This window comes from Hibiscus syriacus, unplaced genomic scaffold (assembly GCF_006381635.1).
Source record: "Hibiscus syriacus cultivar Baekdansim isolate YM2019G1 unplaced genomic scaffold, ASM638163v2 tig00117000_pilon, whole genome shotgun sequence".
In the NCBI taxonomy this organism is placed as follows: Eukaryota; Viridiplantae; Streptophyta; class Magnoliopsida; order Malvales; family Malvaceae; genus Hibiscus; species Hibiscus syriacus.
Window position 1 is genome coordinate 248,914 of NW_024063516.1, and position 144,179 is coordinate 393,092.

General features: G+C 36.0%; 9 protein-coding genes and 4 pseudogenes across 16 annotated transcripts; 7 read left to right on the forward strand and 6 right to left on the reverse strand.

Moving 5' to 3' along the window:
- Positions 1–6,707: 6,707 nt before the first annotated feature.
- On the reverse strand, positions 6,708–14,136 carry LOC120194658 (jacalin-related lectin 3-like). 6 transcript variants are annotated; one of them, XM_039196907.1, is made up of 7 exons: positions 12,174–14,132; positions 8,946–9,146; positions 8,231–8,698; positions 7,916–8,155; positions 7,467–7,835; positions 7,169–7,387; positions 6,708–7,085 (listed from the first exon to the last, which is right to left on the reverse strand). In XM_039196907.1, the coding sequence occupies exons 1-7, from the start codon at positions 14,076–14,078 to the stop codon at positions 6,789–6,791; spliced, it is 3,699 nt and encodes a 1,232-aa protein (XP_039052838.1). In that variant the 5' UTR covers positions 14,079–14,132; the 3' UTR covers positions 6,708–6,788. The 6 variants fall into 6 exon arrangements, 2 of the variants coding, with proteins under 2 accessions (XP_039052838.1, XP_039052837.1); XM_039196906.1 differs by lacking the exon at positions 12,174–14,132 and adding an exon at positions 9,243–9,632 and having other exon boundaries at positions 8,946–9,155; XR_005522992.1 differs by lacking the exons at positions 6,708–7,085; positions 7,169–7,387; positions 7,467–7,835; ... (1 more) ...; positions 8,231–8,698; positions 8,946–9,146 and adding exons at positions 9,246–9,632; positions 10,751–10,868; positions 10,986–11,170 and having other exon boundaries at positions 11,291–14,136.
- An 11,546-nt stretch (positions 14,137–25,682) lies between these two features.
- On the forward strand, positions 25,683–30,169 carry LOC120194624 (annotated as a pseudogene).
- An 8,255-nt stretch (positions 30,170–38,424) lies between these two features.
- On the forward strand, positions 38,425–39,355 carry LOC120194622 (LON peptidase N-terminal domain and RING finger protein 1-like). Its single transcript, XM_039196883.1, has one exon. The coding sequence runs from the start codon at positions 38,490–38,492 to the stop codon at positions 39,336–39,338; it is 849 nt and encodes a 282-aa protein (XP_039052814.1). The 5' UTR covers positions 38,425–38,489; the 3' UTR covers positions 39,339–39,355.
- A 186-nt stretch (positions 39,356–39,541) lies between these two features.
- On the reverse strand, positions 39,542–41,861 carry LOC120194620 (annotated as a pseudogene).
- Positions 41,862–50,535: 8,674 nt separating this feature from the next.
- Positions 50,536–51,923, forward strand: LOC120194621 (B-box zinc finger protein 21-like). The gene is made up of 3 exons (XM_039196882.1): positions 50,536–50,878; positions 50,983–51,435; positions 51,575–51,923. Exons 1-3 carry the CDS (start codon positions 50,573–50,575, stop codon positions 51,836–51,838), a joined length of 1,023 nt encoding a protein of 340 aa, XP_039052813.1. The 5' UTR covers positions 50,536–50,572; the 3' UTR covers positions 51,839–51,923.
- A 1,706-nt stretch (positions 51,924–53,629) lies between these two features.
- Positions 53,630–54,245, reverse strand: LOC120194714 (abscisic acid and environmental stress-inducible protein-like). The gene has a single exon (XM_039196946.1). The coding sequence runs from the start codon at positions 54,243–54,245 to the stop codon at positions 53,673–53,675; it is 573 nt and encodes a 190-aa protein (XP_039052877.1). The 3' UTR covers positions 53,630–53,672.
- A 2,296-nt stretch (positions 54,246–56,541) lies between these two features.
- On the reverse strand, positions 56,542–59,415 carry LOC120194619 (uncharacterized TPR repeat-containing protein At1g05150-like). The gene has a single exon (XM_039196881.1). It carries the CDS (start codon positions 59,118–59,120, stop codon positions 56,742–56,744), a length of 2,379 nt encoding a protein of 792 aa, XP_039052812.1. The 5' UTR covers positions 59,121–59,415; the 3' UTR covers positions 56,542–56,741.
- A 9,272-nt stretch (positions 59,416–68,687) lies between these two features.
- Positions 68,688–78,296, forward strand: LOC120194715 (kinesin-like protein KIN-7F). The gene is made up of 16 exons (XM_039196948.1): positions 68,688–68,808; positions 68,894–68,969; positions 69,032–69,132; positions 69,230–69,343; positions 69,419–69,500; positions 69,593–69,660; positions 69,742–69,806; positions 69,947–70,017; positions 75,643–75,697; positions 75,814–76,150; positions 76,257–76,454; positions 76,542–76,728; positions 76,773–77,337; positions 77,469–77,510; positions 77,596–77,862; positions 77,975–78,296. The coding sequence occupies exons 1-16, from the start codon at positions 68,758–68,760 to the stop codon at positions 78,294–78,296; spliced, it is 2,601 nt and encodes an 866-aa protein (XP_039052879.1). The 5' UTR covers positions 68,688–68,757.
- Positions 78,297–78,734: 438 nt separating this feature from the next.
- On the reverse strand, positions 78,735–82,357 carry LOC120194623 (annotated as a pseudogene).
- A 5,150-nt stretch (positions 82,358–87,507) lies between these two features.
- Positions 87,508–90,701, reverse strand: LOC120194578 (1-acylglycerol-3-phosphate O-acyltransferase-like). Its single transcript, XM_039196844.1, has 9 exons — positions 90,457–90,701; positions 89,978–90,214; positions 89,778–89,824; positions 89,563–89,681; positions 89,311–89,477; positions 88,837–88,949; positions 88,644–88,743; positions 87,915–88,038; positions 87,508–87,749 (listed from the first exon to the last, which is right to left on the reverse strand). The coding sequence occupies exons 1-9, from the start codon at positions 90,648–90,650 to the stop codon at positions 87,624–87,626; spliced, it is 1,227 nt and encodes a 408-aa protein (XP_039052775.1). The 5' UTR covers positions 90,651–90,701; the 3' UTR covers positions 87,508–87,623.
- Positions 90,702–98,519: 7,818 nt separating this feature from the next.
- On the forward strand, positions 98,520–103,188 carry LOC120194615 (protein IQ-DOMAIN 32-like). 3 transcript variants are annotated; one of them, XM_039196874.1, is made up of 6 exons: positions 98,520–98,919; positions 99,281–99,727; positions 99,811–100,020; positions 100,535–100,612; positions 100,726–102,400; positions 102,739–103,188. In XM_039196874.1, the coding sequence occupies exons 1-6, from the start codon at positions 98,830–98,832 to the stop codon at positions 102,753–102,755; spliced, it is 2,517 nt and encodes an 838-aa protein (XP_039052805.1). In that variant the 5' UTR covers positions 98,520–98,829; the 3' UTR covers positions 102,756–103,188. The 3 variants fall into 3 exon arrangements, with proteins under 3 accessions (XP_039052805.1, XP_039052807.1, XP_039052806.1); XM_039196876.1 differs by having other exon boundaries at positions 100,726–102,382; XM_039196875.1 differs by having other exon boundaries at positions 100,538–100,612.
- An 11,016-nt stretch (positions 103,189–114,204) lies between these two features.
- LOC120194767 (zinc finger CCCH domain-containing protein 6-like) lies at positions 114,205–119,364 on the forward strand. Its single transcript, XM_039196976.1, has 4 exons — positions 114,205–114,610; positions 117,674–117,880; positions 117,982–118,106; positions 118,219–119,364. The coding sequence occupies exons 1-4, from the start codon at positions 114,554–114,556 to the stop codon at positions 119,135–119,137; spliced, it is 1,308 nt and encodes a 435-aa protein (XP_039052907.1). The 5' UTR covers positions 114,205–114,553; the 3' UTR covers positions 119,138–119,364.
- Positions 119,365–138,242: 18,878 nt separating this feature from the next.
- Positions 138,243–138,676, forward strand: LOC120194764 (annotated as a pseudogene).
- The last annotated feature ends 5,503 nt before the right edge of the window (positions 138,677–144,179 follow it).

Sequence of the window (144,179 nt, forward strand, 5' to 3'; positions counted from 1 at the left end):
TTGTAATTGCTGCAATCTTTGGGTACATGAGGGTCCACTGATGAACTGGAAGCAGTATTTTGATGGATTTTTTAAATATATACTTTGTTATATTATATATCATTTAAAATAAATATGTTATTGATATGAAGTTGTCCCCACAATCTTAGTGAATAACTTTAAAATTGTTATGGACTCGGATTTCAACAAATAAAGTGGAAGAGACGTTGGTAAAAGCGCATGCAAGTGTGGTTTCCACAAAGCAGGAACTGGTAACATTGTGCTGTCAAATGCTTAAAGATCAAGGCAGGGCCATATATAGGATAGGGTAGGTTAGGCCATTTACCACTAATGAAATCTTGGCTTCTTGTAGTGGGCCCCCGGGAGGGGGACTTCCACAAAATTTCAAGGCCTTTGCCTTTTGCCATCGGATCACCATTTTAACACTAAAAGGAAGTTAGTTTGAGAGCAGAAGAAAATGTCCATCACTTTGCCTTTTAGGATGATAACATCTTCCATTAACCCGTCATTTCATTCACAAACCCCAACTAAAGCCAAGTAGCTTGTCTTTACAAGTATGTTTGGAAGTGCAATGTGAGTGGGCAATCAATGGAAATCAACAACCAAACAAACCCACTTTTTCAGTACGAGTCACCAATTATTCCTTGGATTGGATTCTTGCACCTTTTGCTCCAGTTTACAAGGTAGGGTTACCCACATATGGAATATACTATTATTTACGGGATTAGGGGTCCAGTAGCCTTCAGAAATAAGATCAGAGGCAGCAATGTGCATGGAATATTATGACAACTTGGAAATCTTGCTTTTCTTCTTATTTGCATTTTACAGCTCAACTGCCATTACTATAAACCTATGTTCTTTTATATCAATTATTTTAGATCTATGTGCTACTTCTTCCTTAACCCGAGGCAACAGGGATTGTTGGAAGTGATTTTATAAAATATCCCCTTACCCCATTTCATATGGAAATTGGATTCTGTTGTTGTTGTTGATAATTTTATAAAATATTATAAAAATTCAATAAACTCAAAGGTTGTGTTTGTATGAAAAAATTTAAAATTTTAGAGATTTTTAAAACTGTAGCATTTCGAAATGCATCATTTCAAAATGTTACTATTTATGATTTTTTGGATAAATCATTGTTTTCTAAAAAATTAAACTATTAGATTTTTATAAACTTAAAAAAATAATTACAAAAAGAAAATTATGATATTAACAATAAATGATATATATATATATATATATTAAATTTTGTATCATTCTTAATAATTTCAACTAATGTATTTAAAAACATTCAAATATTTCTAATAATATGAAATATTTTTTTTATTAAAACCAAACTTTAAAATTTAAACTTTTTTAAGGTGATTGTACTAAATAAAATAGAATTAGGAGAATTTTAGAAACAACAACAACAACAACAACAAAACCCAATTCTCATATGCAATGGGGTAAGGGGGAGGTAGGGTAGTAGGTTGCCCCCAACGCCAGGTTGAGAGTAACTTCCGTGGAAGACCTCCGGCAGTCAGAAAATTAAAAATATAGATAAAATGCAAAGCATGTATAAATAAATACATAAATAAATAGTTGAACAATATTCATATGCAGTCATAAATATCATTAATATTATATGCGCGTTAGAAATGGGAAGTAATCCCTGCAAATAAATCCTTACGAAAAAATCTCTGCATATAGACAGAAACGTAAGACCCGACTAAATTTTAGAAACTCACTCCTAAATGGGATTTGAATAGGGGATTTAGAATATTAAAATCTCTTCTAAAATTCTTATAAATTTTGATATTCCCCATGATTCACCCAAACAAGGACATTTATTTTAAAACTGTGATAAAAATATTTTTTTCCAAAAGTCTTCATAAAAATATAACTGATTTGATTGTTTTATAAATATATAATTAGTTTTAAAAGTTAAAAAGTGATTTTGATTTGTTTTTCAAAGTGGGACGATCGTGTAGTTTTTATCAAAAAAACGAACCTAAACACGCAAACTCTAAACTGAGAGGCCGTCCCACCCCTAGACTTGATCTGAGAAATGAATGGAGTTGAGTGGAGACCAACCCTCTACACTTAAAATTATTTGGTTCTATACAGGAACAAGACTAAGTGGCCGTTGAAGTTGACTTCCAGCTCTTCCTGCTTGGGGATTACGAGTGAGGTACTAATAGTTGTCCTTTTCCCTAATCAAGCGTTAGAAAACTCTTTTAGTCTTTTAATTAAAAATAAATTAAATTTTATTATAATTTCATTGATTAAAAATTATTTAAATATTAAGTTTATTTAATAATTATTCTTCATAATTACGAAAGAAAATTATTTTGGAGAAATATAATCATTTTATATTTTATAGTGTGGTGATGAGTTTTGTAGAAATATTAAGGTCTCTTACGTATATCTTATTCTACGTCGATCTTATTATTTTTCTTATTCATAAACTCCTAACATGTTGATAATACTATTAAAAAATATATATATATACATAAGTGGAACTGTAAAACAGCTAAGAACACCACAGTAGACATAACACCGACTTAAATAAATGCACCTCAGAACAAACAACTAAGAATCTTCAGCGAAACAAAAGATAAACAAAATTCATTAGTAAAACAATTATTCACCAAGAAAAAAATAATACAATTAAAATAACATACACCATTAATATCCAAAACAAACGACTGCCTATGGGCAAATAACATTAGCAGCTGATGGCGATAGCGATGTCCATTTGGGAATCGAGTTAGGCAGCAGGAGCAAAGCTGTGTATGATTATACATAGCGAAAACATGCTTGCTTAGTCGTACAGCATGCGTGTTTGCAACTTGCAATTGAGAGACACATATATGATTATACATAGCAACAACTTCAGCTGGAATCGATAAGGATGATGGATTCAAATTTGACATGGTCGTTTGATTTCTCTCTCTCTTTTCATGAAAGTAGAAGGTGACTGAACGTGTGAAGCAGCTAGCAAGCTTCTTTGTGAGCAAAACATTTTCTTTTTTGAGGTGAAAAGTGCATTACGGTATTAGTTCCATTTTTGGAAAAGAAGCAAGTGGCGGATTGATCCGATCGATGCATGTTACCCGGGAAACTAAATAAACACTGTAGAACCAACACATGGACTAGCTAGAAAACAGTGGTAATAGCCAAAAGTTGGCTTGAATAACTTCAGCATATACAAGGAATTCATTGCAGATTTAGCAAGTTGATAGATGATTGACGTATGATTATGATATGTCATGAATACTTTACATATGACTACAGTGAAATAAGTACTATAGATGTGTATAGGTGTTGGACCTAACTTAATTCATTTGAATGGGTACTTTTGGGAGAAAATAATTCAACCATGCTGCAAATCATGAATGTCAGAAAGCATAACCAAACAAGTTGAACAATAACTACCGACATTATCTACCCTTATGAATCACTTAGAAATTGAAAAGATTGCTTACAGAAAGATCAAACCGAACATTAAGGATGATAGTCACAATCTATGATTCTGCCTTTCTCTAAACCCAACAGTTTGTATTATTTTATTTTCTTAATTTGAACCTTGAGACTTGTGACTCATGCAGACCCAACTGAAACTGTTAAAATTGAATGCGGTGTGCTAGCTCCTGCAAGAAAAATGGCTTAGTCCAAAGGAATAATATCTAACACCATCTTTTTCCGTTATTCCCAGCTAATGATATGGTTGCTACATCACTATCTAGAGAAGATAGGCCCTTTAATCATTTTCATAAGGTTTCTAATTTGATCCATAATATTCCTTAGAAACACCATGCAAATTGTAATCTGGCACCCACTCACTTGGCTCTACACTGCAGCAAATGAGGCTCTAGAGTCTAGTGAATCCTTATTCCTTACTCGTCCATTTCATCCTTGCTTCGGCAACTTGCAACCCCGAACTCCACTCCAATACATCAATGCCAGTTTTTTTTTTCTTTCCACTTTTGTCTCAATTATCAGCAAAATTAGTTCCTAGTTCACCAGAAATGTCCATGTGAAGACCTTTGACCAGCAAAGGATGTTCAAAGACCCAAAAGCTAATTAGAATACCGTCTAGCTTCAAGACATAGACCAAACAACAGAGCTGGTGGATAGAACATTACTTTCAAACCTTATATGAATAATGAGATGTGCATTTAGTGATGGCTGATGTTTGAAAATTAACTTCAATGAAATGTGGTAGTGTAAGCTTAGGAGAGATCTGTTGTTGGCTCCCATATTATCTTTCCTTGGGTTCCACCTTTACCCAATGTTTTATTCAAATATTAAGCACGTGTAAGCATCATTGATTATTGATTTGAAAGGTTATGTAACACTCTAGACCAGTATGACACACAATCGACCGATGTAGGATGCCACACGGAACCATCCAAATAGTTGACCAACACCTTACTCTTTTCTTGTACTATAAAATGATAATTTCCACAAATAAAACATCCATGAAATAATATAATTTAAAACTTTATATTGGGGAGCTCCAAAAATAAATATTTACAATCAAAATATTACAGACCGACTCTTATATAACAGGTTTATAAAATATACATGCCCTTCAAAAACTGCTGAGACGTTCTCTGAATCTGCACTGGGTCTGGACCTTGATCTATTTACTGCTCCTCGAATTCTCGATCTACTGACCTGCCCATAGAAATACATATTGATAGTTTGTCACTGAAATGCTCAAGCTATCAAGTCTACTACTATCTGGTCTATTGCTATCTGGTTTACTGGTATGTTCTGTTCTGCTTTAGTGAGTATACTCATATACTCACTCTCTATTCTATGGTAGACATCATGGTGCGGTTGAGGGTTATGCATATCGGTGCTCGAAACCTCTCTAGTCTACCGAGAATGTAGCCCTCAGAATCTCTACATCGGACACCACACTCTTGACTAGCTCACTCTTTGAGTGTCGGACCTTGTGCCCAAACTAGTCAACTTAAAGTGCCTTGCACACTCCCTAAGGATATTCACACTGAATCTATACTTTCGACTCTGCTATCTTTTTCTAAAGGGACTCGGGTGTCCTGGTCGTTTTCCCTATCGAGCATTCAAACAAAGCTAGTCTTATTTCACCCTACTTTATTCTCGTTTCTAGGTTTGAATTAAATATTATTAATGTTCTCACTTGAAGTTTTATGTGAGGAAATACTGAAGTGTTGGGTACCTTGAGTCTAACTCCCTTAAAAACTAACCTTTTTGCCCAAAACATACTGAAAGTATCGATACTCCTGCAAAAGTTTTGATACTTTATATAAGTATCGATACTTTTAAGCATTCTATTCTGCCCAGTTTCAAAACTTTCTAGGAGTTTCGAAACTATGATCCAAAGTTTCGATACTCTTGAAAGAGCATCGATATTCTTGCCCAGAAACTTACGAATTTGCCCAAAATGAAGAACAAGTATTGATATTATCCCTATAGTATCTATACTTTACCTGAAGAAGTCATAAAACACAAAAAATGCTATATTTCAATCTCAAAGACCCTAGTGAGGTCCCCAAACATTTTTTAAAGTCTTATGTATTTACAAGGAGCATAAATAAGGCTTTATATCATGAATATAAGATAAAACATATAATCTACCATTAACATATAACACTAAGCTTCATAACTTACTCTCAAACTAGAATTCATTTCTAACGATCACTAGGAGTATGTAATAGTTGATACTGGCCTCCTTGGTTGCTAAAATCTCCCTCAACTCAACTGGGAATCACCTTACCTTTATCCTTTGCTTTAGAACTTCACCCACCTTATTGGCTAATCAAAACAAAACTAGGGGTTACTAACTTGTCTTTAACTTGGAAACTAAGTTAAAACACTCTATACTAATTAACATTACTCAAAACAAGCTTAAATCTCTAGGTTCCTTTCAAACTCCTAATAACCCATTTTGAAAACAAATTCTGAAACTCACAAAATGGAGCTTGAAACAAAGTTTGAAGGATAGAGAGAAACATTCTTACCTTGGCTAAACAAATCTAAGATTGAAATGCTTGAAACTTGGCTCTTGAAAGAAAGAAGAAATGGAAACTAATGGAAGGAAGAAGAAGAAGAGTGAGTGAAATATTATGGGGATTTTGGTTACGTGAAATGGTATAAGAAGAGGGGGAAAGTTTTTAGCTTCAACAAAATAGGTAAACTACACTTTAGGTCTTTCATCTATTAACTCACTTTAAAACCATCTCTTAGCTTTATCTCTTGGGCCTACCTTAGGCCCCACACCTATATAACTTGGTCCAACTATCTTGAGAGGTCTAATTAGCTTGACTTAAAGGTCTTCGGTTGACCCAAACTACTAACCCGGATTTTGGAATATTACAGGTTAGTTATAATGTAAAGATGTCATGGCTTTATTTGGACATGCATCATAATTTGCATATGATATACTGACAAATTAAAATTAATCTTCTGAGATCATAATCCAGTCAATATTTTCAATTCATTTCTATACGGATGATAGAGGGCAAACGTCGAATGACCACTGAGAAAAGTTCTAGGAATATGTTACATGCGATTGCAGGTATTTGTGGACATAAAATATAATTATTCGAAACATAGAGCATACCCTTTCATTTATTTCATCAGCTTAGAATAGAGAGTACAAGAACAATCCCTCAGGCATATAGGAGCAGAGTGAACTGGAAATGGATTGAGCAATTTATTTATTTTTCTTGAATCAAGATAGTAATAATTCATTATTTGCCACCAATCTCATCTTAACCATATGGTAAACCAAAAGAGCAGCAGCGAATTCAACTGAACATTTTGAAGAGAGACATCTTTGAGGCTCTTTGATTTCCCAGCCAGTGCTGCATATGAACTCCGATAGCATCCAAGTAAGAGCTGCATCTCCCATGGAAGCCCACCACCTTCCCCTGCGTAGTTGTCGAAGTGAAATATGTGCCTATCTCCTCACCGAATGGACCATACTTCCCTCTGCTGGTGTAAATTGTTAACGACCTTATGACTTTCGACTTCTCCTCATCATTTACGGGGCCATAATAGCCAGATATACAGATGAGTACCTCGTGCGGGTAATCCAATTTTACCTGCAAACTCAAGATTACGGTCAGTCACAAAAAACATTAGCCCCAGTAGGTTGAAATTTGGTTATGAAGATGCTCATTATTACCCGATGTGTAATGGTCCCTCCATGGCCTCCATGTTTTATGGACCAAACAGATTGTCCGTTTCGATCATACTCGACTTGAATCGAGCAAATAGCTTCAGATTTGGTAATAAATATTTGCTTAATCCCAGAATACACTCCATCATCCCATGCTCTCCCTCCATCCCCTCCCCAGGGACCTGGTCCGCATGGTGAAGGTTCTTTTACCACGCCACAAGCAACCTGAGAAAGTTCATGGAAAATATACATTACAAATTTCATTTTAAATAAAAGTCAAAGAAAAATATGTATGATGAATTACCTCTTCAGATGGTCCTCTCCTTGCTAGAACCAGTTTATTAGACCATGGAGAGTTATCAATCTCAGCTATAGTCTTTTCACTTTGGATGATTGCTTGGGAAAAAGATGGTTTTGGAGGTGGTACTTTCCCTTCCATGACATGTACACCAATAGCATCCAGAAATAAACCCTCTCTGCCTATGAATCCAACAATCCTGCCTTCATTCATTTTGTTAGTGAAAGAAGGTCCTTGTTCATCTCCATACGGCCCATGTTTCCCTTTGTTGGTGTGGAATGTTAGTGACTTTATCACGTTAGGCCCCATGTACATTAAAGCCCCGAATGTTCCGGTGATGTGTGTCAAAATTTCTAATGGATAATCAAACATTATCTGCATATAATGCAACAGAAAGTCCATTAAAAAAATAGTAATGTTGATATGAACTCCGAAAGAGAAGCCACTAGGCTCACCCTTTCTGTTTTGAATCCTCCAGTCCCCCCATGTTTGCTTCCCCATACTGCTTGTCCCCCGCGATCATAGCAAACCTTCATTGATACAATCCCAACATTACGCGACAAAACGATTTGCCTTATACCCGTATAGGTTCCATCATCAAACTTGGCTCCACCCTGGCCACCCCAGGGTCCATAAGTTAACACTCCTTCCGGTAACTTTGGAGGAAGTTTCTGTGGAGTACTCCGAAACGAAACCTTGAACATGTAAAAGAATGAGAAGAAATTATGCCATCACGCATATGAAGGCAAAAGCAAGTTTATATTTCTTACCTTGCTTTTAGTTTCTACATCACTTGAATCGTCGGAGCTACTAGAACTAGAAATTTGCCTTTTGAGTTCCTTTGGCTGGGGAGTCACAAATCCATCCCTCTGCCTCACAGCTAGAACAATGTCATAGCTTTCTCCGACACTTCCCTGGATCACTGAAAAGCCACTTTTTTCAGCTCCATCAGCAGCATAACTTACGGCATGAGTCATAGTCTTTGAAGGGTTTAGGTTCGGGATCGCCTTCGAATGCACTCCAATTGCATCCAAATACCAACCACTCCTGCCGTGAAATCCAACGATCTTGCCCTTGGTCATTGAGAAACCAGTTCCTTGTTCAATACCAAAGGGTCCATACGTTTTCTTGTTGCTATGAAATGTTAGCGACCGAACAAGAATTGGTCCTCGTTCCTTCAGGCTCCCATAGTATCCATGTACTGAAGTAAGAAACTCATCTGGAAAATCAAGTTTGACCTAATATATCAAACAATCAACATCAGCTAAGTGAAGTTTACAGTCAACTATACAGCAGGTCATAAGAGAAAGATCTGCCACTTCATGCTGAACCTCGAAACAGAATTTTAATGAATTCTATGCATTTTAAGATTCTCCACCATAGCTTTTCCAATCAACCTAAGCTTGAGATGACATGCGTGACAATTAACCTAAAACACACTAAACTTGGGGGAAAATACTTTTTAATGTGACATTTGATATTAACCTTATCTGTCTTAGAGCCTCCATTTCCTCCATGCTTCTTTGACCAAAGAGAGTTCCCTTTATTATCATATTCAATCTGGATGGAATCAACGCCGGATCCATGAGCTATCACCAATTGCCTTATCGTGAAGTAAACTCCGTCATCCCAAGAAGATCCACCTTGGCCTCCCCATGGTCCAACTGTTACAGGTTTTTGATCATCCTCAATACTCTGCCAACATCATCCAGGAGATTTTACTCATGAAAATCAATCAACAAATTAAAACCCAAATAGTAAAACCAAACAATTGTCGATTACCATTTCTCAAGGAGCAAAGACTTGGCTGATTAATTGGCGAGAACTGGCGGAAGTGGTTGGTTTAGAGCGGCACTGAATAAGTGACTGGGAGATACCCGATTTGTATTTATAAGCAGAAAAAGAGGGAGTGGGGTGGAGTTAATATTATGATATCGACCGAATATGATTTTCAATTTTGAAGTTTGTATACTGCAAAAGAAGCTTATTCTGTTTTCCACTATGAAGGGAAACAATTCAAAGGGAAGGAATCGGATGCACCAAAAGCAGTGCCTTGTTGAAAAGAGCTTTTATCTTCTGCCTAGAAATGTTCCACCCTTTCCTGACGGTCAGGATTTTGTGTTGTTATACTTCCGAAACTGCCATGGAGTAGAATCATCAATCATTAATTCCCTGAATTTGAAGATGAGCTTTTCTGCTATCAAGTACTTTATCCTTTTTTACAACTTTTATTTTCAGTCATGTCAACATCCTTCACTGAATTACCTCAGCTACGCATGTTGGCTGCTCCTCGTTAATGGTTAAGCAGAGCATTTGTGCCTTTTTAAACAATGGTACCCAAGTCACTGATTTTTTTTTATATATATATAATTTTCTGATATTTTCCCTTTCATTTTCAAAAGATCGAATTATGCTTAAACTTGGGAGCTTCCAACAATGGAAATGAAGGCGATATGACCGAACTGTCAGCAATTCTGACAGTGATTTTAAGCAACAAAAAAAACCTTTAATTTTTTTTGGAAGTGGTTTTAGAAATGAGGCTAATCAGCTAGGCATTTTCTGTGTACTGGTCATCGTTGATAAAGTTTGTTTGCCCCATCATCTTCTGCCAGATGGTATTTCCAGCGAATATGGTACGTATAGCCTCAAACAATCACTCTTTTATCACATTCCAAATCTATCAGGGTTTACTTTCTTATCTCCACAGCAGCAAAACATTCTTGGAATATTTTTCTTTGGGAATGGGAGGAAAATGTTCATCTCTAGACTTCTGCATAGGAAGGCCATAGACGAGAGTACATTTTTGGTGTTAGAAAGTATATTATACGTCAGTTATCTGATGAGCCAATGGAGGGGAGTAAAATGAGCTGGTAAAAGATGCAATAAATTTTTTTGATACTGGTTTCCGTTTAAGGTTTAGGAAATTTAATATTTTCAATGGCGGCTATTCCGTAAACTCAAGAAATTAGAACTGTAAATTCATCATTCTTAATGGAAAAGATTAAAAGTGAATCTTCATACAAGATAGCTGAAGTTCAAAGCCAAATGCAGGTAGCATATTGCATTGAAATTTCCAGGTTTGAATCAAGAATCAACAATAAATTGACAAGTACCCTTCCCTGACCTAAGGATATTATTTCTTGTTGATATAAGCATGGGCGGAAGGTATGGTGTGCTTTATGACCGTAGACGCTGCAGAATGGCAAGGCCTACTGCAAGTGACATTTAAAGAACAAGGTGTCTTTAATCCCACTTCGGAATGCATTATTAGCTAAATTAAGGCAAAGTACCTGTTCCGATCTTATACAAAGTGGCTCTAGCCGAGAGCCAAAGAAAGCAGACATTCTTCACTGCAGTAATTAAATTAGAACTTAAAGTTCGAAGTTCTTGCAGGGCTTCCTGAAACTTCTGCAAAAGTAACACTTCAATTTTAGGTAAATGCGGTAGGTTTCAAAGACATATAAGCGAGAACACGAAAAGGATTTCAACATTGCAGAAAGTTTCATTCAATAAATAGGACTATACAAAAGATGCAACGCATACCGGCGAAAGGGTAAAAATACTTGTAAATGCTCTACACCTTCCCTGTCAAATGCAGGACTTGGATGCGATAGAAGAATATCACATCGTCAGCCACTCGCGTGTAAATAAATTTAATTCTCCAGTGACCAGCGTCCCATCAAATCATCAGCTTAAGCTTCTCAGAAAAGCTGCACTAATTATTAAATAATGATATACAAATTAATTTTCAAAAAAAGAAACATGATATACAAAGTTCTCAACATATGTCGTAAGCCAAAGTCAAAAATCAAAAGTCATGGTAAGTGCACCTATTTTACATGTGTGCTCTAGCATAGAGAAGAGTGCTGTAGTTTCCAGAAGAGTTTCTTTGCATTTTGAGATGACAAATCTATGCAAATCATTCCTGCATCCAGCATACGTACTCTACCAATAATCTCCGCAAGAACAGTGTCCATTCTTAAAATGGTGGAAGCAATTTGTATCACTTAGATATATCTCACACCCAAATTTAAAGGAAATATGCTTGGCAGTTAAATGGCAGTTCTTACACATTCTGGTGTTTTTAACAATCCTTATACTTTGAGGGGATGAAGGTGAGTCAATTAGGGCAAAAGCTAAAGCAAGTTTTTCACTATGAACACCACCAGTATCCTCCTCCTCTTCTTCCTCAATGAAAAACCCACCATGATGGTCATCTATGTTCACTTCTATGGCAATGTTTTTCACCCATGAATACAAAAGGTCTGAGCATGGCTTAGACCGATCACCAGTAACAAAATTATGCACTGTATTTCTAACTTCAATCCAGCTGTGCCCAAGAGATCTTCTTAATGTGTGCTCTTTTCCAAGCTTTCTCAGTTTTGAAGAGTCATCCAATTTCCCGCACAAGCTATATATCTGAAACATTAATTGGTTAACCACAACATTTCCGGGTTCCAAGTCAAGTAATTGTTCCCCTGCAAGGACAGCCAAAGCAATATCCGTATGAATCCTAGAGGCAGTTAGCAAGGAAGTCCAAACAGCGGAGTCAGGCTCTATAGGCATGTCTTCAATAAACTCCATTGCTTCTCCAAGCCGACCAGAGCGGCCATAGAACTCTACCATTGCTGAATAATGTTCTATGGCTGGTATAATCTCATAGTTGTCAATGATGCTAGAAAAAATGTGCTTTCCCTCATCCACCATTTTCGCAATACCATGTGCAAGGATAATACTTAAAAAGGTACCTCTATTAGGTTTAAGCCCCAACTTTCCCATCTGGTTGAAGAGATCCAGGGCAGCATCGGAACAACCTTGTAAAACATAACCACCTATTATTGAGTTCCAGGAAATTATATCTTGAGTTGGCATTCCATCAAATATGTTTCTAGAATATAAAATATTACCAGACTTTGCATAAGAGTCTATTAGAGAATTTGAAATAGAGAGTACAAACTCTAAATTCCTACGCAAAATACAACCATGGATCTCTTTCACCTTTTTTGCGGCAATTAAATTCGCACAACCAGGCAAGATACTCAATATAGTTACTGAATTTGGACCAATGGAGCATGATTGCATTTTTCGAAAAACTCCAAATGCCTTGTCTATAGCCCCAAGTTGCACAAAACCAGCAATAAGAGCATTCCAGGATGCTGTGTTTCTCCTGATCTCTCCATCCCGTTCAATCAGTTGAAAAAGATCCATGGCTCGATCTTCATCTCCATTCTGTATGTATCCTGAGATCATGGTATTCCATGTTATAACATTAGGCTTCACATCCGACTCTTGCATTTTGATAAAGAGTTCATAAGCCTTCCCACAATAACCAGATTGGCAATATCCTGCTATCATTGAATTCCAAGTATAAATATCTTTTTCTTCAATCACATCAAAGACTCGCCTCGCAGCTTCCAGTTCCCCACACTTAGCATACATGTCAATAAGGGAGTTCCCAACGAGCACATTCTCAGTTATGCCCATCCTAATGGCAGTTGAATGAATTTCCAGTCCCATCTTTAATACTTTCAAGGAAGCACAAGCTGAAACTGCACTTGTGATAGTAACACCATTAGGCTTGATCCCAGCCAAAAGCATCTCATTAAACAAAAACAAGGCATGCCACCTCCTACCATTTTGAGCAAGCCCTGAGATCATTGAGGTCCAAGTAAAGACATCAGGACTTACTCTAGAACTCTCCATCTCCTTCATCAATCCCAAAGCCACATCACATTGCCCTAACTGATTATAACTATTAATCAATATATTCCATGAAACAATACAAGGTTCAATTCCTTCACCCCACATCCCATTGAACAATCTATAAGCTTCATCACTGTCACCCTTCTGACAATACGCTAATAACATTGAATTCCAAGTCACTCCATCCCTCTCATTCATGTAATCAAAAAAACTCCTCGCAGAACTCAAGTCCCCACACTTTGCATATACGGCTAAAATCGAATTACTAACACGTGTAAAATCAACCATCCCCAATCTGATTGCTAAAGAATGTAGCAATCTTCCGGTCCTAGCATCACCACAATTCGCACAAGCTTGCAAAATTCTCGGAAACAAAAATTCATCAGGCAAAACACCATCCTCCATCATCAAAAAGAAAAGTTCCCCAACTTTCTTCCACCTCGACTCTCTGGTGTACGCACCAATCATTGTAGACCAAGTGTACAAATTCCTTTCGCTCATTTTATCAAACACATTACGAGCATCAGCAAAGGACCCGCATTTAGCATACATGCTTACAAGTTTGGTTTCAACGAAGGGGTCACTTTCCTTAACTAAATGGATCCGGGCATGGATTTTTCGACCCAATTCAAGAGAGCCGAAATCGATGCATGCTTGAAGTAATTCGATGAAGGTATTGGGTCTTACCTCGGACCCAGAGAGAGCAATTGAATCAAGAGCGGTTACAGCTTCGGTTAGACGGCCTTTTCGTGCCAGGCACTTTAAATGGTTGTCTGTGAATTTTGGGTAGTTGGTGTTTTTTGTGTAAGAGAAGGTGAGTTTGGTTGGAGTTTGAGAAAATTCTGATAAGTTTTCATGTTTTGTTGGGATTTTTACAGGAGGTTTTGAGATACAAGTAATCATCAGATTCTCCATTTCTTAAAACTAACTTCTAAATAATTTCTCTTAAATTTTCATTCTCTTCCAAGTGCATATAAGATAACGGGATGGATTGAAAGATGGAAATTCGCAGAGGTGTATGGAAGGGGAAGCCTATGGCCTTGCTGGGCAGTGGGTATAATCCAACGCAACTCATATCCAATAGACTATAGCCACGTGGAAGATGGCTTTTGGTGTACTGCTGCCACGTCGGACCAGATAAGGAAACACGGCCTCTCAAACCTATAAAACGGGCCCAATTCAAGCCTGCTTAAACCCCATCTGTATAGGGCTTAAGCCATAAGCCCAAGCTATTTATACATATTTCATTTCCCAAATCCTACATAACATCATTTTTAAAATTTGTACAAAAACAAGGCTAGGTCTTCAAAGTAATGAAAAAAATCAAGAATTTTTTTAATTAAACATAAAATTTAATTATTTTTTAAATTAAAAATGATAATTAACTGAATTATTTTGTATTAAAAACCTTAATGTCTCGTTACATAACGATGAGGTAAATGATATGACAGTTGATATGAAAAAATGATAATGTAGTCGTTGAGGTAAGTACTAATAATGTATGAAGGACTCAATTCAATGTTATTTTTGTATTAGGGATTTAACTAATTTTTTCTTATTTTATAAAAAATTTCTTAGACTAAAATGAATTTTTAGATTTAATATATTGATTAGAATATCTCTTTTTACTTTTTATGATATGAAAACTAAATATAATATTATTATACTTTCGAAGACACAATGCCTCGATGTATATAGCTCTTATATTCGCTTATTACGATCACTTTCAAAGGACTCTTATAAAAAAAATTTGGCTGACCAAAAAACATCGAAGGACGGAGTCAGAATTCTAGTTCAAAAAAAATTATAATTAAAAATAAAATTGGAACAATCAAAATAAATCAAAATTTAAAGGTTTAAATATGTATATATCCCTATATATGTGTTATTAAAAAAATTTAGGGGTAATGGCTCCCCTAGAACTATACAGAGTTCTGTCACTATTGGATAAAACCTTTGATAACCTAGAAGATTTATCAAGGTCAAATCTACTAATTGACTATTACATTTATATATTTTATCGTCTTATGTCCAAGTGTTATAATCCTAAACATAACACTAACATGCATATCGGTTAAAATATAAACATTTATGCACCTCAAGTAGGTTTGACTCCCAAATCATCTTCACTAATTGTTTTACATTGACATTGTCTAATTAACTGTTGTATAATCATCTACTATAATTTTTCGTCCAAATTAAAAGAGATAAACTGTGAACGGTCTACACAAACCATTTATCACTACCAGCAAATATAAAAAATTTCTAATATGTTCTAACTAATTTATTTGTCATATTACTGTAACGCATCATATTTAGTGTAATCGAATGGTAGAATTTAACGGCAACACAGCTCATTTGCTAGCCAGGCTTCACCAAGGTAATTAATTAAAGCAACAACCAAACGTATGATGGACATTAATAGCCATGTGTGTATGGTATGACTTTGGCATATAGGTCATTTAAAAGGTATAGAGTTGGACTAAGCCGATGCTAACTACTACATTAAGTTTAATTTAATGATGTTATAGTTGGTTACTTAAGTAATAACTCAAAGATTAATGAAACCTTCAGAAATGACATGATGAGTCGACTCGAGATCTGAGTTTTTAGCCACAAAGAGTGAGAAAAGAGGGCAATACATTCAAGCTGACTTCATGTGAGCCGAAGATGTGAAAATGGTAGTTGGATTTGCGATTATCGAAGCGGACAAATATTTCAATTCATTAGAGAAACTGGACGAGCATGTTTCTATTGAAATTTGAACACGTTGCTTGCACCGACGCAAACGGAACGGAGATCTAGCGGCACACAATACTACGTACTTTCAGAAGAAGAAAAACACCTTGAAATTTGGAAGCAAACAAACGGCCCATTAACGGTGCTCCTCCACAAGTACATAAAGTAGCAATTTTTATTTTATTTTTATTTTTTCAAAAGAAGGTTCCAAGTTCCTCAGAACATCCCCCGCCTCCTCTTAATTTGCCATACTCGTTATCACATTACATGAATGATTGATCAACGCTGTCAAACTTCGCTGTAGGCTATCTTCCACCGGATGAAAATGTTAAAATTTGGGGTTAATTACATGGATGTTTATTTATTTTTGTGTTTTGTCCATTTATAATCACTGGTTTCAAATAATATAAAATATGATCATTTTCGTTTTTATTTAATTAAGATTTAATCACCTCGAGTTAATATCTGTAAACTGAAGATAAATATTTTTATATAATCACACATTTCATCCATGTTTTTTACATATTCTCTCAATTTAGTCATATTTTTAATAAATTTGTTGTAACAATTTTCCGGCAGGACAATAGTTTAATTGTTTAGAAAACGGTTACGATTTTAATTTTTGGAAATGAGGTGATTTGAAATAAACTGAAGAGAGTCGCCATCGACCTTTGGGTTAGGTCGAATACCTAAAAATGTCTTTTAAAAATAATTTTAAGAAAAAAATCATTTTTAAGACAAAAAGTTAGTCTGCGTTTACCAAAGATTAGGTTAAAACAAGTTCGGGAATCGGTTACGCGTAGGAAAGAATTAGCACCCCCACAGCACCCAAAATTGATACTGTGTCGCTTAATTAATGTCTTTGTAATGAATTTATAAATTCAAATTTAATTTAATTTTTGATTCCCAACAAAATAACAACATACAAATTTCACCATAAAAAACAGATCGATTAAGTTAAAATTATCCAGCCTTTAGAAAGATAAAAAATATTCGATTATTTAAAAATATCAAGATCAGATCTTAAATAGTTATAACAACCTTTTCTCGATAAATTTAAATAGCCCAACATTTTTTCTTCCATTACCAAATTTTAAAGTGATGAATTAATATTTTAGGTACCACTAATGGGATACACTTTTATTTTAAATTCGTTAAAAGCGGATCTCGAATAAGTTAAGACAACCTACTTAAAACGATTTTAAATTAAAAAAGTATTACCCTTAATTCAATTATGTAATACATACAAAATTAATAAATAAAAATAATCATCGAATTAACAAATAATATACAAAATTATCCGACAATTATGACCTTTTAATATAGAAAATTATGTACATGTAAAAAAATGCATCATATATTAAAATAATATAAAATTTATTACTTAAAAAAACAAAACTAAACCTACTTCCAGTAACCTAATTTAATGGATTCACATGTAATCATTCCACTCACCCCACTTGTATTCATCCAAGGCTAAACACTGTCATTTTACCCAACTAACTTAAATTTGACTTATAGCATACAACCCTTGGCTAAAAACATCAGCGCCGCTCTCTTTATTTTTTTTTTGTTCCTCAATCGACTGAGATCCCAAACCCTATCTCATTTTTCTCTCCGTTTTGCTCTCTAATCACTAAATTGAGACCTAGAATCAATAAACTAAGGACTTAGTCTTCCTAAAACTCTCGTCGCTTTGATCCTAACACTGATGAAGAAGGTCTATGGAAAAGAATCTAATCTCCTAGATCCAAACTGAAACAAGAGAACAATATGAAACGCTTTTGGAAACCTAAGAACGCAACCCCGACTTTGCTTTATACACGGTGTGAAATCTTATAGCAGGTAAAATTTGATTTCCCTTTCTGATTTGATTCAGATTTTTATTTACTGGCCAACCTAAATTCTTTTTTTTTTAAACATGGAATCCAAAAGACGACCAAACAGAGTTAACAAGACCCCATATGATTTCGCACGACCCAGGTAGATTTCTAAACCCTTTTTATTCTTTATTTTTATCTTGTATTTGGCATCTAATTTGAAAATCATTCAAACGAATAAACAAAATGCTACTGTAAATAATAATGAAGAGAAAACCTTGTATGAATGATTTGGCTTTGTATTGCTTTGGCTCGTTGAAAAGAGAGAGCTACTGTGTTTTCATTGATCTTCGAATGAGAGGAAAAAACCTCCTTTGTACACTGTTTTCTTGTTTTGAATAAGGTAGCAGAAAATTTCTCCTCTACAAATTATTTCTCCACCCGTTACAATTTGTTTTGCATCTTTTGTCTGTTGAAGAAAAAAAAACCCCTTTTGTTACAATTGTTTTTCCTTTCTTGCTTGCTAATCCCCCTTCTGTTCGTATTTTCCCCCCTCTGTGTTGAATCCGTTTTCTCCTCGAATCCTTGATGGTTCTCCTCCTCCCCTATTATCTGTTTTCTTCTTCCTTTTTATTTCTCTTCTCAATACCAAATCCTCTTGTCATTGCATGCTCATTTTCTACGCATTTGGTGAGATTTTGATGTGTTTAGGTGAAATGATTAATTTTGCTTTTGTTTGATTGAAACAGGTGATCTGTCATTGTAGATGATTTGTGCAAATTGACTCTGACGGCGACGCAGCAGATGATGTGTTGAAATTTTAATTTATTTAGGGTTTCAAGTTGGGTCAGATTTTGGGTTATTGGGTCTGGATCGGGTCTCCATCTGCTTCATGGGATGCTTGGATTTATAATCTGTTGGGCTTTATTTTATGGTTCTGCAAAATATAAATAAACTAATTAATAATAATAATAATAATAATAATAATTTAATATATTATAGTATATAATAATAAATATAATATATATTTTAATCCCAATAAAAAAATGGGTGTCTACAAAATTAAAATAAATTTAATTATCCAATCGAATGATATCACATGTCATGTCACTTAGGTGTGTTCAAAAATACTCGACCCGATTGATTCGGTCCATAGACTCGCCGACCCAGTTAAAAATACAGGTTTTTATAATAAAATTACCGGATTTTTCAGGTGCTATTTTTTCTGGTTTCTATGTTGAGCCTAGGTCACAAAATGTTGGTTTAACGGGTATTCGTTGACCCGTTATCCGATTTATTATATATTTTTCATTTTTATTTTATATTAAATTTTTATTCATAATTCTCAAATTATTTCATTATAACATTCTAAAATTCTAATTTTTAATTTTTGACACCATAATATTCTATATTCTTATTTTCTTAAATTATTTCACATTAACACTCTAATTTTTTTAAAAAATATTTTTTGGTAATACAACAAAATCAACAGCCTGGTTTAAACAGCCATCGCCTGATCCTTCTTTAACAGTAGTGCTACCTCACGTGGTGGCTCAGGAAATATCATTGATCTGATTATCTGTCTCCTAACCAAAGCTTCCAGTTTGTCAGTCGCACGATTAACCTCTCGCTTAACGTGGTTAATGCGTACAACCCAACTTCTTCTCACCATAGCTCGAATCATACTGACATCTACCCAAGTTTCATTATCCCGCCGATCATCATGAAGAATTTCCACAGCTTGAGCACAATCCATTTCAAGTTCCACCTTTCTAAAGCCAAGATTCCATGCATGGATCAATGAATCATGAATCACCCACAAGAACGGTACATACACCTAAGCTTCGGCCAAAACCTATAATCCAAACCCCCTTATTATCACGTAAAATACCTCCAACTAGGCCATCTTTGGTGTTCCCCCAATTGTTCCATCGGTGTTTACTTTAATCCAACCTAAATGAGGTCGAGTCCACCCCTCACTGGTTCGATCATGAGCATTATCAAGCAACTGCCCATCACCACACGCTATGATCTTATTCCTAAATCTAAAATACCTCACCAGAAAGTTCTCATTCTAAAAAAATCAGGTTGAAAAATCTAACTACATCGACATTTCCACAAGTTCCAACAAACAATGGCAAAAAGGATATTCCAATCATTATGAGCAAAGGAGAAATTACCTTTACCTTTAATATTCATTAAGAACCACACCTCGTGTGGTATAGAAAGAAAAAGGTTGAATTTATCTTCAACAATCAACCTTTGCCAAACATTTTGAGTAAACGGGCAACGACGGTCGATATCCTTATCATCATCCTGACAAATCGAGTATCTCCAGTTCATAGACGATAACACTCCACATTAGTTAACAACTTACCATTGAGCACTAACCAAAGGAAAGATTTCCCTCGCTGTGGCACATTTAGCTTCCAAATATGTCTCCACGACAAGTCACTTCGACCGCTCTCCGATGATGATAGCGCTCGATAGGTGGATCAAACCCTAAAAACGTGAGTTGGTTCCCTTATCCACCCCAGCAAGTCTATACCCACATTCATTCGTGATGGGTGAATAGTAGCTATATGATTTCATATCCACTCAGGAACAAGTGATCTCAACTTACACCAATCCCAGTCCCCTGATACCGTGACTAACATACACACCGACAAAGGCTGCGGTACTCCAGACAGTAAGCAATGATCCACCAAAGGCCCCGTATCCTTCAGCCAAATATCTCTCCAAAAATCAGTCTTAACTCTATCCCAAATATTCCAAATTACATTTTGTCGAATTTTGTCCCAAATATAGCATAAGCTCCTCCAGAACCACGAGCAGCGTAGCCTCCGGATATCCACTTGCATAACCTCATTCCATTTATATTTACCCTTAATCACATGTATCCAAATCTTATATGTGCCATCAATAAGTTGCATCCCAATCTTCATAAGGAAAGCATGATTCTGTCGTTCAAGATCCTTAAAACCCAACCCGCCTTCATCAATTGGTAGTTGCATCGTTCCCCAGTTAACCGAAGAAATTTTCCTAAATTTGGAACTCACGCCCCATATAAATTGTCGTATTAGCTTCTCCAAAATGTCACAAATTCCTTTAGGAAGTAGAGTGGGCTGCATAGCATAATAAGGTATTGTCTGAAGAATTGCTTTGGCTAGAGTAATTCGACCTGCCAAAGATAATTTTTTTGCCACCCAACCCGACAGGTGCCTATCAACTTTCTCAATCAAATATTGGTAAGTTCCTTTAGTCACACGCCCATGCAGGAGAGGAACTCCCAAATACTTACTAAGATTCGAAACACCTCAAAACCAAAACTTTGAGCTATCGAACGCTTTGCCTCGACATCGTAATTCTTATAAAAATGAATTTTAGTCTTCACAATACTAACTCGATGGCCAGGGCTGGTTTTGGGCCTGTGCAGGCTGCCCAACCGCACATGGCCTAATTTTTGTAAGGACCTCTAAATTTTTTTAAGTCTTTTGTATATATGTGTATTTAGGATGTTTGACCCAAGAATTTTCAAGTCCAAGGCCCACATTAAATAATATTTTAGTTTTAAAATGCTTATTTTACTGTTATGCATAGGGCTACCAAAATTTACAAGACGGGCCTGTCGATTGCCCGAACGCACACAAAAGTGTTCTATGATATCTTTAACCACCACAACTTGTTCCGTTGATCCTTTGGCAAAAAAGACTAATACATCCGTAAAAAAAAATGAGAGATGACTGGACCATGCTTCGATAGATAGACTTGCTTCTAATCCCCAGAGTTAACTCGCCTATTAATCGTATGAGATAATCTCTCTATGCAAAGTACAAATATGTAGAGAGGGAGATGATCACCCTATCGAATTCCATGAGTCAATTTAAACTCCTCAGACACATTACCATTCCATAAAACCTGTGTGGAGACGGTGGTAATACATAACATGATTCATCGAATGAAAATGTAAGGAAGTCCGATCTCCTGAAGAGTCTCTTTAATGAACCCCCACTTAAGGCAATCATACACTTTCCAAAGATCCACTTTTATCGACATCCACGTTTTCTTCCCGGTTTTAATTCTAATCGAGTGGATCACCTCTTGGGCCAAAATAATATTATCAGTTATATTTCTCTTAGAAACAAAACTGACTTGATTCCTCCACACTCAGTTCGGCAGCAAAGGCTTCAGCTCGTTCACCAAAAGCTCTGTGATAACTTTATATGGAATTGTGTAGAGGCTAGTAGTCCTAAACTGGGTGATATCATTTATTTTAATTTAATAAAAATATGAATAAATTGAGAAAATATATAAATAACATGGACCAAACGTGTGATTATATCAAAATATTTAACTGTTGTTAATGACAATTAACTTAGAGTGACCACATCTTAATTAAATAAAAACGAAAGTGACCATATCTTATGTTTTTTGCAATTAGTGACTAAAAGTGGACAAAACAAAAACATAAGTGATCATTTACGTAGTTAATCCTAAAATTTAAGGCAATAATTGTGAAGGGGAAAAAGGCATGGGGTTGCATATGATCGTTCATTAACTGCTACTTTAATTAATTTAGGTGAGGAGTAATGCATGCACCAACCATACACGAAATTACAAATATTAGGTAAATGAGAGGACCCATATTAGGTATTAGTTCAGCTAATATGGGGTTTGAACTTGGAACCCATCCAAAACAGAGGATCCGATGTCTCAGGGTAATGTTGGCGGCTAACCTTAGATCTCTTTAATTTTATATGGAGACGACAGAAGTAAAATGCGATTGGATTTAATTTCTGTAAAACTATATAAAATTGCACAAGGGATGGTGCACATGGGCCAGCCAAGGAAGGTGACCATTCCCAACCAATCCACATTGCCAGATTTTAATCTAAAACATTAATTAATTATCTTGTGTTCTAAGCCAAGCGTTTTTTTTTTGGGGGGGGGGGGGGGGGCAATATTCTTCTTTAAGAGAAGAAACGGGAGAAAACATAGAGAACATCGGGATGGAGTAAAGCAGAAGTCAACATCTTTTCTTTATTCTGCAGTTCAGCATGCAATTAATATGTATAATTATCTTCGAACTAGGAAAACAAAACCATTAAGAATCCTTAGTTTAATCGGATTTTAAGATTTGGACTGTGTAGCTACTGTGGATTTCATTTACGAAAGGGTAAACTATATCAGTGACCATCCAATTATAATCTCTTTTTATTTTGACTACAATTTTTAAATTCTTATCAATAGGACTACGTAATTATTTGAATGCATTCAATCAGGCCATTTGCCGTCGGAAGTATTGACGTGACAACTACTAAATTTGGTATAATTACATATTTGGTCACTCTTACTTATATATTCTATCAATCAATAAAATGGTTATCCCTTGTTCTCATATGTAATGGGGTAAGGGGGAGGTAAGATAGTAGGTTGTCCCCAACACCAGGTTGAGAGCAGCTTCCGTAGAAGATCTCTGAATTATGAAATACCCTCCGTGGGACTTGATCCCACGACTTTAAGGTTAAGAACCTTGTACTCTACTAACTGAACTGGATAGTCATCTCATTCTATCAATCAATATGATCCCAATTTAATAAATTAAAATAAAATTAACCATCTAATCAGTTATGACACATGTCACAACATGAATGGAAGATATTTTTAAATTTAATTATTTTGTGTCACCATTGGATGGAAAATTAGCAAGAGAAGTGCAATGGGTTTGGGAATCGAGCTTGTTTTAAACAAGTTATAAACCACACTACCCCTTCACTAGGCTAAAACAAATGCTTTAACGTATGTCGCGGAATTTAACTTATATATTAACAAAATGACAGAAGAAGTGAAACAAAGTTAAAAAAAGAAGTAATAATTTTAATTTTTTTAATAATATCATGTATATATTTTTAACTCAAATTAATTTTATAAATAATTATATGAAATTATTTGACAAAGTTAACATCATTAAATTAAAATTTTTAAAATAAGTAATGATTTTATTTTTGAAGTAATAATTTCCTATATATATATATAAATCAATTTCTTTATTTTTATTAAAAATTATGAAATTATTTAAAAAAATAAATTATTTGATAATGTTAACAATAATTTACATATATAATCATCAATTTAAACCGTTTAACTTAAGTAATAATTTAAACATTTTATTAATAATTTCACATATATATATATATATATATATTAACTCAAAATTATTTAAAAAACTTAAATTGTTTGATAAATTTAACAACAATTTATATATAATCATTAAATTAAATCATTAAATTAAATTCTTTAATTTAAATAATAATTAAAAAATTATTAATGATTTTATATTTTGAAATTAATTTATATTTCTTGAAAATGTATGGAATTATTTTAAAAAAAAACTGACATTGAGTTAAAAATATATGTATGAAATTATTTTAATAAAATTTAAAATTATTATTAAAGTAAGTGCTGCATTTTACGATATGTTTAGTAAATGCTGCATTTTAAAACAAGGGACTGTGTTTAGCCTAGTGGTTGGGGCTTTTTATTCTAAACCCACTTTTCCCTGGTTAGATTCCTACCTACCCTATTAGCATGAATTTTTCTTCTCTTGCTAATTTTCCATCCAATCATGGTTACACATGGTACTATTTGATTGGGTAGAGAAATAAAATAATTTAATTTTAAAAAAATATCCCCACTCATATTGTGACACTTGTCACAATCTGATTAGAAGATTAATTTTATTTTAATTTATTAAAATTATGATCAAATTGATAGAATATATAAATAAGAGTGACCAAATATATAATTATACAAATTTTACTAACTGCCACATCAGTATTTCCGTCACCTGTTAACGGAAAGTGACCTGATTGAATGTATTTAAATAATTGAATAGTCTGATTGATAAGAATTCAAAGATGATAGTCAAAATGAAAAAGAACTATAGTTGAGCTGTCAATGGTATAGTTAACCCTTTACGAAATTGGAGTTAAAAGAAAATGGCAGCAAAACACATCTCACACGGCAGATGGTATAGAGGAGAGTCTGCCTCACATGAGCTGACAAAGCACGATAAGATGCCGCATAGTATTTAATTGCCGAGGGTATGGTTGAGAAACTGCATTATCCTAAAGAAAATGAAATTATACAGCACACAAGTGATTTTGAACATGTATACACAAGGGCCCAAAGGCAATATGCTATTCTCTACTATGATATTATATCGCATGTTGCTATGGAATCCATGCATCATGCGTGGTCAATTGAGATAAGATATATACGTGATTTTTATTGATATAAATCATAAAATCTTGACAATTATTAGCTTAGTTGATTGGTGAAGAGTTTTGATTTTTGATAAAATATTTAAATTTAAATTTAACTGTACATGGTGATTTTCTTAATTTTAATTTATTTTATCTACATAATCAAAGTTAAATTAAATTACTAATAGTCGATAATAATAAATTGTTTCTCGTTTCTACTTTTGATTTAGAAACATGAATTGGTTTCCCTTTCGTTATCATTGCATCTAATAATTTGCAATGCCTAATTTACTGTGCTTCGCTTGAAATTCAAGTTTCGTTCATATAGCATGCAATGATAGTAGCCCCTATGCATCAAATTATCAATACACGTAATTGTCATTCTCAAATTTTTTAATACCAGTAATTATAAAAAACAACGAATTCCCGTGATTCTTCACCACAATTAGAAACCCCCCAAAAAATCCAAATTCTGAATTGAACTTAAGGATAGAAAACATAATTATACAAAGTTTAGGGTTCAGCCTATGTTATTTCCTTTTCCTACTACTGCTCTTTTGTCATGGCAAATGGCAAAATGTGTAAATGTAATAATGATTTTGGAGTGCCTTTTTTGTTCGTTACTCCCATTCCATTAAAGCTCCAAGCCTCCAACTGTCATCTGCAATATTTTAATGGCTGAAATGTACAAGACTCTTCCATGACTTTTCTATCTGCAAGGAACATACCCCAAGTACATTTAAAAACGGCAGAGTTCAGAGCTTTTATGTGAACTGTGAGAAGAACGATGCTGGTTTCAAAGTAGCATAACAGTGTGTTTACCAACTTCTCTCCTGCTTCACTAATTCAAGTTTTATTCAAAATTTTCCCTCCCGGTTGACTGTTTTTGAAGAGAAATGGAAACTAGCTCAGTTTCCAAGCTGTTGTTTTTATTCTTCATTGCCCTTTCAGCGAGTTCCCAGCTGATCCACTGCCGCGTTACTTATGACAAGAAAGCTATTCTCATCAATGGACAAAGGAGAATCCTCATCTCCGGCTCCATTCACTATCCCAGAAGCACCCCTGAGGTATTGTCTTTTTACTCTCTGTTTGTGTACTATCCTGAAACTTTTTTTTAAGTACTGGTTTTTGGGCTGTTTTCCCCCCCCTGTATTTAGATGTGGGAGGATCTTATTAAGAAAGCTAAAGATGGAGGCTTGGATGTCATAGACACCTATGTCTTTTGGAACGGTCATGAACCTTCTCCTGGCAACGTACCACTTCAGATCTCTAATGGTTCATCGTGTTTCTTTTCAGTTCAACTTCTTTAAAATTTCATTAGAGTTTCTTATTGGGTCTATTTCCAGTATAATTTCGAGGGAAGATACGACCTGGTACGGTTTATCAAGACAGTGCAAAAATTGGGACTTTACGTTCATCTTTGCATTGTACCTTATATATGTGCTGAGTGGAATTTTGGGTACTTACTATTTTTATGATCCTTTACCTTTTTTGGTTGAAGAACACTTTTAACTTTCTCAAAGAGTAAATGCTTGAAGGATTTGTTATAAATTAGTTTAATGTATTTTTGTTTCTTGTGTTGAGTAGTTTACACTCTTTGTATTTCTCTCTGCAACAGCGGATTTCCCGTTTGGCTAAAGTATGTTCCTGGTATCAGCTTCAGAACTGATAATGAGCCCTTCAAGGTGCCTTTTTTTCTATTGATTCTGTATGTTTGTTACTTTGAATTTCTTAAAATGGAAAGCTAATTGGCTTTTAAGTTTCGTTTTTCCCCTACAGAGAGCAATGCAAGGATTTACCCAGAAAATTGTCCAAATGATGAAGAAGGAAAGACTTTTTGCATCACAAGGTGGCCCCATCATCTTGTCTCAGGTATGAGATTCCTGCTATTTGTGGCATTTATGGTTTCTAGTTTTAGTGGTTTTGATTTGCTTAAATCAGCTGAGATGTCAATAATGGTGTTCTTTGGTCTGGATTGACTTACCATGTTTAAGTTTGTTGATCTCTTTAATACTATTATGTCATTTTTGTGCAGATTGAAAATGAATATGGACCCGAGAGTAGGGCACTTGGAGCAGCTGGTCACGCATACATTAATTGGGCTGCAAAAATGGCTGTTGAACTGAATACGGGAGTCCCATGGGTAATGTGCAAGGAAGATGACGCCCCAGACCCTATGGTAGGCTATGATCTGCTTTACTTCAATCATTTCGTCATCTTGAAAGACCTTGAAGATGATTCCACTCGTATTTTGAATTCAGATAAATGCATGTAATGGCTTTTACTGTGATGTATTCTCACCCAACAAACCTTACAAGCCCATGCTGTGGACCGAGGCTTGGAGTGGCTGGTGAGTACTTTCCTTGTCGATCCTCTAGGCTGATGTTCGGAATGGTTAAAGTCAAAATGCTTATTTCTCTGTTGCTTTATCTGATATTTCTTCCCCCAACATTGAGAAGGTTTACAGAATTCGGTGGCACAGTTCACCAACGCCCAGTTCAAGACTTAGCGTTTGCCGTTGCTCGTTTCATACAAAAGGGTGGTTCATTTATTAATTATTATATGGTTAGTTACCATGTTTATTTCGGTTTTTAATTTAAAATTTATCGTGGTACCAGCAACAGGTTTAATCTTACAGCTTATCCTATGTTTGCCTTTGATAGTATCACGGAGGAACCAACTTTGGACGGACAGCTGGTGGACCATTTATTACAACCAGTTACGACTATGATGCTCCGATCGACGAATATGGTGAGACACCGAGTTCATTCTCATTGTAATTAAAACCATATATCTATGTCATTTCCTTTTCTTCCTTGCTATATTCTCGTAGATCCGGAATTTTGTACATGTAGCAATATATTCTAGGAGTTGTCTTTGAACTCTGAGTTACTAGTGTGACTGACAAGTTCATCTCAATTAGGTTTAATCCGGGAACCTAAATACAGTCATCTGAAGGAGCTTCATAGGGCTATTAAGCTATGTGAACATGCTTTAGTATCCTCGGATCCTACTGTTACTTCATTAGGAACCTATCACCAAGTAAGCTTTTCAACTCAATGATTACTCTTTATTCAGCTGTTGATGATAGTAGATAATTGTCAGAGAGAACTTTCCACTGACAATGATAGTAATGGTTACTTTTCAGGCCCATGTATTCTCACCAAGGGGAGTAAGCTGTGCTGCTTTTCTCTCTAATTACCATATGAAATCTGCTGCCAGGGTGACGTTTAATAACAGGCACTACGATTTGCCCCCTTGGTCTATTAGCATTCTTCCAGACTGCAAACATGTGGCGTTTAACACTGCATTAGTAAGTAAATCCAGAGGCCACTATTTTAATGTAGTTTAAGGCCAATTTGTTTAAATCTTTTGAATTTCGTATGGAAGTTACTTGTATAGTTATCCTATGTGCATCAAGGTTGGAGTTAAAACCTCACGAATCCAAATGTTGCCAACGAACTCCAAGTTGTTATCATGGGAAGCTTATGATGAAGACATTTCTTCTCTAGGGGAAAGTTCAACAATCACGGCTCCTGGACTCTTGGATCAGATTAATGTTACGAGAGATAATAGCGACTACCTGTGGTACACAACCAGGTAGGCATTGCATTTTTGAATTTTGATACACTTGAGAGTTAATATTTAGTTTAAACCGGTCAAGGGAACAGGCTCATAAATGTTTGTTCTTGATTAAATTTCATTCCAGTGTTGACATTAGTCCATCGGAATCGTTTCTAAGAGGAGAACGAAAACCCACTCTCAATGTGGATTCAGCTGGCCATGCTCTTCATCAATGGACACTTCTCAGGTTGGTTATAGATTTACTCATCAAGTAAAATGGTTAACCTACATTACATACCAAGAGCAGTGTACTATTATATCTTCATAAGTCTTACTGATGCGTAAGATACATTTATAGGGTCTGCATATGGAACTAGGGAAGACCGAGCATTCACATACACAGGTCCAGCGAAACTACATGCCGGAACAAATCGCATTGCACTTCTCAGTGTAGCTGTTGGATTGCAGGTTAGTTGTTCGACCATGTGTATACGGATACAAATATTATCCATCACATAATTCGGACTATATATTCATTTACATATGGGCTATAGCAAAACTTTAAACTCAATGCCCTATATAGTAAAGTTTTTCAATTATTGACACAAATTTATGGTGGTGCGAAGAATGTTGGACTGCACTACGAGACATGGAAAACTGGAATCCGAGGTGTTTCGTTGCACGGTCTTGACCAACGAAAGAAAGACTTAACGTGGCAGAAATGGTCATACCAGGTTTGACAACTATCTGCCTGTTTCAATGATGCATTATGAATTCCAGAACAAGTTATTTTGGCTTAGAGAATTACTCTTGAACAGGTTGGCCTAAAAGGAGAATCAATGAATTTGGTCTCCCCAAAGGGACTCTCATCTGTTGAATGGATTCGAGGTTCCCTAGCTGTACGGAGCCGGCAGTCTATGACATGGTACAAGGTAAAACAGCCGAAGGGGTTTATTTGTTTTATTTTTGTGAGAAGCTAAATCATGGCTTGGATATTGTAGGCATATTTCAATGCCCCGGGAGGCAATGAACCTTTGGCTTTGGATATGCGGAGCATGGGAAAGGGTCAAGTATGGATCAACTGACAGAGCTTAGGAAGATATTGGATGGCTTATGCAAAGGGTGAGTGCAGTACTTGTAGTTACTTGGGGACATTCCGACCTACAAAGTGCCAGAGTGGCTGTGGCCAACCCACCCAAAGATGGTATTACATCATTCTTAAACTCCATAAATGACTAGGCCTCGCATAAAATACCATCCTATTTGAATCATCCTAAACTCTTCATTGTTGTCTGGGTATTTAAGGTACCACGGTCCGAGATCATGGCTAAAGCCAACACGAAATTTGTTGGTAGTCTTTGAAGAACTAGGTGGAGATGCATAAAAAATCTCTCTTGTGAGATCGGTTTTATGAACATCACAAGTGAGAAACCTGTGAAGAAAAAGAAAAAGGAGTAAGGATATGGATGGAGAAACCAGTCCAGTTTCACTGTCTAGATTTTTTTTAACTATTGTTTAATTGTGTTAGCTGGGCAGCCAACACCAAATTCACCATGTACGAACACCGTGTAAAGAAATGGGTCAGCTAGTCCGAGTTTGAAATCCCATTTTTTGGCCACCATGTTCTCAAAACGCAAAACTAGTAATTCAACATTGATTTTAATAAATGAATCATTATTGTTTCCAGATTTTATTTTCCATTGTTTGGGAAGTTGGGCGTAGAGCACTGGATCGTAAGCTCAGAAAACAAAGAAGGATTTTAATATAGTATTTGATTCCATACAGATACAAGAGCAGAAACAAACAGTGGATAAAATCAAATCAAACATAACCACAATCACTTAGTACCCATCGAAAGAAGGGATATTTATGAAACTCTAGTTCCAGAAACAAGTTCAAACTTGAAGCAGTAGAATTGAACTTCTATTTCATATTTTAAGCATCAAGTTAAGCGGAGTACATGGCTATTTTCTGCTTGATTTCATCTTTCCTTGACCCCACTGTCTTGTCAATTATATTGCTTCCTTTGAGATAAATTGAAGTTGGCATGGCCTCCGCACCTCAATCTTCGGCCACAGTGATCATATAAAACAAAACCATAAAATGGTGGATAAAGGAAATAACTACCTCTGCCATCCCCTGCTTCAATCAAGTTTAAACGAATCAAAAAGCTAAATTCACAGTGTATTATAAGAAGTAAAGGCTGAAGAGACGATACCGTCAATTCATCCACATCCACCTTGAAGACAATGAGATTGGGCATCTTCTTGGCAAGATCTGCCAAGACTGGTGCAATAAAACGACATGGCCCGCACCATGAAGCTGTGACTGAAATCCACCACCACCTATCCAACAAAGTCTTTGCTTAAGCATAATCAAGCTTTTCAAATATCATGGGGGAAAAGAAAAGACCAAAACATGATCGACTGATGAACTGGAACAAAAAAAAGGAAAAAAAAAGGCATATCCATGAAACAAACATTTTTACCAGTTTGTTAGACTCCTTTGCTAACCGAAACTGCTGATCCCATGAATCAACACTGTGACAGCTGATCACTTCTCCCTCTGCCGCCATGCTTTCCACTTCGATTCTTTCCTGTCAAACAGATAACACAGCAGAAGTAGATACCTTTTCTTTGCTCCTTGAATTCCACGAGACAATTCCTTTATATATGGGAGTTTAGTATCCTGTTACGAGAATGCCATTTGTAAATGTCATTACGAAACACGTGGCGGCGATTTCTCATATGTCAGTGACGCAATATTTTGCAGGTCAACGGCCAAAATAGAAACAGTTCCGTGTTTTCCGTTTGGATGAGGACACGACATCAACACGTTGCATGGGATGACGCCATGGGCGGTATTGTAAATTTGTAATACCTGATAAAAATATTACGCCTCCCGTTTTCACCTAAAAATCTCCGATAAAAATATTAGTAAAAAGTCACCTGTTTTTTTAATTAATTTTTTAGATAATTCTTTATAAAAAAACATTAAATAAATACATGTTTTACTAACTATGCGTCTTCTAGAAAGTATATTTGATAAAATGTAATTTTATTTTATGTAGTAATTTAATTAATATATTTTAAAAAAATATTTTAGTTTATGTGAAAAATACAATTGACGATCGTATTTTCCAAAAGTGTTTAAATTATAAATGCTTTTTATTTAAGTGTTTAATTTTTTTAATGTTTCATAAATAATAACTTGGTCACCAATTAACGTTTTTTATTTATAAACATCAATCACTCGACGTTAGTCGTTATTAATATGTATGACGAAAAGTTTACCGTAATCACTTACTTGGACTGTTGACCGTCATGTTGGAGTACTCCTTGTTGGCCCGTTCTTAATAACAAAGTTTCATCTTTATTTTTCACTCCTCTCGACACCGAACTCTTTATTGCAGGTTCCATCTTTTCTCTCTTTCTCACCTTCAATCTTAAGAGTTAATATTTCTGTTTTGAATTAAAGCATATACTTTCTCACGGTATAATTACAATTAATTATATAAAGCACATATTTTTCATAAGATTTGGTGCAAGTTTACATGACTGAACAAGTCTCCTTATTCCTTCTTCAATTTTTTGTTAAAGCTTTAATGCAATAACCCAAGGCACTCAAAACTGAATATCATCTAGCTCTTAATCTCCTTCTCACCTTCAATGCCTTGAATCACATCAACAATTTTCATTTGAATGTTGAAGAAATGAATTCAGAACCTTGTCCATTTCATCTTCATCGTCATTTGAATAAAAAATCCTACAATTTTTCTAGTATATACGGTGATCTTCCCATCTCACCATCATAAGAAATGTTGTTCTTTTCAAGCTCCTTGTTTAGGTTGTCGATGTTATCTTTCTAAGATATTTTATTAAAGACCCAATTGACTCTTTGAACAACCTAAGGTTGTCGTCTAGTTTATTTATAGTTCCCTTCCAAGAAGTATTTAAGTTTTTGCGACTCTTGTTCGAGGAATCCTATTGCATGAGCACCAAATAGCAGGAGATCCACCATCTTTGACAAAGACCCCAAAAGATTACTGTAGCAAGCACCGTGAAAAGGCAAAAACCAGAAATTGGGCTCCACTCAGCTTCTCCAATGGATTTTCCTTATTGGTTGACATGAAATTTCAACTTTTTTTTTCTTCTGATTCTCGATATGACTGGCTCCAAAGGATTCGAGAGATACGTTGCTAATGCATTCATGCAATGACTCCAGGGTTTTCAAGAGCTCAATTTTGGCCAAAGTTGAAGAACTTTTGGGTTGGAAAATAAGCTCCACTGAAATCGAACAAGATAAACCGGTGAATGTTTCAATGATTCTTGCGAAGGCGAAATCACTCGGGGTATTCCACCAGCTTGACCGTGCATCTTGCTTTGCTTTAGGAAAGTTGTAAAGATAAACCAAGGAAGAAGAGACAAAAACCTTATTGGCAAGAACCTTTCATAAAGAAAGCACCCTACAATTTTATATATTGTCCCCGAGTTTGTTCCTTGTGTCTTAACATTTGCCATCTTAAATATTGCCCCTCTTCCAGCGGCAAAGCTAATAGCAACAGAGAGTCCCGACCAGAATTCATTGGGCTTACTATATATCAACCCAAATAGAACCATAAATCCTAAAGAAAGCGAGATCTTGACAGCAGGCTTGATCTTTTCGCTCGTAAGTTCACAGCTGCTCCAAACCCCTTTGAAGGAGAAACCATTTGTTTCCAACAAAATGGGTTCTGACTTTATCAGATTATTATTTGTTGTTGAATTTCTTATGGTAGTGAACTTAATACTTGTAATATCCCGAATTCGGATAAGTAGTTCAAGCTAACCCAAGACTCATAAATCGAGCCTATTAGATCTTCCAAGTTAGTTTGGACCAAGTCAAAGGGGTATTGGATTTAAGTTGACCTAAGAGCTAAGAGAAAGTGGAGATTTTAGTTTGGGATAAAGTGTGAGGGGCTAAAAGTGTAGTTTACTCATTTATAAAATTAAGGGATAGAAACCCCTTTTTATAAGTGTTTTTTCACGTGAGCTACCTACCAAAACCCCTCTTCCATTTCCTTCTCTTATTTCTTCCTTTTCTTCTTTAAAGCAAGTAAAAATGTGGAAGTTTTTTGAATCTCAAACCTAGTTAGAGTCAACTAAGGAAGAATCTTAACCTTTATCCCTTAAAGCTTCATTTCAAGCCCATAATCTCAAGTTTTGGTGTTGGTTTTAGAAAATGGGTTTTTGGGAGTTTAATAGTAACCAAATGTTTTAATCTCGTTTTTGGTAAATTCGAGTTATAGAGAGTATTTTTATGTTAAATCCAAGTGTCTAGTTTAGTTGGTAATTCATTTCTTGCCTTAATTAAAGGAGGTAGGAGAGAGTTCAAAAGCTAAAGATAAAAAAGAAAAGTCATTTCCTAATTGAGTTGAGAGAGATTTTAGCAACCAAGGAAACCATGTAACACACTCACAACTTCCTCATATCGATTGTGGGTCATTAGAAATGAGTTCTACCTTGAGAGTTAATTATAAAGCTTAATGATTCATTTTAATGGTAGATTGAATGTTTGATGTTTATATCATGTTCAAGAGCCTTGTTTATAACCCTTATGATCACATAAGACTTAATTAATGATTGGAAACCTCAATAGATAGTTTGGGAAAAGTTCGAGTGTCAAATTTGTGCCCAAACAGGGAGTTTTGGCCTGTTAGTATCGGTACTGGAAGAACAATATCGATATTATTCTTTGTGAAAAACTAAAATCCAACCTATAGTTAAGGGCAATATCGATACCCCTCCAAGGAGTATAGATACTTGAGGTCCAATATCGATACCCAGATGGTCGATATTGATACTGAGGTATTTTTGAAAATATTGAACCTAAATTTGGTGTCGATACTCAGGACATTATCGATACCCTAATACAAGAGTATCAATACTACTTAAATCAAGTAGTCTATAGCAGAAGAGGAGTATCGATACCAGCAGGTGGCTATCGATACCAAGGAGTTATTATCGATATCGAAAGGTCAGTATCGATACCCACGTGTAGACTTGGATGAGAAATCTAAGAAATGTTATGAGGAGTCGAGGTTTCCCAGAAGCTTATAATTACTCCCAAATAAAACTACAAGTGAGAACAATATTATTGTTTAATTCAAATGTAAAAACGAGATAAAGTATGGTGAAATACCCGAGTTCCTTTAGAAAACCTAGAGGTGTCAATGTATAGATGCAGTCTGGATATCCTTAGGTAGTGCGCACTACACTTTAAACTGACTACCTAGGGCGCGAGCTCTGCACCCGTGGGGAGTGGGTTAGTCGAGGGTACAGTGTCCGATGTAGAGATTTCAGGCCACATCCTCGGTAGACTAGAGGGTGCGTAAGCTCCGAGATGCAAAGATCCCTTAGATGTATCATGATGTCTACCATAGAGTAGAGAGTGAGTATAAAGCAAAGCAGTAGACTTGATAGCTTGAGTCTTTCAGTGATAAACAATTAGTATGATTTAGTTGTTAGTGTGGCATTGAGCTAGTTAGCTCAGTGTTTGAAATTTGTTTCCTTACGCAGATTAGGTGGAGCTATTGAGGAGCTTGGGGTGGTCGAGGTCCAGACCCAGAGCAGACCAGAGTATGTCTCAAGTTTTTGAAGGGCATGTATATTTATAAACTCTATTGTAAAGTTGAGTCGTAAATGTATTTTAAAGTCAGTCTATATTATTATTTTTGAATGTAAATATTTATTTTGGGAGCTCTCCACTGTACATTTTTAATTATATTTTTACAGTTGAATTTATAAAGAAAATAGTCATTTTAAAGCAAGAGAAAAAAGGTTGGTCGACCACTCCGGTGGTTCCACGTAGCACCCTCATTGGTCAACTGTGTGTCGTACTGGTTTAGGGTGTTACAAGACTCTTCATTTCTCTACCAAAGAATCATAGTTTATGTTCGTAGTTGGAGAAGGAAAGAAAATGGTAAAAAAGTTTTTAAGCCCGATCCACAAGGAATTCAATGTTGCGGTCAACTATTCAAGTGAACTGTTAACGAACGAGATAAGCTTTTTGTTACAAGACTCTTCATTTCTCTATCCATTAACGACTGTTAACGTTAAGTGATTGATTTATTACAAATAAAAATGTTGTGACCAATTTGTCACTTTAATGTAAAAAATGAAAATTTACTCAAACATCACTGACTATTTGTGTAGTTTACCCTTAAAAAAACCTTAATATTATTATCATTAAAAAAATATTACAACTCTTTTGAAATTTGAGGTGTGGGGGACCCTCCAAATTCTTGAAATCTCTTGTTCTAATTATTTAACTCCTACGATTGGTTGGTCATCTCAGCTCACCCATTCGTCGGTCATCTTCGTTTACCCATCCATCTCCACAAAGGCATTGTAGCAACTACTGAACAACGGGTTGTGTTTATTGGTAGTTGAAGAGGTACACTTGTAGCAAAAATAAGACAAGCACGGTGACGATAAGCTTCAACAGCCTTGAGTCGGTGGCGATAAGCCACTAACGCTGCTTCTGATGATGAAATTTTCAACTAACGAGTTTTCTAGTCACGTTTTAGTTTTTTATTTCGAGTTTGAGTTAAATTTAACAAATTTAGATGCGTGAGATTTAGAATAATACCGAGCTTAATTTTATATCTTTTGACTCGAGTTGACTTCAACAATACTCGAATTTAACTCAACTCGTTTGCAGCCCTACATCGTACTACAAAGCTCATCCGTTTGGGGGTATGATTTTTTTTATTGTTTATAACTATTATAATGTTTTTCTTATTTTAATAGCATTTAAGTTTATAACAATTTGATTTTTTTAATTTACAAACAAGTTTATTTAAGTTTATAACAACTTTAGTTCCCTCAAATCTATAACGAGTCAATTTAAGTTTATAATAGTTTTTAATTATTTTAATATAATATCTAGAAAAATGCACTTTTTTAGTCACGGCTTTCACTTAAATTGGAATGTCTTCTGAATTCTGTTGACTAAACTATAGAATAAAGAAACATTTTAAAAAAAATAGCCGAATAAGAAGACACGTCTTCATTTTTATAAAATTGAAAGCCGTCATTCCAAAATATATGTATTAGTTTTAGAAACAACTTTTTGATAGAAAGATTTAGGTAAAAACGCCTCGCCCGCATGGAAACATGCGAAGCTCAATCTGAAGCCCAATCCTCGTTAAAGCCCAATCCTACTTACAAGTTTTGTTTGCTACTACCATGTTAACAATATCTATTTTCTTCGCTTTGGGATGTAATATGTTCAAATTCTTTAATAATTTTTTTAACAAAAATTGATTAATTATTATTTAAAATTTATTACTGATAAAAATATGTAAAAATATATTTTAAAAATATTTAATCAATTAGTTTTTAAATATATATTTTATAAAATTTAATTTTTTAAAATATTTAAAATACTCAAGATCAAAGTTTAAAATTTTTGACATTTTAAAATTCAACAAGGGTCATCTTTTATAGAGCAAAGGGAGTATAATCATTTAAAAAATTAAATCCATATTTTACTGGATATAAAAAAATATAATTATTGACAATGCACACGCCTTATAGACATAAACAGGATCGACTCTTAGGAGAGCACCCTAAACTACTACTAAGGGGTCCCAATTTATATTTTTACAATTGAACCCTCTAAAATTTATTTTTATAATTATATCCTTTAAGTTTTGTATTTATAAATGAGTTTATAATTTATATATTTATAATTTGTGCATGAATTTTTTTATATTTATAATTAAAATCTTAATTTTTTATATTTAAAAATGACTTTTTTTAATTTTATAAAGCTCTTATTTTTTGGTTCTTTTATTTTTCGTATTAAATCATTCAATTTTAAATTAAATTAAATCATATTTTCTCTCTTTTCTAAATCTCATTCTTTAATTTATCAAATATTAGTTAACCTTTAGTTTTTTCCACTTTTATTCTAACAATAAAATAATTCACTATTTTTTATTTTTTAATTTATTAATCAAAATCAAACTCAATATCATATTCACGTTCAATTTTTTCTTACTCGTTTCTCTGTATATTTAAGGTGTTTTCTTAGCAAAATAATAAAATTATATGTTTCACAAAATTTAGCATTTATTAATATAATATTAAATTAATTGCTTAAAGTAATGAGATATACTTTTGTTGTTTAGGGTCTATTTTTGAATTTTTACTCGAGACTCCGAAAATATTTGAGACGATTCTAGACGTAGCTGCTCAAATCTGAAATATCTTAGGAGAACACCATTATCTTTTATTACTAAAATCGTTTGATAGGCTCCATTTGATATACATAGTTAAATATCTAACATATTCTTATTTAAAATTAAAAAATATAAATAATATTGATATTATATTAAAAATAATTTCTCTCTAATACTTAAGAAAAAGTCATAATCTTCTACCAATGCTAAAAGAAGATTCTCTCTAATTATTTGTTGAATAAAAGTATGGAAATTATTAGTCATTTTCCCAATTATCAAGATTTTTCTCCTCCTGCAATCGAATTGAAAATGACACAGGAAAGTTAAAACAGGCGGCACCACCACCACCACCACCACCACCGTAACTGTCTAATGCAAAAATGCAGATAAGTTGGCTCCCACGTGGGCTTCTCCACTCCACGTTTTCATGATGCCCTAATTCTTTCTACGCCGCAACGTTATCCAATCCTTTCATAGCTCAGAAGCCACTTGATTTTTTATTCACAAGCTATTTTTCTTTGGTTCGTTGGTGTTCTTCCCAAGCTGTAGCTTTGCCACATTCCAATATCAAATCAAATAAATAAATGTTCATCTAAATTACTATTAGACCAAGATAATAGCTATTATATTCCTTCCTTCCCACAAAGTTTATTTCTCTTTTATTTTTAATTTCGTTTACGCAAAACTTCAAACAGTTTCTGCTCTTTCTTCAATGGCTCTCCCTCAGCTAATTCCTTCCCACTCTTCTTCTTCACTCACTCACCAACCTTCCATAAACCCTCACGCAGCCAACACATACCCCATTTTCAAGCCGTTTTCGAAATCATCTTCTCTCTCTCAATCGCGCAGCAGGGCTCACAGGCTCAACTATCTCCGGTGCTCCGCTTCCTCTTTCCCCGATAATCATCACACCGAGCCTCCAAAATCAGACGACGTCGTAGAGCTCCCCATATTTCCTCTCCCTTTGGTTCTCTTCCCCGGCGCCATGCTCCCTCTCCAGATCTTCGAGTTCCGTTACCGCATTATGATGCACACGCTCCTCCACACCGACCTCCGCTTCGGTGTCATTTACTCGGACTCCGTCACAGGTACCGCAGACGTCGGATGCGTCGGCGAGATCGTCAAACACGAACGCCTCGTCGACGACCGCTTCTTCCTCATATGTAAAGGACAGGAACGGTTCCGTATCACCAACGTCGTCCGAACGAAGCCGTATCTCGTCGCGGAAGTCAATTGGCTCGAAGACCGACCTTCCGGCTCTGAAGATTTGGACGGATTGGCCAACGAAGTGGAGAGTTACATGAAAGACGTGATTAGGTTGTCGAATCGGCTCAACGGGAAACAGGAAAAGGAAACGCTGGATTTGAGGAGGAATCTATTTCCGACTCCGTTTTCGTTTTTTGTTGGCAGTACATTCGAAGGTGCGCCCAGAGAGCAACAGGCTTTACTGGAGTTGGAAGATACTGCCACCAGGCTAAAAAGAGAGAAGGAAACTTTAAGGAATACCCTTAATTACTTGTCCGCCGCTTCGGCTGTGAAAGATGCGTTTCCCTCTTCATGATGAGGATTTAATCAAAAGTACTTGAGTGAATATTTACATATTTTGATGCGTTATTTGTTATACATGTACTGTAAATTATGGATATGGAATCTTTGCTTGTTTTTTTTCAGCAGCTGTTCTTCACGTTACCCACAGAAAAACTGCATTTTACATCCATAGATTCAAACACCTGTTATCGCTACCATTCGCGCTTTACATAAATCGGTTAAAATTACACTGGAAATTCCCACCATTATGAATGGACAAATGTTCTACAAAATCCCACGAAAAATGTTTTACAAATACAACTCTGAATTTATTCCGTAAAAGCCAAATCTCAACAAAAGGATCACCAACTCTCTAAAAGATTGGTTCTTTTCGGATGCTTGCATTATCGTCGCATTTCCAACTCGCTGCAAGCATGAATGAATATCCATTAGTACAGAGTACTAGAACGCTAAACCTAATCAAAATCATTGGACTAGAAAAGTTCATCGATTCATTGAAAATATGACAGACTGGTGATAATTCTTAGTTCATTAATTCAATTACCACTTGACACTACAAAATCATACAACTCTGTTATATGTCGTGCTCCGATTATTTGAGATATAGAACCATAAGTGCTTAGTGGTGAAAAATGTCATACTGACCTTGAAACACTGATTGTTCTTTGTGTCGCAGATTGGATAATCATGGGGGCAGCAGTGACGATTGTCTTTGCAACACACAGCTGAATCCAACTCACAACACTTCCACGAAAAGCAGATTCCAATCAGGCGATGTGTACAACAACAGGTTTCCCCAGTTGAACAGTAAGTGAAGAAATCACACTTAGTTGGTCCTGGAGGAGGGGGAGGAGGGGGAGGAGGGCTAGTCTATCAGATACGAAGACAACATGTTAATGCCACAGACCTCTTCAGAATTGCCACTGTTGCGAATCATATGAATATATGCATTCATTCCCCACCTCGAACCCCATTAGTTTTTCACTATCCAACAATCCAATCCATTTTCTGAACCATAACCTACAATCAACACAGCATGGTCCAAGGAAGTTGAACATGGACCGGTGAATATCCCGTCCCATAAATAAATCGTTAATCACAATCATACCAGATCAGCAAAGCTTTACTTTCCAAAACAACTATTAGAAGTTAAAACTTAAAACCAACCTTGGAGTACAATTGAAATGCGCTCTCGCTCCCACATATACCCACACTCACAGGTTAAGTTGCAACTGCTTGCAATAGCTGTTTCTCATTGTTCATAGGCACATCGGCATAATCATCAATCGTTACCACGCGTCGTTTCATCTGCAATCAATACGAAAAGCATGGTACATGAAAACTGAAGTTATTGAACAAAGTCAAAACATTTTGATGAGTAAGAGATCTAAGGAATTGAAAAACCATTACTTTGTCTTTGTTACAAGTTTTTTCCCGACCTTGATATGGGTAGTCTTCTTCGGTGTCTATTCCATGGTTATCAATGAAAAATTTATATGCATAATCCATCAAGCCACCCTCACAGCCGGTATTGTAAGCTCTGTCACAATCAACCAATTCTTGTTCAGAGAGGCTGACAAGTGATCCAGTGACAATTTTATTAACACCTTCCATGGCTCCAGTTGCCGCAAATGACCAACAAGCACCTAGACAAAAATCAATGTTTAGACTTTTCTCCATCTAAATTACATAAAAACAAGTTTAATCTACAGTTTGTAACTCAAAAAGATTTCCATGTATTGGTGATGGAATAACCATTAATAAACTCCAAATTGAAACTATGATATTCTAGAAAGAACCATGAATAAACTTGAATCATTCGGGGCCAGAGGGATTGTTGCATACCTAAGTTCCCAAATATGATAATCACGGAGGTTTTTGGTGTCAATAAAGGCACAGGAGTATTCAGAACTCAATTAATGCTCAATTTTCTGATCATTAGGTAAATATAGATGAAGCTTAAATCGGTTCTTCTTAATCACCCAAAAAAAGAAAGTGAAAAACTGAGCTTGTCGAAAAGAATCTATCAAATCAGTAACAAAACACAAACAGAAAAAGATAATCTGATAGCAAAGATTTTGCATACCACAACTTCCTTGATCTTTGACCTGGGTCACGGCGCCTTTCTTCCTCCAATCCACTGAAGCCGGAATATCTCGAACAAGACCGGGCTCTCGAAGGTTGGGCCGCCTAAACTCAGTGGCGGAAGCGGAGAGACCCAAGCGGGAGGCCTTGAACTCGTGGTGAGTGAGATCGGCAAAGGCATTGAGAGCCACAGAATAAGAAGAATTTGCCATGTCATTGTGTCGAGCAACAAAGGCATAGTTATCTTCAAAGACTTTAAGCCTGAAAGATTTTTCCTCCTCCGATGAGTAAGTTTTCCCATGTTGATCGCACCAAGATTCAAAGAGCTGGGAGATACGGGAAGGAGAAGCAGAGGATGATAGGTCAAAGAAAAGAAGGAAAGATAACATAAAGGAAGCGAAAAGGGGTTCCATTGTTTTATATTTTGAGAATAAGGAGGGTGATTTGGGTTTCCTAATTGCCCAGGTGTACAAAGGGTTATTATTTATCGAATAGAATTATTATTAATTTAATTAATTAAAAAAATTAACTGTTAATAAAAAAAATTATAATTTTTTATAATTATATTAATTTAAATATTAATCAAATTTATTTTTGAAAATATTAACCGAATCGAATAAAGTTCGGTTATTTCGGTCGGTTAACCGAATTAATTGATTTTTTTTTTATAATTTTTTATAATTTGATTAATTTAAATATAATAGATGTATATTTTTTGTTTGAATTAAAAATTAGTTAGGTATTGATAATTTGATGAGTGTGATTAAAAAATAATGAATATTAATCTTTAATGGGTTTGAGCTTAATATATATATATATAAGATTTAATAATTTCATTTAATTTGATTAATTAACCGATTTCGAATCGAATTAACCGTCAATCGAATATTAAAAAAATGTTAATTGTTTCTCAACCGAATTAATTCGGTGGACGACCGAATTAACTGAATTAATATATATAAGATGTAATAATTTTATTTAATTAGATTAATTAACCGATTTCGAATCGAATTAATCATTAATCGAATTTAAAAAAATATTAATCATTTCTCGACCTAACTAATTCAGTGACCGATCAAATTAACTGAACTAATTTGATTAAGTCGCTTAATTCAGTTAAACCCATATAATAAACACTCCTACTAAATGGTCTATGTTGTTTTGGCTGACTCCAGTTCCCTAAAACCGTGGGTATCCGACCAAAGAGGAAGTGAACACACGTCGCCTTTTTTTTTACCATGGGTGCGTAGGTAATTGTCCGAAACGACCCAACCTCCTCTATCATCATGTGTCTGTTGGAGATCAGATTAGAAGGATAAATTTGAATGCTTTGGGCTTGTGTTTGTTGGTTTCTTCTTAAATTTTCCTTTTATTTCAAATATGTCATTGGATCAAATTGACACGAGTTAACTACCACCAGGTTAAGACAAATTTTATTACTTGCGTTACTATCAAGTCATTTTAGATTTTTTTATAATAATAACTCATTTGTATTTAGTTGTAACACCTGTCTAGTTCTTACAACATAACTAATGAATTTTCTGAGATTATTATTCAAAATAACAATATGAGAATAAATCAAATCTGAGACAATCAAATAAAGAAGTTTAACTTACTAAAATAAATCAAAATTAAATAGAATTTTTTTTTGATATTGTGATCGGAAACTGATGAGGTATGTCGTTACACAATTTTTTTAAGATAGATTTTCGGCCACTCTTTTAGTGTTCGAGTTCGTTGATCACAATAAAGATCATGAACTATCATTGCATTCGACTATCATCAGAAAACTAGTGGAAAAGAGAAAAAAATTCTTCTTTTTAAACTTGTCAAAAATTTATTGAAACTTTTTGACTTGTTAAATTTTTTTAACTTGGCAGTATAACTCACTATTTATAGCATATTTTCAAGAGAAAATTAATCCAATCAGATATTTTTTTATATTTAACTTTAAACATATAATAATAACTTTTAATTTAAAATATTCAAAAGATAAACTTCTTTTACCATTCAAATTTAAATATAAATTATTTTAATTTGAAATATATAAAAGCATATAATTATCTTTAATATTCAAAGTTAAAATGATAACAAACAATTAAATTCACATTTTTCAATAGTGACGAAAGAAAAGCTTTTATGCTTTATGTTTTAGTGTTTTGATAGATTCAGACCGGAATCCGAATAAGTTTTAAGCATTTATGCTACTACACTAGAAGATAACATAGATTTTGAGAGCACTTGAAAAAATACAAATAACTTTGGCTTTTGTTACTGCAACTTCAGGGAGTACAAGCTGCCTGCATCTTGCATTATAATGTTCCCATAGCGAAACGATCCGTCTAGTACTCAAGAATTCCCTGTTGGAAGACAAGTTCTGGCTGTTTATCCTGGAACAACCGCGCTCTCTAGTGGGGAAACTAGGGAAGAATAAGAGTATATTAGAACTTTGTCCCTAAATAACTTTGAAGTTATAAAATGATTCCTAATCAGTATTTTATCTAAAGTTTAGGGGTTAAAGTAAAAAAATTAAACCCTTTTACTAATGTGTTGTGTTAGAAAATCATTAAAGGTTTAATGATCGTTTACGTTAAGTGACCAATCTTAATTAAAACGAAATTAAAATGGTTACGAATTATGTTTTTTTAATGTAGTGATCATACGTTGTAAAACTGAAATAAAAATGACCAACTCTGTAATCTATCTAAAATTTTACTACTAATGAATATTGAATCTACAACTTAAAGGAGAGAAGAGATGTCAATAGATGGATATTAATAACCTCATTTAGAGTCAGAAAATCTACAACTTAAAAAAATTAAACCCTTTTACTAATGTGTCGTGTCAGAAAATCGTTAAAGGTTTAATGATTGTTTACGTTAAATGACCAATCTTAATTAAAACGAAATTAAAATGATTATGAATTATATTTTTTTAATGTAGTGATCATTCGTTGTAAAACTGAAATAAAAATGAACAACTCTGTAATCTATCTAAAATTTTACTACTAATGAATATTGAATCTACAACTTAAAGGAGAGAAGAGATGTCAACAGATGGATATTAATAACCTCATTTAGAATTTATTAAAAAAAATTATATTAACTAAATTGAGAGTGAACAAATAAATTTATCTTTATTCCATCAATACCCTCTAAAGCATTAATGAACGGAGTTATATACGTTTTTATTTTGTCTGGGTGAAGAGTAAAAAAAAGTTTCAACTTTCAAGGATGCCGAAAAAGTGAAAGAGATACTGTACGTCTATGACTCTATCCCGGGAATTTGTGACGAAAAGGGTAAGTAGACACGAGAAATGCAAATGAAAGCAGGATGGGGACAACCGAGTTGGAACCTTGAGTTGATTTCCATATTTGGACTCGGGAATGATTCAGTGTACGAAGGTATGTTCATTGGAGAAGTTTAAAGAGTAACGTGGCCCCCACTGGATGCATGCATGAATGGGAATGCATATACAAGTCATAGTTATAGGGTTCATATATAAGTGTGTATATAGAAATATAAATCTTGTTTCCTTCGTACCATCTGCAATTCTACACTCTACAGTCTCTATACTCTTATAGTAATAGCCATGAATACCACATAGGATTTTATGGGTTTGTCGTGGCTTTATTTGCTTTAGCCTTTTCCAGTTTATGTTTCTGTGTCACGTGCTGTTCTAGCGGCATTATATGTCGAAGCTTACAAAGTTTGTATATAATATAAACAACACGTGCGACATATGTCCTGTCACAGAATGATTTCGAATGTTAATTAGAACGTGGAAAATACAGAAAGTGTTATACAACGATAATAGTTACTGTTTCTTTCTTATTGCTTCGTTTCATTCATAAATTGGAGGGCTAAACTCAATCAACTCAAAAGTTTTCAATAAAAATTACGATGGAAACAAATACAAGATTCCGTGTTCCGTCAGCGATTGCGCACTTTAATATTGATAATCTTTGCTACTCTTGTCAGCCAGCGCAGCTTTATCGTGTACATCTCTTCTGTTTCTTCTTCTTCTTTTTCCTGGTGCGTACAATGAAATGAGACATTTCTTTGGATTTTTCTTTTTCTAAAACGACAAAACTTGTGTTCACACGCTTGTTTTTTTTAGTGAGAACTTATGTTCAAACTGATCTTAGAATTAAATACTACTGCGTTGAATGATCCATTAATAATGCCACGAGAGATTTCCCAAAGGGATTCCAATATCTGTTGTGAAACCAGAAAGAAATCTGTACTCTGCACATATTTCAGATTATATTCTTTACTGCGATCATTTTACTTGATTTACATAGGTGATGTTATGTGCTTACCATATGCTGAGTATGACTACAAAACGATGATATAAACTGAAGCCCTCTTTATCGAATACCATAAAGGAGATGTGGTATGTGATAATGCATATGGCACATAATATCTGTGCATTTATGGCTTAAAGGGTGTAGTTTCCTCCTGAGACATAAACCAAAATTATTCAGTCGTTAAGGACATTCCATGTCAAGCAAGTCAATATTTTGGTAAAATTTTGCTCCTGTGCAAAGGCGACAGTACAGATTACAATCAAATGGTTGAAAAAATCTATAAAACTCGAAGATGGAAGACCTGAGACATAAACCAAAATTATTCAGTCGTTAAGGACATTCCATGTCAAGCAAGTCAATATTTTGGTAAAATTTTGCTCCTGTGCAAAGGCGACAGTACAGATTACAATCAAATGGTTGAAAAAATCTATAAAAACTCGAAGATGGAAGATGAATAGTTCCCCATGTATCCCACCTAGTATTGTTATGAAATGGATAGTCATTCGAGTATGAGAGATCCCCCAAAAACAATACTGTTTCCCGTTTCTTTGGATTTGATTCATAATGGATGAGTGTAACATTTTAATCCTGTGTTGACCAAGATCCCTTGTTCCATAGTGCTCAATTAGGATTGAGATCAAAATAAAACATGCATACTCAACAATGACACCATGAACAAAAAAGAACGAAAAAGAAGAGTTTGAAGAGATGGATGTACCTATCAGCCCAAAAGTGTAAGGAACATCGGGGCCAATTTTTGGCGGAGTCATAAACCAGAATTGTCTGGTAGTATTACCTATTCCGATCTCATATATGTATTTGGTGTTTTACTGCAGAAGTATGAAAAGTTATAGTTATTGAACTACATTCATATTCCAAGCTTATCAAATAATTAAGCTTATTAAACATGAAAAACCTGATTAACAACAGAAAAGAGAAGAAATGTATCTCCAAGTTCTTTATAGTGCAGTGATGAATGATTGAATGTAACCCGAAGTGTAATTGAAGAACTTACGTCTCACTAAAATTCCCTCGGCACGGTTCTTATGCTTACTATTTCACCAGTCGAGAACTGAACTGGAGCCAGGTTCATCAGGAGCTATCCAGGAAATGATCAATCCGCTCCCATCAGTATCTCCTTGTGTTATATGGACCCCAATCAGGATTCATAACCCAGATATGTGAGGTTTAGATAAACCATTAAACTGTTGGAAGAAGCTTTAGAGAGAAAAAATGAGCATGCCTACGGTTGTAAATGAGACGATAAAGATCGTGAGTTAATTGAGATTAGCTCGATCAAAGCTCGATAAATATTCGACTCCAATGGACTCCACTCGAACTCAACCTCGACTCGAGTTCTTAACGAGCCGAAATGAGCTACTTGATACTCTACTCGAAAAACTCATTAGCAGCTAGAAAATATTATATATTAATATTATATATTTTTTAAAAAATAAATTATTAATAATATTAACATTTATGTGTTGATTTAAAAAAATGCATTATAATATTTTTGATGTATTTAAGGTTCAAGTTCGAGTTTGAGGTTTCGATCGAGTTAAGTTTAAGATTTTTTTTTCGTTTCAAGCCTTCTCGAGCTTTTACGAGTTTCATTTCATGATTTTGAGTAGAGCTTGAAAATTTTAGACTCGCAAATTTTCGAGTCGAATTCAGTTCTATTTCAGAGTTTTCCATTTGAGTCGAGTTCGAGTATTGCTGAACTCGACTCGGCTCTTTTACGGTCCTAATTTGCATGCCTATTGAGGTGTATTATAACCAGAAGAAACTCGGAAAACATCATTGTCAAGGGGGATATCTGGATAATACTCCTCCTTTGCAAATTTACCCATTATTTCTCCATTGCAGATGCACTCAAAATCATGCATACAAGACAAAGAATAGAAGGATCAAAGACTTTCAGCGAGGCCATCCGAGTACAAATGTACAATGTCATAAAGTCTTCAACTTACCTACTGATTCCTGATTTCTGGTGCATATGTATTACCTAGAAGGCTAGAACATAAGTGTTCGACATGAGTTTGTTTACTGTATACTAAAACAAGGTCTGCTTAGTAAACCCAATGCAGATGCACTTTATATTCAGACATGAGTTTGTTTATTGATTTCAGTGTAGAAACGTGATATAATGATAGCGATAAGCAAAAGTAACCAATGAAATAATTAATGGACGGTTCAACCACGGCCTCCTGCAGCGATGTGCAGACAATCATTGGACATATAAGCGCCTACTTGGTTACTGGTTATCCCAATTTTTTTGCCGTATATTCTCAATACCTTATATTTATGGGAAGTAAAAGTTGCAAGTTTTGCAATGAATAAGAACACCTTTGTTCTGTGAAGAACTATGATGGAATAATATAAGGGCTTAGCCTCCTTAGTTAAAAAGAACACCTTGGATGATATAATTAGGCTCATGGTGTGTTTGATATCAAAAAAATATTTTTCGAAAAATATTTAGATCGAACAAGCTGGTAGTTGAATGTCTTCCCCTTAACTTGAAGGCATCGTGTCATATGGGTTTTGAACTGAGTGTTGTGTCGTAGGCATATCCACATTGAGGTCGAAGAAGCTTGTAGTTTAATGCCTCTCCTGGAACTTGAAGGCATTGTGTCAAATAGGTATTGAATATATTGTTTTGTCGAGGGTATCTCCGTATTCAAGTCAAAAAATTGGTAGATGAATGATTGTCCCTTGAACTGGAAGCGATGTTACCAAACGGATTGTTCGTGGAGCCAACTCGGTAGAGATCGTAACAAGTTGTTGATGAATGTCTCTCCATTGAACTTGATGGAATGGTACCAGGATGCAGATTTTCCATTAACAAGGTAAAATCATTACACATTACTTGAGTTGGGTTATCAACTTGTTGAGCCAGCCTATAGTGAGAGCATGATGACATACCACGAGTCGCAGACACTTCAACAAATGTGACATACATTTGTGTAACAACTTTTAAATTTTGATTCTGAGCATCAATCATCATAGCAACATCGTCATCGTTGGAGAGTACAAACGTTGTATAAGTTAACAAAAATTGTGCAGCCGAAAATCTGTACTAAAGTGAGGACAATCTTCTAGTACCCCCAACATGAACCTTCCTTGAAATTTTAGTGATCAACTCCTCAAGAGAGATGTTTCTCTTGAAGGATAAAGTGATATAATGATTTGATACGAAGACAACGCTGATTTCATCTTCCCTAATTCCTCCATCATAATAAACAATAACTGCAATACATCTCATTTTGAAAGTTTGGTATTGAGAGTTTGAGAGTTTTAAATATTGAGAGTTAGACGGTTTGAAAAGTTTGAGAGATTTAATAGATGAAATTTTTAGTGTTGAGTCTTATATCTATAAAAACGAATAAATGTTTCTAATAAACGATCATTCTCGTAATTAAATAAATAGTATACAAATTAAAATATAAAATAATACTAAAAAATTATAATAATTTAAATAAAACAATTTAACATTATTACCTTATTGGTAAAATATCTCAAACTGTGATCTCCATCCAATCGTAACATCTTACATTCCATTTTACAGTCACAAAAAATAATAAAAAATAATTGATATAATAAAATTTAGTAAAATAATTAAATATTAAATAAATGTAATATAATAAAAAATATTTTACCCTTTAAAAACTATAATAAAATCTATTTAATTTGATAGAATGAATTAATAGAAGAAAGAATGTGAAATTAATTTTGATGTGATTTGATAGTTGAATTCGAAAGTATTTATAGAATGAGGGGATGGGAATAGATGGTTGGTCGGATTTTCAAGTAATAATTGAAGGGGTAATAATTGAAGGGGGAGTACCGTATGTCAGAATTTTCTTATGAATGATCGCCTCATATAACACACCTTTCTTGAAAGTACATCTCGAAAATACACTTTTTCGTAACGTTAGTCTCTTACAACGTGTGTCATATGTTAAGGTTTTTTTTGTTGTTGCTAAAAACGCCTATTGGAGATGGTTGATAGTTGTCATGCTATCATGTCATATGGATAATAACAAATATAAGATTCATCAATCACCGATGCTTTCAGTAATAAACTTCAAACTTACCGTACAACAACTGTATCGGGTGACGACCATATTGATGCATAACACTTTTGTTTTGATTAATTAACTATTTATTTTATAGAAAAATGGTACAACAGCTTTCATTGTATGACGACCATGACGATGCCAAACATTGATATATAGAGAAAATGAGAGAATATGGTAATTAAAAATATATAATTTATGTTAATCAATATACATATAGTTTATGATATCGAAAAATTTGAAAGCTTATTAACTTAATTAAAAAAATCATTAAGTCATTGTCCCTTGGATCCTTAGAAGAGCTATTATTAGCGTTATCCTCGCCTTACATAATTACTTTAAAATAAGACTAAAGTTTTACCCATCAGTGTCATTATGTTACCTTTTAGTAGTTAATATATTATAAATACTAGCGAATTAAATAAGATATTTGTAATTTTATTTGACTATTTTAATATATTTAGTTAAATATTATTATCATATGTAATACTTTAAAAATATTTTAAGAGTAAATATATTTGGTCCATTCACATAATTATTTATCTTTGTTTTCTCTTATTTTCTTAAGTCATAGTTTCTAGTTCCAAAAAAAAATTTTATTCTTTTTGATTTCTTTATAAGTAGGATTAAGATTATTTTTTAGAATTTTTTAAAAAAATTAAAAGGTAAATTATTAACAAAATTATTATATTTATGTGCTTCCCACTATCCTTGCGGCATCTGAAATATGAATCCTAATAATGTCAGAGTAATATATTACTGTTTACTGCATAGATATGCATATAAACCTCAATTTCCTTCTCTTCTGGGGTTCCAAACTTTCACCGTCTTCACGGTATTCCTCTCTGTCGGGGATCCAGAGTGATAGGATTGGAGCAAAGATCAATAAACAGATGAAGATTCAGTGCGATGTGTGTGACAAAGAGGAGGCCTCAGTATTCTGCACCGCAGACGAGGCCGCCTTGTGCGACGCCTGTGACCACCGAGTTCACCACGCCAACAAGCTTGCCTCTAAACACCAACGTTTTTCCCTTCTCCACCCTTCATCTTCGAAACAGGTCCCTCTTTGTGACATCTGTCAGGTAATTTTCACTTTCTGATCTCTGGATTTTTGTTACTGTGTAGATGTTGGAAATTGGACCTACTGCTTCGGTGGATTGATTTTGAGTTTCCTTTTTTTGTTTAGGAGAAACGAGCTTTCTTGTTCTGTCAGCAGGACAGAGCAATTCTATGCAGAGATTGTGATGTTCCAATTCATGCGGCAAACGAACATACCCAGAAACATAACAGGTTTCTTCTCACAGGGGTTAAACTCTCTGCTACCTCTTCTCTCTATACATCCTCCATCTCTTCCTTATCCGACGTTGCTGATTCTGTTCCTGAATTCAAGTCTCCACCATTGGTCAAGAACCCTATCTCTGCTTATCCAGCAAATTTCAATCCACCTTCACTTGCTAAATCTTCATCAATCAGTACAAGAACAGCGGTAACAAATAACAAGAGCACCGGAGATAATCTTCTGGCAACTGAAGACGGTGGGTCAACAAGTAGCATATCTGAGTACTTGATAGAGATGCTTCCAGGGTGGCACGTCGAAGATTTCCTTGATTCCACTTCACCTCCCCTTGGTTTCTGTAAGGTTTGCATTGATCTATATCTATGATTATCCTTTTTCTTTCTTACTATTTAGCTTTGACTAATTGTTTTTTTATTATTAATTATGTGATTTTCTTTTGAATTTGAATATTTTTTTGGGTTTTTGGATCTAATTTATTCAGAGTGATGATTGTATCTTGCCGTTCCTTGATGCTGATTTTGAGAGCAATATGAATGCTTTCTCACCAGAAAGTTCAGGGCTTTGGGTTCCCCAGCCGATATCTTCCCTGTATCCTCCCCAATATTCTACACAAACGGGAGGGCAAATCGGGTTCAAGGAAACAAAGAAAATCATGGAGATGAAAACTAACAGGAGATGGACAGATGATTCCTTTACAGTACCACGGATGAGCCCTCAACCCAAGAGATATAAGCGTCTCTGGTAGGATCAGATCTTCAAAATGTTATATGTTTGACATGGGTTCAACTTCCCATCTTTACCTCATTTTGTGCTAAGTTAGATTTCAGTTTAATGTTTTCCACTCCCTAATAATCCCAGTTTCGTTTGTAGCACTTTCTTCGTGTTCCCCACTAACAGAATGCAAGGATTTCGTAAATATGAATAAAAACAACTATTTCCATTTAACAAAACTGGAATCTACCCTAACAGTAGGGATGACATATCGTATCAAAAAATCTAAAGAGAACATACAAGTGAACGGTCTCAACAGGCAATCATGGGAACAAAGTAAAGGAATCTCTCCCCCCCTTCCTTTTTGGTCGGGGAGATGTATCTTGTCATTGAGATTGGATCTGCCAATTGCAATAGGAAGGGAATAACAAGAAGAAGATAGATGATAGTTACAATAAATTGATGATGGGTTGGGGTAAGGAACAAGAGGGGTAGGACCAGCTGAGAGGTAGCTGGCTTTGTCCTAAAGCAGATTGCACTATCGGCTGGTGGGTCGAGCACATCCTCCCCAATTCTAGATATGCTAATTCATTTATCAACTTTCCTCAATTTTATAAATATAATTATTAGTCAAAGATATTGCTTTTTAAATGTGAAATAATTTCCAATCGCGTCATGTTATCATTGTGTTATAGGACTTTAGTCTAAAACTAGAAAGGCAGTTAAAAAATGGACAACTTCTAAGGTCAAATCTGAACTGGTTTTTTTTTTTTTGGGGGGGGGGGGGGTTTCAACCTGATCCTACGAATGGTAGCTGGTTGCCGACCTCTGTCTCTGGCACAATCTTTTTGGTGCTTGGGGAACCTTTTTTTGTGGTGGGCTCGAATCACCAATAATAACCTTTATTCTTACACCTTATTTGCATGAAATATCACATCAGGATCTTAATTTTCTTGATATTAACAGTTTTGACTTTTTTGCCATGTTTATTTCAAGCATTGAAGTGGTCGACTTCACCCACTATCAAAGCAAACGCCGAAATTTATCGTGTAGGATCAGTTGCTTCTGCGGTTAAGGCAAATAGATCAAAATTTATATATTGGTTAAATATTATATTTTATAAATGTTTAAATATGATATTCTAAATTTTTTTTATTGAATGATAAAAAATAACATTTATTTATGTTTGTCACCGTTGTTAAGCTCATGTTAACATATTATACGATTTTTAAAAAAATATTATTTACTTAATTTTTGCCAAAAATATCTTTTAAAATGTTTAACCTTTTCTTATCAATTAAACAGAATATTTTCAAGAGCAAGATGAATAAAAATAAAGGTTTACGTAATTGAAAGAAAGAAAGAAACCTATAAGTCAAGGAGTCGTGGATAAATGGGTTTGTATTTTTGGTCGAGATCTCTGCCTCTTACAGCCCACAATCTTTTATTGGATATTGGTCTTTGTACCATGGATGAGGCTTACGGTTTAAAGACACGCGTTGGCTTTTTCTTCTTCTTCTTCTTCTTTTTCTTTAAACATCTAATTCCTATGTGACATTGACTTTACAGCAGTAATCAAAGTTTAGACTTTAGACTCGTTCAACGGTTAATAGGCTTTTTGAGTGCTGGCTCCAAGACTAACCGTATAGAAGAATAAGGGCAGCAATTTTCGTTGAAACACCAAACCAATCAAAAGAAAAATAAGCATACAGAGAATGCCATCAAATTGCAAGCAATACTGATCCAAAAAAAAAATCCAAAACGAACATGAATTGGTTAAAAATACTCAACCCCTCGGTTTTCTCCTTGAAACAAATGTGGAACCAAAAAACATATATAAATGGAGGAAGGTTAATGGTGATGATGATTCAAGGACGTGTACAGTGAGCTTTGCACATATGACGGCAATCATAGACGCAAGGTCCACCACAATGAAGGGGACATTCCAACCTCAGGCCTCTGCACCTTGTCCTAACTATGCACTCGGCATACTCTCCTACCCTATAATCCTCCTTGTTGAAAACTCTCTTCGTATGCGCTTCATTTCTCCCAATCATGCCTTCATCTCTTCCTCTTCCTTTCCCTCCACATCCCCATTTATACCAACCACCTCCTCCTCCTCCCCATCCCCATCCACCACCTCCACCTCCTCCACCTCCACCACCACCCCATCCCCAACCAAAACTGCCACCAACTCCCCCTCCCCCTCCCCCTCCACCTCCTCTATTCTTGTTGTTGAGCACAACTTCAGTGGAACTTCTATTGCTTACTTCGACATTGTTTTTTCCTGGGGGAAGCTTGAGATGAACCGAGCGAGAGGAAGAGTTGGTATTGGCTTGAGGTTGAGCAGCACTGGCATTTACCAACTCATCACCTCTCACACTATCAACTGCCACTGCTACAAAAAGGACAACCCAAAAACCTTTTACAAATGTCCCCATCCTTCGATCTCCACTAAGATGCAACTGTTGGCTAAACGTGGCTGACCTATATATATATACTAGGGTTTCAATTAACAGCTACATTTGGTCCCACTTGACCCCAGATCTAAGTAAAACACAAACCAACCAATTGCTACTTTTTTCTTCCAATAAGTGCTAAAATTTGAAATGCCTTCGGACGCACTTTGTCCCCACTTGCAACACCAAATTGCAATGTGAGTAGCGCATGCCGGAAGCCTCAGAATTTATTTCTCCCACTTGCACCTGTGCCACTCTGAGAAATAATATATATATATATATAATTAGAGTAATGTCACAGTATCCTAACTAGTGATTGTTTAATTATAATTAGGGTAATGGACACTTGTTTGAGCTCTGGGTTCATCGGTTTTGTTCAGTTCTTTGGATGGTTGCAAAAACATTGAATAAGCACTTTTAGTAAGTTCTGATTGTTAATTTTTTTGCATATAGTGGCACCAATCCATTGAGGCGGATGTGTTCATTGCAGTGATTGCCTATCGAAAAGTTTTTCAGCTTTTCTTTTGCAAATGCTGCGATCACAAACCAACTTTTTGATGAATAGTTGAGCAGAGTGAAACTTTGGCGCCATAGAACAAGGCAACCAAATAGCATCAACTAGCCTGTTCAAGTTTTCACTTCATATTACACCATAAAGAGCAATTTGGGAGCATATTATACAATTTTGGCTTATTTAATCATCTCCGTATCAGACAAATGGGGTTAAGTTTCCGATCTTGCTTCGCCCTCAAGTTTGGGAATTGAAAATTTTTAAAGAGCAAAGGAGCGGTCGAGTATATAACGGTTGTGGGGATATCAATGCTCTTGCTTGTAAATACGTATTCCTTGTAAGGTACATAACAAATTGATTTCAGAGCAGTGGTACCATCATGCCTCCCACTTCTATGAGAAACAAAAAAATATTAAAAAAATGATCTGGAAATCACTAATTCAGATTCAGGCTCAAGTTTTCTACCGGTTTCCTTAACCACCATCTATATAGTTCTTGTCCTAACTCCTAACATGGATGATGCTTTGCTTGATTCTCGGACAAATTGGAAACGATGAGACCAGATACAAACATGATTGAACAAAGAGCAACTTGGGAGACCACTCAAACTGTCAGAATATTTTTATATATATAAAGAGTGGAAAATCAATTCTTCTTTTTTTTCTCTCCATCTGAGTTGGGCCGAAGCCTGAACTATGTTCATTTGCATTGGGTTTGTTGGTCTGGGTAATACTCCCGACATATCAAACTGTCTCAACAGTTTCCGTAGTTCAAACATAAAAAAGGAGCTATAAAAGACAAGAGGCAAGTGGTTGGTTTGAATGACTCTGGGAGTACTATTTCCCCAAGGACCAAATTGAAGATCATAAAAGGTCGTCTCATCCCGTATGCAATATTAACTGTGACATATGGTGGGCTTGGTGTAATCTTTCCTATGCACTACTTATACTAGCAATTCAAAAACATAAAACATAGACAATGACAGGCAACAACTATTCCCAACATTTTAACACGATAGGGAATGGAAAGGGTTTGCAGAGATTCCATTTTTAGACATCAGAATTTGCAGATACTGGTTTGTTCGCATGCGGTTATTAATCACGCTGGCGGAGCATCTCTTAATTAATGCATGATTTGTTGTAATAAATATTGTTGGATTAAATGAATAATTGGAAATTTTAACCATATTTTTTTTTATTACGTTGAGTGATGATTTTCCAGGTCAATCTCCTATTTATGAGCATCCAGTATTAAGCACTTGCAACAACGTCAACAACTATATTTATTGCAGACTGGGAGTTTCAACAACTCTAGGAAAGGTACCATTTCTCTCTTTCTTAGACATAAAGCATTTGATCTTCAAATTTCTGGGCCTGTAATCACCTGCCAAGAAATGATGCGTCCACTAATCATATGTATAGAACAATTGGAATTGTTCTATACAAACCATAGATGTTCAACAAGTGTCAGGTAGGCAAAAACTATAATCACAATTCACAACCAAAAGACATGACTTGGTGAATAAATTCATCAATTAGCATCGACTACTTCAGCTGAATAGTCTGTGCACCTCCAAAGGGTTAACATCTTTTTTTGGCCTATAAAAACATAACGATTGTTTCTCCATTGAAAACCCTCCCGACAAATTCAACACTGCCAAAAAAAGGGTGGAAGATTATCAATGAATAATCTCAAATATACATCATCTCAGTATTTTAACCCCCCCCCCCCCAAATGAACTGAAGAGTAAAATACTCTGCAACAACAATTATGAAACAGGGATATTTAAGAGCCATCACTTGAAAATGGTTTATTACACGAGCGTGACGCCCACTGGCAACTAAACATATTGATGAACTGTATAATGCATAAAGCATATTGGATTACTAAAAATGATACGATGGAATGGTACAAGATCAGCCTAGGAGATAGGACACTAAACTAACTGCCTAAGAATCTTTGAGGGATTACAAATTAAAGCACATGCACTTGTCTTTCATTGCTTCAGCTTCCTTTCCGTATTCTTTGAGTTTATATTCATCCTGTTTAAAGTAGGGGGGAACCTTTCCGTCACTGTAGCATTGATTACAGAGACTAAAATGAGACTTCACTTCCATAAAGCGAGAACCGATAATTGGGTAATAACAAACTGAGCAAACATGGTTCCCATGACGATTCCTATCTCCAATTTCTAACTTCAAGAGAGTGGATAAGATACCAAAGCCCCAATCAGGATCATTGAACATGACAAGGAACTCGCTGAAAGATACCATTGAGGTATCTGTTTCTCCATGAACTTCCAGCATTTCACTAACCCCATGGGAAGGAATAAATATAGCCCTTAACAATTTGATGTACTGAACTACATCTACCTTTCTAATCTGAGAATGGCCTTCATTTACTGACCGCCATAAGAGTGCATCAAAGGCAATCCTTTTTCGCTTATCTGGAGGTCCATTACAAATGGGCGCAAGAACAGCATAAAACATGCCCAAGTCCACCCTACCTGATCCTGTTTCATCCAAGACTGAGAGGACTTTCTCATTTATCGCTTTGACAGCTCCTTGGAAGGTCTCCGGTTTTAGAAAATCAAGAAATTTGCATAGAATTTCTTCCAAATTGGGCTTGCGTATGGATTTCTGAGGACCACCACTACCAGAGTAGGATACTGGTACATCAGTCTCGTTCATTTCTTTCTTCAAAAGATCCACTTCACAATGATTCAATCTTGTGATTCTCTGGAAAGCCCTAATCTGAAGAGCATTTCCTAAATCTTGCCTCAATGTAGTCTTCTCACCCACTGTCTTGAATTTTGAAGGATCCACTATAACAAAAGCCGCCTCCCCATTGGTACCACCATTAGCCTTGACTTTCTTCTTTTGTAGCTGCTTCAGGTGGCATATGGCATCATGTAATTCAACCCTATTTGTCATTTTCAGAGCCTCCTTCAAAGCTTTCTTAGCTTCTTCAGTTTCTCCAGCCCCCAACAAGGATACAGCCTTATTGAGCTGCGCCCGCCAATGATTCGGCCACACAGCTAAAACCCTAGTATACATCTCAGAAGCTCTCTGAAACCTACCCAAGTCCATATAAAGTCCACCTAGATTGTATAAAGCGTCAACATGACCTGGTTTCAAATCAATAGCTTTCTGGAAAACCTCAATTGCCCTCTCATCCTCACCCATACCATGCAAAGCTGATGCTAAATCACAATGTGCATCAGAATAATCTGGTTTCATAAATATAGCTTCTTCTAAAGCCTTAACAGCTGCCCTATATTCGCCTACACCGAAAAGAGCACTACCCAAAAGTTTCAAAGCTCTATAATGAGTAGGACAAAGAATTGCAGCCTCTCTATAATACTCACAAGCACTTAAAACCATACCTTCTCCTTCAAGAGCAATCCCAAGATTGACATAAATTTGAGGAAACAAGTAACGCCATTGATTCCCACCAGCCTCTGCTGATTCCAAAGCCAACCGAAACTCTTCTTTAGCTTCTTTATACTTCCCTAGCACATACAAACAATTCCCAGCTCTAAAATGTGGCCTTACATCCGTTGGCTGCAATTCACAAGATCTCTTGAAACATATCAAAGCTTCTTTAAACAACTGATATTCATATAAAACCCTACCAATTGCCATTTGTCCATCAAATGCTTCTTCTCTTGACCTTGCACCATCAGCTCTACTCCTTAAAGCTCTCAATTCTTTAACAAAAACAGCATAGTCAGGCCCCGATTCTTCCCAAAATATCCTTTTCTCCGAAAGCTCTGCAGAGGCTCCCAACTCCCTTGACCACCCAGCATCTGAATAAGCATCAAAATTATCACTTCTAAACTTCCCATCTTTTGCTTGCATTGCTTTCAATCTCTTCAGCAAAATCTCCAAATCATCTACGAGCTTCCATGTGTCATCGAAAACTATCCCGTGATGAGGCGACACTGCCCAGGCTGCAGTCCGCTGCTTCTTCTGCGACTCCATTACTCTCTCGTCCACAATAGATGACGATGATGCTTCGGACACTATTGATGCACCTTTTTTTACGTCAAAATTGAGCTCCAGACCCAGCGCATCGAAGTCACGGTCCACGTCACCGGCTCCGTCATCGTATGTTCTCAACAAACCGTCATAAGTTAACCCCTTCTCATCGTCGATGAACTCCCCATAGGTCCTAAACACTTCGTCGAGAATAGCGTTAATTTGTTCGTCGCTAAACTTGACTCTGGGGTTAACAGCGACAACTAACGCTGCCATTTCATCTCTGTTAAGACCCCCATCTCGGTTGGTGTCGAATTGCTGGAAAATCTTCTTCACCTTTTCTGATCTACTCCCTCTTGTCGCCATCCCCCTCCCCTTCTCCTATAGGGTTTGGGAATTGAAAATGCAAAGTGGTAGAGGTTGGAAATTTGGGAAATGAGGAAGCAAGAGGAGAAGGAAGAAAAAGATAAAAATGGCTACTTTTTCCTTATTTCATAAATCAGAAAAGTATGAATTGGGAGAGATGATAATAACTATCAATTCGGCTTAAATTTGGGGTTTGGGGGGATGTTTCTTTTGGTTACATCGGATCTGGAGAAAGTAAAGTGAAACGAAGACCGACACAGAGAACAGGAAAGAACGGGTGAGAGATTTCATTTTATTTTTCTGGTTCTGATGAAATTAAACCTGATAAGCTGTGGGTCTGGCTTATAGTCTGGATGTTTTTCTCATATATTAGCTTTTATATTTAATTTTTTCTCACGCATCTTTTAGACTATTTTTTTTATCTAATACCTTTTGTAGTAAGACGCATATTCTGCAGTGTGTTTTACGCTGATCTGACGTTACGGGGTAAGGTGTGCTCCTGAAACGCACCTTATGCTGACTGGAAATACACGTGTGTAAAGCTCGGCCCATGGGGCACGCCTTACGCACGTAGGACAATAGTGCGGGGTAGGAGTCGCGCCTTACCTTTAATTCAATTATATATAGTGCGGGACAGGGACCGTGCCTTAGCTTTAATTGATATAATTATATAAGACGCGGTGCAAGTATCGTGCCTTGTATAATTATAACAACTTTTATCATCTATAAATATCATTTTCCCCTGATAAACTCCTCACATCTCCCCTCCCAACTTATAAATTAATACAATAATTCTGTCAACGAGGCAATAATTCCAGCAATCTTCTCATATTTGATTCAGAAGTTCGTGCGATTTTTCGTTGTAAGGTAATTTTGTTATAATTTTTTTATTATACTTATTGTTTATTATGATTATTTGAAAAAATATTATACTAATTGTTTTCAATTAATTTTTGTGTTTGTAAAATTGAAAAGCGAGAGCATACGTCGAAATAGTTTTGCAGCGCAGGTAATAAAATAAAATAAAATTATTTAAATTATTTACATTTATGTGTAAAAATTGTATTGTGTTATATTTTCGTTCATATATTATTTATTTAATCAGATTTGTTTCAGTTGTTTTTTTTACAGATATAATATTGTCGCACTTTTAAACTCAAAGAATGACGCGACTTTCAGCTATTATTTATTATAATGGTGAAATTCGAGAAGTTGAAACTGGCGTTGTTTTCGTATCAAATGAACGTATTAAAGTATCATTCAAGAGAAACATAACTCTTGAGGAGCTGATAACGAAGATTTCGATGAAGGTTCATGTTGGAAGTAGTAGAATAATGTCGTCGTTGCAGTACAGATTTCAAACATCATTGTTGCCATTAATTTATACAGCGTTCGAACTTTCGAACAATGATGATGTTGAAGTGATGGTTGAATCTCAAAGTAATTATTTAGACGCCGATATTGAGATGTATACAAATTTTGTTCAAGTGCGTGCTGCTCGGGGTCAGTCATTAAGCTCCCACTATGGGCTATCTGAATAAGTTGACAGTCCGACGACAGTAATGTGTAATGATTTTAATGCCATAAAAGGGAGACATTCATCCGCAACTCCTTGCGATATGTACCGAGGTGGGTCAACGAACAATCCGTATGGTAACATCGCCTATAGTTCAAGGGGATGACATTCATCTGTAAATCCCTTTGACCTTAATATGGAGATGCCATCGATGCAACAATCTGTGCACTATCCATTCGACATGATGGCTTCAAGCTCTAGGGGGATGCATTCGACTTCGAGCTTTTTCGATCTCAATGTCGATATGTCTTCCAGTTTAAGGGGAATGTGTGCAAGTAGTAGGTTCTTCGACCTAAATGTGGAGAGCATAGAGGAACTATCATCTCCACAAGAAGAACCGTTTCGTGAGCCTGGTGCGGATGGTGCTAAGACTGGACTATTCATTCACCCAGAATCACCGCAATTCAACTCCGATTATGATGATGTAGATGAAGTTCCAGGAAATGTGGCACAAACTGACCCTCCTGCACACATGTATGAAGTTGATTATGGTGCAATGTACGAACCAGAATTTACGGATATGCCTCATCTCGGTGACTATGGATATTACTCATCAATAAATAATGGTGAGTTATCTTTAGGCATGGAGTTTTCAAGAAAAGAAGAAGCGATGATGGCTATAAAAAATTACAATATCCGTAATTCTGTTCAGTTCAGAGTCAACCGTTCCACGACCGAAAAATATGTATGCTACTATGTCCAACGTGAAAACGGATGCAATTGGATGGTTCGCGTATCGAAGAGGAAGAGGAAAAACAACATATGGGAACTAACAGTATATAACGGTCCTCACACATGTTGTGCTGGAGGGGTCAACCAAGATCATCCCAACTTGGACTTTGAAGTGATATGCCAAGCCATCATGCCCATGGTAAAAGCAAACTCTCATATAGTTATTGCAGTGTTGATTTCAGCTATACAATTGCAGTATGGGTACACTGTCTCCTATTAAAAAGCTTGGTTGGCAAAACAAAATGCCATTGTCAAACTTCATGGCGAATGAGATGCATCTTAAAACGAACTTCCAGGTTGGTTTAGGCTGGTGCGGACGTTGAATCCTGGGATAATTGTGGACTTCAAAACCTCGTATGCATACCATAATGATCGAGTTCTACGCGATCGATGCCAATTCTACCGGGTTTTTTGGACTTACCCACAGTGCGTTAATGCTGTCAAATACTGCAAGCCTGTGGTCCAGATCGACGGGACTTTCTTGTATGGAAAATACAAACAAGTTTTATTATTGGCAGTTGTCCAAGATGGCAATCGCAACATTCTTCCAGTTGCTTTTGCTCTTATCGAAGGAGAATTTACAGATTCTTGGGCTTTTTTCCTCCGAAACTTACGTGTACATGTTATCACGAGGGAAAAAAATATGTGTCATTTCAGATCGCGGAGCTGGGATCAAAGCAGCAATGGAGTCTTTGGGTCTAATGTGGTAACCACCCTTTGTCCAACATAGGTATTATCTCCGACACATTGTTGCGAACTACCATAGAAGGTACAAGAAGAATGATGAGCGTCAATTAATTGTGCGCATGAGTAAGTGAAACTGATGTAGTTTGTTTTCTTTCGATCATTTTAATTTTGCAAAGAAAGCAAGTTAGTAAGTTATACATTTTTTATCAGGTTACGAACTACTTCCTCGAAAGTTTGAATCAATGCTTCAAGATCTGCGGGTGAAGAACGAGGAATGATACGATTACATCAGCCTCATCGATGACGGGACTTTCTTGTATGGAAAATACAAACAAGTTTTATTATTGGCAGTTGTCCAAGATGGCAATCGCAACATTCTTCCAGTTGCTTTTGCTCTTATCGAAGGAGAATTTACAGATTCTTGGGCTTTTTTCCTCTGAAACTTACGTGCACATGTTATCACGAGGGAAAAAATATGTGTCATTTCAGATCGCGGAGCTGGGATCAAAGCAGCAATGGAGTCTTTGGGTCTAATGTGGCAACCACCCTTTGTCCAACATAGGTATTGTCTCCGACACATTGTTGCGAACTACCATGGAAGGTACAAGAAGAATGATGAGCGTCAATTAATTGTGCGCATGGGTAAGTGAAACTGATGTAGTTTGTTTTCTTTCGATCATTTTAATTTTGCAAAGAAAGCAAGTTAGTAAGTTATACATTTTTTATCAGGTTACGAACTACTTCCTCGAAAGTTTGAATCAATGCTTCAAGATCTGCGGGCGAAGAACGAGGAATGATACGATTACATCAGCCTCATCGATGACAGGACTTTCTTGTATGGAAAATACAAACAAGTTTTATTATTGGCAGTTGTCCAAGATGGCAATCGCAACATTCTTCCAGTTGCTTTTGCTCTTATCGAAGGAGAATTTACAGATTCTTGGGCTTTTTTCCTCCGAAACTTAAGTGCACATGTTATCACGAGGGAAAAAATATGTGTCATTTCAGATCGCGGAGCTGGGATCAAAGCAGCAATGGAGTCTTTGGGTCTAATGTGGCAACCACCCTTTGTCCAACATAGGTATTGTCTCCGACACATTGTTGCGAACTACCATGGAAGGTACAAGAAGAATGATGAGCGTCAATTAATTGTGCGCATGGGTAAGTGAAACGGATGTAGTTTGTTTTCTTTCGATTATTTTAATTTTGCAAAGAAAGCAAGTTAGTAAGTTATACATTTTTTATCAGGTTACGAACTACTTCCTCGAAAGTTTGAATTAATGCTTCAAGATCTACGGGCGAAGAACGAGGAATCATACGATTACATCAGCCTCATCGATAAAGAAATGTAGACGAACGCATATGATGGTGGATATCGATATAGACACATGATGACCAACTTGGCTGAGGCAATCAATTCAACCTTAAAGGGTGCACGTCACTTACCTGTAGCGGCTTTGGTAAAAACTATATATTTTCGTTTGGGGGCGCTTTTTGCGAAGCTCGAGGGACAAGCTCAAACCTGGATGTAAGGCGGTCATGTCTATCAACCTAGATTAGTTGCAGATCTACAGAAAAAAATGTTCCATCAAATGAAATGTCTGTATCTGACTTCTCTAGAAGGCATGAAATGTTTCGTGTCACAGAGTTGCCGCGACTTTTTCAAGGGATTGAAGCTGTGTCGTTAAGAGTAAATCTACAGGATAGAACGTGTGGCTGCAGGTTTTTTTCAAGCTCTTAAGTATCTATGCTCTCATGAGATAGCAGCTTGCTCGCATACGCGTCAAGACTAACTGTTTTATGGATCCCGTATACCTACTATCTAAAGTTTATAAGGTATACGAATTTGAGTCCCCCCTATAGGTAATGACAAAGACCCTTAAGAGGTTCAGGATTGGCTTCCGATTGTACCAAATCCGAGTTTATTGAGGGAGCGTGGTCTTCCAAAATCCAATCGAATTCATTGCGATATAGATATTCGAGAAAGATCTAGACAAGACAGAAGATGTGGGCATTGTAGAAACCCAAGACACACTAGAAAAACATGTCCACCTCTGTTGTCTTCAAGTAAAAATTGATGAGGACATGATGTAGTTGTTTATCAAATAATAATTATTGTACTTTAATTTGCATTTAATTAAAGTTAATGTCATTCGATAACCGCTGATGAACAGTAAAAAATGATACAAGAAAATGAGATTAAACGTTGGCGTTATATGTGATTATAATAAAAGATATAATAAGTGACAAACTGAAGAAATTTTGATAACACAATTATTAAATTTTATCAAACTAATAACAATTTGGTATTTGAACATAATTCTAAATACAACAAACTTACAAAAAGTATTAAATGGTAAATGATAACCAAATAACAATAACTGATTTTAAATGGTAATAAATAAAATTAACCAAAATACATTAACAAAACTGTATAACAAATTTAACAAAATTAATTAAAATAAATCCAACTACATTAACGAAAAAAGTAAGTATTAAATGATAAATAATTAAAAATTTACAATAAAAAAGTCCAATAAACAACTAAATACAAATATAATAAAAAAAACAAAATTTATCGATGTCTGCGACGCGAATGTGTTCCGCAAGACGGTGGTTGTCAGTCTCGAAGAGGATTTCTTCGTATCACTGGTTGTGACTCCTCGCTGTCATCATCGTCGTCGTCGTCGTCGTCGTCGTCCTAAGCAGCTACATTTTGTTGAGGAGGAGCTGATGACGATGAAGCACTTCCATAGAATAAAACCTGGAGGTGTATGACTGACTATCCCACCGGCCTGCGAAAACTGGGAAAACTCATAAAACCCCGACATCATCGAGTGTGAAAACTGTACAGGAAGTGTCTGAGCTACGACCATAGGTGATGAGGTTACACCTACCAAATATCTAGAATATGAACCCCAAGTAGAATATGTAAATATAGACTCATAATATCCTCGAGGAGGGGTCATATAACTCTGTGACGGTGGCGGCGGTAGGGTCATAAAACCAGGTGACGGTGGCGGTGGCAGTATCGAGTAAGGGAATAACGGTGGCGACATCATATATGGATTCGATATGTAAGTCGTTGTAGACGTTGGCTGCTGTGAAGGTCCTGCTGGTACAAATGAGGATGAACCGGAAGCACCTGCTCTCCGTCCACGAGTCGGGGGACGATGGTGTTGTGTCGGTGAACGTCTCTGTCGACGTCGCCAAAAGGTTCGCCCTCGTGCATCCTCGGGAAGCAGAAACAGTTTCCCGTTACTGTTGAACCAGTCATAATAACCGTCAGCAACCATCAAGAGGTCATAAAAAATGGGCTCTCTACGGGGAAAGCGCCAATGTCGATCCTCCCACAACACGACCCACTCATGATGCCTCACCAGCCAATTTGTATCTGTCTTGCCGCGTTGATCTGTGCTATGCAACTCATCCATATTGTGAGGTGCTTCTGGAATTGGTTGAAAATAACCAAATTGCCAGAGCACGCGATCAGTAGAGTGCCACTCGACGATCGCATAACAGATCAAAGGGATCATCGCCATCCAAACATCTGATGGGCCCCTCAACTCAGGTGTGATCACCATCCTCGCATCATCATTAGAATATGACACCCATTCAAACTAAAACAAATATATATAATTTTTATCAAAATAATAATCTAATTATATAACTATAATCTAAAATCGATTTTTAAACATTAAAATACATACATGTGTGCCAGCCTTCTGATCGATTAACACCCTATTTTTTTCTAAATCATCAGGTAGCTCCTGATGATTTTTCCTATCAGTAGACCACCTATTCAAGGAAAAAAATTTATTATACAATGTATAAAATGATTAATATACGAAACCAGTTTTATAATTACCTCAATAGTAGTGGAAATACGAATGGGTTCTTGACAACGGGATATAAAAAAGGCAATCAATACCATGCCCAAGACTGCAGCAGCAGGAGACATCCGCCGATAGCATTTTTTATGTAGTCAGTCGCTCGACACATCTCCCTATATAGGAAAGTCAAAACCGGCCAGATGAAAGTCGCCAAGATGTTGCAACCACATACAATGAACTTGGTTGCGTGATTTGTCTGACATCAACAACCCTTCTCTCAACTGCAGTATGCATGCCTGTGCATACATTTTAACTTCATCATCAGAGGCGTCTGCGCTCAACTCCCGAAAATTAACTTATAACCAATTTAACGGTATCCGACCACCGTTAAAATTTTCCGGGACACGTCCTAGACTAACCCGACACAAAGTAGTCCAAGAACCGGAAGATATCCCTGATATCACACCTCCATCCACCGGAAGCCCCAGGTGCATAAAAACATCCTCAAGTGTAATCATGCACTCTCCGCATAGAATATGGAATGTGTGGGTCTCCGGTCTTCACCGCCTAAGGTAGCAATAAGGTCTGGTTCTATCTTACAGTGACCCTCATATCTATCTATGTGATCGAATTCAGCCTCTACTAAATACAGCATGACTCAGCCAGGTATCACTAACTTAAGGTTCCTAATGAAAGGATCTAATATACGGTATCTCTCCTAAAATATAAATAATTATAAAAATTAATTTTTAAACTAATAATCATGCATTAAATAAATAAATTATTACTAATAATTTAAATTAAATTAAACGTTAAAATGTTACCGTATATATGATTTCCATCCAAGCGAAGCAGACCGTCTTCCATTTTATATCTGCAAAAAAAATTAATTAAATATAATATTAAATAATTTAAATACTTAAATAAATTAAATATTAAATAAAATAAAATATACCTTAAACAAATAATATAAAAGTATTTGAGAGAGGTTGAGAGAATTTGAGAAAAGTTGAGAGGATTTGGTATGATGAAAGTAATTGAGGATGTGGTATTTATAGAGAGGGATGAGAGTGTGAACGGTCGGGACAGGTACGTAATTAAACCTAAGGCGCGTTGCAGGGGGCGCGCCTTTCTGATGCGTGTCAGATTTGTAGGTAAGACGCGGCCCCTGCACCACGCTTTACACACGTGTATCCCAGTTAGCATAAGGCGCGTTTCAGGGGGCGCGCCTTACCCCATGTGACGCCAGATCAACGTAAAGCGCGCTGCAGGGGCGCGCTGCAGGGGCGCGCCTTACTGCAAATGGTGTTAGATCAGAAAAAATAGTCTGAAGGGTGCCTGACAGAAAAAATTAAATGAAAAATGTAATATATCGAGAAAACGTCCATAGTCTACTACACACACTCTCTCTCCAAGATATCTATTCTATAATTATGGAGTATTAAAACCTACTCCTAAATTCTTAAAAAATATTATCTAAAACATTTTTTTTCAATTCTTTGATGTATGAATTTTAGTACATTGTTATCACGGTTCAAATGGTGAACAAGAAAATTAAAGAGTTTATTTTAAATATATTTGGTGTTTTTTTTCCCAAATAAAAATCTATTTTTTTTACTTTTAAATTGATATTTGAATTAATTACATCCTTTCAAATTTATATTAAAAAAATTTTAAATTCATTTCATGTATTATTTTTATTAAAAGAATTAAATTTTGATGGCGTGACAACAAATGATATAATCACATCTCAACAATAATATTATTATACGTATTTTTTTAAAATTAGATTTATAAAAGTTTATTGAAAAATTCAAAACATTGAATGAAATTAAAATTCGAGTACTAACTTGAGAAAAAAATGCTTATCCGTGTATCAATTTGGGAGAAAAAAAATACTTAGGTACCAACTTAAAAAAATGTTTAACTCGAGTATTAAATATATGTTTAAGCCCCGACATAACTAAGAAATGTAATGTAATAAATAAATCGATGAAAAGGAATTTAATAAAATTCTAATGGTCAAGTAAAGTTAAAAGACCATAGTCATTTATGCCTAACAACTAAGAAAAGAATTCTATACCGTTTCAGTTTTCACACCAAATCATTACTCTCACCTTCAATGTAAAATGAACGCATATGGAAAGGGTGGCGGTAAATTAAGGATAAAGAAACAAAAAATAGTAAGTCCACAATGGGCATACAGATTTTAGTTCGTTGGTGGCGGTTATGTTTGAAACGCGGGTACAATTCCAACAGAAACTGTATGAATTCATTTCACATTTTGCTTTCTAATGTCTTTTACTTCTTCCTCCTCTTCTTCTATCTTTCTCTTCCCAAAACTCAGAGTGGAGTCTGAGAGACGGAGGCGGAGAATAAAAAGAAATCGGTTTTCAGTTACAGTTGCATTTGTTTTCGTTTTCCCCGATTCACCGAATTTGACGCATCTTCTCTAGCTGTTTTCCGGACATTTTCGAAATGCTTTATTGGTCCCCGTTTAACAACAAGGGGAAAACCTTCCAAGTTTGCTTAGATTGAAGCCCCAAGGTTAGACGATTGCCTGGTTCCGACAATAGAGAGGCCTTTACCTTGAAATAAAAAAAGGTAAAAATTGTGAAGAGAGACAGAGAGGAAAACAAAAAGTATAAATGACAATGAGCCAAGAGTTGGCAATTTCATGAACAAGGAGAAATTTTTTGTTTCGATCAGATTAAGACCATTGAATGATAAATCAAGGAATCGTATATGTGATTGGGAATGCACTAACAATGACACCATTGCTTTCAAGCATAATTTGCCCGAACGCGCCATGTTCCCTGCCGCCTACACATACGGCAAGCATTTCCATAATCATTTGCCTGTATTTTTCATTTCCCATCGAGAATCCAGAACGTCTTCTAACCATTGTGTTTCCATTTTTTGTTTGTCAATTTTGTCGAAAAAAGACAGTATTCGACAGCGACTGCGATACAGCTCTAGTGTACGAGGAAGGAGTCAAACATATTTCCTTGTCCATTCTATGTATAACTATATAATCGGGTGAAAATGTTTCTACTCGTGTTTTTCTTTTCCCTTCTCTTCAGCGAGCATATTTGCATACGGGCAAACAAGCAGTGGAAAAACATATACAATGAGGGGTATCACCAAATATGCAGTATCGGATATATATGACTACATCGAGAATGTAACGATAGACTGCGTATTACTTCTTCTCATATATATTATATTTGGAATCTATCTACCCATAAATAGATGACATCTTGTTTTGATCAATATGTTAGAATGAAGAAAGCGAATTTTTGGTGAAATTTTGTGCCATGGAAATATACAATGAAGCCGTGAGAGATCTCCTTAGCCCTGATAGTTACTCACTAAGAGTTCTAGATGATCCAGAGGTAACTATTTCTCTTTTCTTTATTTATGCTTTCTGGTCATCATTTTGCATGTACGATATTGTTTTCACACGACAGAGGGGAACGGTTGTGGAGAAACTTACTGAGGTGACTCTAAGAAACAAGGAACATCTTCACGAGCTCCTTTCAATATGTGAAGGTGAAATATTTCTCAAACGCTCATGGACTTGCATTGTTTCTTCTTCTTCTTTTCACTAGATGACATTATATATGTTTGGTATGGATTTGCAGCTCAAAGGCAAATAGGAGAGACATCTTTGAATGAAACCAGCTCGAGATCATATCAGATTTTGCGGCTGGTAGGCATGGTTACTCGAGTAACTTTTCTTTATCGGAGTTTGACCTAGTTTTTTTCTATGTTCAATGATGCAATCTTGCAGACAATTGAAAGCTGTGCTCGTGAATATGCTGGAGCTGGAAATTCAAGCATCCTTGAATCTTCCGTGGTATGATACTATTAACTTACCGAAAGGTAATGCATTTATATTACATGGGAATATTGAATTCATGGAGATCATTATTCTAGACTGAATTATTTAGTAACGAAAACCTTAACCGGGAAAATTGACTAGTTAGTCTTGTACATAATTTTATTGATCTAGTAGGAAGTGAGCGAGCTTCTCAGACCTTAACTGCTGGTGCAAGATTGAAAGAAGGTGTCACAGTTGGAGAAGGTAGGCGAGAGGGAGAAGACAAAGGGCGAGAGAAGAGTATCGAAGAAGAATTGGGGGAAATGAAGAAACAAGGGTTAGGGATTGAGATTGAATGGGGAAGCAATTACCTGAAAGAGGAGCACGTGAGGCGCACGAGGATTATTAAATCACCAAACCGGTTGATCTAGCAGATTCAGATGCTGGGTCCAAGAGATCCAAGTGATACACGGGTGGCCCAGTAAAGCCCAAGTCCTGTGGAGATAACAGAATTGGTTAGCAAGGACAGGCCAGCTGGCATAACAGATTCTCTATTTGATTGTATGTAAATAAACAGCAATGTAATGGAAAAAGGGGTTATGAAATGAATGATGAACTTTCATTTTCTCTAAATTCTCTCTTCTTCTATCCTCTCTATTCTCGTAATCTTCTCTATTTCTCTTCAATCCATAACAAATTGGTATCGAGAGCCTGAATTTTCCTGGCCATTGAAGTTGTAATGCCAAAGAAAAACCAGACAATGACTGAATCATCATATTTTGCAGCACTACAGAAACAATTGGAGGAATTGACTACTTTGGTTAAGCAGTCTCAAAATGAAACTAAGATTCCTAAGTGGTGGGAAAATCAAGAGGAGCATATCACTGCCTTGGAGTCTATAATGGCTACAAATCAAGGATACGTGGAAGAGCTTTTGAGGATTTTGACTGGTCGAAAAGGAGATCAAAATCAGCCTGAGGAGGAACATGTACAGACCCCTAATTCATATAATATGAGTGGGAAGCAAGTTGTACAGGTTACAGTGATTAATGATAAAAATAGGTTTACTTATAAACCTGATGAGCCTGGAATTTTAAAATCTAAGCCAATGGAGTTGCCTGCTCATATAACTAGTTTTAAAAATGATAATCAAGTGGGGGAGAACAGTGCTATTAAGAATAATACAATGGGCTTAGATGTGGATGGAAGAGGCACAGGGGGGTCTTTTAATACTTCAGGGAGTATGTTGCACAGACTTAAAATCGAGCTACCTTTTTTTGATGGTAGTAATCTAAGAGGTTGGATACATAAATGTCTTAAGTACTTTTCGCTATGTAATATTGCTGAGGAACAAAGAGTACAAGTAGCTACAATGTACTTAACAGGAAAAGCATAAATTTGGTTTGATGGCTATATTATGCAAAAACACCATGTTACATGGCATGAGTTTGAAGCAGACCTATGTCATAGGTTCTGTGATAAGGCCTTTGCTAATATAGTGGAAGAGTTTACTAAATTAGTTCAGAAAGGGTCTGTGGAAGAGTATCAAGACAGATTTGAAGAATTACAGCCTCACATGCTTTTGCAGAACCTTACTCTAGGTGAGGAATTCTTTGTCTCTTTGTTTATCAGTGGATTAAGGGATGACATTAAACATAGGGTCAAAGCCCTAGATCCTAAGAAACTGTCTGAAGCATATAGGCAAGCTAAATTGTATGAATTGTCTGCTGAATTTGAAAGTAAAAGATTGAGGCCAGTCTTTAGAAACCCATCCTACACAAATTCCCTACCTAATTCTAAGCCAAATCAGTTACAAATTCCACAAAAGAGTTCAACCACTTTGCAACCAAAATAGAATTTACTGGAGTATATAAGGCAAAATAATTTGTGCTTTAAGTGTGGTGAGAAATTTGTCCCAGGCCACCAGTGTAAAATTAAACAATTAAACATGATGATTGAAGATGAGATTGTTCTTCCTTCAGATACTGTACCTACTGATTCAGAACAGTCAGTCCTACAGGAAGAAGAGAGCCTAGAAATATCTATGAATGCTATCACTGGGTGTATTGGACATAATACACTAAGAATTCAGGGCAGTATCCAAGGCAAACCATTGAACATTCTAATTGACAGTGGCAGTACTCACAGTTTTCTAACACCACAGTGGGCTGAAGCTGGTATATAGGTGAATACACCTTACCCTTTAGCTATTACAATGGCTAATGGACAATAACTTTATAGTTCAACAATGTGCAATAAGGTTGAATGGCAAATGCAAGGGCACTCTTTTGTTCATGATTTCAGACTTTTACAATTGGGAGGAAGTGATATGGTATTGGGAGTAGATTGGATGAAACTATTTAGTCCAATCTTGATGGACTTCAATAAAATGACTCTTAGTTTTGTTCATCAGGATGAACAAATTGTTATACATGGTCAGCAACCATCTCAATTTTTGCAGCAAATTTCAGGGGCTTCTTTATTGAAAATGATAGCTTCAGACTCTGTTATTTTGGGACATGTGGTGTTATTATCTATGACAGAAGGTTCTAACCCTATTCCTGCAGCTATTCGACCTCTCTTAGAAAAATACAAGACTATTTTTGAGGAACCAAAAGGCCTTCCACCAAAAAGAAATCATGACCATGATATTCCTCTTAAGCCAGATTCAATTCCTGTTAATCTCAGGCCCTACAGATTTCCACATAATCAGAAGGCAGAGGTTGAAAGGCAAATTACTACTATGTTGTCTTCCTCTATTATTCAGCCTAGTAGGAGTCTATTTGCATCTCCCTGCCTATTAATTAAGAAGAAATATGGATCTTGGAGGTTCTGTGTGGATTATAGACAACTCAACAGCATGACTATTAAGGATAAATTTCCTATTCCTGTAGTGGAGGATTTATTAGATGAGTTACATGGTGTTGTTTATTTTACAAAGATTGACCTCAGATCAGGGTATTGGCAAATCAGAATTAAAAAGGCAGACATACACAAAACTGCATTCAGAACTCATCAAGGCCACTATGAATTTAAGGTAATGCCTTTTGGCCTTACTAATGCCCCTGCTACTTTTCAGGCATTAATGAATGAATTATTTAGTTCATTCCTTAGAAAATTTGTGTTGGTGTTTTTTGATGACATTTTAGTCTACAGTAGTTCTATGGCAGCTCATATTGCTCATTTACAGAAAGTTTTAGAGGTGTTCCAGGCTAATCAATTATTTGCAAAGTTCTCCAAATGTTTTTTTGGACAAAACCAAGTGGAATACTTGGGACATATTATTTCAGCTGCAGGAGTTGCTACTGCTCCTAGTAAAGTGGAAGCAATGAAGAATTGTCCTCTTCCTAAATCCTTAAAATCTTTGAGGGGATTTTTAGGATTAACAGGCTATTACAGGAGATTTATTAAAGACTATGGTGCTATCAGCAAGCCACTGACACAGATGCTTAAAACAGACAACTTTCAGTGGACTAGTGCAGCTGTAACTGCCTTTGAAGAACTTAAAAGAGCTATGAGTAGTGTTCCAGTTTTAGCTCTCCCAGATTTTTCCAAGAATTTTTGCTTGGAAACAGATGCAAGCTCAGGTGGTATAGGTGTTGTCTTATCTCAAAATGACAGACCTATTGCTTATTTAAGCAAGGCTCTTAGTCCTAGAAATTCTAGCATTTCTATTTATGAAAGAGAGTATCTAGCTATCATACTGGCAGTTTCTAAATGGAGACATTACTTAGAGGGAAATCCTTTTGTCATTAAAACTGACCATGAACCTCTAAAGTATCTCTTGGAACAGAAGTTGACTACTACAATTCAAAAGAAAGGCCTGACTAAGCTTTTGGGTTTGGATTATACTATTCAGTATAGAAAGGGAAAATCCAATGTTGTGGCAGATGCCTTATCTAGGCAATGGGAGGATCAGGGTCAGTGTTTTGCTATGGGTACAACTGTAATTATTCCTAACTGGGTTCAAGATGTGGAGGCTAGTTATAAAGAAGATCTATTGGCTGCTGATTGGATTTCTAAATTAACTGTGAATCCTACTGTTGATATTAATTGGAGATTTTCAAAGGGCATCCTTAGATTTAAGGATAGAGTTTATATTGGAACTGCTGGAACCTTAAGACTACAAATTCTTCAGACATTACATGATTCACCTTATGGAGTTCATTCTGGAAGTCAAGACACTTATCAAAGAATTAGATCATATTTTTATTGGCCTAAACTTAAGGCTATGGTGGCAACCTATGTCACAGCTTGTGCAGTTTGTCAACAAACTAAGGTGGAGCATGTTGATAAACCATGACTGCTACAACCACTACCTATTCCTCAACAGGCTTGGGAGGTCATCACTATGGATTTTATAGAAGGGCTGCCTACATCATTGAAGAAAAATTGTATTTTAGTAGTGGTTGATAAGTTTACTACGTATAGTCATTTTTTGGCTTTGTCACTTCCTTACTCAGCAGCTGAGGTGGCTAGATTATATTTGGATCATATTTATAAGCTTCATGGATAGCCTAAATTGGCCATTTTAGACAGAGATAAGACTTTCACTAGTCTCTTTTGGAGAGAACTGATGAAACTCTTAGGAACTAAGACCCTATTTAGCACTGCCTACCATCCTAAAACTGATGGACAGACAAAGAGGGTGAATCAATGCTTAGAACAGTACCTAAGGGGTCTTTGTTTTTATCAACCCAAACAATGGGCTAAATGGTTGCCACATGTTGAGTGGTGGTACAATACCACCTACCACACTGCCTTAAAGTTAACACCTTTTCAGGCTCTCTATGGCTACAAGGCTCCTACAATGGTTTGGCATACAGAGACTAATGTACATGCAGTAGCGGAATTAATGCGTAGCAGAGAAGAAATCAAACAATTGGTCAAAGTCCAGTTAGAGCAAGCCAGTAATAGAATGAAACAGAAAGCAGACAAAAACAGGTCAGAACGAGTTTTTCAAGTTGGAGATTTAGTTTACTTGAAGTTGCAACCGTATCGACAATCTTCTCTTGCCCTGAGAAAACATTTAAAATTGGCAGCAAGGTTTTATGGTCCTTATAAAATTATTAAAAAATTTGGAGAAGTAGCCTATAAATTGGACTTACCAGATACCTCGCGTTTGCACCCAGTCTTTCATGTTAGCTTATTGAAGAAGCATGTTGGAGACACATCAACAACTTCATCTGATCCTCCTGATATTGATGCTGAAGGTCAGTTCAAAATCGAACCCAGTAGAATATTGGGCAGAAGGATTATTAATAGACAGAATAAACCAGTTACACAGTTATTGGTTCGTTGGACTAACCTGGACGAGACGCACGACACCTGGGAAGATTATTCAGTGCTTCGTGGACAGTTTCCGTTGTTTGATCCTTGGGGACAAGGATCGACTCATGGGGCGGATATTGTCACAGTTGGAGAAGGTAGGCGAGAGGGAGAAGACGAAGGGCGAGAGAAGATTATCGAAGAAGAATTGGGAGAATTGGGGGAAATGAAGAAACAAGGGTTAGGGATTGAGATTGAATGGGGAAGCAATTACCTGAAAGAGGAGCACGTGAGGTGCACGGGGATTATTAAATCACCAAACCGGTTGATCCAGCAGATTCAGATGCTGGGTCCAGGAGATCCAAGTGATACACGGGTGGCCCAGTAAAGCCCAAGTCCTGTGGAGATAACAGAATTGGTTAGCAAGGATAGGCCAATTGGCATAACAGATTCTCTATTTGCTTGTATGTAAATAAAACAACAATGTAATGGAAAAAGGGGTTATGAAATGAATGATGAACTTTCCTTTTCTCTAAATTCTCTCTTCTTCTATCCTCTCTATTCTCGTAATCTTCTCTATTTCTCTTCAATCCATAACAGAAGGCTGCCATATAAACCGGAGTTTACTAACTCTTGGGATCGTGATTCGCAAATTAAGGTTGGACTATTCTCTTCATTTTTCAAGAGAACAAATACTGTTGGACGTATGTGGGTCTTTAATTCGTTTATGAGAATGAAATATTCAGACCAATTAACTGATATGACACTTCGCAGCAAGGGAAGAACCGGTCACATACCTTATAGAGACTCTAAGTTGACACACATACTCCAGAATGCTTTAGGAGGAAATGCCAGAACAGCCATCATTTGTACTATGAGTCCTGAACGTGTTCATGTTGAGCAATCAAGAAACACACTCTTGTTTGCGAACTGTGCCAAGCAGGTAAGAACTAGTGCGCAGGTGAATTTAGTCATGTCAGATAAGGCATTGGTAAAACAACTGAAAAGAGAATTGGCTAGACTGGAGAAAGAAATGAAGAACTTGGGATCATCTTCGGTTAAAGGTGATACTGCTGATGTGCTGAGAGAGAAAGAGCAACTTATTGGACAGGTGATTAGATGAACTTCAGAAAGTTGTTTCACACTAGCCTTTGCTTAAATGGCTTACTCTTGTTAACCTGGACTTTTTTTATTCTTTCTAATTTGAGTATCTACAGATGGCCAAAGAGATAGAAGTATTGACTTGGCAACATGATCTGGCTCAGTCGCGAGTTGAGAATTTGATACTGTCAGTTAAAGAAGTTCAAATGTTAAAGCAATCATCAAATTCATCAGAAGGGCCCAAGGTTCCCTATATGGTTGATTCCAACAAACATAAGGATACAGTTGCATCTAGTGTGCCTAGCAACAACAACGGATATCCTGCGCTTGCAGAGGATCCTGAAGAGGATTTTCTACTCAATGGCATGAACCCGAAGTTTATTGGACCTGATCCGAGCAAAGGATATCCTGGGCTTGCAGAGGATCCTGAAGAGGATTTTCTACTCGATGGCTTGACCCCGAAGTTTATTGGACCTGATCCAAGCAACGGTTGGGAGTTTTCTGAACAAATGGGTCAAGAATTTAAAGATAGCAGCAAGGAAGTTCAATGCGTTGAAATTGAAGACTCAAATAACACAATAAATGAACAGGAAGAGAAACTATCATGACAGAGATTCTTCCCAAGGAAACAGGAGCTGGCGAAGGTGATGTCTTCGAGAAAAAACAAGGAAAATTAGACATGATTACTACCACGAATGATAGTGCCGTATCATCACAAGAAAAGGAAGATTTGCAGCCAAGTCCTGTTTATAGTGATCAAACTTACAAGGATTTGAAACAAAAAATTCAGGAACTGCAAAGGACAGTCAAGTTTCTTGTCAATACACAACATCTAGATCAGTCACCTAGCTTCTCAGATACAAGTAGCTCTATTAGGAGCTTGAGCAGAAGTAAAAGCTGCAGGGCGGTTATCAGAACAGCGCCATCTTCACCTTCCTTTGAGAAGGCAGCACATAAAAAAAGCATACCCCCTTCCAGTGGGGTTGAAAATGACTTTTTCCAAATGCTTTCGGAAGTTAAATATGACAACAGAATCGAAAATATATCCAGAAGACATTCTCGAGCTTCTTCTGTTAGTAGCAGCTCCGTGGATACATTAAGTCTTAAAGATCTAGATGTGGAAGACACTTTGAGTGCAACTAATGGAAGTCAATTAGCGAGGATCCATTGGGAAGAATTTCCAACTCTACTGATTTAGCGGCCTGCGGCAGTGAAATGACACAGCAGTCAGAAAAGCAAATTGATAACAAGATGGTAAGAAACTGAACCAACCTCCTTCCTCTTTTGAGTTTTATTGTTTCTCAAATGAAATCAACCATTCATATTAGCTTTTATAGTTTCATATTCTGTCCGAATGAGTGCACAACCTTGTAATAATTTTTTTTATAACTATCTATCTTACTGCTTGGTACATAAGGTTGTTCCTAAGATTGCTATCCTCTTCACCGTGGTCAGAATGAGCTTTCACGCTAATAATAATTGGCAACTAACATACTTCCTTTTCCATGGATGGTTTATCGATGAGATAATAAAGACCGACTCAGAGTTTGAGGAGAAGCAGAGAAAGATAGTTGAACTTTGGGATGCATGCCGTGTATCATTAATCCATAGAAGCTATTTCATCCAGCTTTTCAAAGGCGATCCTTCCGATTGTTTGTATTTGGAGATAGAGCTCAGACGATTGACGCTTCTAAAGAACACGTTGTCAGATATAGCTTCCAGGTAAATTTAAGATTTCCATAATTGAACATAAATTAACTACTTTTATTCGATTCATCTTCAACGCAATGCAAACCACGGCTAGATATATTGTCTTCTCTCTTTCTGGTGACAGTGAGAAGGAACTGACTCGAGAGAGGTTGACGTTGAGCAAGCAAATACGGTATAAATGGTTAAGAAAGCAGAGAGAGGAAGTCTATAAGAAGTGGGGAATTGATTTGAACACAAAGCAGAGGAGCGTGCAGTTGACACACCTTGTCTGGAAGGACCCCAAGGACATTGTCCATGTGAAGAAGAGTGCTGCTCTTGTTGCGGAGGTGCTAGGATTTGTGGAACCAAGTCGAGCCCCCAATGAGGGGGTTGCATTCTGCATGTTGCCCCGATTTTTATCCCGAAGTTCTCACAGCTGGAGAGACAGCCTTCCTTCCCTCTTTTAGAAGTTGTTGAAGATAGAGTGAATTAATCTAGACTGAAATATTTTCATTTCCAACTCCCCCGTCCTGATTGTAAATTCACAATGTGTATAAAGTTTAATCAGACTTTAGTCGCAGATTCATTTTGATTCTTTCTTTGCTCATCGAAATTTGTGTAACAAGCACATAATAATGGAATGAAGGAATATCTTTCCAGATAGAATGGTTTTCATTTCCCAACCTACACCATCTTTATGTCCAACCAGAGACTTAGATATGGCTCACCGAACCTGAATAATTAAACAAAAAACCGTCAAGAGGTTGACTCAACTCTTTTAAGTTGGATTTCTTCAACGACTGGAAAATGCAATGCTCTGTTTTTTTCTCATACTATATAATAACAATAGCTGCGGAGAAAAGAAAAAGTGATGCTGGTACCCACATTGGAACCCTCAGGTCTACATGCTTTACATTATTAGCTAAGATTTGTAGACAGACCCTTCAGTGATTTTCCAGCCTGACTTGGAGCAAGACATCTCATATCTCGTGGTGTAGGATTGTAGGTTAGAGGCATTGTTTTCCGGATGATGAACATCAGTCAAGAAGGTGGATTCTTCCAGAGTTGCTTCAACCACGGCTCGCTGCCCATCCAGTGAAAGAGTGACACTGTCGATGGACATGTTCATTAGACTACATTCATATATCCAACAAAGTTGAGCAATTTCAGCTGCACAATCTGTCCATGTCTTCAACATTTGACCATCCAGAACCTGGCAGTTTTCTCAGTGTTAGGAAAAACTTGAAGGCACGCAGTCCTAATGAAGCCTTGAAAAGTCCTTCAAAGTTATCGACTATGTTTGGCTGAATCACGCAAATTAACACTCATAAAACTCTACATAACAAGCTATCCCAAAATGAAGAAAGTCCTACTTGTAGGGCAGTTTTCAAGATTTATGCTTGCGGAACTACCATAAAATAAAATGAGAACAACATCATATTACCTCTGGCAATTTATCAAGACGGTGATCAGGTCCAAACGCCTCAGATTTAATGGAAAACAATGCCTTCTGCAATTCTTGCATCCATTCTAGGTAATTCTTGCAAAGAATTTTCATCTATTACCCCTGTAAAGTTGAAATCAGTTTTGAGCACCAATAAAAATGGAAAACAGGACAACCTTGGAGGATTTCACAAACTCTGCCATGACTTGTTTAGTGGGGAAAACAATCCTCTGTAACCTACCAACTTTTAACAGTAAAATAGAAAACAGGTGCAGTAGTAGCCATACAGACAACATGGTTAAAACTAAAGGATCCATAATTAACAACAACGAAGTCCTAAGCTACTCTAGAAAAAACGTCCAGCATTGGAAATAATGCTACATTAAGTTGACTATTTACCGTATGTACTATCAAGTCATACCTGCATTAATGACGTTAGTTGCCGCTGGACTAATTTCTTTACCATTCACCGATGAACTAGATCTGCCAGGTAAAAACTTTAAACCAAGCTGGACTAATTTCTTTACCATTCACCGATGAACTAGATCTGCCAGGTAAAAACTTTAAACCAACCAACGTCATAACTCCAATTACCACACCAGCAGACATGATCTTGATACTAGCCTTTTTAATTTTGTCAGTTATTGTTTCTTCGTCATATATTTCTTCCAAACTACTTATCCCAGGAACCTCAGCTAGCATGGCCGAATCCTTTTGATCGGGTTTTCCAGAATCTCATCATTTTCAATGGGAAAAAATTTCATCTCACCATCTAATTGATGTCTTACACTCTCTTCTGAGTGATGAAGAGGAAACACCTTCTGCAATGCCTGAATTGCACTAGTCTTTACATGATCAAGAACTGCAGTAGCCTCAGCGCCTATCCTAACAATAGCTGCAGCTGCAGCTAAGGGTGAACCACCAGCTCCCTCAATCCTTTCTAAATATCTCAGGACAGTAGGATCATCATAATAATCTCCAAGCTTGAATTGTACGTCTCTGGTGTCTCTAAATCTGGGAAAAACCACCTCCATTAACCATGCCTCCAAAAGTTTGCAAAGCCCAGGAAGATCTGTCATCATCATCCTTTGAATTTTCCAAGACAAAATCTACAATAGATGGATTTCTATAACGGGAGCTATCGTTGTCTAAGCCCAACCACATGCGGCACTCATCAAGCTCCCCCACAAGTAATGAACGGAGACCCCTCTCCAAAGCAAAGTCTATCTCATGGTTTCCAATGGGAGTATAGGGAGAGACACTGTTATCTAGAGTTGTTATCTTAGTCTGCTGGAGCTGCTGGAAGAGGTTATCAGCATCTCTAATGAGATGAGGTTTCTTGTTTAGAAATGCTTGAGCAACAAGTGCAAGTGCTACTCCGTAAACTTCAAAACTTTCTGCAGAAATATTTCTTGGAGTGGCTGCAAACAGATCAACCTGTTGATATAAAAGGACTCAAACTAAAGAGAAACTAAGAAACCATTCAGAAAGCCTATAAGGCAAAATGAATGATAGAAAATGTACAAATACCCGTTCAGCTGCTGTCATGCACAAGAAGGCCTCATTCATAAAATTTTCACGGGTAAAACCTCCTGCAATTGCAGCAACTCCTCCTCCACCAACAGCCCATAATATGTTGCGTACACCATGAAGACCCTCCTCTCTCTTTGTCTGATGCTCATCATCAAGGGGTAAGGCTAGAAGTTCTAGAACACAAAGTGGGGCAATTTCCTCTAACGTCTCATCAATTTGCGACTGCAAATCTGGAGCAAGACTGCTGGCCCCTTCCTCCTATATTATCATTACAAAGGATTTATAGAGTATCATCCAAGTGTAAGAAAAGAACTGGTTGATCAATGCATAACCATTCCATTTCATTAACCTCTGTCTGTATGTGGAACCATTACAGTCTTATTTCAATAAGCATGAGTTATCTCATTAAAATATTAGTACTAGAAAAAAATCTATATATTTCTATCTTTTACTCATTTTTCGGCAGTAGGCAGACTTTTGACTTACTTTAGAAATAGTAAATCCACAGATTGACAATTAATTCAGACAACTAAACAATCAAACAATATTTTATCAACAGTGGAACATAATTTACAAATGGAAGTAGAGAGGTGTGCACAAGCACCTGCAACAGCTTCAAAGCCCTCTCAAGCACCTCACAACCACCAATAAAATGGGGAGGATTCAGAGCCATAGCATCCCTTGACAAGTCCACAAAAGCAAGGGCCATTGCCAAAACGACATCCTGTTTAAACGCCTTGGGCATCCTCTCTCTCAGCAAAGTCTCCCTAATTTGAAGCACCGCTTCAGTCTCCCCTGCCTCTTGCAACATGCACAAAGCTCCAGGAACCTATATTCCCCACATTTTCTCAATAACCAAACATTAATTGTTAAATAAAGAAAATGACAAAATGCAATTACCTTTTCCCAGGGAACTTGAGTGATGATAGTGTCGCGCTCATCATCGACAAGACCTTGGTTGTAATTTCGTCTAGAACCTGGATTAGATAGGGTTTCACAGGCGGCATGAAGAATCTGTCTTCGGCTAATTAAGGGGTCTTGACTGAAACCATATTGAGGCGGTTTGGAAACCCTTGCTTCATAGGCTCTTTTAATTCCATCTCCTAGAAAATGAGTCTCGGCTCCTAAAACCTACATAAGAAAATTATAGTTTTTAGATAACCGTAATTCCCAAAATCAACAAAATTTAAAGCGAACTGCGAGTTAGTGTCTAACCGACCTTGTAGAAATCGAGGGGAATGGAAACGTGGCGTTCGGGAGGGGAGGGAAAGGGGGAGAAACAGTGGCTGTTGAGGAGGAAGAAGATGAATAATTGTCGGTGGCAGGGAGAAATTGGAAGTCGGCAAGGAGGCGCTCGGCCCATTTACTGGCGGAGCAGAAGACGGAGGTTGAAGGGTGGTGGAGTTTGGAGGGTTTTCGAGGGTGGAGCAATGTAGTTGAAGTAGGAGTGCACAGCCCGATGCTAATGTGCCTCAAATATTCCATCTTTGAGAACCTGTGAGATGAAAATTACAAAAATAGGTTAACAGAATTCCTTTTGAGAGACTGATAGAATCGCCATATAGTGTAAAAAAGATCACTGAAGCGGTATTCTCTCCAAATATTTAATCTTTTTTAATAAAAATTACGTGCGTTAGTCTCGTTTGTTTTTTGTCATACCGATTTTGATTATCGATTTAAAAGTTAGTTTCTCCATTCCCTACTCTCCGACACCGCCACCACTCTTCATTTAACAAAATCAACTCATTGTTTTGGAAGATTTTTTCTTCTGAAAAACGTTTAACGTCAACTCATATCTTCTTCAGTCCCCACTGTCCATTTTCATCAACACTAAAAAGAGACTGTTGCTAGGATGGCTTGTTTTGTACTAACATGACCACGACACTGAGTTTTTTCCCTTTGTTGCAATTATTAGTGTTGTCGATCATGAAAAAGAAAAGACATGATTGATCAAACGTGAAGATCAAATTTTCTTTTGTTAAGGATTGAATCGGGTTCTTGGTGTTGTAGGAGAAGCAACCTTCTTTTGTTACCAACAGCATCGAGTTGACCCTTTCTTGTACTTAAAGACTACAAATAATCAATTTTAAGCAGATTCACGTGGAAAAATGAGAGATAAATGGATATATGTTTAGATAGAGTGTCATTGACTTGAAATTTCATCCTCTCAAACCAATGATTGTAATTCTCGGAAGGACTGACAATCCGACCATCTTTACCACCAACATAGAACTTGTAATCCTGAGTTGAAGTGAGAAAATCGTTATTTCTTGGCCATTTGAGCTCTTAGACGTTGTGTAGACACCCGTTTTTGTTCGGGTCTACAAAAATATTTTATTATATTATATTTATTTATTTATTATTATTATTAATATTTTTTTATTTTTTTATTTTTACAGGTCCCACACTCAACAACCATGATTTAGTAAGATTCAGAAAATAAATCGACGTATTTGAGTCCTATTGAAACACTAAAATCAACTTATTTGAGTCCTATTGAAACACTAAAACTGAAGCATTTGAGTCCAAGTATGACTCTAAATTTAAGCTAAAAATAGGTTTCTTTAGACTATAAATAGACTCAAGCATCAAGAGGAAAACACACAGAGAAAAACGTGGGATCACATTCCAGAGTCTGAAACACAAAGTACCTAGTGTGCTGCTGCTTCACACGATCCCAAAACATTTAAATTCAAGTCCGGTGTTACACCAGTAGTGCAAAAGCAAGCAAGAATAAGCGCTAAGGATTTGTAACTGAGCTGAATACACAAACTTTAATTTCCATTTGTAGTTCAAAAGGTTTTTTTTAATTGTTTTTGTTGTTTTGGAACGTGTTTGTTTGCGGAATTTTACAATTGTTGTTTTTTTTATATTTTATAAAATACCAACGCTGACTGTTTTGAAATGGACGAGTTCTATATATGTTGTGTTTATTTCACATGTTGGTGTTTCTCGTGTTCATTTGTCATAATAAATATGAATTAAGAAATGATAATACATTATTTATTATTTATTTATTTTATTATTTATTATTCATTTTTTTCTTTTTTATTTAGTATTTAATATTTCATTTTGTCATCTATCATTTTGTTTATTTTTTCTTCTGTAGTAATTTCAACCGAAGGCAAATAATTTGAATCGGATTTTTAAATTTAAATTCCAATTTTTGTAATTAAAGACAAACGAAAAATTAATTGGTACAGAAAGGGCGGTTCAAGGGTGCTAATCATTCCTTGACCGTAACCGACTCCCGAACCCGACAAGTTTCTGGTACAATACAGATTAGGTAAGATGGTGTCCGACCCACCTAAATTTGTTTTAAAGTGGAAGCCCAATTAATTTGTTCTAACCCAAATTCATTCAAGTCGAAGCCCAATTCCGGGGTCCAATCGAAAGACGATCGCGACACGTTGCGAACATGCATGTGATTTCAATGTCGAGTCAGCAGCAATTAGCGATAAGGGTGTTGATGAATGATGAGAATGGACGACGGGGACTGAAGAAGAAATGGGAACGTTTTTTGGAAGGGAAAAACTTGCAAAAAGATGAGTTGATTTTGTTGAGTGAAGAGTGGTGGCGGTGACACGTCGTCGTCGTCTAGGATGTCGGAGTTGGCGAGGCTGTACTGGAGTGGAGATGCGAAACTGCTGAAGGACCGTAGGGAAAGCCTCACCGAACACGTGTCGTGAAAGCAACTCGATGGGATTTTCCAAGCTTTGGAGGTTCAGAGATTTGAAGCTCCCATATAGTAGCAACGAAAAAGACATGTTCGTCTTCTTAAACCACCACCCGTCTTCTTCTTTGTCATTGTTAAAAACTGAGAAGAAAATTGAAAAAGAGATAAGAAATCAAAAGTTAGTAAACGAAGAGAAACTGAAGGCGAAGAAGAGCGGTAAAACAACATCACCTTCAGCTCACGAAAAGCTTTACGAAAAAAATTGAGCACAAAGGGAAGGGATTAAACGACAGTAGTATTTGTCGTATAAGCAAGTCGGGTTTTTCACTAACGTTAGTGGCTTGAACAGAAATATTCATTTATATTTAATTTTATTTCTTTTTTCTTTTGTAAATTTTGGAAGTACTATATTTGATGCTATTGTAATTTTAAAAACACTTGGAAGTGATTGAATTTGAAGTAGCATGAGCTGGTTGACTAATGTGGATTTTTTTGGAATTTTTAATTATCACGTGAGACATTCGTTAATGGGTTAATCGATGTTAACGTTAGGGGTGTTCACTGTTCAATTAAAACCGAATTAATCGATTGAACCGAAATTTCGGTCGGTTCATAGGTTGGTTAATTTCGGGTTCGGTCGATTAACGGTTAATGATTTTTTTTTCTTCAAATTTCGGTTTCGGTTAATTCGGTTCGAAATTGGTTAATCAATCGAATTAACCGAAATTATTAAATATTTAATATTATATATATATATATATATATATATATATATATAATTTAGCTTTAGGGATGTTTGAACTCGGTTTTTACCAAATTAACCGAATAAACCAAAAAATATTTAATATATAATAATATATATTATTTATAAATTTCAGTTAATTCGGTTAATCGAACTTAGTTCGGTTCAGTTAAAATTTTTTAGAAAAAAAATCGGTTAATGGAATTTGGGTAATTCGGTTTAACCGAATTACCCATTTGAACACCCCTAGTTAACGTCTAGGCCTGTAAATGAACCGAATAAACATAGATGATGGTATGTTCATGTTCGTTCATTTAACTTTAACCAAACAAAAGAACGAACACGAATAACTAAATGAGTATAATTTTTTTGTTCTTGTTCGTTCGTTAAAATGATAAAAGAACACAAATGAACGAACATAAATAAACACAAACGAACAAATATAAAATTAATTGGGTTATATTTGAAAATAGTTTTTTCCTTTTTCAAATAATTTTAGAATTTATATTTCTTTAATTAATTTGAGTGTTTTTTATTTGGGTTTAAAATTAATTTAGTTTAAAAATATTAATGAGTTTAAGGTTAAATTTATTAAATCTTAATATTTCAAACAAGTATGGGGAATATAAACGAATGGATTATCAAACATTCACGAACGTAAATGAACGAACGAGTGGTTTGTTCGTGTTCGTTCATTTAATTAAACGAACATAAAATCTTGTCCATGTTTGTTCATTTAATAAATAAAAGAACATAAACGAGAATGATTCATGAATAATTCGGTGAACGTTTAGTTTGTTTACAGGCTTATTAATGTCTGAGGGACCATTATATATTAAATCAATAACATAAGGGACCAAGCGCGTTTAATTTTTAAATTGGTGACCAAAATCGGTCAGACCAAAAGTAAAGGGAACTATTTGCATAATTTACCCATTTGTTCTTCTTGGTTTGGATTGTCTGGTTTCTCCCAAAAAAAAAAACACGGGTTCGAGACCCCTGGCAACTAATATTTTTGGTTTAATATTGGGTAAAGTATACAAATAGGGGGGGGGGGGGAATTAGAATGCATGTTAAACATTGTGTTTTACATCTATCATTTATTTTCTAAAATTTATAAATTGCCATTAAATTATATTGAAATGATCTTTTTAGATATCAAATTTTCAAAAGTTAGATAATATACATTAAAATTTAAATTTTGTTACAAAATGAGCACAACGTCATTATCTATCATTAAAAAGGTAACCTTACATGTTAAATTAATAAAAAAAATCTTATTTGACCCTTAATTATGACTAAAACTTTATTTGACTATTAAATTTAATTAAAATAATTTTTATTATGTTCGTTAAATTGAAAATAAAATAAAAATAAATAAAAATAAATTAAATATTATTTTTCAATGTCATATCATAAATATTGAATTTATATCATATAAATTACTTGATACGTTATTAAAAGTTAAGGATTGTTTCGGTTTTTTTTATTTAAGTTTGGATGTATTTTTCTTAATAATGCGATACTATAATTTTCTAAATGTATTTTTAAATTGTGTTTAAACTTTTTAAATAAAATTAAAATGCTTGAATCACATCGTTTAACAAAAAATATATCATTATTTGATAATTAAATTTTTTAGATCTCGAAAATTATAAATTAAAAAAAATTAATTTTAGAAACACGATTGATAAAAAGAAAATAATAGAATGAACGAATTAAATTTTTTATTATTGTATAGAAACCAAAATAGGTATTACGCTTTTTTTTAATAGAAGTACAATACTACTTTACTTTCCATTAAAAATTTAATAGAATTATTAAAAATTCAGTGCTTTTAATTATTTATTATAATGACATCAAATTATAAATCGATCCTTCATAGTGTACTGAACATGCATAAATTTAAATAGGAGAGAAATGCAAATTAGGGCAAGAATCAACTATATTTCTTATCCCAATTGTGTTGATAGTGTAAATGATGTTTTCATTACGTTAGTTTTAAGTTTTAACTTCAAGAGTTAAGTTCGTTAGGGGTAGACGGAGTCCAGAGTACAGTACAAACAACAGTATCACAGTGGACGTAGTTGACCATGTTGCTGTCAACGTATGTTTCTAGTGACATCCGACAAGGTCAAACAGTTTTCATGCTTTTCAATTTGGCCCTGTCAATGTCAAATTTTAACTCCGATGAAAATGTATTTTAACTGTGAGTTATCGATCAGCTTTCCACTTAACCAGTAACCAAATTCAATATGCTAGGTATATATATAGATACATATCCATACAAGTTACAGGCAAATAATGTTGTATTGACCCAAAGAATCTCGTGACCAATGAAACTGGGTGATTATGTGTTTATACAACATTTGTGTAAAGAAATCAAAACAAATTTCCTCCTATGCTGATATCAAACCTTCAGGAAAGGGTTCATTATCAGGGTGAGGTGAAAGAAATCTCCTACATGCATAAAACACAGCTGAATGGAATCCATCTCTATTTTCAAGGAACACAAAATGGCCAGCCTGCAGATAAAGGAAAAGAAAGATGAGGAGCCTGACAAGAAGGATAGCATTTTGGATTAAAGCGTATTCATGGTTCTAAAATACAAGCTCTGGCAAAAAAATAAGAGATGTCTTTGGCAGATTGCCGCCCAAGTTATTTCTTATATATTGTAGAAGCAAACAGACCTTTGGAATCCTGATAACTTCACATGGGACCTTCATTTGCTTGCGAGCTGCTTGGGCTCCTTGGTAGTCCATCCAATCTTCAGTCCCATATATAAAAGTAGTTGGCACTTTCCACTCAGATACACTGTTCACAAATATATACGAAAAAAATGAAGAAATTCAATACTGTCTTCCAAACACCTGAAATCTTCATTGTTAGTAGATTGCAACACTGATCTAGATTCTAGCTAGTGACTCATATGACTTCCCATCAGTCAGTTTGAAATTATGAAATGTGCTCTAGGTTTATGATCATAACATTCATCTGTTTTATTTTTTCATCATCGATTTAAAGTGTGGTCTAGGTTCGAAGAAGTGCACAAGCCTATTAGATGCTAAATGCAAGTGACCAAGGTTTGTATAAGTGCTTTTGATTGCAAGTTTTTCACAATCCTTTGCCCCCAATGAGCCTTTGAATAGCATTATATAAAATGCATGGGTTCTATGACCCTTCACAATTAGTGATGTTTATTAGTTGTGCATTGATGCACATGATCAGGAGAAAAATGTGTGAATTGCTCTGTGCGGTGTTTTCAAATTAAATTGAGATATCGTATATTCCTAAGATTTAGACATAATCTTGATCAATATAAACATAGGCAGGTACTGTCTACTGAACCCAATTTAAAAACAGTAAACAGACAGTTTTGCAGAACCAATAAATGAGTATAATAAAGCAGGGTGTCAAACCTGTTTAAAAGGGGTGACCGAGCAAATGCTCCAAATGCAAATATATATTTTAAGCATTGCTCTCCACTTGCTTTGGAAGCTGAGATATGGTACACATAATCTTCAACAACGAAGAACAGAGAAAAGCAACCGTTATACATCCATTATTTTTTAATAGAAGAGCTATAGACAAAATAAAAAAATCCTACAATACCAGATAGAAGTCTAGACTCATCCTCTGTAAATACACCCTCTACTGAATATCTGGGACTAAACCTAGCAGCTGTATACTTGCGTACAAGATCTGGACCCCAAGGACCTAAGCCTCTGCATACAGAATCAACCAATAAATGTTCAAAAGTAGTACATTAAACTACTTGATGAAAAATGCAATCAAAGGAAAGAGAACTAATGGAAATAAATACATTAAACAAATAGGAGTATGAGGACTTTGACAGCAACATATAAGAACAAAGGAAACCTACAAATTTATCCAAATAACAGTTCAAGATAGAAGTAACCTACACAAAACATGTATATGACTGAGAATAACCTACATAAGAACCAATGAAGATATAACTGATTCTTCTCAATAGCAATAGGTTAGCAAGGCAATTCAGAGCAACGTTTAATAGTGAAGCTTGATTTGTGAGTCGGGCTAACAAAATATAACCAGGAAATTACAAACCTTATAATCTTCTGAGGAGTAAAATTAGATTCCCACAAATGACTCAAAATTACCCCCTTCCATGTTGCTCTGAAGCGGTTTACGAACTCATATTTTTCTTTTTCTTCTGATCCTGATGAAACTCCAGCAGCCCCCACTAAAATTAAGTGTTGAACATGTTCAGGATGCTACAGGATTAACACAAGGGACATCAGAATAAGAAAAACGTGGTATCAAACTACTTGTTGCATTCAAACTTTTAAAGACAATCACCTTGAGAGCATATTTAGCTGCAACATATCCTCCAAAAGAATGGCCAAGTAATATAAAGTTACTAAGATTTTTTGCTTTACGCCATTCCTCAAAAGAATCAATAAACCATGCCTCAGTTTCTGCATCATAACACACATATGTGAATTATACATGTTTAATCGAACTTTTAATGCATGAAGTGGGACAAGGAGATTATTAGCATTCTGTTCATTGACCTTCAGTACTTTTGCATGTAAAGTCAGGCCTACTAGATCCACCCCAACTGGATAGAAAGGTGAAGAAAGAGTAAGAAAATACAAAATTGCAATAATGAGGATAAGAAGTGTTTAAATTAGAACCTGATCGTAAAGCATAAACAAACTCATCAACAGAAAAACAAGCCAAATTCATAGCCTTTAAGAGAAAGGGAGCTTACCCAAGCTGATCAATAGCAATGACCTTGAAACGATTGGCGAGAAAATCAAAATTCTTGAAGAAGAAACCTTGAGAAGCAGCGTATCCATGCACCATAACAAGCGTGGGGGAGCCCTCCTTGCTATCAAAGGTAATTGTGTTTATGAACCTCGGCTCGTTGCTTGAAGAGCGGAACCACCTAACTCTAGAACCAGGCGGACCTGAACCTATATTCACTTGTTCTTGCACGTATGGAGTCCTGAAATTTCAATAACCCATTCAAATTTATAAAATTCCTATCGGGGCTTCCACCCAAATCAAGACAATTAATTGATATAATTAATCTAAACTATTATCAATTAAAAATAAACAAATAATAATTCAGATTCACAGGAACTCGCAATTAAGTTCCGGCTTTTCCTATCGTATATAAGCTCGAAATAAGAGATAAAGAGAACCCTAACAAATGTGACAAGGATAAGAAATCCTAGGTTTACTTACTTGACGAGGGAGAGAAGGCGTTTCTCGGAGGCGATGATATGATCGGCGGAAGTAGGAATCCAACGGAGAACGGAGGGCCATAACGATCTGGATTTCGCTATAATTGAAGGAGATGACCGAAGCTCGGGTTTACTGATTTCTTCGGCCATTTTTCTTATAATTAAGCTGGACCAACGATGGAAAGCCTGGTTCATACGATATTTGATTTTTGCTTAACAATACAGCATTTTTATATTCCAAAGCGTTGGTTTTGACTATGTTATTGAGAGCAGAATCATTCAGAAATGGTGGTGTTGAAGATAAATATATATATATATATATATAAATGACGTTCACCATGACGTTTAAGAGTTGGAAATTCGTGAATCGTAATTGACTGACGAATATTTTTTTATAGAGTAAATTACGTCAATGGTCACTAGTATTTGAGTAAGTGTTTATTTTTATCATTGATATTTGAAAAGTCACAAATCGGTCATTACATTATCGTTTGTTATAAAATAATTATTCGACTTTAACAACAATTAAAAATTATTACTGTAAAAACGAAATACTGATGTGACACGTTAAATCATTTAACTCAGTACGTTTGACCGACGGTTATAATCTTCTTTTTCTTCTTCTTCTATCTCTCCTCTCCTTCTCTCTCTTTTGTCCGTTTTAATATAAATTTAACCAAGCCTTCAAGTAGAACGATGAATAGATAGTCATTAACATACACGCACACTAAAAGGAAAAGTGCAGTAATAGTTATGGATCAGCATTCCCGCACTTTAATTCATACACAAGAAAAGCCCGTGGGTTCCTGTTCTCTTTTTTTTAATGGTGATCTTTACTCTTCAGCTTAAAACTACTTGTGTTTAAGAGATTATAAAGTTTTCTTTGCTTTGTGTCTGGGTTCTTGATGTTGCAGGAAGATTCCAGGCAAACAAGCCAACACCCAACACGTTACTATTATCAAAGATTTTACTTTAAATTATTCATTGGAGGCAATAATTAGGAGCTGGATCGGTTGCGCAGGTTCTGAGAGGAACTAACATGGCCTTGACGGTTGTTCTGTAAGAGTACTAGCTCTCTCAGTGGCACCACTCGTTAATGCTCATCACTGGGTTTTTGTGTCGGTACAAAAACAACCCACACACCTTTTGCTTTGTTTATATGGATTTATGGGCTTTGATTTGTGGGTAGAAAACAAAAATATCTTGTATATCATTCTTTCTTTTAATATCTCTTCCCATGGCATTTTTTTAATACAAGTTTAGTGCTTTATCTTAATCTTTGATAAGAAAACAAGCTTTCTTTCTTCTGGTTGTTCCTCATACAACTATTTTACATCGAAAACTCACTATTGTTATCAGTTAATCTGTCAAAGGTAAGTTCTTTGTAGAACATGTGGTCTCATACTTACTATGTTTATGATGGTGAATTAGGATTGAAAAGATTGCAAGAAATATTTGAAATTATATATTAATTTAATAAAGGGTGGCTGAGATTAAGAGTTAAGGGATTTTCATTAGAAACTAAATGGAACCGGGAGGACGAGATAAGGAAATTGGGATGCTAAGCTCTTTTAGCAGGAAACATAACTGCAAGTTAAAGGTAGAGGCTCGTTTGCACTTGTTTTTGCTTCGACCTCGTTTCATCAAGAAACCTAGTTTAGGGCTAATAAGTGTGGGATTTGCGTACCTGAGTAAGAGTTGCTGCTTTCAAGCACGGATACTAGGGGTGGAGAGATAGAGAACAAAGATAGAAAAGAAAAGTCAAACAGTCGGTCAAACATGCTAAGTCAGGTGTCATTTGGTTTAACGTCCCACACCAGCATTATGTTACTGCAGTAATGATTTGTTAACTACTGTTAACGTCGAGCGGCCATTTTTTAACATACGATAACGTTAGTGATCATTTTGTAACAAACGCTAACGTTAGTGACTGATTTGTGACTTTTCAAACATTAGTGGTAAAAATGAATACTTACCCAAACATTAGTGACCATTGACGTAGTTTACCCTTTCTTTATATTTGTGGCCAATGGGCCACGATTCTCGAACCCGCAATAACAGTACCGCTTCTCAAAATTGGGGTCCTAAAAGCCTACTTTGCTGTAGACATCTTTGTTTCATCAAGACTTCGTCGCCAATTAAATTGGGTTCCCGGTTGTACTTTTTAAGGCCTAACAGAATTCAAAGCTTAAAACTACCAGAACTCATTATCCAAACTATAAAAATATACTTCATAAAAGATTAAAAAAAACCCGCTGTTATATTACTTACGTTAGTTTGCTGTTCTTCATACGTAAATCATGCACATAATTAATATCTAACGTCATGTGGTTTTCTGATTCAAAAGCTAAAAAGGCTGGTTAGATCAATGGTGGTTTTCTTTAGGTCATGTGATTTTGTATACCAGCAGGACAGCAATACCGACTGATGTATGCTAAAGCTTGCCTGCACAATACAGGAGCTAGTAAGTAGTGGTAATCATTAGCAGCAAGTTGAAACTAAGATATTAACATCAAGTTGCCCTATGTTTAGGGTGATTCTCCTGTGCTACGTATAAAAAACGGTTAAAAAATAATGTGACCTGTTAAATAAATGATCGATTTTGTCATATTTTTATTTGTTATATTATTATGGATCGATATATTTTTATAAAGTATCGACATTTTATTGACGCTATAACTTATTTTTTTTTAAATTCTAAAAGTATCGATACTTATAATAAAGTATCGACACTATCAACATATCTGGTAGCTCTTTACCGATTTTATCATTTCGAGATCGATTTTGTCATATTTTTACCTATTATATTGTTATGGATCGATACTTTTTTATAAAGTATCGACACTTTCAATATATCCGGTAGCGATTTACCTGTTTTGTCATTTGTAAACCGGTTTTATCATTTTTTTACCTGTTATATTGTTATGGATCGATACATTTTTATAAAGTATCGACACTTTCAATATATCCAGTAGCGCTTTACCTGTTTTGTCATTTATAGATCGATTTTGTCATTTTTTTACCTGTTATATTGTTATGGATAGATACATTTTTATAAAGTATCGACACTTTCAATATATCCGATAGCGCTTTACCTGTTTTGTCATTTATAGACCGGTTTTGTCATTTATTTACTTGTTATATTGTTATGGATCAATATATTTTTATAAAGTATCGACACAAACCGACAAGCTAAGTTTGCCGGTTGCCAAATTTTTTAATATTTCTTCATAATTTCCACCTATTACATTATTATTACTCGATATTTCCGATAGTGCTAAACCGAATTTATCAAATATCTTTTAATGTATTCGGTAACGCCGTATATTAACCATATATTAGTCCGTCTTTCCAGAGATAAACCCCTATGTTTAATGTCATATTCTTTTAATTAAGGTGATAGATTTGTTGATTGACCTACGTTGGTTGTTGTGTCTTATATATTATATGTATGAGCACATTTACCTTTATATTATATATTAAAAGTGTGGTAATGCCCATAATATATTTTACGCCCTTTATTTTGTAAATTGCACGTCAATAACCATTCTATACATATATGTTATATACGGTTTTGCATACTGTGTATATGTTTCATAGTATTTATTTATGTGTTTTACTTCGTATCATATGTCTGTTTGTTATATTGGTGTATATATCTCTATACTGGTAGTGTATTGATGATTTTAAAATTATTAGTTAAAGAGCAAGTATGCGAATGTTATGATGTTTTTTTTTAATGTTTTAATACTTTCATTTGTATAAATTTGGTTACATTATATATATTTTGTATATAATCTGTATGTTACTCGTAAGCTTCCTTTAGACTTTATTTCTTTGAGATTTAGTTCTTAATTTAGTAAGTAATCTGAATTAGGTTATGCATTTAACAGGCTCGGATGATCATTTTGATTATTCGACTAAATAATTTATTAAAATCAATTAGGGTTAATATCAGAGACTCCACTTTAGGTTTAATTCTCTAAGTTCTTTAATTTTCATAATTTGACACTTTAGGTTAGGGAAAACCTTAATTAGTTACCTAATATAATTAGGTTTAAATAATTGATTGTCTGATTGCATCATGTCTTCAAAACAAGGCAATATTCATTTACCAAGGAGTTAATAGCGTATCCTCCATATTATGCTAAGGGGTGACCATTGGTAATTCCCAAAGTAAATCGACATCCTTTTCAAAATCTTGCTTACATAATGAAATTTTAAATTAAATAAAATCTCAAACTCAAAATTTTCAATTTTCAAATATAGGGTAATCGACTAGGTACCAATTTCTGGCGTTGTGGGGGTGTCAATCATTCCCCACATGTAACGTACTCCCGAACCCGATTTCTGGTTTTCACATACAAAATTTGGTATTTTTGATAAAATAGAATGTTTTCAAAGAAAACCCCTAAATCATATTGGTATTTTAGTATTCCAATCACACCTTAAAATGATTGGTAATGACTCCCAACTTTTCATTTAAAACTCCCAACATTTCAAAAATATTTTCAATGAAAATCCCGAAATCATACTGGTTTTTCTCCCCACCCGGTTAAAAAATGGTGTTGACACATAGTAAAACAATATATTTTATTTTTAGGTTTATAATTTAGGATTTATGGTTTAAGATTTATGGTTTGTGTTTGGAGTTTGAGTTTATTACTCAGGATTTAAGGTTTATGGTATAAGGTTTGAAGTTTAAGGTAAGGATTTTAGAGTTTGAGATTTTGGGGTTTGAATTTGAGATTAAGGTAAAAAGAGACACTCAGTTATTTTACTGTGAGTTAAAAGATATTTATTTACATGTTATAAATTTTAACTAAATATAAGCAATATATTTTTTTAAATCTAACGACTATAAATCAATGTAAAACTCATTAGTTTTATATAGTGTAAGCGAATCTTGTCCATGTATATATGTATGTATGTATTTCACTCTTTTAGCTAAATTGTGGGTGTGATATTTCTTCAAAATCTATAATCAATTAATTAAAACTTTATAAACTATATTCAATTATTGAGTTAGGATTTAAATAACGGGGGATTTTGTATGAGTGCATAGACAGATGTAAAATTTTATGCTAGAGATGATGAATTTATAAAATTTAAAAAAGAGACAAATAGTAGCGAGACATAATAGGGACTCATGGCCCCCAAAAAAACTTAGAAAATTTAATTTTAAACCCTTAAAGTTTTCAAAAAAAAAAATTGACCCTACAACTTTTTTAGAAATTCATATTAAGCTTTAAATTTTTAATAACAATAATTAAATTCCTCCTATAATTTTAAAAAATTCTCATTAAGTCTATCAAAATTTTAAAAAATTTAGTTAAAAATTTAGTTAGACCCTAATTTTTTTCAAAAAAATATAAACTGAGCATGAACCAAATAACCTCATTGGTTAAAGGAATAATTGTTATTCCTAGAGGTCTCATTTTGGATCATCAACGACTGCAGCATGTGTGACTGAGTGTTAATTGTCAAATGATTGAGTGTAGTTATGACATATACTACTTTGTAATCACATTAGCTTAACAAAAAAAATATAAAATGAACTTTTCAAAGTTTTTGAAAATTTTAATTTAAATCTTTAAATTTTTTAAAATTTTAAGTCGAACCCCAAAACTAAATCGCAAGTTCAACCACTGAAGTCAAGCTTATAAAATCTTAGGGGCAACAATATAATTTCAATAGAAAAATATATAAAAATTGAAATTTTAATAGGACGTCCGCCTACCCTTCTTGCCTAAGCCCATCCCCGCATGAGTGGCACATGAACGAATGATTGTTTAGCTGGTTTATAGTTGACAAGCCAAAACGAAAGCATTGTAAGATAATTTCCGAGTACATCGTTGATTAGGCCTACGAAAGTCGAGGTAATGGGTTTTCATAACCTCTTTAGCCATTTTTTGCTGAAGAAACTACAATGGTTGACTTGAATCCAAATCACAATGACACAAGAGGACCATGCTTTTGATAGAGCTTCTAAATAAAAATATGAGGGACCGAGTCATCAAATAAGAGATGGAGGGCCACGGGAAGAAGCTTAAAATTGTCTTATTTTCTTCTACATTTTTGGAGAATGAAGAGGAAGAAGAAAGACCAGAAACTGTATTGTTTTCATTGTAATGTGTCTCTGGGGATGGAGAGGAAGAGTACCCTTTCAATAAAAAGCACAACCTCATGATATTTTCTAAATTGCCATGCCTAACAGTAGTCTTGTGTTCAAGATCTATTCATGAAGAAAAGTAGCGAGAGACCATATTTCTCAATTAATTCTGCTTTTTGAAGTCGAGGAGGCAAAATTAATGGCCCCATGAGCCCGCCATGGCTGGAATATGGTATCTTGAGATTAACAGGTAACGAATGAAAATTCCCCAGACATGATTTTGGACAATGCCTAAAGCCTAATACAATTGATCATCGGTATGCGTTGGAGCAAATGGGCTTGCATAAAGCCTAATATAATCGGGAAATGTTCTTCTAAATGGGCATTATCAGGAAAGATGTTGAAAGTTTACATTTAAGTTGATTAAGCCCGCTTCCACAACGTTAAATCAAAAATAGTCCGGGAGAGATGGAGAGTCACTAAACCGTTGTACCTAAAATGCCCCTACAGTGCTGAAATAAATTCTCCAACAGTGGTGCCTTGTTTGATTAAGACGCTTGTTTTGCTTGTGAATCAGCCCTCCTCCAACTCTGATTAATCATACGCTACCAAAACACTGTTAGATCAGAGAAAATGAAAGGCAAGAAAATGTCGTCTCACTACTAAAAAAATTGTTATTAAATTGGTTGGTGTAATTTATGTCTTCATTTTGACAAGGATCGGAGACCATGCACTTTATGGACAACCTTCGAACAAAAGTCTTTCCAAATGACCGCCCCAATGACCTCGAAATCCCTCCTTTTCTTTCATTATATGTGGCTCAATGTACTAATATAAGTTAAAATACAAATTAAATCCAAACGATGAATGGTGATTTGGTTTTGTTTGGTATAAACAATGATGGTATGTAAGGAAGCATTCCATAAAATAGGAGGAGAAATTCTAAAAGGGAACAACATGCACTTTGACAGCTCTAGAATAGACAAGAATAAGCTTACAGAAATTGGTTGGGAGATTTTATAATGAAAGGTTCTTTTCTTTGTAGTTTTATCGGCTCAAGTTAAGCATCAATGAAGAAGAATGATTACACTAGTAAGTAAGACTTGATTAATCATTAAGCAACTAACACTAGAAAAATATTATCATCAGTATCCAAACAGGGAATATCACATATGCCTGGAGCTGGCCCAGGTGAGCATGTGCTTATACGTGTCTCCAGCCTCATTTGCCACCTGTAAACAAAAAAGAATATTATCTGTCTACTGGTTGGATAAATATAAGGGTAAATTACCTATTTGGTCATCCGTTTATTACTTAGTTTTATTATGGTCACCTAGCCATTATTCTTTCAAAAGCATACCCGATGTTATATTTTTGTTTTGTTTTAGTCACCTATTATTAAAAAGTTGATAATGAAAAATAATAAAAATACCACATTAGTATCAATGTTAATTTTTAACGACTGATGATCAAATTATAACGTTAGATATGATTTAAAAAAAATTAACAATTAAATGATTCATAAATTAAGTAATTTATGGGTGACCAAATAAATAGTTTACCTTAATTATAAACATAAGTACAAGTTGTGTTTATTAGTTCTGAATAATGTATCGAGGGACCACTGCCTGTTGGAGGAGATTCCCACCCTATACCTTTATCTTCTAACCTTCGATTACTTGAAGCACATTTTACCTCTCCTACTATATATTTTTCCTGATATACATTAATGAAGTGATACCATAAAATGATTTGAGGATTGTGTGGAATAAATTTTCACCGCTAGTCTTGGGTAATAAATTGTTCAAGACTAGCAGTACTGCCTAATGAGTATATGGTTGCAACTTCTCGAGAATCTCGTGACAACTGACGAAGAACTGGATAACATATGTATATATTTATTATGCTTAGTAAGGAATATCTTCTCTTTCAGACTCTCTACTCAACAAAGTTTTGGTAGCTCTTTTGATTCGGTTAGAAAGATGGCAAGCAATGGACCTGACCTGATCTGACATTAGATAAAGTGGCGGATTCAAACGTAAAGAACAATTTTACATTTAAGGATTTGGTTTGAGGTCCGTCTTTCTTTTCTCTCCCTCTCCCTCTTTTACAATTTCCAACAGCGCACCACACACCAAATATATCGCCTGTCTTGTCTCTAACAGTCACAGCCGCTTGAGTTGAGACTTAAAAGTGAAAGAGTGAGGAGAGAGAAAAAGAACAGATTAAGCGAGAAAAAAGAAAAAAAGGGAGAATAGAAACATGGGAAAATCCACTTCCTGTTTCAAAATCATTACTTGCGGCGGCGATTCTGGTGAAACAGACGACGTTGTTCATGTTCCTCGGGCTGAGGTGTGTGTATACATCCTTTACATCGCGGTTTCTCTTTTTGTTGTTTTGCGATGGATTAGGATTCCATTCTACCTTCTGTTTCGACTTTCATTTGATGTTTTGGTAACTTTAGTTAATATTTAAAACAGCTAGTTCACTTCATTATGCCCTCGTTGGGATTCCATAGTTAGTAGCGCTGTACCAGTTTCTATTGAATATGGTGATTACAAGTTGAATAAAGCAGTACTTTCTGGGTAGAATTTACAATCGAGAGTATCTCAATTCATATAGAGTAGTGCTATTGTCTTTTTAAACATTCTTTCTTTTCTCCATGATTCCATCTCCTTCTGAGCTGAATTAGGCCGTTCAAATTTCCTTCCAGAGTAAGATAACAAACGAAAAAAAGGGATGGAGCTTTCGAAAGAGATCTGATCGGCATCAAGTGCTTAGCAATACTGTTATACAGGAAGCAACTTCGGGACTTGAGCAAAGTCCGGAATTTGCCGGTTTCAATTTTCAACAGCCTGATGCATCCATTTCTACTGAGAAAACTTCATTTATTCAGCACAGTGAAGAAAAACCTCAGGTGAAGACACCAAATGAGTACCTTGAAGTAGAATCTAAGAGTGTAGCACCAAATGAGTTCACTGAAGAAAAATCTCAGTTGCTTACACCAATGGCATACACTGAAGAAAAATCTCAGTTGTTGACCCAAGAGGACTCTAAAATGCCTGAATCTGTTCCCATCACCACAAACGAGGCTGAAGATGATGCCAACCTTGATGAATCTGTTGCTATTATCGTACAGACTGCTGTCAGAGGGTACTTGGTAAATTACTTCTTTCCCAGCGTGGATTTAAACTTTCCACTTCATAACTTTCCTCATGATATATCTATTGCACTCATTTGCAGGCACATAAAGAGTTAGGAAAGCTTAAGAATTTAGTGAAGTTGCAGGCTGCTGTAAGGGGGCACTTGGTTAGAAAACATGCTGCTGGGACTTTACGGTGCATTCAAGCCATTGTCAAGATGCAAATTCTTGTTCGTGCTCGTCTATCTCAAGACGGGCTTTATGCTGAAAATAAGCTGGATGGCAAGCTCCATAATGACAACCAAAATTTGGTAATTCTTAAAGCTTAAATCAATTAATAGGAATCACAACTCACAAGACCGTTTACCCTGTATGTTCGGGTTCATATTTACTGATGGGTGGCCTGCTTGTTTTCACTTTTAGGATTGTTGCAACATTTTACCTTTTCTTATTTGCATATATGGATGATCATAGTTAAGTATATAATCTATGAGCATGTTCTATTCTCAAGCACAAATCTAATTTTAAAAAGGGCCAGTGGACAGCAAGTTCTCTGTAATTTACAAAATCATACTGTTCAGAGAGAGGTGAATCTAATAGGATTTTATTTTTTTCTGGCTAGCTTTGCAAGACATTCAGATATTACAGGCTAATGTCCCTTCTGCCGTGATGTTTGTTTAATCAGTTACACTTTGTATATGACACAACATAAATCACCTGAAAATATTATAGATAATAGTATGTTTAGGAATTTTGTGCAATATGTTTCTTTCAGTAATTGCTATTTTTTAGTTTTAGCCATCATTCCTCCTTTTATTCCTGAAGCAGGGAAGCTCAGCAATAAAACAGAATGCAACTTATACATCCATAGAGAATCTGCTTAGCAATAAGTTTGCTCGTCAGGTGTGTTAAGTCAACAGTCTTTTGCTTTTTTTTTTAAAAACTATATGCTCGCATGTATTTGTCAAACTATGTCTAAGCAGTGTACTCGGAATTTGATTTGATTGCACTTGCAGCTGATGGATTCAACACCCAAGACAAAGCCTATACACTTCAAGTGTGATCCATTGAAACCAAACTCAGCTTGGAGCTGGTTAGAGAGGTGGACGTCTGTGCCATCAGCTAGAAATTCTTCACTGGTGAAATTAACTATTGAACAACCAGAATGGGAGAAAAGTGACAATTATGAGACTCCTCTTACTGCAACAGTTCAATCTGAAGCGATCTCTGAGTCAAACGAACCCAAAACTTATGTACGGGAGATATTGGTATCATCAGAGAGTGAAGAGAATCCGATCACCAACAACGCTGCCAACTTTAAGTTTGAGGAATGTGAGCCAACTTCCTCTCCAGTAATGGATGATATGGACCAACCTCTGATTGACACTATTACATCCGACCTAAAAGAGAACTCTCAGGATATAAACACACAAGATCAAATGATGCAAACAAATGCACATTCTCAAGCAGTGGACAGTTGTCTTTCTAGCAAGCTGGAAATAGAAAGTGAACAACCCAAACATTCTACTAAAAGATTTGCCTCTGAACAACTGGAAACGGAGCCTATGAAAATTGCATTTGGGTCAAGAAAGGCAGATAATCCTGCATTTATTGCTGCACAAACAAAATTTAAGGAGTTGAGTTCAAGGGCCAATTCAAGTAGATCTGTTGATTCATCCCCCCAAGACATTGGAGATGAATCGAACGTGGGTGCTCTGTCATCTGAGGCAGATACGATAAGCAGGTCTACCAAACCAAGCATCACAGGAAATGCTGTCAATAATAGGAAGGTTCAATGCATTGGCTCTGAATGTGGGGCTGAAATCTCTGTTATTTCCACTCTCGGTTTACCTGATATATCTGAAGTTGGAACTGTAGGATATGAAAATGTAACCAAAGTTTCTGAGCAAGAAATCTTCAGTTCTAACAGTAATAAGGATTTGAATGTTAAAGAAAACAATACAGGTGCAATCAGAATGAATGATTCTTCTCTGTCTACTGATGATCAGCCTGATTCTTCTCCATCTATTGCTGATCAGCCCAAGAAACTGGATGATGCTAATGGTGCATTGACGAATTTAGTTGTTGCAGACTCCCCTCAAGTAGCGCAGCAGCCACCGAAAGGCACACCTGATTTGCATAGAGATCTGGATTCTGAGATGGGTAATCAAGCATACATATTATCCCCAGAAGCCTCGCCCAAGTGCCATATAATTGTTCCAGAATCCCAAAGAACACCTTCTAGTGAGGTATCAATGAAAGCGAAAAAGAAAAAGGACAAGAGCTGTCAAAAGAGCAAGTCCTTGTCTGCTGCTAAGAGTTCTCCATCAACTCCAGGTCATGATAGTGGAGCAAGATGTAGCATGGAAGAATTGCCCAAAGATCAGAAAAATGGAAAGATACGTAATTCTCTAGGTTCAGGAAGACCTGACAGCATTGGTGGTGAGCCAGGAGATAGTAACAGCAGCAATTCTCTTCCCCGTTTCATGCATGCCACGGAATCAGCAAGAGCTAAGGTTAATGCAAAGACCTCACCAAGATCAAGTCCAGATTTGCAAGACAGAGACATTTATATCAAGAAGAGACATTCCTTACCTGCTGATAATGGGAGGACGGGTTCTCCAAGGATCCAGCGACCAATTTCTAAATCCCATCAGGGTGCAAAAGGAAATGGTATAAATCCTATGCATGGTATGTTCCAAGCTTATTCTTCACCTTCCTACTTTAATTGTTGAACTTTTTAACATTAAAATATCTTTAATTCTTACTCCTTGCTAGTACACTTTGTCCTTTTCATTTTAGATAATTGAATTTCATTTATCATTCAAGCAAGCAGATATTTGCTAGTACAAGTAAGCTAAGGTTACACAATCTTAGTAGGGAATTTACACCAAAGGTGTAAAATTTCAAACCACCCCGACCCCCCTGGGACCAACAAAAAAAATGAAGTTATGATTTAGTCTTAAAATAGTTCAATTTCAGCCCTAAAAAATTTATGGCTTCGCCCCTAAAAGTCTTGTTTGTTTCAGATAAATGGCAAAGGTGATGGGTTACCTCGGAGCAACCATATGTCACAGTTCCCTGTTATGCAACTTCTCAGGTGGAGAAGTGGAGCTGATTGGTGGTCTTACTATCTAGCTTTATGCCTCAGTATTTCTCCACTTAAGTTGATTCTGACAAACCATCTAGTGCTTGGCATGGGGGGAGATATATATAGAGTTGAGTGAACATTTTGTTGTATATTTATATTACCAAAACCATTGATATTACTGTTGTTTGTTTCTAAGCTTTACGCCTGGAGGTCTGCTCGTGTGTTCTGTTCAAATGTGTTTGGCGTGTTATTGTTCGGGTTTGCTACAAACTTGTTTTTGAGGTGTATATTCGAAGTTTTAGACAATGATGCTTTAAAGTGGAGAGCTTTGATCAATTTTTCGTGTGATAACTCGGCTATTCTCTGTTGTTTCGTTGGCCACCATTTTGATCACTATTTTTCCCTTTCAATTGTTTACGCATTCGTAACCAAGGAAATCCATGAACCCATCTGCAATGAAAGCAAATTTTTAGGATACGATTGTTAATGAGATGGGATATATCGTGAGTTATTCGAGATTGATTCGGTCAAAGTTTGATAAATATGCGATTCGAATGGATTTGACTCGAGTTTTTAACAAGCTGAAATATGTTACTTGATACTCGACTCAAAAAATTTGTGAGTATCTCGAAAATATAATATATTTTAAAAATAAATTATTAATAATATTAATATTTATGTGTTAATTTTTTTAAATGCAATATAATTTTTTATGTATTTAAGGTTCAGGTTCGAGTTTGAGACTTTAATCGAGTTAAGTTTTTCTTCTTCTAGCATTTTCGAACTTTACGAACTTCAGTTCATGATTTTGAGTTCAAGTCGAGCTTGAAAATTTTAAGTTCACGAGTTTTCGAGTTGAGTTGAGCTCTAGAGTTTTTTAGTCGAGATGAGTTCAGTAATTACATCCCTCCTTTAAGGGTGCGTTTGGTTCACGGAATGTAAGATTACCAGTGAGAATGTAAGATTACCATGGAGAATTACTTGGAATATTGTATTTTGTGTTTGGTTGGTTTAGCAGGAATGTAAAATTATCGTGTTTGATTAAAGGAATAAAAGATTATTGGAATGTATATTTAACCAAATTGTACTTATTATATATTTGTTTTTTATCAAGTTGGAAAATATTTATATATTTTCTTTAAATAATTTAAATTCATAAATTTTATATACATTTTTTTACAAAATTGAAAATATAAAAAGGTTTAATGAAAGGGTAAAATTTTATTTTAACCCCTGAACTTCATATAAAATTTTAATTATAGATTTTTTTTGTAAATCTAAAATAATTTAAGAATAAATTTATAATTTAACATTCGTATAATTTTTATTATTCAATGACAGAAGAAGGATATTTTTGGAAAAAAATTAAGGGCATTTTAGTCCAAAACGTCAGTAATCAAATAATACCTAAGGAAAGGGAAGTAAAGACATTCCTGGTAATATACCCAAAAAAATCTACTATTAGTAATAAAATATTATCGGGAATGAGATTCCCGGCCAACCAAACATGAGAATGTGAATTTCATTCACATGAGAATCACACATTTCTTGAGTCAAACACCCCCTAAAAGGTGTCCTTTTGTTTATCAAATATTTGGTAGTTTTTGTTAAATTTAAAAAACTGAATCTGTAACACCCCAACCCGTATCCCAACCCGGATACGAGTCAGAGATATTACATTGACTTTTAAAACACAACTCATTACAAATAATAGTAAAATACTTGAACTTATATTACGAAAAATACAATAATATACATATGGTAATATAAGTTTACCAAAATATTCAGAGCATACACAACTTAACTCTTTAATTACATGCCAACATCCATTTTCATAACAAAATGACCTACTGATTAAGTTGCTTCTGATCTGATAGTTGCAGGAGTAATGTTATCCAGCTGCTTAACCTCGATCGTCTACTTTATCGGATCCTACGTGTGAAACACTCACACGCTAAGTCATCGACTTAGTGAGGCAATAATATAATAATAATATCAATAAATATAAAGTAATTGTCAAAATGAGATGTGTTGCAGTAATAAGATGTATGTAAACAATGCAATAACCAAAACCATGTTTCTTACACATATACTTATCAAATTCACATTCATAAGTTCGCCTTAGTAAGTTCATTAGCCCATGGTACCATACAGAGAACCTAAGGTATGTGAGTATTGTGAGGTTGTGCACTATGCTGTCACCACAGCTCATATAATTGCACCTAAGTGCCATGTAGAATTGCACCGGAGTGCCGCGTAGAATTGCACCGTAGTGCCATATAATAATGTCCATAAGGACCACATATCATTCCTTAAGAATCATATACATATGCCAAGGATCAAGTATATGTCTCACCAGACTTCACACATGTTCCAAAGAATACATATATGTCCCGAAGGACCACATATCATTCCTTAAGAATCATATATATATACCAAGGATCAAGTAGGTGTCTCACCAGACCTCACACATGTTCCAAAGAATACATATATGTCCTGAAGGACCACATATCATTCCTTAAGAATCATATACATATGCCAAGGATCAAGTATGTGTCTCACCAGACTTCACACATGTTCCAAAGAATACATATATGTCCCGAAGGACCACATAGACCCTCTACCCTTGGCATGCCAACTATACCTATAATTCTCATTTACATAACATGGGCTTTCACAATTTATCTAATTCATATCACGTAGACATATTACTTCTATACCTTTATCATATAACTCATATAACTTTTCTTTCATATTCATGTCCCATAATGCATATGGTATGGATTCATGTCATATATCATCATATGAACTACGATCATGTATCAAAATATTGAATCTAGACTTATCACAAGTCTAGAACTGAATAAAATACATATTAATGCTATGCATATGCACTCACCTAGATTTCTTTGTATTTCCCTCGATTGATCCTACTTGTCGATGGTTCCGGAACTCGATTAGGCTCAATATCTACATAAGCAAAATTTTCAAGATGATTATCAGATGCCTAAGTCTTGAAATTAACCTCTAATAGCCTACCAATTTAAGAAATTGATAGTTTAGTCTCTCTTCTTTCTTTTCTCTTTTTTTTTATTATGGGGGAATCGGTTCCCCCCTGGGGGTATCGATTCCCCTCTAGCGTTCTGGAAATTCATATTTGTTTGAGGGAGTATCGATTCCCCTTGAATGGGTATCGATTCCCCTAGCCCAGAAATCCTATTTTGAGCTCAAAAATCACTTCATTTCAGCTTAAACCTTCATATTTTACTTCCTTTAATATTCCTAACTTCCATATACCTATTTAAACTCATTTCTATTCCATAATCACTTCTTTAAACCCAAAATTCCATCATTTACATGGCATTCAAGAATCACACTAAATTTTCAAGGTGTTCTAATTCCAATTTTAACACTTCATATCCCTTAATTAACTTGATGACAAGTCAAATCTCATTTCCAATTCTTATTATGAACTCTAATCTAAGATTTCACTTTTCTACTTCTTTTCTTTAATTCTTCATATACTTCTTCTCTTGAGGTTTTAAAACAATTTAAACTTCCTTTAAGCTTAACTATTGCCTAATGGTCATGAATCAACCATAAATCCATCAAGAAATTCACTAACAAGAAATTCTTACCTTAGCTTGGGTCTCACGTATGAAGAAGAAGAAAGAAGAGATGACTTTGGAAGCTTGTTTTAATTTCCTATACATCCACGTGGTTAATATAATACTAACCCCAAAATTATATTGCTATAAAAAGACCATTTTGTCCTTCTAATCTTCCTTCTTTATAATTCAATCCTACACAAAATAACTCAAATAAGTCATTGAACTCTTCCATCATTCTACTTAAATCACCAAATTCTGAAACTTTACAAATTAATCACTAACCCGACATGGAGGATGTTACAAATCTCCCTCCCTTAAGAAAATTCGTCCTCGAATTTTCAATAAGAAAAGAGATGGGGATACTGATTCCTCATATCCTCCTCACGCTCCCATGTTGCTTCCTCTACTTTGTGATTCTCCCATAAAACTTTAACCAATGGAATAGTCTTGTTCCTCAATTGCTTAACCTCATAAGCTAAAATTTGAATCGGTTCTTCCTCATAAGTCAAATCCAGTTGTACCTCGATCTCTTCTAGGTTTACAATATGTGAGGGATCCGATCGATATCTCTGAAGTATTGAGACATGGAATACATTGTGAATCTTTTCCATTTCTGGTGGTAAAGTCAATTGGTATGCTACGGGTCCCACTATTTTTACAATCTCATATGGTCCAATAAACTAGGGACTTAACTTTCCTTTCCGATCAAACCTCAAAATATTCTTCCATGGAGATACCTTTAAAAACACTTTATCCCCAACTTCAACTTCAATCTCATTTCTTTTAAGATCAGAATAGGACTTTTGCCGATCAGAGGCCACTTTGAGGTTATGCTGAATTTCTCGAACTTTCCGTTCTACATCTTGAATTAAATCCGGACCAAGAACACTTCGATCTTTGAGTTCATACCAATTTAATGGAGTACGACATTTTCTTCCATATAATGCTTCATATGGGGCCATCTTTATACTAGACTGATAACTATTATTGTAAGCGAACTCTGCCAGCGATAAATACTTTTCTCATGATCCTTTGAATTCCATTACGCATGCTCTCAACATATCTTTCAATATCTGAATAGTTCTCTCTGATTGCCCATCAGTCTGAGGATGAAAAGCCGTACTAAAGTTTAAACGAGTCTTTAACGCTCCATGCAAAGATTTCCAGAATCTAGAAGTGAATCGAGGGTCTCAATCAGAGACTATGGAAGCAGGCACTCCATGCAATCTAATAACTTCTCTAATATACAGCTTTGCATACTTTTCCATAGAGAAATCCGTTCTAACCGGAAGGAAATGTGCTGACTTAGTTAATCGATCAACAATTACCCAGATTGATTCTCTTTTGTTCGGAGTCAAGGGTAACCCCGAAAAAAATCCATCGTAACATTTTCCCATTTCCATTGAGGAATGAAAAGCAGTTGCAATAATCCTGACGGAACTTGATGCTCAGCTTTGACTTGTTGACATATCAAACACTTAGACACAAATTCGGTGATGCTTCGTTTCATCCCTGACCACCAAAATCAATCCTTCAAATCCATATACATCTTGGTTCCACCCGAGTGCATCGTTAACGGACTGCAATGAGCCTCTGTTAATATTTCTTTCTTCAAGTTGTCATTGTCGGGTATTACAATTCTTCCTTTACAATATAGATTTCCATCTGACTTAATCTCAAAGTCTTTAATCTCTTTGTTCTTTAATTGTTCAATTCTTTCAAACACGTTTCATCTTTACTTTACAATTCTCCTATCCGTTCTAATCATGCTGGTTTAAGGGTTAACTCTATACAAAGACCACCGTCTCCCGTTAAAGATAATCTTGCATCCATAGCTCGTAAAGCTGCAAACGTCTTTCTACTCAAAGCATCTGCTACCACGTTAGCTTTTCCGGGATGATAGTCAATTATCACATCATAATCTTTTAAGAACTCTACCCATCTACGTTGCCTCAAATTCAACTCTTTTTGAGTCATCAGGTACTTCAGGCTCTTATGATCTGTATATAAGTAACAACGCTCCCCATAAAGATAATGACGCCAAATCCTGAGAGCGAATACTACAACATCCATTTCTAAATCATGAGTGGGGTAATTCTTTTCATGTGGTTTCAACTGTCTCGATGGATACGCTACCACCTTCCTTTCTTGCATTAATACACACCCCAACCCGTTATGGGATGCGTCACTATATACTACAAAATTCTTGCCAGATTCCGGTTGAACCAATATCGGAGTTTCCGTCAGAATCCTCTTTAAAGATTCAAAACTTTCTTGACATTCAGAAGTCCAAACAAATGGTACATTCTTTCTCATCATCTTTGTTAAAGACAACACTATCATCGAAAAATTCTTAACGAATCTTCGATAATAACCGACAAGTCCAAGGAAACTCCGAACTTCAGATATATTCTTTGGAACTTCCCAGTCCATTATAGCTTTAACCTTCTGAGGGTCTACTCTAATTCCAACTGCTGAGATTACATGCCCCAAGAAAATTACTTCGTTTAGCCAAAATTCACATTTGGACAATTTTGCATAGAGATTTTTATCCCTGAGAATTTGCAAAACTAGCCTCAGATGTACGTTGTGCTCTTCAATGGACTTCGAGTAAACCAGTATGTCATCAATAAAGAAACAACAAACTGGTCCAAATAGGGTTGAAAATCCTATTCATGAGATCCATGAAAGCAGCTGGTGCATTCGTTACTCCGAATGGCATTACGATGAATTCATAATGACCATATCTCATTCTGAAAGCCGTCTTCGGAATATCTTTCTCCTGAATCTTCAATTGATGATAACCCGAACGTAGATCGATCTTCGAAAATACCGAAGCTCCTTTTAGTTGATCAAACAAGTCATCAATGCGCGGAAGGGGATACTTGTTCTTGATGGTCACCTTATTAAGCTGTCGATAATCAATACAGAGACGCATTGATCCATCATTCTTCTTAACAAATAACACCGGAGCTCCCCAAGGTGACACACTTGGTCGAATAAATCCTTTTCCTAACAACTCTTGCAATTGATTCTTTAACTCTTGCAATTCTTTCGGAGCCATCCGATAAGGTGCCATTGCAATTGGAGCGGTTCCTGGCATTACCTCAATTTGAAATTCTACCTCTCTATCTGGAGGTAATCCTAGCAACTCAGCCGGGAAAACTTCAGGGAATTCTTGAACTATTGGAATCTCCTCTAGCCCTTTCTCTATAGCTCTTAAATCTATCATATTTGCAAGAAATCCTTGACATCCCTGTAGCAATAGCTTCTTAGCTGACATTACTGACATTACATTTGCTAAGGGATTAAACTTTTCACTGCTCACATTTATCTCTGTTCCTCCTGGACTTTTCAGGGTTACCTTTTTCAATCTGCAATTAACATCTCCATAGTAACGGAATAACCAATCCATTCCCAGAATCACTTCAAACTTGTCAAAGGGTAATTTCATCAGATTAGCAGGGAATTCAATTCCCTGAACCTTTATGGGACACCCCTTACAGAATTTATTCACCCGAGCACTATGGCCTAACGGAGTTGTTACTATAATCTCATTACTCGTAGCTTCTAAGGGAATCCTCAATTCCTTTACTAACTTACTTGTAATATAAGAATAATTAGAACCCGGATCAATCAATGCCAATACTAATTTATCATACAACTGAAAAGTACCTGCTATAATATCAGGATCATCACGGTCTTCACTTGTCTTTAGATTGTACACCCGTGCGGTTGATCGAACTTCAGGTTGAGCAGAGAATTCAGACGGGTTCCTTCCTCTGCCTCTTCCTCGTCCTCTTTGTGAGGAAGAACCAACTCTTTCAAATGGTGCAGGCTCACCAACAATCAATAGACAATCCCGGATAAAATGTCTGGCATCTCCGCATCGAAAACAAGTCCCAGCAGCCATCCGACAAGTCCCAGAATGGTTTTTCCCACAGTGCTGACACTGTCTCACTTGACTCGGAGTAGATCTCCCAACACCAGATCCCACTGACTGCGTCTGTCTAGGTCTTGCCTGACTTGCTCCCCTAGCAGACGATGCAACTGATTCTGATCTAGCTTGTGATCGAAATCCCGAGTCTCTTCCCCTTTTTGATGGTACGGAGCTAGAAGAAGCACCCGTTCTCTTTGATGTATGAACTCTAAAATCCCCGAATCTCTCATTCTGAGCTCTTTCAAGAGCCTTGGCACGATTGATCACCTCTTGGAACAAGGACAAATTCAATACTATCAGCATCTCTTTCAATCTAGGGCGTAAACCCTCCACAAACCATTCACAAGCCTCTTTTTCAGTAGGCACAAGCTCGGATGCAAACCTACTCAACTTGTTGAACTCACATTCATACTCATATACAGAGCGGTTCATCTGTTTCAAATTCAAAAACTCATGCTTCATCTGTCGAATAAATTGATCTCCAATGTACTTGTTTTTAAATTCATCTAAGAATAAAGACCAAGTCAATTGGTCACTGGGAATCCTCATGGTGACGTTCGTCCACCATATTCTCGCCTGACCCCTCAATAACGAGAAAACTTCATCTAACTTCTCCACTTCAGAACAGTGGAGACCATCCAAGATGATTTTTAAATCATTTAACCAAAGATCTGCCGCAACCGGACCTTCTTCGGTTTCTCCCTTAAATTCGGGAGCTCCTAAACCTCTCAACTCTTTTGCTACATTCATCCTTTGAGTTGGTGGAGCAGGAGGTTGAAGACGCGTTAGAATATCGTCTAACGTTCTGAAGAACATATCTTGATCTTGCACAGGCACTCCTTGAGATGCCTGTTCTTCACCTTGCTTGGCCAGGGCAGGTGAATTACTGCTTTCAGCATGCCTATCTTCTCCCGCTTTACTTCGGGAGCTATTATGTCTGGACATCTAATAAGAATAAACACATTGTTCTATTAGCAAAACAACATACTCATACTATACCAGATCAGAAGTTCTCACTATTTGTTGGCATGTATTCCATTTAAAGACTCTATAGACTCTGGTTTATGCCTAGAATCGGCTAAATCATAGCTCTGATACCATTAAATGTAACACCCCCAACTCGTATCCCAACCCGGATACGAGTCAGAGATATTACATTGACTTTTAAAACACAACTCATTACAAATAATAGTAAAATACTTGAACTTATATTACGAAAAATACAATAATATACATATGGTAATATAAGTTTACCAAAATATTCAGAGCATACACAACTTAACTCTTTAATTACATGCCAACATCCATTTTCATAACAAAATGACCTACTGATTAAGTTGCTTCTGATCTGATAGTTGCAGGAGTAATGTTATCCAGCTGCTTAACCTCGATCGTCTACTTTATCGGATCCTACGTGTGAAACACTCACACGCTAAGTCATCGACTTAGTGAGTCAATAATATAATAATAATATCAATAAATATAAAGTAATTGCCAAAATGAGATGGGTTGCAGTAATAAGATGTATGTAAACAATGCAATAACCAAAACCATGTTTCTTACACATATACTTATCAAATTCACATTCATAAGTTCGCCTTAGTAAGTTCATTAGCCCATGGTACCATACAGAGAACCTAAGGTATGTGAGTATTGTGAGGTTGTGCACTATGCTGTCACCACAGCTCATATAATTGCACCTAAGTGCCACGTAGAATTGCACCGGAGTGCCGCGTAGAATTGCACCATAGTGCCATATAATAATGTCCATAAGGACCACATATCATTCCTTAAGAATCATATACATATGCCAAGGATCAAGTATATGTCTCACCAGACTTCACACATGTTCCAAAGAATACATATATGTCCCGAAGGACCACATATCATTCCTTAAGAATCATATACATATACCAAAGATCAAGTAGGTGTCTCACCAGACCTCACACATGTTCCAAAGAATACATATATGTCCCGAAGGACCACATATCATTCCTTAAGAATCATATACATATGCCAAGGATCAAGTATGTGTCTCACCAGACTTCACACATGTTCCAAAGAATACATATATATCCCGAAGGACCACATAGATCCTCTACCCTTGGCATGCCAACTATACCTATAGTTCTCATTTACATAACATGGGCTTTCACAATTTATCTAATTCATATCACGTAGACATATTACTTCCATACCTTTATCATATAACTCATATAACTTTTCTTTCATATTCATGTCCCATAATGCATATGGTATGGATTCATGTCATATATCATCATATGAACTACGATCATGTATCAAAATATTGAATCTAGACTTATCACAAGTCTAGAACTGAATAAAATACATATTAATGCTATGCATATGCACTCACCTAGATTTCTTTGTTTTTCCCTCGATTGATCCTACTTGTCGATGGTTCCGGAACTCGATTAGGCTCAATATCTACATAAGCAAAATTTTCAAGATGATTATCAGATGCCTAAGTCTTGAAATTAACCTCTAATAGCCTACCAATTTATGAAATTGATAATTTAGTCTCTCTTCTTTCTTTTCTCTTTTTTTTTATTATGGGGGAATCGGTTCCCCCTTGGGGGTATCGATTCCCCTCTAGCGTTCTGGAAATTCATATTCGTTTGAGGGGGTATCGATTCCCCTTGAATGAGTATCAATTCCCCTAGCCCAGAAATCCTATTTTGAGCTCGAAAATCACTTCATTTCAGCTTAAACCTTCATATTTTACTTCCTTTAATATTCATAACTTCCATATACCTATTTAAACTCATTTCTATTCCATAATCACTTCTTTAAACCCAAAATTCCATCATTTACATGGCATTCAAGAATCACACTAAATTTTCAAGGTGTTTTAATTCCAATTTTAACACTTCATATCCCTTAATTAACTTGATGACAAGTCAAATCTCACTTCCAATTCTTATTATGAACTCTAATATAAGATTTCACTTTTCTACTTCATTTCTTTAATTCTTCATATACTTCTCCTCTTGATGTTTTAAAACAATTTAAACTTCCTTTAAGCTTAACTATTGCCTAATGGTCATGAATCAACCATAAATTCATCAAGAAATTCACTAACAAGAAAATCTTACCTTAGCTTGGGTCTCACGTATGAAGAAGAAGAAAGAAGAAGATGACTCTGGAAGCTTGTTTTAATTTCCTATACATCCACGTGGTTAATATAATACTAACCCCAAAATTATATTGCTATAAAAAGACCATTTTGTCATTCTAATCTTCATTCTTTATAATTCAATCATACACAAAATAACTCAAATAAGTCATTGAACTCTTCCATCATTCTACTTAAATCACCAAATGCTGAAACTTTACAAAATAATCACTAGCCCGACATGGAGGATGTTACAGAATCATTCAGAATGTACTTTGATGCTGAATCATTCAACACTATTTTGCTAAATCAGTAACACTAAATCATTCAGAGATAAAAAACAAACACACTAAATACTAAACAATTTAACATTCAACTGTTAATGATTTCATTCAGAACCAAACAAACCGCCACTAAAATGTCCAAACAAAAGTAAGCGGAGGCCACGTGGTCAATGTTATCGGACAAAGTAAAGCACATCGAGTGTGGACGGTGCCAATGCTGCGACTTTTTTCATCAATTTGTCCTTCATTTCTTCGTTTAACTCAAAAAATGGTTTTAACCGTACTCGCATTCAGAGCGCGTGCAATACAACTTCACAATCCCTGAACGTCCCTCAATTTACACGCGTCAAAAGGAAGCGTGTACCAGCGCTCCCTCAACTGGATCCTCAATACAGAACAGAGGCCTAGAAGGAAAGAGCGAAATAGAGAAGGAAATAGAATAAATAGGGGGGAAATAGCAATGCCAAAAATCAAAACCCAGAGGATCTAGGGTTGCCTTGGATTACTATGTTTAGAAATATTTACGGTTCTTTTTAATCGATTAGTTCTTTTTTAATATTATAGTTAGGATTTTCGAAATAGGTAAGTTAATTTAAAGGCCGAGTCAGTTTTCTTTTTGCGACACCGGTGGTTGAGTTGGGTTTTAATCGATAGAACCCTAAAATCAATGGTTTCGGGAACTGGACTAATACATTTTTACCCAGAATCGAAGCCGGACAAGGAGGACTTCTGAAGGATAGTTATCTTTTAATTTAATATATTGTTTTTGACGATCTGTAAATATGAGAGTGCGCAAATCGAACAGGATTTCTTGGGCACCGGATGCTAATCTTTGTCAGGTAAAACTTGCAATTTTAACTTTAGGAATTCCTAAATTTCGAGCTCCATTTCAGGTGAAATAGAGAAATGAAAAAAACGTAGAAAATTTAAGTTATAGGTACCAAAAAAATAAAGTGGGAATATATTTGAACCCTTCTTATTGTTTTGTTTTTAGAATCTTTTTCTTTTCTTCTTTCTCTATCTAAACCATTTGCAATTGCATTTGAAGCTATTAGGTTAGCTCATTTTAGTATTCTTGAGTTGCTGAGCATGTTTCTGAATGTATTTTTCGTTTGTACTCGATTTCCTTTTCCAGGTATTTATGGCTAATTTAGTGTCTCTAGTCTCTACCTTTTTGTAAATGTTTTTATAGGAATAAATCAGTCAATAGAGCCAGGAAATGTCATGCTAGTTAGCTACAAATATTAGGGGACGATAATGGTAAAGTATTTTGATTTTTAACTGGTTCAAAATTGCTAATGAAGATAAAGAACCCGGCTTGTCAATTCACGGTGCTTCATTTCATAGCAGCGCATTCCTGCTTCATATCATGTTCATTGTGCAGATTGCAGACCACAATAAAAAAATAGCAATTGTGCCACAATAAAATCTCCGAGGAGTTTGATTAGGTTGCACATTAAGTTCATGAATGTTTGTCTTATCGCTTTAGCTTTTAATAATCAGAAAGCTCAGAATTTGTGGTCTGTCCTTTTTCATTTATATTCATACCCTTCTCCTTTTTGGATAGCCAATTGTTTCTCCAAAGAGGCTTTAAGCATACAGACTCCGAAATAATTCGAAAGGATCTTCAGTTTTAGTTTCTATAACTCTTAGATGTATGAAGTTCTGAACTAAAATGAAGCACTTCTCTGCTTTGAAGTAGGATTCTGAAATGTCCTTTGCCAAAGGTCTCTGCGACTAAAAGTGGCAATCTACTTCACTGCTGTCAAGCTAGTAAGAAAGGAACTGGTCCTTTCAAATATTAAAGATATTTGCGACTTAGTATCTATTTTAGGTGTCTGTTTGCCAGTACCTAGTTGAGCATGGGGGTAATAGTGGTTCTGTTTGGTTTTGAAGATAATTGTGATTAATATATAATATTCTGGGTTTTTTATGATCAAATCGATAGGCTGAGTTCATCCCCAGTAGGTGACGCCGGAATAAATCAGTCAATAGAGCCAGGAATTGTCATGCTAGTTAGCTACAAATATTAGGGGACGATAATGGTAAAGTATTTTGATTTTTAACTGGTTCAAAATTGCTAATGAAGATAAAGAACCCGGCTTGTCAATTCACGGTGCTTCATTTCATAGCAGCGCATTCCTGCTTCATATCATGTTCATTGTGCAGATTGCAGACCACAATAAAAAAAAGTAGCAATTGTGCCACAATAAAATCTCCGTGAAGTTTGATTAGGTTGCACATTAAGTTCATGAATGTTTGTCTTATCTCTTTAGCTTTTAATAATCAGAAAGCTCAGAATTTGTGGTCTGTCCTTTTTCATTTATATTCATACCCTTCTCCTTTTAGGATAGCCAATTGTTTCTCCAAAGAGGCTTTAAGCATACAGACTCCGAAATAATTTGAAAGGATCTTCAGTTTTAGTTTCTATAACTCTTAGATGTATGAAGTTCTGAACTAAAATGAAGCACTTCTCTGCTTTGAAGTAGGATTCTGAAATGTCCTTTGCCAAAGGTCTCTGCGACTAAAAGTGGCAATCTACTTCACTGCTGTCAAGCTAGTAAGAAAGGAACTGGTCCTTTCAAATATTAAAGATATTTGCGACTTGGTTAGTGGTTCTGTTTGGTTTTGAAGATAATTGCGATTAATATATAATATTCTGGGTTTTTTATGATCAAATCGATAGGCTGAGTTCATCCCCAGTAGGTGACGCCGGAATAAATCAGTCAATAGATCCAGGAATTGTCATGCTAGTTAGCTACAAATATTAGGGGACGATAATGGTAAAGTATTTTGATTTTTAACTGGTTCAAAATTGCTAATGAAGATAAAGAACCCGGCTTGTCAATTCACGGTGCTTCATTTCATAGCAGCGCATTCCTGCTTCATATCATGTTCATTGTGCAGATTGCAGACCACAATAAAAAAAATAGCAATTGTGCCACAATAAAATCTCCGAGGAGTTTGATTAGGTTGCACATTAAGTTCATGAATGTTTGTCTTATCGCTTTAGCTTTTAATAATCAGAAAGCTCAAAATTTGTGGTCTGTCCTTTTTCATTTATATTCATACCCTTCTCCTTTTAGGATAGCCAATTGTTTCTCCAAAGAGGCTTTAAGCATACAGACTCCGAAATAATTCGAAAGGATCTTCAGTTTTAGTTTCTATAACTCTTAGATGTATGAAGTTCTGAACTAAAATGAAGCACTTCTCTGCTTTGAAGTAGGATTCTGAAATGTCCTTTGCCAAAGGTCTCTGCGACTAAATGTGGCAATCTACTTCACTGCTGTCAAGCTAGTAAGAAAGGAATTGGTCCTTTCAAATATTAAAGATATTTGCGACTTAGTATCTATTTTAGGTGCTTGTTTGCCAGTACCTAGTTGAGCATGGGGGTAATAGTGGTTCTGTTTGGTTTTGAAGATAATTGCGATTAATATATAATATTCTGGTTTTTTTATGATCAAATCGATAGGCTGAGTTCATCCCCAGTAGGTGACGCCGTTCTGGAATTTTTTTTTGGGGTCAACTCTCGTTTAGAAACTAATACTTTGGTGTTTTCTATTGTATAAGTACTAAGCGAAGCTTACTGGGATTGGCATCTGAATTTCATTAACCTCAGATGATTCTTTTCCCCCCATTTTTGTCCAATCTTTAGTTTCAGCTGATTCTTTGTGAGAAATTAAGAAATTTTTAAAACTCACAGAAATGATAGATTAATTTATACATAATAGCATCATAAAATGCTGTACTTTATTTTGCCGATACTTCTATTTTGTTGTTAATATATACAGTGTGAGTTAAAAAAATCCCTAGTTTATGCAATTCTTTTCATCAGTTTATTTGGCACAGGCTGTTTTATTGAAGTTCCTAAACAGAGAATAAAAATGCTTCTTTCTTAACAGATAAAGCTCTTTCTAATGGAGGAACCGCCTTCACAAGTTGGATTTGGCGCTCAAGATCACCTACAAGCAAAAACCTCCGTATCACATTTAAATGGGGCAACTGCGGATGATTTTCTGCCTCCTGGATTTGAAGGAACTCATTCTAGAAATCATGTGCATGTTGGCTTGTCAGAAATGCCTGTCATTAAGTGGAGATGTCCTTACAGAGTAACAGTTCTAAAGGCTTCTTTTCTTGCCATTTCCATTTTATTTTGATTTGTAAGTATTGCTCCAGCATTTCTATAAAAGCTGAATCTGCATTTTCACAGTTTATATTGGACTTCAACTGGCAAGTAGTTGCTGGAGATGAAAGTAAAGAGGTTGAGATTCAAAATCAGAGAGAAGTTAGAGTACTTGAAGCTGTTTATCCTCGCCCATCTGCAATTCCTACAAAGTTTGGTTCTTTTCTATTTATTTATTGGAGGGGGTGGGGGATTGGGTTTTCTCATAATTTTCTCTTTGAGTTTTACTTTTCCACGAGCCTAACTTTTATTCTCATTCTACAGCCCTTCCGTTTCAGCAGATGTAGAAAACTGTCAGTATGATGGTCATCTAACTCCTCAAATACCCATCACTCCTATTGAAGATGAAGATGCAGCAATTGAAACACTACCTGATGACTTTGCTCCATTTGGTGCCCCCATTAGTTCACAGCCTAGTGTTTCAAGTGCTTCTACCGAGGAGAGACCATCGGCTGGAATGGTACTTAATGTTGAGCGCGGAGTAGCAGCTGCTGCCTTAAGAGCTATTAACCAAAGCAATGAATGTGGAAACATGATTGATCCTGACTTGCTCGTCAAAATTCTCAGCAACCCGCAATTGATGGAGAAATTAGTTACAGATTATGGAGCGGATTCAGCTGCACAAAACTTACCTAAACCAACATCTCCTCTGGTACCTACGTCCGATCCCCATCCAGCTGTAAATATATCTAATCCATCTCCTCCCTGTACCATTCGAATGGAAAACGGCATAGCATCCGTGACAGCGGCATCTAGTGGAGCATATTATGCTGAGCGTAATGGGTTTGGTAGTGGACCCTCAAATAAACAAGGTCCTATTCCCAGTGTCCATCAAGTTTCACCTACACTCGCCCCAGAACTTCCTCAGAAGGATATAAACTATTACAAGAACTTGATTCAGCAACATGGAGAAGAAAGACAGGGACTAGCTCAACAGCCACGACCAAACCAAGAAGCAACAAAAAACCCAAAACCAAGAGATTCGAAGCCGAGGGTAATGAAGCCTTGTATTTATTTTAAAAGTGCCAGGGGATGCAGAAATGGCGCCAATTGTGCATTCCAACATGATGTATCGTCCCAAAACGGGGGTAGCAACAATTCCGACCTGCCTAATGGTAAGAGAATGAAAATGGATAAGAGAGATCAGGAGTTTGAAAATACGAGTATGCCCTTTTTCACATAAGAATAGCGTTCTGCAGCAGCTGCTCCATGTCTATTCCACGATTGTCGTGCTTTTGGGTTTTTTTTCTTCCTGCAAATAGTTATATGACTACTTAGTTATTCTTCTTTTTTCCTTTTTCAACCTTGCATCTAGCTAAGATTTAAGTTATTGGCGACATCTTTATGTCACAAACAATTGCTGATATTCATCTGTAGATGAAGGAATTTTTGGTTTACCTCTTGCACCCATTTGCTATTGCTGTTTTCGTACATAGTACTATTTGCATCAAGTTCATTTCCTAAAGATGCAGGATTATTTCTTTTTTCTTTTTGGTTTACTTCATGCACCCATTGCTATAGTTGTTTTCGTGGATAATATCATATGCGTCAAGTTCATTTTCTGCTGAAATATGCATATTGAATTCGTACACCAGAGTTCCATCTCTACAAAACGAAAGCTAGAAAGAGCACCCGAAGCTGAAGCAGAGGCATACCAATGGGAATCACATAGATCACCTATTAATATTTGGTTTCAGTACGAGACTCCTCTCCCATTTTTAAACTTCCTGGGCATGTGTAATCTCTGTCGTTCACCCTGAATTCTTGGCTTGCAACTTTAAGAATTAGAGCCATTGATTCCTTGCATTGCTGCACTGTTGAGAAGCTTCATCCACTCCTCATCTGTACGTAGGGGATAGAATTCTAAATTTCTAATGCAGTGAACACACCCCACGAATTCTCTGCACAGACATCAAAACGTGACCATTTCATGTTGTGGTTTTGACATTGTAATTACTTTGTCGACAAAGCCTTGGATAATACTGCTCAAAAGAATGCCAGGCCGTGGAAGCCTGTTTAATTTACAAAATAAATGAATATATATGCCTACTCCCAAGGATCATCCCCAACAAGTAGAACTTCAGTCTCATAATCCACGTATGCCGATTTCCACCCTGAGACTCTCGGACCCTCGGGCAGTCCCTTAAGCCCAAGCATGAATTCGATTGAAGAGGTTAGCTCATCGTAGTTCTTAAAACTTGTCGCATCAATTGACCTCCTAACTGACCCTGCCGTCTGAACCTGTCAACCATAACCAATAAGAGCTAAAGAGGAAAGTAATAGGATCACGTCAATGAGTTTTAAAAAAATGATTGAGCCATGTAATTTGCCCATAACTCCGATGGATGCCTCAAGATTGCCATATTCAAAAACTATATTGACATCAAACGCTGTGTGATTAGCTGCCATGAATAATTCTGCAGGAAATACTCATCAAAATCAACATTGCTCGAAGATGTGACTGTTGAAAAATAGCTTACTGCAAAATAAAAGATCAACACTAACTAGAAAAATAAATAAGGTAAATAAATAAAGATCGATTAATTTTACTGTGCCGTGTAGTCACTGCCTTAGAAGCAATTTTGCCCGGACTAGTGTAATTTCTAACAATGGACGTTCCCCCAAGGTTAACATAGTTTTTAAAATTTCGTACACACGAAATAGGGAAGTGAAACTATGAATAACGTTGCTCTTTACTTGAAGATAGAAAAGTATTTTATCCGAAGTAAATCCTACCGCAAAAAATATGAAAGGCTATTGGAAAAGAAAAAAATTCACTATGATTTGTGAAGAGAGAAAATATAGAAGAGAAGAGGAGGAGAATGAAGTGAGTTGAAAGTGAAGAGAATGCCTTCTTTTATAGATAAAAAATGAGGGTATTTAGGTAAAATCACTAAGAGAAAAATCACCAAAAATTCTCTAAAAATCTCAATTTCTCCCACTATTTCAACATTTGAATTTTAATTAAATTAATTTTAAATAAATATATTTATTTCTTTGTATTATAATAAATATAACCAACAATCCTCCACTAATACAAAGAAGTAAAATTTCATAAAAGAATTAACATCTGCATCCAATTAGAAAAAAAGTGTCGTGGCACCGATTAGTATATACCTAAACATATTGACAAACACAAGACAATCACCTACTGCTAAAGTAACTCGGGTATCCTAGTTGTTTCCCGAATGTCACACAAAGGTTAGTTTTATGACATCCTAGTTGTTACTGTTTCTAGCTGTTACTGATATGTCACACAAAGGCTAGTTTTATGACATCCTAATTGTTAATGTTTTTAGTTGATACTAATATTTTTCTGACAAATACTATTTCTAGTTGTTCCGAATTATTATTGATCTTGTTTACTATTCACCCTAATTGTTAACTCGCTCGTTCTCTAATCTAGAACGTTGCGAGGAATTACTAATATGTTATTACTGATAATATGTACTGATCTGGTTACTCGCTACTTAGGTGTATTTTAGTCATTCTCTTACTCTGAAGAAATCTCTACACGTTTTGAGGCTTCACAGTGATTTTTGCGGTTGCCGTTTAATGACTGTGGTTCTGGTTAACTTGGTATCTGACTCGGGTTCGTTTATGAATAACGATGCTCTATTCGTAAATCTTACGCTTTCCCCAATTCGCCCTCGAATTAAAGGAATAATTATGTGCTCAATACTCTCGGTCGTTCTTGCAGTATACGACAATGATGTCTCATAATCTGATTACTTGGTCATACCTCTCGTCGGTACACCTTATGCACTGATCCTCCATCAATAACTATCTGTTACGCTCTCACTGAAGATATTTGGATGCGTTACGCCTGCTATGGTTACTCTGGTTGTAACCTACTCCTACGAGTGTTGTTGGGCCCCTTTGGCCAGTCACGTCCTTCACAACCTAAGTCTTATCCTTACGGACCATCCCAAGAACTTATAGACCTTAATCAGGTCAAAATTGATCATCTGATGTGGGTAGTATCGATACTCTAGCTATAGTATATATACCCTAGGGTCTAGTATCGATACCCTTATAGTATCGATACTAAAATTGAATCCTATTACGAATTTGAGGCATTGATATTGATATTGTTACCCTGAGTATCGATACTCACCTTGGCAGTATCGATACTCCCCTCTAAAAACCCTAATTTTAGCCCCAAATTAACTAATATCGATATTGTTCATCCCAATATCGATACTTGAACCATGAAGTTGATATTTTAAGCTAAAAAACACCCAAAATCATCTTAAATGACTTGGATTGGTTTCTGAACTGATTCTGAAGTTCTAATAAGCTATTTAGGGTCATTAGGTGTCATAAAAACACTTTCTTAATACCTAAAATATGGTTTAATCATTAAATTAAAATAAACCCTAAACATACTCAATTAATCAAATCTTAGCAATTACTTGAAACCTATGAAAGCTTAATACTCCAAAGGATTAGAAATACAGTACCTTGCTGATTGAATCCCGAAATTGAGCTCCTTGCTTAGCCAGAATCTTTTCATTGGTGATTTGGATGAAAACCCAAAGTTTTCTCTTACAACATAAAACCCAAGCTTGAATCTTTTAAACAATGTTGTTTTGGTTTAATTAGGACGATTTTGAAATATAAAAATGGCTCAAAAATCTTACCTTTGATATAGCTTGGAGAGGAAAAAGATGGAAGAGATAAAGAGGAGAAATAAAGAGAATGGGAAGATGAAGAAATAAAAACATTATTCATCTTTTGAAAATGGGATAATTACTTTGTTGGCCCCTCATCATCTTGCTACTATGAAAAAAATACCATATTTATGGCTAATTGGGACTAAGACTAATCAATTTAAGCCCAACAAATTGAATTATAATTTTTGTGGGGTCTACTTACCTCTCGGGTAGACCCAAAACTACTAGCTCGAAATTGGTGTGTTACAACTCTCCCCTCCTTAAAAGAAATTTCGTCCTCAAAATTTACTTGGTTAGAACGATCTATCCTTAGGTCAACACTGAGAAATCTCGAAGCGCTTAAACCTTATAGAAACTGATTTTCAAAGAAGAAGTCATCACAATCTGACATACCGCTTGGATGCCGTAAAATTAGCCTACGATTTCCTGATGGCGCTACCACCTTTGAAATCTAAGCAAAAATATTCGAGAAGCACAAAGCTAAGGAAATCACATTCTGTCTATTTGAAACTACACACTCGGGCGTTCCACAAGGATGGCGTTACTCTATAGCGCACTACTATTGCTAAATCCTTCTATGGCTAACCTTACTCAATCGAATTAATTTACTGCATAACCTAATAACCTCTTTTACTTGCTGGATATAGGTAAACCTTACAAATCTTCTGGCACATACCATTCCTGTCTCGATACCAACTACTGAAGACATGCTGACAAGTCTCGACCTCCTAACGTCGAGCTCTATGCTTTTACTGTGCAACTCTAATTTAATATCCATCCATGGTACTTGACTGTTTCCCATTACCTTGTGACTTACATACACTCTACTCACTTGATCGAGCGTCTAGGGTGCTTACAACTGAAAATTGGCCACTACCAAGCGAAACTAGCATCTGGCTCTCCCAGAAAGCACACCTTAAAAAGGGAGATCTGTCACAATCGCACTCTGACTAAGAACTATGAGATTCTACGTCAGACACTCCCTATTTCTTACCACTATTGAGTTATCTAATGATGGCTAACTTAGCTAAACATAGTTTAACGTACTTGATCTCCTTTAGTTTAAAATATTGAAATTCTAGGTATTATATAACGCTAACTATTGATGTATGTTGTATATAGCTTGTGCTCATATACTAACACGAAGGCACCACTGACGAGGCTTGACTCACTTAGCTGATTCACTTACTACTTAAGTAAAAAGTACATTATGGTGATATCTGAGGGTTCACTGCACCTCGAGACTCATAACTCACTATAACACCTATAGTACCTTTAGGATATGGGGTGAAATTCCGAAACTACTACATCGAAAATTACACCTGCTAACTTACTTCTTGCGAGTACTCGGGGTATCTATGCCCAGTTAGCAACTGATGTGCCTTGGAATTTGCTAAGACATATGCTGAGTTTTTTTACAATATGGTGATCGCTAAATTGAAAAGAGTAACTTGAATACTCTCGACACTCTCATGGAGATCTCAATTTCCAAGACTGAACCTTAGGTTACTAATTCTCTGAGGGTTGATCGTATGAACCCTCTATTAACGATACAAAGATGTTCTTATAGTCTCATATTTGACGGGACCATAAGCAATGATACTCTCCTAAGGAACACACAAGAGTGAAATATTTTATGCTCTTAGAGTTGACATTCAGCCCAATAAGAAACAACCACCTATTATCCTGACTCTGCATCCCGAAATCCTAAGGTCAAACTATACTTGTGCTAACAACTGCCCTTATATCGACTATCGAGTATGATCTAAGCCCTCAGTAACTTTCTAAGGTAACCTTGCTTAATGTACTATGGTCTACCTACTAGCCACTTGGATCTTCACTTCTGGATTCTTTATCTAACATCAACTTCTTTACTTTGTCTCTCCATAATTTGCCAAGCTAAATCGAGAATTGATTGATCTACTCCACTATTCTCTTGTCTGAGCATAGAACTGACACATTTCTCACTGATTTTCACCACAACGTTTACACTCTGAATAATCCAAAACTCTACTAGAGCTTCTAAAGCCCACCGCTATTGGTGGAGCTAACAGTCCCCTTTAAGACCTTACAACTAACCTCTAACTCGGCTAGAGTGACTAAGCTGACGCCATCTTCCCTGCTCATACATACCTCTAGTTCAGTCTGCCACTGACTGAGATAAACCTACTGACACACAAGTCCTTAGACTATGGGTGCCTGACTCACCCAACAAACTCATCCTCATGCTCTGCTCTAAATCACTCAAAGTAGGTATGTCGCTAACTGCACACTGATATCAAAATGGAATCTCCCAATGAACCTCTTGTGCTTTGAGAACTCAATCACAATCAACCCTATAACATAACAACTCAACATAATAACATCATCTCTTCCAATTCCTATACTAAGCAATCTCACTGAACTAGCTGAGAAAATAGCATTATTAAATCATCCTTATGTGCCTCACTAATATACTTGCTCTGAACTCACCCTGAAACTTATTCCACGAGGGCACCTCCGACTGTAGGGCCATTTCTATAGCCTTTCAACAATCAATAATATCACTCTGAGCAAAGCGGTGACACATTCCTGCTCACCTTCTGGGTAGGGTGAAGTTGCCTTAAAATTTCCATGGTCTCTCTTATCCACTGATCGGTTGGAATCGAATCATCACTGCTTGAACCGAAGAAGTTGATTGTTTGATTACCTCATTTGCCTCTTTACTGGGGATTCTATTGGCTCTAACGTTGTAATACCCCAAATTTTATCCAGTAACTAAAATGTAAGCTTTGAAAGTTTGGTGGCTAAAGTATAAACTTTGTAAAAGTTTAAGGACCAAAAGTATAATTTTGAAAATTATATATTTTAGCCCATAAATGAACAGTTTGACCTAAAACAAAAATTTTCGTGGGAATTATATTTTCGGTACATGTATTAAAAGCTATAAAGAGATAAAGTTCGGTATAGAAATCGAATAATCGAATTGAACCGGAATTTCACAAAAATTTGAATGATGGTAGATAAAGGTTGGAAATATTATTTCCATATTTTAGATTAGTAAAATTTAGTATGAATCAATATAATTTAATTTATTTTTCTCTTTTTAGCCGAAATTGGGAAAATTAAGTGACTAAATTGCAATTTTTGAAAATTGTATGGCTAAAGTAGAAATTCAACTTTAAGTGGGTTCATCTTTGATAATAGAATATTTTAATGGAAGATATTACAATGGAAAATGACAATTATCAAGGTTTATTAATGGCAAAATGGTAAACTAGAATTAAATGAATTTTAAATTCATTTATATTATTATATAGCCAATAGGGATGGAAAACGTGTACAATTTCGTGGATTCCGAACCGTACCCGCTCCAATTGGGGAAGGGATGAGTATAACTTTAGTGGGTAGTGGGCGGATGATGGGTTTGAGACCTTACCCGCCCCACATTCACCTGCCCACTAAATACCTATTAAATTTTGGACCATTATGAGTTTAGGTATAATTTTATAGACTAATTTATAAATCTTAATATTGTACAAGATATAATTTGTGTACTTTAAGATATATGTTAACACTTAACTCAGATAATCCTTGGTTTATTTTATTATGCTTCTTAATGGACGTGTTTGTTTTATGTTTGTTGCTTATGTATAACTTAAGGTTGCTTATGTATAACTTAAGGTTGCTGTCATGCGGGTCTAGCAGGGTACGTCTCTAGTTGGGTAGTGGGTGTGGGGATGGATTTGAGAATGTACCCGCGTGGGCAGGTGAGGATTTGAAAAATTTTACCCATCATGGGTGGTGGCGGGTGATGGATTTGAAAATATTAGGTGGGTATGGGGATGGGGGAGGGGGTATCCGCATCTGACCCGCCCATTTGTCATCGCTAATAGCCAAGTGTAAGTGATATTTTTAAGGAAACATATCATGAAATTTCCAGCTTTCTTCTTCTTTAGCCGTGAGTTACCATTGTTGGATAAGCAAGCTTTTCAATTTCATTTTTAAGCTTCCATGGTTGATTTTCAGGTTAAGCTATTAGAAAGAGAATTAATCTACATGAAATTCTCTATCATTTGGTATAAAAATTTCATAGAAATCATGCTTGGAAGCTGAGATTTTCATCGTTAAATACTCATTTTATTTCTATCAAAATTTCAATATTCCTTAAATACTCATTCGATTCCATAAATATTTTAACGATGAGTATACTTGTCATAACTTTCACATTTACTTTTATAGCCCAATGTATATGTAAGAGAATGTAAAGTACGTAGGTGAGACTAGTATGCGAAATAAGCACTTCAGTGCTATCACCGTAATCAAAATATGCACTCCAAGTGCATTCATATCATTTGCACCAACGATGCTACACATAATGTACACAAATGTACTATATCATAATCAGAATCACTCTACCTCATGGCATGCCAATTGTACCTACGACTCTCAATGCAACATACAATGCGCTTTCAAATAATATCTTTTTCATTTAACAATCACCGTTTCATAATTTGAAATCATTTGAAATTCATCATCATAAAATCGTACTTGGGCAGTTTTATATCGATTTAATAATCGATTTTATTTCTATCGAACTTTATATATGTAAGCTTAGATTATGTTGCATGAGCTGTTGCAGCGAGGACACCAATGTGCATGCTATCAGCAGACATAACTGATGATAACAATGCAGTTTGTTATCGATTTGCATTACTCGTCCAGCTCAGTTGGTAGAGCGTAAGGCTCTTAACCTTGTGGTCGTGGGATCGAGTCCCACGATAGGCAATTCATAATTCTGACTGTCGGAGGTCTCCCACTGGGAATAGGGTCAGCTATTTTTTTTCCTTATCCCTTGCAACAATAAGACAACCGCGAAGTTAGCATTAAAAATGTGGCAATATGTGACTCTAGCATACCTGACAAAGGAACTCCACTCAGTTGTAAGAATATGTCGCTTTGGCTTCCCTGCATAAACCATGCATGGTTCTCAAAATCTAGTTCACATTGTCAACATGTTTTTATAACATACGCTAGGTAGACATTATAATTGCATGGATTTTCTTTTCAAACAATTTTTATAATAATAAGCGTTCTAATAGATTACTTTCTGAAACAAAATGTAAATAGTCAAAACAAAACTTACCGCGGTATACATGGCGAACAGGTCTAGGTACTATCACGTAAGTCTCGCACAACAAACTCTTGAGATGGGGGTTGCATATGATATAATCCTGAAAATAAATAAAAAAACGAGTAATGTGAAAGGTGTAGGTATTACTTTCTGCATGTTCATAATTCTTGCAATGCCATTGATTAACCTATTAGAATCTCACCAGCTGAAGAAAGAGCTTCTCTGCTGCTCTGCGTGTCACTGAAAAATTACCGTGTGTACTTGTATCGCTTTCTATAAAAGTTTTGCAGAAAAATTCATTTGGATGCTTGCTGGGGTTCACTCCAAAGTTCGGTATATAAACACTTCTTTTTCCTGACCAATTGAAAATGTATAAATCAAAACAGTATCAAATATTCAAGGTTAGTGGCTTTATCAATATGTTTTTTTAACATTTAAATATCTAGGAAATTGTAAGAGTTTCATACACACACATATATATAATAATATCACACTAGAGAAGCTTACAGAGTTCAAGGGTTGAAGACTCATTTGAGCATAAACTCCATCTGTATCCATTATGTGGTGTGTTCTCTTACTAAAAGACTTGTTTTTTGCACTCTTTTACAATACACAAAGCAAAGACTCCACATTTACATCTTCAGCTGTAAGAACGTTAACTTCGAACACGATGAGAAGCAAATATTCAATCCCATTGCTCGACCGAGTCTCCTCTCAGCGAAACTATCAATGGAGAACGTGAAACACTAAACAAAAACCAATTGGTTAAAAACAGGTAAACTTTTAACCCCGTTGTCGTCCTCTCCCTTAACATCACCACCCACACCGGCAGCAGCAGAAGCAGAGTTCAAAATCAAAGAACAAAAAGTCAAAAACTGCAAAGAAGAGGGAACAACACCGCAAAGAAAGATCTTTTCATACGTGGAACTTTTTGGTATAACAAAAAAAAAGGATAAACACCAGCCCTTCATATAGCAGCATCAAAGCACGCCGACCAAAGCATTTGAGTAGCTTCTCTCTATCTCTCTCGAAAGATACAGACCTTTCAATGAAACCCCACTATCTGCATCATCGCTTTGATTCCTGTCCCTCTACTCATTCATCAAAATAACAATCCCCGCAATAAAATAATAAAAAGGAAACCCCGGTAAAAAGTTGGATATTTTTCCACTCTTCAAAAAATGAATGAATTAGAAAGTTGCTTGAAACTGGGAAGATAGTGCTTGCTCTTATCCTGCGCACTAACTTACTGTATTTAGGCGATTCCTTCGCAGCTTTGAATTCAGGCCAAACAGTTGCCAGTTTGCAAGGAGAAAGGAAACAGTGTTGGTAATTTATTTTATTTGGGCCCATTATCATCATTTGAAGCCATTTTAGCAAATCCCGTTATTCGTCCTACAAACACATTTGAGAAACTCTAAAAGGGAGAAAACCATGTGCATATCTGTGGGCTGTGTGTTCAGTTCGAATTGTTCTGGTTGTCTTAGTTTGCATGGATTGACCCAACCCATTTGTATATCTCAATTTAGTTCATTAATACTAGATGAAGAGCGATAGTATCAAGCAGTGGAATAAAGAGGATTAGTTTCAGAATTTAACTAGATATAGACAACTCCATTCACCGTCCAGGTTTTGGGGTCTGAAAAAGGCTGCAACAAAGCTTATCTCCTTTGCTAAATAATAATAGGATGCAAGGATGGACCGGGGACGGGTAGAGACGATTGTCCATTGAAAATTTAAAATTATAATATATTTTAAATTATATATATATATATATATATTAAAAAATTATTTTCCTCCCTTAAATTTAAGTTCATCTCTAACATAAAATGATACATCTATATATGATAGATAGGATGGGTTTTCAGCTTTATTCGGGGGTGTTGCGGGGTTCACCTTTAGCTGAAAGCTGGTTGTTTGTACATGTTACCGGAACTTCATCTGCAGTGTCTTTTTTACTTTTTAATGATAATGATATGCCTAGCCATATGCTTGAAAGATGAAAAGCATAGTGTCACGCCCTTGGAACTTCGACGCCTCGGAGCGTGCAGCCTTAGTCGCTTTCTTAGTGATTGCGGCTAAGTAAGCCTGAAAATATCCCAAGCAAGGATGCTTAGAACCTCGACGGAAGCTAGACAAGAGAACTAGCACAAGAAGGAAGATAAGAAAGCTTTGAGAGAAGAATGCTCTTATGATTTCTCAAAGTGAAGGAGTGAGTACAAATGAAGAGGGGAGCCCTCTATTTATAGCTAAAGCTCCCATCAATGAACGGCTAAGATCTAATTACATCGAAGGTCGAGATTAATCTTTACCTACAAAAAACAAGTGGGCATTATCTATACAAATTTAAATGCCACCTAAGTCTTTGTGGCTTCTAGAAGGTCCAAACCCCCATTTGGGCTACTTCTCATGGGCTAACCCCGGTGGTGGGCTTTGGTCCGTGACATTCTCCCCCACTGGTTCTGGTGACGCTCTCGTCATTCATTTGGCATGATATTGGTCTATTCTATTTTTGAATTGCTAAAGTCCCTCGGCATGTTCCCAACTCCCTTCGCACTCGGGTTGCCCCTTCCACAGGACAAAGTACTCATGCCTTGGGCGGTGTCCTGGACGTCGAATAACCCTCTCCGCTTGTATGTCTTGGATCTCTTTGTCATATGAGACTGCTATTCCGACTGGCGCTCAGTGCGATTTGCCTCAATCTGGATCCTCGGTATCCTGATAGTACGGCTTGAGCAGGCTAAGATGGATAACGTGATACGCTCGGATAGTTGGAGGCAACTCCAATTTGTAGGACATGGTGCCTACTCGCTTCACGATTCGGAACGGACCCTCGTATCTTCGCATAAGTCCCTTGTGCACATCCGCATGGTGCAAAACATTGGCCAACTTTACAAGGACAAGGTTGCCAACTTCAAAGTTCATGTCCCTTCGTTTTCGGTCTGCCCACTTCTTGGTCCGCTTTCTCGCCTTGTGCAAACAAGCTCGGGCTAAGTCGTGTTGCTCGTGCCACTCATTGGCAACGTTGTGTGCTGATGGATTGGGCCCTTCATACTTGGTAACAACCGTGTTGGGTGTCAACAGTTGTTGCATGGTCACGATCTCGAACGGGCTTTGGTTTGTCGCCTCGCTCCGTTGCAAGTTGTAGGAAAATTGGGCCACATCCAACAGCTTTGGCTAGTCTCGTTGGTTGGCACTCACATAGTGCCTCAGATAGATCTCTAACAGAGTATTCACTCGCTAAGTTTGCATATCGGTTTGTGGATGAACTGCGGTGGAAAAGTTCAAGCTTGATCCCATCAATTTGAACAACTCCGTCCAGAACCTCCCGGTGAACCGCGTGTCCCGGTCACTAATGATGGTTTTCAGCATTCCCTAATACTTCACCATGTGCTTAAGGAAAAGTCGAGCGGCCTCTACAGCTGGACACACCTTAGATGCGGGTATGAAAGTCGCATACTTCGAAAACCTGTCAACCACAACCATGATACTTGAAAGTCCATCAGTTTTGGGCAAACCAATTATAAAATCCATGGAAATACTCTCTCATGGGCGCTCAGGAATGGGCAACGATTGTAGCAGTCTCGTCGGTTTCTTTGCCTCGATTTTGTCTTGTTGGCATACAAGACAAGTCTTCACATAGGCCTGCACATCTTCAGCCATGTGCGGCCAATAGTATTGCTCCGAGAGTAATGCCAATGTTCGATCAACTCCCGGATGTCCCGCCCACTTGGAATCATGACATTCCTTCATGAGCTCCTTGCGTAACTTCCCATATCGGGGTACAAAGAGACGATGGCCTCGGTGGTAAAGTAATTCTCCTTCGAGACAAAACTCCCAGGTTCGCCCCTCCTTGGCTCCCTCAATGATTCGTTCGGCCACAGGATCATGGGGTAATCTTTCTTTGATCCTCTCGAGGAGAGTACCTTCCACAGTTTCGATGGCATACCTCCGGCTTAAGCCATCTGCTACACAATTCACCTTCCCCGGCTTGTACTCCAAGGAAAAGTCAAACTCGGCAAGAAACTCTTACCAACGAGCTTGCTTGGGAGAAAGCTTCTTTTGGGTGAGGAAGTAACTGTTGGCAACATTGTCCGTGAACACCACGAATTTGGACCCAAGCAAGTAGTGTCGCCATGTCCACAAGCAGTGTACAACTGCTGTCATCTCCTTCTCATGAACCGAGTACCTCTGCTCGGTCTCATTGAGCTTCCGACTCTCGTATGCAACCGGATGCCCCTCTTGCATGATGACTCCACCAATGGAAACAACGGACGTATCGGTGAAAACTACTAAAGGCTTGGTGTAATCTGGCAGCACCAACACGGGCTCACTCACCATGGCCTCCTTGATCTTTTCGAATACGTCTTGGTATTTCGTGGTCCATTCCCACACCTTATCCTTCTTGAGCAACTCGGTTAAAGGTGTGGAAATCTTGGAATAGCCCTTCACGAATCGTCGGTAATAGTTGGTTAATCCCAAGAATGCTTGCAATTCGGTCACCTTGGTGGGTGGCTTCCACTCGTCAATTGCTCGAATCTTGTCCTTGTCCATCTGGAGCTTGCCTCCTCCAACGACATGGCCTAGGAACGGTACTTCCTTCTGGGCGAACGAGCACTTTTTCTCTTTAACATAGAGCTCGTTCTCTCGTAAGACTTGGAACACCCTTCTAAAGTGCTCGACGTGTTCCTCTAAGGTCTTACTGTATACTACAATATCGTCAAGGTAAACGACAACAAAATGATCTAGAAAGGGTTGCAATACCTTGTTCATCAATGTGCAGAAGGTGGCCGGAGCATTCGTGAGGCCAAAGGGCATCACAAGGTATTCGTAAGAACCGTACCTGGTCACACAAGCTGTCTTCGGTTCATCTCCTTCGGCTATCCTGACTTGGTAATAGCCCGATCGTAAATCTAGCTTGGTGAACCACCTTGCACCACCAAGCTGATCGAACAAATCCGCAATGAGGGGAATGGGATACTTGTTCTTTACTGTGAGCTTATTTAAAGCTCGATAATCTATGCACATCCGCAGAGAACCATCGTGCTTCTTTTGAAATAGCACCAGTGCACCATAGGGGGACTTGGATGGTCGGATGTATCCGACATCGAGGAGATCCTTCAATTGTTTGCGCATCTCCTCTAATTTGGGCGGAGCCATTCAATAAGGGGCCCGAGCGGGTGGCTTTGCATTCTCCACAAGCTCAATCTTGTGATCTACCTCTCTCTTTGGAGGCAACTTCTTGGGTAACTCGGCAGGCATCACATCTTTGAATTCTGCCAAGACATGACTTACCATGTCGGGAACTTCCTTGGTTGTGGTTGGTTCGTCACATACCAAGGCAGCTAAGAAGGTCGGTTCCTCCTTGCGCACCGTCTTCAAGAATTGGATTACGGATAAAATTTTGGCCCCTACTCCGAGCCCTCGACTTATCGGAACAATGCATTGTTGCTTTGGATCTAGGATGCACATGCAATCGGTAAAAGGCATTGGGAAATCATTTATTCGATCCAAAAAACTTAACCCAAGAACAAAGTTGAAGTCATCGAGAGGGATTACCTTGATGGCTTTTTTTCCGGACCAACCTCCGATGGTTAGCTCGATTCCTTTTGCGACCCCCGCAATTGAAACTTCTTCGACATTCACGGTTTTGATGGAACCACTTGCCTTCTCCACATGAAGGCCAAGTCTTTTGGCAATTTGTTCGGACATGAACAACTCTGAGGCACCGATGTCCACTAGTGCGCTCATCTTTTGGCCTGCCACGATGATGTCTACGTACATCAGTCTATTTTTCTTGTGCCCCTTCTTGACCTCCATGGTGCTAAGGATGGAGCCAAGCTTGAGAGTCTCACTCTCCACCCCATCATTCTCCTTGATGGCAGCAACTTTCATAAGTTGAGGACAATCTCGTTTCATGTGATTTCCTCCACAAGTAAAGCATGCTAATTCCCCATTCTTCTCCCAAGGATTGAAGAGCTTTTTGGGTCGATCATTTGGCTTTCCCTGATTTCCCGTTAGCTTGTGAAAGTTTCCTTTGGCCTTCTCTCCCCCACTATTTCCTTTGGGTTTCGACCTGGATTGGAGAGAGTCGGCCTTCTTTACTTCAAACGGGGCAATGGCCTCGGCTGCATCTAACGCCTTGGAGAGTTCAGTCACTCCTCTCCTTTGGATCTCCATGTTGGCCCAACGTTGTAATCCATCCATGAATGCAAAGTACCCTTCTGACTTGCCCAAGTCTGGGATTTACATCTTGATCTCTGTGAAGTTTTTGACATACTCCAAGATGGAACGATCGTGCCTCAATTGCTTTAGTTTTGCTCGAGCTTCGAGCATAACATTTTTCGGATAGAAATGCTCATTGAGTTCTCCCACGAACTTTTCCCACGTTCCGATTGGATTCGTACTTTCGGAACACCTACGACGCCACCATAACATAGCAACATCGTTAAGATAATTGGAAGCAACATTTACCTTGGTGGTATCATCCCCGATACCCATGTCACGGAATAATTGTTCCATGCCCCAAATGAAATTCTCCACATCTTGGGCATTTCGACTCCCCTTGTACTCATTCGGCTTAGGGACGTTGATCCTGGGTCTTGGTGCTTGTGCCTCCCCAATCACTCCATTCAACACGGCAGCCTTGTAGACGAGCAGGTCGCTCTTGAGCTCCTTTACATCCCGTATTATTTCGGCTCTCATGGCCAAGTACATGCTCTCGAGGCCTCTGGTACGCTCGTCTACGTTCTCTGTCAACTCGCTGATGAGTGCTTGGGTTTCTTCACGGAGTACATCCTCTACGGACTCCACCTTCTCCAAGCGAGATTCAACCGAGTCTTGAGTCTCTTGGACTTCATTATATCGGTCTTCTAACCTACCGACCCTTTTCTTGAACGAGGCCACCATATCCTTCAAAGTTTGCTCGCTTATTCGGTACGACAACACGAGTCACTTCACTTGCTGGGTTCTCGTCTTGGTTGTGTTGTGCCATTTCTCGTAGGACTAGCTCTGATACCACTTATCACACCCTTGGAACTTCGACGTCTCGGAGCGTGCGGCCTTAGTCGCCTTCTTAGTGATTGCGGCTAAGTAAGCCTGAAAATATCCCAAGCAAGGATGCTTAGAACCTCGACGGAAGCTAGACAAGAGAACTAGCACAAGAAGGAAGATAAGAAAGCTTTGAGAGAAGAATGCTCTTATGATTTCTCAAAGTGAAGGAGTGAGTACAAATGAGGAGGGGATGACTCTATTTATAGCTAAAGCTCCCCTCAATGAACGGTTAAGATCTAATTACATCGACGGTCGAGATTAATCTTTACCTACCAAAAACAAGTGGGCATTATCTATACAAATTTAAATGCCACCTAAGTCTTTGTGGCTTCTAGAAGGTCCAAACCCCTATTTGGGCTACTTCTCATGGGCTAACCCCGGTGGTGGGCTTTGGTCCGTGACAATAGCATATGGCTTCTCAGACTGAATGACGTGCCATACTAGCTTTCTGACACGTTGGATAACTGTATTCTTCGTTTATAGCGTCTCTCTTTTATGGGGAGTATAGTTTATGAAATATAAAATTACGTTTGGAAGTAACAACATCAACAACAACAACAATAAACCTAAAACATTTTAATGATAAATTTACAATTTACCCTTATTTCAACCATAAGGAGAATGATATTTTTGAAATAATTCTTTTATTTTAAGGGTATTTTATTTCAAACTCATAGGAAAATATAAATACATAAGAAATTGGGAGGACTAGTAGTCCCGATAAAACACCCACAAAATGACAGTATTGGAAATGGCTTATTAATCCATATTGAGAATATTTGCAATCCAAACATAAATATTACATTCCTGAAAAAACTTTTCCCTCCGATAATCATCTTTTCCACCATCCAAACATTTCTTAAGGTTATTCGCCACATCATTACCAATTACAATGTATATATTTTGCTCTTTCTCCAAAAAAAAATGTATATATTTTGTCTTTCACACCGAAAATGTTTATAATCTTTTTAACGTCCCACTTAATTTCATGCCAGATTGAATCCCCAAAAATATCGTGCATGAAATATCTTCTTTACGGTTATTATTTGAAATAAAAGTTAATGTAGCAGCTAAAAGTAGCTACATTGAAGGCGAATAATGATTCTAAATAATTATTGAAATAGAAATGTTATTTTTCACAAATAATGAAATAATTATCGACAAATGATTAAAAAATATGAACTAATATATAATCCCAGAAATCTTTTAAATATTTTGTTGTCTAAATATAAAAAAATGTTGAATTAATATTAAACGGCCAATAAAACAAGTACATGCAAAATAGTTAGTACGTTGTGTGATATATGCATATCTAATAGAGTAGATGTTAATACAGCTACACGTTTGCTCTGATCATTTTTTAAAATAAACTTTTGTTGTTAATATTGTACGTACAATGTAGTTGAGGATATATGTAGCGAAATTCAAAGACATGGGCAAGTGGGTTCTTAATTGTCTATTAATAAGTGCAAACACAGTATATGACGTTCGGGGGATGCACCCTACCCTCCCATACCATGCACGTGGACCCTTCAATCCAATACCCTCGCATTCCCCATTCAAGGGATATTCATAATAGACGAGCTCTTTTATTAGGCACAAAATGTCCAAATGATTGGTTTTTTTTATGTCACATTTAAAAGCATTCATGTGTGATTAGAATATTAAGTGGGTTTAATTAAGGTCAATGAGTGATAATGGGATGAGGGGCTTGGCAGTTTCTCTTGGGAAATTTTAAGAGACATGTGGATTGGGCAGATATGGAGAGAACAAAATCGTTGCTTTTGGGGGTGGGGGGTAGTGTTCCATTTTTCTTATATGTTTTAGGAAACGGAAAATCATCTTTGATCGACTCAACTACTACTTTTAGAGACATACACCTTTTTATTTAGGGTACGGTTTAGGTCACCAGATTATATGTATAGTAATAAATTAATTATTTTTTTAGAGTTACAATCAAATCGTTCAATTAAAAAATCATTATAAATAAATTATTTATCGTTAAATATTAAATGAATAATGATGTAATCCAGTATAATAACATTTTTAATCCATAAAACTTATACAATCTAACAATTTGGTCATAATTTTAAAAAAAATCATAAATTTAACCCATCATATTTACAAAATTCACCGTTTTAGTATTTGTTTTTATCATAAAGAGTTTGTTCTCCTCTCAAAATTATTACATTACTTTCATGTTACAATAATAATAGTTTAACAATAAATTATTGTTGTTTATGATAAAATACAATTATAATGATGCTTTGATCTGATGGGCTTGATTGGTTTGCCAGTATCTTAAAGAATATTAAGTTGATAGATTTTTTTTTAAATATGAATTGAATTATGATAAAATTAAAGTGTACAAATTTAGGATACTAAAATTGTTATTATACCAAATCACATTAGACGTAAATTTCATTTTTAATGATAAAATGATTTGTTTAAAATAATAATTTATTTAAATAACATATTTAAAACTTGTTTAAAAATACGACTTATTTATATTACCCAATTATTTAACCGTGCATGTGGTGGTGGGTTTGGCCGTCTTGGTCCCTTAAATTAAACGAAAAGTCATAGAGGCGCAAACCATTGAAAACTATATAAGTCCCCTCGTGGTGTTTCTACTTTTGATCTTTTACGCAAAGGCGTGAACAACGGAATTATTGTTGTACGATAAGCGGCTGATTGCAGAAATTGAGATTCACTATATTCGTGCATGTGCCATGGTGTAACACCTTCAATATTTTATTTGAATAACATATTTATTATCAAACTCATTATCGTTGTTGACCATTTGATGGGCAACTTCTTTCATCTTATAACAGTATATTTACAGACAGCAAGAGTTTTAGTACGTATAAGCATGTCTGATATCCTCCATCAACTGATAATTCAATAATTTTTAACTTTAAATTTTAGTTAACGTTGATCAATAAATTGTCAAATATATTCTGCTAGATATCAATCTTCATCTTTGTCCAGAAACATTGATCAAAAATAAGAAATAAGCATTGGCTTTTAGTTGGTATTTGATTAGTAATTCCCACATGATCGAGCACTTACGGAGTTCAATGTATCAAAAGCAAAATGTATACCGGAACAAAATTATGGAACTTGTCTTTTGTGATATTTGTTTCCCCATTATTATGCTACAAAATATCAACGTTTTATTATAAAATCTTTACATAGTCAGTCAGCCAAAAGACATTTGGGAATTGGGATTTTAAATTGTTTCACCGACTATCATTAACATATAACAGCAGACACGGCCTTGTATCTCACACTCCAACGGTACTCTCTCAGTCCTTGTTTTTATAAAGTCGTTCTCCCTCTCACACTTCCAGAAGGCCTAATTCTCTCTATTTTCAAAACAAACAAATACTAATTCTCTCTTTCTTCCTCTGCCCCAAATCTGAGTTGTTAGTTTTCCCGGGAAGATGTCGGCGGGGCTTGGGAGATGCAGTAAAATCCGCCACATTCTGAGGCTTCGACAAATGCTGCGTTGGTGGAGGAACAAGTCCCGCATGTCTGCCAGCCGCATCCCATCGGATGTTCCGGCGGGACACGTTGCACTTTGCGTTGGGGCGAGTACCGCATCCCGTCTTTGAGAAACTACTTATCCAAGCAGAGGAAGAGTACGGCTTCTCTAAACAAGGCCCGTTGGCGATTCCCTGCGACGAGTCCGTTTTCGAAGAAGTGATCCGGTTTATATCTCGCTCGGAGCCTGGTCGTGCTAGTATGTACTCGAACACGGACTTCAAAGGTAACTATCAAATGGGAAGTACTAAGTTGGATTTGTGGACAGAATCTCGACCGTTACTTCATGGGTTTAAAGAAATAGTGGGAACACAAAGGCAATGACTTTGATTCTTACGCGAGATTTTGACTCAGTTTATGGAGTGAACAATTAACTATATACGGTACTGAAACCAGCGAGTTGTTGTCTGAGATTTTTACTTTTAAAATTGCTCGCAATGAGTTAAATTGGGGTTTGGTAGCTGTTAGGTAATGTAAAATAGCTTGGGGGAACGCTGGAGATGGCAGAAAAGGCGGGTGAATTATCCGCCGAGTCGCCCCGGTTCAAGTAGTTATGGAGGCAAAAGAAAAAGACTTTGTGCCAGCTGAATCCATGAAGAAGAATGAAAGAAAATGATGGTAACACGAAGAAGTGATTTATTAAAATAAAAATCTGTGATTGATTGATCAAGTGAAAAATTGTAGAGATGTTCAATCGAATGATGTATAAATTATTTTCATCATTGTATATTTTTTAATAGTAGCAAGTAATGGCACCACTTCCACGTGAAAAAAATGTCTTTTTCTCGTAATCTCACTGCCCTCTGTTTACAACAGATTTTTGTCTGATCTTGCAACTTTTGATTGATTAACTGCACAGTATTTTACTCCGAAGAAAAGCGAACGCAATATGTAAGGAAGTAATGATTATTCAAATTCCAGAGCGCAAGTACAAGCTCATTGCCAGGTTCTTGTTTGACGGCGGTGCCGGTGCATAAAATCATACTCCATGTCCAGACACCGCTGTAGAAAAGGCAACCCCTTATGAAAACAACTAACCATAAATGTAATTGGTACTTCAAAGCTATCTTTAAAACACGTGAAGATTAAGACTGGTGTGTTGCCAAAGCTGGTAATGGGTTTCGGATGTCGGAAGGAATCGTGTAGGAATGGGAACAGGGAATAAAAGGAAGGCATTGTAGAAGAAGCAGACGTAGTGGGGCACTATCCGACCACTTTCCCCAATAAAAGATGGTGACTATCGGGTTTGGCTGTGGATTGCCTTACCTCAATTTGATTTGTTAAAAGTTGGACTCTAATGTGATTTGAGTGATGATTTATGTCAGTTAAAGTGCCCTGAGCCTCCCTGCTACCTACTATTCCTATCTTACATTTTGTGCATTCAAATACTGGATTCTATCCTAATTATTATGATTCTAAATATAATTTTGAACATGTTTAGCATTAACAGTTAATTGGAAAGTTATTAAGTATGACACATTAATATTAATATAAAACGTTACCGGTTTTGTTATTATTTAAATAATAAAATCGGTAAAAAATAACCGAAAACATTATTATTTTGACCGGTTCTAATTACCGGGTTTTTCTACCGCGTTTATCTATATCAGTAATTAATAATAATAACAAAACCGGTAGAAATAATAATGTTTTCGATCATTTTTTACATGTTTTCTTATTTAAAATAATAACAAAACCGGTAGCTTCTTATTTTAGCCTTATATTAAGGTGCCACACGTGAGCATTTCCCAGTTAATTAAATGGAATCATTTGTAATAAAAAAAATCAATGGAGTCAAATTAATATTGATTTAATTTTTTAAGTAATTATTGATTAGTCTAATGATGTGAGATTTAAAACGTTTAAATAAAATTTATAGTTTAAACTATGATATATAGTTGTTGAATATAATATGTTAATCTTATTAAAATGTGAAAATATTCAAAATTACAATGAGGGTTTATAATTATTATAGTAAACTAAATACATAATTTAGATAATTTCCTATAATATTAACACAATAAACTAGTCATTTTAGACCATATGAGGACTGTACATAAAAAAGGTTAAAAACCCAACCAAAATACCCGAACGAAAAAGTTGTTAGAGGTATAACAATCCGAGACAAAAAGAAAATAAAAAAAATATTTTAAGATCCACAATTTGCTTCCATGGTGATTCATACAAGTCGCGTCACACAACATTCAATTCCTCGACAGGATCTCGTTGTAAAATTCTTGTACATGAATCAAGAATAAAACAAACACAATTAATAACATGGAAAATATTCAATTAAATAATTTGAATAGAAAACCATTAATATATTAATAGAAATAAGTTGTGGCATGCAATTATGCAGTTTCTTTAAGACAAATTTTCAACCACCCGTTGGTGCTCGAAATCTTTGATCGTTTGTCTCCCAGGATACAACAACGATATGATCAGTGCACAGTAGCACAACTTATATGAGATTAACAATAGATTCTTCTTTAAACCAAGGACAATATACACTTTCTCGAGTTGGAGCTGGTGAGAGCCTTCTTTTGGAAGTGTTGTCTTCCCTATATGAGAAATAGACAACCAATGATGGTTGAGTAGGTCATCCCCTCATAGCGACTATAAATCCTTTATACTCAGGCCTTATACCATGGATAACAATTCTCTTCATCCTTGCCTCACTTACTTTCTCTTCAGGGGCAAGTTGAGATATCCCGTGGCAAATAGATTTCATCTTGGTGAAATATTGAGAAATAGTTAGGTTGCCTTGTGAGACACTTGCAAACTCATTTTCCAAGAGTTGGCGGCATGCTTTATTCTTCTTCGAAAATAATTTTTCTAAAGTCTCTCAGGCTGCCTTTGGTGTCTTATCGTCACAGATGTACTCCAATAGGTCCTCCTCGATTGTTGTCTTCCAAATAAATAAAGCCTTATCGACCTTGATGTTCTATTTTCTTAAGACTTCGACATTTTCCTTTGCTTAAGGAGTTGTATCATTGCTAGCAACTATTTCCTACAAAGCTTGACCCTGTAAGTAGGATTATATGCAGGTATGCCAATAACCATAGTTGTGGTTATTGAGCTTCTTGATTCCACTACTCGTGCTTGTAAGATCTGTCATCATGAAAGACGTCCGACGTCAAGTAGACTTGGTCCCAGACCAATGAGCTTCACAGTTCCTAACTGTGCTTTGACAGAATCTACCCTTAGAACCTTGTTATTAACACGTCGATGTAAGCGTCCAACCCTTACCGAAGCTTTTCTCCACTAGAAACGATCCCGAACCACCTGATCAGATACCAATTGTTGAAAACTTTGACGAGCATAATACACCCACTATAGAGGACATATAATATATCATTCACACTACACCAATACTTTTGACGTCGGTTAGCCTTTTATCTTTTAAATTCTTGATTCACAATAATACTTAGGCGGCAAGACCGACCATATATCATTCAGACGGTATAACCGACCATATATTAATCAGGCGACAGAGCCAACCATACAATAAAACTAACACAAGTGCACTAAAAACTTAGAAACAACTAAGGTTTAATCGAGAAACTTAAGAGAAGAGAACACTTTTATTGATACAAAATACAATTAAAATATTACCCAGTTACCCCACTACTTTACTATTCTCTACCTCTAAAGCTCTCTTTCTCTATCTCACACTTTTGGCACCATTTTCTCACTTTTTCACTCTTACTACAATGGTAAAATCTCACCCCTATTTATAATTTCTAGTGGTCATTAGATTGTTGACACGTGTCATTATCTTAGTCATTTAATATTAAAATATCTAGACTCTTCTAATAGATAATTCTAGATATAATATTAAATAATACAAATATCTATATTTTTCCATGAATATTTCTACACATCTACCATTTCTATATTATTCTAGAATGTCGTAGATGTATATGAAGATCTCGCACTCAACGTTTCTTTGGTCTCTAAAATCAAACTTAGAACACCATTTCCAGATCCATGTTCTTCTAAACCTCGAACATGGTACATGGGTTCATCAGAGAAGGAGGGGCTCATTGAAGAATCTCTTTTTCGTACGATTTCAAAACATACCAACCTTCATTCAGCTGAAATCTGCAAGAAAAACAATATTTTTTCTCGATGTTCCTCGAGCCAATTCAGATACATACACTTTCTTCTCAGCTGAATCCAACTTTCGTCATTAGGATAATTACAGTTTACGGCGTCAATCATGGCTTAGTCGGGTCTTTCTTCAAAGTGGTAGTTGATTACTATTAGAAAGATGTTAAAAAAGTTCGACAAGGATGCGACTTTTCATTTTTCTGTCGATTGGTCCGGTGAGTTTCGGTTCAGAAGGGGCAAAACCAGGGCGCAAAATTTGAGCGCAACCCATTTGTCTGGGTATGAGTTATAATAGGTTTTTTTTTAAATATTAAAAAATTGTAAATGTCATGCCACTAACTAAACATGTCAATAATATTATCTTAGGTGGAAACAGCTGGCATCCACATCAGCAGAAACTAACTGTTCTGTTAGTCAAGATGATCAAATGTGAAAATTGATAAATTTGGTCTACTACTGGAACAATTGTGACCCTTAAGCTAAGTAGGTGAACTTTTACACTGACTACTTCATTATGGTGATAATTCTTTGTGACATACAGAGGACACTTGGGATGAAATCCAGGAACATCGATGCGTACTGTTATATTGCCTTTGCATTTATCTTTTTTTAGAAGACTTACATTTAAACTTGTATATATAGATTATGTTGTTCGAATTCAAATCATTATTAAAGGAGTATATCTTTTTTAACCACTAGAATTACTCTAAAATTTTAAAAAATAAAAAAAATCAAGAGAAATATAAAAGTATAATTTAATGAACTCATTGAGAGATTTCAGTGATTAAAAGAAGTGTTGTTCTTTTTTAATATAACAAATTCGAGTAGTTGTGTCTACATGATGCGTATGCATTGTCAATGATTAGAAAAGATTATAAATAAACAATATCTTATAATTATTTCAGACTATTCAAAAAAATATTTTAATAAATTTATTTATTTAAAATTTTAACATTTTATGTTTTAATAATATATCAATAAATTAAATATTAATATATTATTATAACATTAATGTATGATGTATCAATAATATCATGATTATTTTCTTAAATCCTTTGGGTCTTTTCTCGGACATGGGTTAGACACCCCCACTGGCGGATCTCATCACCAAGTGAGCCATTATTTGCTAATTGGTCTTTGGATTTCTTTTAATCTGCAATTCAATCCTCTACCTTCATCAAATCTTTTGATTGGGTCCTCTTCGAATGTACAAGACAATAAGACATACACAAAAGGAGTAAAAATTCAATAGTAGAAAACGACCCAGATTTATTTCCCTTCCTCTTTAGGTTAGGGTGCCCACAATCTATTACTCGTATTGATTTCTTGCCTAGAATATACACATTATTCTCTTCTTTCCATTGTTTCTTTATTTCCTATTTCTGGAATAATTAAATTATTAATCATGTTTATCTACATTTCTAATAGCATCGAGGTATTTAATTAATAGTAACTTCTGTCTGCTATATTAAATTCATGCTTCATCAGCATGAACCAACTTACCTCAGTGATTAAAGGATTTGTTATTGTTCCTAGAAGTCACATGTTTGAGCACCAACGATTGTAATAGAATGATTGAACGTTTATTGTCAAATATTTAGAATATATACTACTTTATATTCACCTTAGATTAATAAAAAAAATCATGCCTTGTCTCTATTTATTCTTTTCATTTTCTTTTTGATGTTGGAAATGAAAATGACGTCTTAACTCGTGAATTCATA

Excerpts from the sequence above, each read along its gene's own strand:
- LOC120194622 (XM_039196883.1), top strand. The coding sequence starts at position 38,490 with ATGGCTCTCCCTCAGCTAATTCCTTCCCACTCTTCTTCTTCACTCACT.
- LOC120194715 (XM_039196948.1), top strand. The coding sequence starts at position 68,758 with ATGTTCCCTGCCGCCTACACATACGGCAAGCATTTCCATAATCATTTG. Across the intron at positions 69,133-69,229 it reads TATATGACTACATCGAGAAT|AATGAAGAAAGCGAATTTTT; the intron begins GTAACGATAGAC and ends TCAATATGTTAG. Across the intron at positions 69,344-69,418 it reads GAGTTCTAGATGATCCAGAG|AGGGGAACGGTTGTGGAGAA; the intron begins GTAACTATTTCT and ends TTCACACGACAG.
- LOC120194767 (XM_039196976.1), top strand. The coding sequence starts at position 114,554 with ATGAGAGTGCGCAAATCGAACAGGATTTCTTGGGCACCGGATGCTAAT. Across the intron at positions 114,611-117,673 it reads CGGATGCTAATCTTTGTCAG|ATAAAGCTCTTTCTAATGGA; the intron begins GTAAAACTTGCA and ends CTTTCTTAACAG. Across the intron at positions 117,881-117,981 it reads AGTGGAGATGTCCTTACAGA|TTTATATTGGACTTCAACTG; the intron begins GTAACAGTTCTA and ends GCATTTTCACAG.
- LOC120194615 (XM_039196874.1), top strand. The coding sequence starts at position 98,830 with ATGGGAAAATCCACTTCCTGTTTCAAAATCATTACTTGCGGCGGCGAT. Across the intron at positions 98,920-99,280 it reads TTCATGTTCCTCGGGCTGAG|AGTAAGATAACAAACGAAAA; the intron begins GTGTGTGTATAC and ends ATTTCCTTCCAG. Across the intron at positions 100,613-100,725 it reads GCAATAAGTTTGCTCGTCAG|CTGATGGATTCAACACCCAA; the intron begins GTGTGTTAAGTC and ends TTGCACTTGCAG.
- LOC120194658 (XM_039196907.1), bottom strand. The coding sequence starts at position 14,078 with ATGGAGAATCTGATGATTACTTGTATCTCAAAACCTCCTGTAAAAATC. Across the intron at positions 9,147-12,173 it reads TTATCCTTGCACATGGTATT|GATGATCAAAAACCTGTAAC; the intron begins GCGAAAATGGTG and ends CAGAGTATTGAG. Across the intron at positions 7,086-7,168 it reads GAGGGACCATTACACATCGG|GTAAAATTGGATTACCCGCA; the intron begins GTAATAATGAGC and ends TTGAGTTTGCAG.
- LOC120194578 (XM_039196844.1), bottom strand. The coding sequence starts at position 90,650 with ATGAACCAGGCTTTCCATCGTTGGTCCAGCTTAATTATAAGAAAAATG. Across the intron at positions 89,478-89,562 it reads CAGCTAAATATGCTCTCAAG|CATCCTGAACATGTTCAACA; the intron begins GTGATTGTCTTT and ends TTAATCCTGTAG. Across the intron at positions 88,039-88,643 it reads CGGTCACCCCTTTTAAACAG|TGTATCTGAGTGGAAAGTGC; the intron begins GTTTGACACCCT and ends ATTTGTGAACAG.
- LOC120194619 (XM_039196881.1), bottom strand. The coding sequence starts at position 59,120 with ATGGCGACAAGAGGGAGTAGATCAGAAAAGGTGAAGAAGATTTTCCAG.
- LOC120194621 (XM_039196882.1), top strand. The coding sequence starts at position 50,573 with ATGCATATAAACCTCAATTTCCTTCTCTTCTGGGGTTCCAAACTTTCA. Across the intron at positions 50,879-50,982 it reads CTCTTTGTGACATCTGTCAG|GAGAAACGAGCTTTCTTGTT; the intron begins GTAATTTTCACT and ends TTTTTTGTTTAG. Across the intron at positions 51,436-51,574 it reads CTCCCCTTGGTTTCTGTAAG|AGTGATGATTGTATCTTGCC; the intron begins GTTTGCATTGAT and ends TAATTTATTCAG.
- LOC120194714 (XM_039196946.1), bottom strand. The coding sequence starts at position 54,245 with ATGGGGACATTTGTAAAAGGTTTTTGGGTTGTCCTTTTTGTAGCAGTG.